The sequence below is a fragment of the Brachyistius frenatus genome, unplaced genomic scaffold (assembly GCF_029030835.1).
Source record: "Brachyistius frenatus isolate BFR_SWC_R1_liver_20210118 unplaced genomic scaffold, ASM2903083v1 Contig_60, whole genome shotgun sequence".
NCBI classification, from domain to species: Eukaryota; Metazoa; Chordata; class Actinopteri; family Embiotocidae; genus Brachyistius; species Brachyistius frenatus.
Window position 1 is genome coordinate 18757 of NW_027210659.1, and position 144179 is coordinate 162935.

Sequence of the window (144179 nt, forward strand, 5' to 3'; positions counted from 1 at the left end):
ATTAGTTTCATGGCACAAATGGAAGTAAAACTTTTCAGGAGTTGAACCTTAAACTCTTTAGGAGTTAACTCGACTCCCATGAAGAGTAAATTGTACTTTAACCTTGAGTTGTTTGAGTATGAACTCTTTCACAGTGTTAACAGTCAATATATATAAATGTGTATTGTTTGACATTCATGTTGTTCAAATTTCATCACACTGTAAAGGTTTTAGGTAAGACCTTACTACAAAGTAACATATTCATCTTACGTTCCTACCTTGTACACTGTACACTTTGAATGATAGCCCCGTTTTATTTATCATTATGTCTTCATTGAAATATTAATAAACAGCACGTTTTAACAAAACTAACTTTAATTTCTGCCCATCACTTGGGTTTAATTTGGTTGCTTTATTCTTAAAAGTTATGAAGAAATAACTAAGGAATGTGGGAAATAGTAATACAGCAACAAAGCTGCGCAGTAAACACCGGGAGTCGTGTTGAATGATACTCCTCAACACTCAGCGAATGAACCCCAGGATATTACCCCACCAGAGATTAACACTGAACACAAGCTGGAGTCTAACTTAGAAAATAAACTCCCAAAATCAAACTCTTTGTTTAACTGCAGGATATTTCATTCCAGAAATTTGCTGTGTACGAAGCCTCTCCCCTCACAGCTTTGATCTCCTGATTTCAAAACACATTATGTCGGAATTGATGTTTGTATTTTCCTGTGGGAAAATCATAATGTTGTCAGACTCTGACCTCAGTCAGGAATTACCCAGAGCCTCGATCCTCAGGGGAGAAGGCCTTTTCACAGAGGCCAACGATGCCAAATTTGGACCGGGACCAAGGGGAGATGGAGGGGGAGTGAGCTCAAGGTTAGAAGTCGGTAAGATTCTGTGTATTTAGCTGGGAACAGTTCTGCTTGGTTCTCTTCCACCCACACTGTGATTTCGAACATGATAGCTGACAAATGTGACGTCTGTTTGCATGAAAGCAAAACTCACTGTTGGATATTCTTCCACTTAGTTTGGGAGAGCGAGAGAGAGCCAGCGGCAGCAGAAGCTGTCAAACCGAGCAGCACCCTTGATCACATGTGCCCACATGGGGATACATGTGGGGAAACTCATGTCATTTTTCAGTTAGGAATTGGTTGGCTGACTTCCTGTATCCATTCAAACTAAATGCCCTGGTTTCAAAGGAAAAGCCCTCCACCTTTGTGATACACATTTTAGCCATATAGCAGGCTTGGATTTTGTCTCGCTTACTCGTCAAACGTGCAGTCTTGAACCCATCCTTCACTCACTGAAGTTACACCATGTGAGGCCATTCATCAGACTCCACATGGTTCTCTCTGGAGACACTAAAGGCTTTGTACTAATTTTTCACATGTGCAGGAGTATTCTCCAAGACGTAGACGTTGATGTATAAAATCGGTCACACTGATTTATAGCCAGTATCAAACTACATTGAGGCTTATTCCATGTAAGGCAGCAAGTAAAAATTGTTTTAATCATTAATTAATCTGCACTGATTGGCTAATCATGGCTAAATACGAAATATGATCATTTTTGATTCAAGTTGATCACAGACACTTGAAAAAGCAAATTTTTGCTTAAAAATGACATAAAGGAGATCTATTATGCATATTGCAGTTTTTTTTTTTTAATTATACAAACCAAACGTAACCTTGACGCAGCTCAAGTCAACTCCAGAGGACTCACTTGTGTAAAACAATGCGGCGGGAGACACTGAAGTTGTTTCGTCATCAGGAACTCACTTTCCACGTCTGAAAGGTGACTGAGTTGATTCCCTTTCTGGGAAGGGACTTTCTGAAGGATATTACATTACTGAACAATTTACAGTGAGCAAAAGGAATCCATACACTGACAAAGACCCACAGTACTGAAACCCAGTCTTAAAAGTACAGGGAATTTAAAACTGTTAATTGTGACTAAAGGACATTTATTTGTGTTGGTTGTCTTGCCATAATGTGATGGCAATTACTCTTGTTATATGTTACCATCTTCATGTTCTGGTCCAGACTGGTTCTAGACCCAGATTAAGTATTATGATAAAGATATATTTAAGATCTGTAATAAATACATATTTGGTTCTAACATAACCCTTCATAGCTATTTGGCTTCCATACTTGTTTGTATGTGTCCACTTTTAAAAGAAGGCCAGTTTGATTCCTTGTCCCAGCATGGTATCTAAACCGCAGCTGCTTCCTGGATGCTGTTCACTACACAGATGAAATGCTGAGGTCAAATTACTGTGTATTCCTGTGTATAGAAACATACTGCCTGTAACACACTGGCTAATAAAGAATGATTGTTCTTCAGACTTCTAACATCAATAGAGCTGAACGTTTAGCTTTCATGACCTGATTCCACCCAGAGCTATTTCTAAATGGAGCATTTTAACATATGTAACCCCTGAAACTAATGTCATTAGGTAGTGATGTTCCACATTGATTTAAAAGTAATGCTCAGTTATTGCTGAAGCTAAAATGGGCTGTTTCGTCACAGTGGTGAAAACAGACCTAAATAAGGAATTCAGACAAAGAACAGCTCTCTAAATCACACAAGGAGACAGTCTCTAGTCTATTTAGTGTTGACAGAAGGTGACACGTATTACAGGACAAACATGACCATAGCGCTGACTTTAGTATTCACTGGTGTATTGTTTCTCGAAATTTAGTAAAACTCGGCCACGTGTCACTTTTTACAGATGAATTTAAAATCCTAAAAGTAACAGTGTTTTTTGTCTTCATGCATTTACGGCTGTAATTGAGAGTAGATTTGTCTCTTAAGCAGCATGAAAATTGGGACGGGCATGTTTACCACAGTGCTGCCTCACCTCTCCTTTTAACAACACTATGCAAACGTAGACTGAAACATGTCTGGCAACTGAGGAGACCAGTTGCTGGAGTTTTGAAAGTGAAATGTTGTCCCAATCTTGCCTGATATTGGATTTCAGCTGCTCAACAGTTCAGGGTCTTCTTTGTCTTATTTTTTGTTTCATGATCCACCAAAAATGCTCGATGAGTGACAGGTCTGGACTGCAGGCAGGCCAGTTTAGCACCCACACTCGTCTACTATGGAGCCACACTGTTGTAACACAGAATGCGGTTAAACATGTTTCTTTTGTGAATAAGCAACCTCCTTCCTTGAAAAAGACGAAAAGACGGCCCTATTTACATTCCTGGCAGCGGAGCGAAGATCTAGGGGCAGTGGTATTTTCGTGTTACGCCAAGGCGAACCCAACTGCACTCAGATGGGTGGAACGGCACAGCAGGGGGTCATTGAAGATGCCCCGGTGCTATTTTGTTGTCCATTTTGAGGTGAGTTTGCATCGGTGCCTTCAAAATCTATCTTCAAAGGACCGAAATCCCACAGAGCGGTTTGGTGTGTGTTCTTTGTATTCGATTCAATTTACATGAATAATTAAAACACTTTTTTTTTTTAATGCAACATTCTGATTCAGTTAATTCTATTAAAAGTTGACTTTTGTATATTGAATTGGATGGGAATTGGGCCTTTGGCGCACGTCATTATGCAGCAGCCAATCTCAGCCATAAAATATTAAAAGGCACTCCAGTTAATTACAAATGAATTGCAATTGTAATTGCATGATGGGGTAACAATTTAAAAGCCTTTCCATCTACATGTACTTTTCTCGCCAGCCTGCAAGACCACAGAGTGACACGGCATCGTTTACACAAGTCAGCTCGTAACACACAACCTCAGGTTGGTGTTAAAACGCACGAGTTCATTTGGAACAAGGAAGACAATTATAGAACAACTTACCACTGCCGACAATACTGTGATTCAACAATAGCTGTGTTTAAGAAAACTGTTCGTTGGGTTACATAACACCAAATATTGACATTTTTAACTTCAAACCCTCTTAAAGAAATGTGCACCGTGCACAGCGCTGCACCTTACATTTGAAATAATATTTACATTTAATTAACCATTCCAAAAGTTCTTTTTTATTACCCCCAAAATAAACTATTATTCCATTATAAAATAGATCCATATTTAAATCCACCTTTAATCATCCTGAATAGTCTTTTGCATCCTTTAACCTTTTAAAAACACACCTATTTTTTAGGCCTCTGCTCGAAAATTGCATACCCATAATAAAAAGAGTATATCTCTGCAACCACAATAAAAAATTATAAAAATATATATATATATATTTTTAATAATAAAGAGATGTGTAAATATCAGTATATGTGTCCATATTTGAATAATAGTTTTGCCAAGTCCTGGCCTCCAACTGGGGGCCTCTCGGGCTTAAAGGGTTAAAGTCCAGACAAACGGAAATCTCCAAAGACAGCCGTTGGGAGTTTTAAGTGTGCATAATTGACTTCTGCTGACTCCACAACATGGTCCCAACACCGGATTTAAATATATATTGGATGAGTGTTCTTTGTTCAGTTTGACATGTATTTAATGACAAAATTTGGCGTGTTTAAGATGCATGTTTTTGTCTTAAATTATTGAACCTCTTCCTGCTGCGGTTCTCATAATATCAGGGGAAGAGTTATTTATACGAGGGTGGATCAGTAAGTGAAATAACATTTTTACACTATTTGCCCATGCAGTCGTTTACATAGTGATGAACCCCTCCCCATTTCCTCTGCTGAGAAACTCTGCCTCTCTGGGTGCCCTTTTTTAAACTCAATCATGTTATTGATCTGTTGATAATTAACCTAATTGGTTGTGAATGTGTTTCTTGCAGAGGTTAACCCTCAGAGCCCGATGGAGGAAAATCCACTCCTTGTTCTCGGTTAAATTGCGCAGCAAGTATTTATCACAGAGCGATGCAGCTCATATCCTATAAAAACTGCACGACTCGAGCTTTCCAACATTGCCAGTACCTCATCTGTGTGACAAAGCGTTGCAGAGAAAATCGACTTTGAAGTTCCATCGTCGCTACACTCTACGTGTAGCTCTGTGTCCATCTCCACCAGCTACTCTTGTTAATAATTCTCAAAAGTTTATATATATGTATATTTATAATAAAATAAAATGCTAACAAGCAAACTTATGCCAAGCAGGAATAATATTTACCATAATAACATCGATTCTTGTAGCATACACAATTAGTAGATATGCTAGCAACATTATTCAAATGATCAAGTTGTTCCATATTTTCAGAAGTGGAACTTTCTTAAAATTGAGATTTCTTTGTATATTTGTAGGTTTAGTTTTTCAAATTGATTTCATGTACCAAATGTCTGCTCCTTATGAAGCTGGCACAATGTACTGCACATCAGTACCTCGTGTGTAGACAATAATATACACCTGCTGTTTTAACAACAACAATAGGAAGGACAATAGAAGTGATGGAAGTCGTGATTGTGTCGTCAATACAGTGATTAAACTGAAATGTTTACTTTGAAAATGTCTAAGTGGCATAACTTCCAGGTCACAATCTATGAATATATTATATTTGACAAATGAACAATCTTCAGACCTTACTGATATTACCATGTCAAAAAAAATTGACATTTATTAAACCAGAAATGTTTCCTGATATGTAAATCTCTTTTTTACAACTCAAATTATATCGAAAGTATGTTTCACAAACCCAAGAACGAAAAACGAAAACTGGGCAAATGGAGGAAAATCAAACAATACATAAAAAAGACGGGAAAAACACATTCAGCCAAAAATATTCACGGCTTTAAAAGCAAACAATAATTATTTTTATTCTCATATTCAGTGTATGAAAAGTAAATAAAGAAGGGCAAAGGTCTTTCCCATGACCTTTCCTTCCTCTGTTTCATCTATCCTAAGTTTTGTTCAACCCCCCCCCCCACACACACACACACACAAACACACACACACAAACACACACATACACACACACACACAAACACACATACACACACACACACACACACACACACACACACACACACACACACACACACACACACACACACACACACACACACACACACACACACACACACACACACACACACACACACACACACACACACACACACACACACACACACACACACACACATACACACACACACATACACACACACACACACACACACACACACACACACACACACACACACACACACACACACACACACACACACACACACACACACACACACACACACACACACACACACACACACACACACACACCCTGCTCCCGAAGGGCAGCAGCAGAGTGGAGTTCAATCCATTATTCAGAGAGGTTTCTCTGCTGCACACCAACAGCACATCAACAATCAATCATTAAAAAAACAGCAGGAGCATAATCTATGGACCACCGTGACGAATATGCAGTTGGTGAGTGTGTGTACTTTTATTAACGACGTTGCGGGGACAAATATCAGTTCAGTCACATCGTGGGGACGCCAGGACAAGCTGTGGCCACACAGGGAGTTTTAATCAGGACCCATTTCCAATCCGGCCCGACACACTTCCACTCTGATGAAGTGTTGCGAGGTGTGGGGGTCACACTTGGGCTGTGAAGGGTCTTGGAGGGGGAGGGTATAAATTGACGGGAGTTCTGTGGGACGCCTTTCTCAAACGGAAACAGCAAATTCTGTCACCAAATCTATTTCAGAAAAATACTGTAATTAAACATTTGTAGCAAACTCATTTACATTCATGGCGTGAAGTTGTGTGGAAAAATTAACAACTTGATAAATAAAAATAATTTCATTTTTTGTGGAAAATGTTTATGCCGTTGTTAATCTGTTCAGATCTTTTTTTCCACACGTTCCCAAAATTGTATAACACGTGAGATCAAGTCAAACAATAAACTCTTTCAAAAATTGCTGTGTAATTTGCAGAAATTAGAACAAAATTGCAATTTGAGGAAAACAATTGCGATGTGATAATGATCAATGCTGTAAATCACAGAAATATTTTACTTATAATGTTTTCTAATTTATTATTTTAACTTAGGGATCCATGGGACTCAAAGTTATAAAAATCCTCCTGAAAGTGACGTAGCGTTACAGAACAGACAGTCTGTGACTCTAATTTAGAATACAAAGGCTTCATCTGCTGTCAAAATAAGAGCTTCAAATGCTTTAAAATCATATTAATTCAACACTGACTGTATGCACAAAACCAAAGTGCAGTCTCTTACAGCTGGAAGTGTGTAAATCGAGGCGCTTGGGCTGAGGTCTGTAACCAAGCGCCTCGCTCCTGTCGTGCCGATAATGACGTTAAAGCACATCCTCTCATCTAATATTGCTTAATTGAAATCTACCTGTAAATCTGCCCTCTCCATTGAATACGACGTGGCTAGAATACGTCCCATGTATTATCTCGGCATGCTTTGAAACCATTGCAACAACCCTGAATAAGAGGTCAATGATAAGAGTCTTCTGTTAATGTTGAGTTTTTTTAATGTTGGATATTGGTTCATCCTTTAGAACGACTACGAAAGCAGTAGTTCATTCACTTCAGACGATGTCTGCATGACTGGTATTCAGCCTTCAAATACATTACAAATACAGTACATACAACTCAAGGATGCAGCAGCTGGGTCCTAAATCAGGGGCTGTATCCTCTCACGGATGCAGCACTGGAAGTTGGGTCCGGATCAACGGATCCTGTTTATTCTCCCTAAATGACACCGTCCACGTTTACCGAGTGAGAAACAAATGTTTTTTTGCTTCTTAGTAACTTGCGAAGTTACCTGTTATTTACAGAGAAATTGCCTTGAATCACTCCGGTCCAGTATTTACATTATACTGCAGTTGCAGGTTCATTTTTTTTTTTTTTTACACTGTATCAGTACAGAAATAAAGACTGAATAGTTTCCTTCCGGCTCTGACTTCTTTTTCTTAAATAGTGTGTCTGAAATACAAATGACAAATTTTTCTGTACCAGGAACATGTCTGTTCTCTTTTTGTCTTTTTTGCTATTTACCTTTGAATAATCAGAAGTAAAGTGGAGCAGAAGTCTGCCGTGTATGAGTTCCATCGTGTTTTCCAACTGTACATGGAACCAAACAGCAAAAGCTGCTTATGAAGTTGCATCAATATTTCAGGCTGAAGCTTTCTTGCTGGGGCGGAAACAGGCTTCAGTTCTGGGTCAAATAGTGCAAAAAATATCTTTAATGTGGTGAATATTGTCTCTACACACACTTTACTTCAGCTGTGACACCTTGTGACTGCATTTATGTATTCATTGTGGTATACTGACCCGAGCCTCACCCCAAAAAAACGTGCTTTAAAGGCACACGCTTTTTCTTAGTTTGCATTTCTCCATCACCAAACAAAACCTAATAGTCAGCTGTGCCTCATGTCAACCATTTCAGTCATATTAGCCTGACTCCAGATGCCCACATCTGCTGCTTGGTTTGACCAAAGTGACAATCAGTCTGATCAGCAGGTTGCAAAAGTATGTTCTTATTGGAAAAGCATGCTCCAAAATAAAGAAAGAGTGCCTGTTCCCAGACTAAAACTGTTAAATTAGTTTGTATTAGATTTGATAGATTAGTGTTTAAAGCTATAAAGAAAAGAAAATTAAATCATGAAACCCTTCAAAAGACAGCTCTGAAATGAAGAAATACAGCAACAAATTGCAGGAAAACACAACGTTTTCTACTTGAAGATCTAAAACAACCCTCAAGTGCTGGACAGGAGACTTTAACTCAGTACAGTACAACACCTTCTTTATGAGAAGGATGAATTGTGCTGCAAGTTAAACAAGCTGTGTTAGGGTTTGTTTTTTAAGGTGTAATAATATTTCGTTCATTTCTAACTATCAGTTAGTCCTAAAACGAGCTCTAAAATAGCACACAGACACAAAGTGCACCAGCTGGTTGAACCGATGCAAAGCGTGGCGCACACGCTCAGCTCCGTCTGCGGCGGTGATCAATCTCTGTTCTCAGGGAAGCATTTCCACGACCTCTGCAGCAACCAGTGAGGGTCATCTGTTGAGGAAAGGGTTCCCCTGTGCTCACTGCGCCGAAGACTAAAACAGCCCATGTTTTGTGTGACTTTCGAATCACATGGAAGAAGGATGGAGTCTTCAAGTCTGAATAAAAGAGTCAACAAAGTTCAGCTGGAACTTTAGTGCCGAGAACAAATGAGGGATAGCTTTTCCCTCATTTCATGCTATAGTGCCTCCAGCTGCAATGTATTGCATTTAGGGGAATTTTTTTACACAATAATGCACTCCAGGATGCCACAAAGCATGAAATCAATGTTACGTAACTCAAAGTTCCTGCGTTAGCACACTAGCCGGGGGCCTAAAATAAAACAACTGAAATGATTTGGCTAAAAACGGATCAGGAAAATAAACCTGCAGATGCAGATTGAATCAGAAGCTACAAAAATACCGTTGTGGTACCGGAGGGTGTTTAAAAACAGCGATTCCTTCACAATCATTTGATTCAAAACTGAGTGCCTTAAGTTATGTACATACTATAAGGATATTTTCCTTATACTTTGATATTTTCATTTTTGTTTTTTTTACTGACTTATGACCTTTTTCTAATCTAGTTGATTGATTTTTGATTATTCAGAAGTGAATGGAGAGGATTCTCTGTCGGGTTGATTTTGGGCTCCGGCTTGAATGATGAGCCTCCGGCTGCCTTGGCACAATCCGGCCCAGTGTTGAGGAGAGAGACAGCGGCTCTGTTATCGCTCCGTCTCATGATCTGCAGGTGCAGCAGCGAAAACTAGAATTACTCTGCAGCTCTGATGCTGATCTTTGCCCTCACATGCGTCTTCGATTTGATCGTTCATGTCTCGAGTTTCAGCTGTCAATCCTTATTTATTTTCATAATGATTTATCTGCCCAAACACTTAAAGGATGTGAATGTCTACGTCAGAAAATCATGGAAAATGACCATCACAAGTCCACAGAGCCCAATGTGATGTGTCCACATTAGATGTCTCTCTGAAGAAACACTAAAAACCAAAAGACGTTTTACAGCACAGAGCAGGAGAAGTGGGCCGTTTGCAGACTTTGAACACCAAAAAGTTGCATGAAGTCCCTTTTTTGTCTCTTTCAGTTAAATAATCGTTACAATGTTTGATTGACTTGTGCTTGACACATGAGTCCTCATGTCAGTTTGCTGGTATTGCTTTGACTGAGTCAGTTTGATGTTTTCCATCATCCTCACTCACTCCTTCAAAATGATTATGCAGCAGCATGCGTTCACTAGCCTGATGTAACCCGGCGTGAATATCAATCACGAGTTGAAAAAATAAAGTAATTGTACAACCCACTGAACATCCCACTCGTATACAACTGCACAAGTCTTGAAACCCCCATAACATTTGAAGTGAAAAGAAAAAGGAGGGAGTTTGAAAAGAGTACGCTTTCTTTGAATGCATCTTCTTCTTCCTTTTGTGAGTTGCAACCACCTCTCGGCGGCTCAGCTGATGTGACAAATCCTTCGCTGCAGAGGATTGTGGGTCAGAACAGCCTGCAGACTGCAGAATAAGACTGGATGTAGTAGAACATCCTGGTACTTTTGGTATAGTACATTTAACATACTATGTATTGGGACATACTAAATCTCTTTCTGACATACTAAACAGTGTGGGAGTGTGGATATTTGAAGGATCAGTGAGTAAGCTACAGGGAATCATTTTCAGTCGTTGCATCCTACTGGGTGCAGACCTCGGGTTCATTTTGAAACTATTTCTGCAGCTTTAATCAATAAGTCGAACTGTTAATGCTAACAATATAATCAGAGCAGAAAACTGAAGCTGTGAGTGATAGTTTGTGAGCAGGCTATACATTTACCACTTTCAAAGATTCCCGTGTTTCCCCTCGTGCTGTGAGCAGCATCTGTGATATGTCACATTACATAGACACGCATCAGTGCAAGAAAGTGAGAAGTTAAGCAGCCTGTTCATACAAAATTAGTTTGTCCTTTGGCAGTTTTGGCAAAGAAGGAGAGAAAATATGGAATAAAAGACAATATCTGTGGTTCCTCTTTTATAAATTAAAGAAACAACCTTTATATTATAAATTGGATGATTCATCTGAGACAATCAAGGCCGAGTCATTATCAACATGTGGATCTGTTTAAGGTCACAATTGACATATTTTTACAACCTCATTTCCAAACAGCGATCCAGACCGGAGGATTTTTTTTTTCAGCATTTTGAATAATGATTTTGCTGGTTTCCCTCATTTATCTTCTAAAACACATACAGAACATTTTCATTTTATTAAAACCCAACCATCCATCCAAACGCTGACCTTTCCTCCGAACTGACACATAATATGTTTTAGGCTCTGAGTTCAATTTTTTCTCTGCCACACTTTAATGAATTGTCTACAGCCACTGAGATTACACAAATCTCCTGACGTTTATGTGCCGCCAATTTTGTTAACTGTGTAATTATTGTGGGCAAATAAACCAACAGTGAACAAGGATTAAAGATAAAAAAAATATTTTTTTTTAAAATACCCCAAAAATGATCTTAAATTCTGCTTGTATAGTGTTTTTGTGTTGTTAATTTCTGGTGTTGTTCAGCTGTCTGAGGACGATGATGGCCAATCAGAGGTCGTGGATTCAATAGATTGATGATTCAGTCGTGCTGACACGCCAATGATGTCTTGCACCATATTTAAATTTCCTGTTAAACTCATGATGAAACCTGTTAATCAAGAAACGTCATCAGGAAAACACTGTTCGCTGCTGTTCACCGTCTTTTAATGATTTTGTCTACATTTGATCAAATATCTTCAAGTTCATCGTCACCTGACTTTCTGTAATATAAAGTCGTCTTCTGAAACCATGAGTGCTCTAGCCTTTACCAGGCTGCAGGATTTTAGAGCCTCCCCGTGATGAACATGCTCCCCGTTAAAACACATGGTATTTTTTTTTTTTTAATATTAAATGTGCTGAATTCAGCAGCCTGAAGAGTTCACTGAAAGAAAAACACCGTGTGATAACGGCTGTACAAAGTTTGATATTTGGGAGAGACAATAAGGAGTTCTGTTCACTTTGGAGATAAACGTTGTCAGAGCTGGAGGAGACAAAGCAGCCAGTGTTTCTGCTGCTGCAGCTGATCTCAGATCGGTCAGACTGTCAGGGCTGCGCTGCCATCTGGTGGTTTAAATGAACATCTGCAGAAATGATCAAAAGTTGTTACGTTAACAACATGAAGGTCGATTTTCCTCCGTCTTTTGTTTGTTTTCTGTTTTCTGTTATTTTTCCTTCCCTCTCACCATCTCATGTTTTTCCTTCTTCCTTTCCTACTTTTTTCTTCTGCTTCCTTCCTTTATTTTCTCTTGGTTTCCTTCAAGCCAATCTTTCTGTCTTTTTCTTCCCTTTCTTTCCTACCTCTAGTTTTAACAACCTTCATCTTCCTCAGCTGTTCTCTCTCCATTTTGCAACTCCTTTTGTTCCTTTCTTTCACTCTCACATTTCTTCCTGTTGCTTTATTTGACTTCCTTCTTACTTTCATCATTTCTTCCTTTTTTATTTTGCTTTCTACAATATTCTTCAAATCTTCCATCATTTTCTGTGGAATTGCCTTCCTCCCGTTACTATTTATGCACATGTTTCTTCCCCTTTCTTCATCCTGTCTGTGATCCTTGCTTCCTTTGTATTTTTTCCTGTTTTCCTCTTTCCTTCATCCTCTATGTTACTGTTATTTTTCTTTTCTTTTTTTGCCTTCATTTCTCCCTCAGTCCCTTCCATCCTCTTTGTTTTCTTTCATTTCTTTATGTCCTTGTATTTGTTCATCGCAACTCGTTTTTTTCCATCTCTGCTTTCCTTCATTTTCTTTCATTTCTTCCTTTACTGCCTCGAGTCCTTCATTCACCTCTCTGCTTCTCTTTTCTTTCTACTGCTGTCATTTGCATCCCTTTTTCTGTTTGTTCCTTATTTTAATAAACTCATTTTGTCCTAAATTTATTCAACTCAGCCTTCGACAGTTTGACATTTCTGTTAAATTTTACGAGAGTACAGAGGAAGACGAGAGACGTGGAAAAACAAGTAGACTTTGACACAACTAGAGAAAGTAGAGGGTCAAGTGGTGAAGCAGGACAGGAAATGAAATAGCTCAGTAAACAATACAATGTTCCAGACCTGTAAAATGAAAAAGATCAGTTGATAGCAGAGAGGGGAAAAAAAGCAACGAAAAAAGTAGGGAAGAGCCCTTTACCACCCTGACAGGGAAGTGATAAATCAAGCACACCTGCAAGCAGAAGGAGGGGCAATCAGACACAGGAAGCATGGAGGACAGCTGAGGAGGAGTGAGAGTGACTGAAAGAGGAGCTATTCAAAAGAATGATTCCGTTTCTGGAGTTAGTTGCTCTACAAAAGAACGTTTTAGATATTTTGTTCAAATAAAAGATCACTGGATTATCCCAGAACCGGCTGGACTGCTTTGACCTTTTTGGAGACCAAAGCCTGGTCGAGCAGAGTGGATCCCTGCAGCAGGTGGAGCAGAGTGGATCCCTGGAGCAGGTGGAGCAGAGTGGATCCCTGCAGCGGGTGGAGCAGGTGGATCCCTGCAGCAGGTGGAGCAGAGTGGTTCCCTGGAGCAGGTGGAATAGAGTGGATCCCTGGAGCAGGTGGAGCTGAGTGGATCCCTGCAGCAGGTGGAGCAGAGTGGATCCCTGGAGCAGGTGGAATAGAGTGGATCCCTGGAGCAGGTGGAGCTGAGTGGATCCCTGCAGCGGGTGGAGCAGGTGGATCCCTGGAGCAGATGGAGCAGAGTGGATCCCTGGAGCAGGTGGAATAGAGTGGATCCCTGGAGCGGGTGGAGCAGAGTGGATCCCTGCAGCAGATGGAGCAGAGTGGATCCCTGCAGCAGGTGGAATAGAGTGGATCCCTGCAGCAGGTGGAGCAGGTGGATCCCTGCAGCAGGTGGAGCAAGTGAAAATTGTTCAACTCCCTCTTGGACCTGTCAAATCTCCTTTAAAGAAACTCTCCAGGCTTCTCCCTGTCCTTCCTCACCTTACCTCTTCGTCTTTAACCCTCATCTTCCTGCACATTAGAACCTTGGGTTTGTTATTTATTTAGGAATCATGAACTCTTAATTTGATGACTGTTTTGCTTAAATTTAACAAATCTGTAATGATGAAAATGAAAATGATGGTTTGTGTTATGTTTACTTTCAGCCTTTTGTAGTGAGGTTATAAAGCTATCTCCCCAACGGATTTATTCACTACTATAACATCATGACCTATATAGTTGAGATATTCATAAGCCTTGCAGAAAAACGTTCAGGAATCATCCTCGCCTCAGAATAAAGTCAACCAGCAGAGGAGGCTGCGGTCACATTCAAACTTCTCTGAGTACAACACACAAACATTTACATTTTGAAATCTTTGTGTGTGATGATTTTTTAAAAGCTCAGATTTTGTTTTAACTCTGATCAACTATTGTAAAAAAATAATAGTTTACACGTATTGCACAGAATTGGGCTTTTTGATGTTCACCACATTGAAAGAATATCAATATCTGTTGTATTGCACTTTAACCCCGGTGTTGTCCTCGGGTCAAAATGACCCGCATCTGTGTTCAACCAAGTTCTATTTTATTTCTATATTTTCATATTTTTTTTGGGATCATTGGTGACAAGGATGCTTTGAGAGTTTCTTTAAACCAAAAAAATCCCCAAAAATATAAAAATATAGAAATAAAATAGAACTTGGTTGAACACAGCTGCGGGTCATTTTGACCCGAGGACAACACCAGGGTTAAGGTTCTTCCACGTTGGTTTCAATTTCCAGCTGTGACTTGGTTGGTGTTGTGATTATGAATATGTTGATGTCAGCACAGCTCTGGACTGTTGGTCACTTCAGTCACATCACACATAACTGCAGTGTTATTCAAATACAACAACAATGGAAAGAGATGAACGCGTGCACACTTACTCCAAAGCCACAATTCAACCTTTTAAAACAAAGATACAGGTTTTCGATCCAACTTAAATCTTTGTAAGGTTTTTTTTTTTCTTTTTTTCAACAAAGATCCATATTGTGCTTTTGGAGGAAGTATCATGACATTACTCTCTTTACCTGATTTGTTTTTCTAGTTTGTTCAGAGCCTTTTTTGTTTGGTCGATGTCACTTTTTGAAGGTTTCCAGTAACTTCACACTTAAAAATAACCAGCAGATCCTCTAATAAAACATTATTTTCCTGATAATTATCAATGTTTTTATCAAGCGGTGGTGATATGAGTAACGTGAGAAAACCAAAAAAAGGTGACATTTAAGCTAAACAAACTGCCTGCTAGGAGAAATTAAAGTATATTTAGACCCAAATTAACACTTAAGTCAAAAACCAACAAGTGAAAACATAAATACAGTTTTACGTTAAATCTCTGCTGGCAATAAAAACAAAAACTGGATGATAAGTGGTTTTGATTCAGTAGAAAATGTAAATGTGTTAAGTCTGTTTTGAGTCTTCTCCATATGTCGCGTAGCACTGAGGTGGTATGCTGGAGACCAAACAAGCTTCCTGCAGTTACAGGCAGCCTTCCTCCACATTTTCTTCTCCCTGAGTGCCAGAGCATCTCAAATAAACAGCTAGTTTAAATGTCTTGTTCTGTGCTTGTGTTTGATTCTCGCAGTGTGTAATCGCACATTTCTGTCACTGTGTTTATTTGCTCAGATGTAATAAGCTCTGCAGCGGCGGAGCGTGACTGGAGGAACACTCGCCCCGATGAAGAGGTTAGGAACAACACACATTTCTAACACTTCTTTTATGCCTCCTCGTTTCACATTACACTTTTTTTAATTTTTTTTTATTTCCGTATGTTGCATGACTGACAAAGGGAAAAAAAAAAGCAGTTTGATTTCACACAGTAAAGACAATAAAAACAGCATAATCATTGATTAAAACAAATTTCAGTGACATCAAGTCAAAATTCATGAGCATGCAAAAGCAAGCTTTGAAAAAGAATGAAGAATGAAACTACCAGAGGAGTTTTGTCTTTAGATTTGAGGACGTAGTGGAGCTTCTTCTGCTCAAAGTCTTCACACTCACTTTCTCTCAGTAACTTTAGAGATTTTAACCTGCAGTCAACAAGGAGAGTTAATGATTCAACGTATTGTCCATAAACTTCAGGATTACTTAGTCATTAAAAAGAAGATTTTGGAGAGGTGTGTCCCTGTCTGTATTTGATTGACAGCAGCAGATATGTAAATACTATTTAAGATGGATTTTAGTCAAATATGTCGGAGCTTTCAGATACATAATGGTAATTGAAATTTGGGTGTGGACTTTAAAACTGTATGTTGGAAACATGACATGAGACAATGACATGGTCTTTTTTTACTGGTTATATTAGGATCAAAGGACAGTGCTGCTTCATCATGGAATTCATTCCCATTTGGTTATTTTTATGTAGACACAATTTCTCCATCAAATTACAAAGACATTTCTCATCATGAAATAAAATAACATTGACAGTGGTGGAGCGACACTGTATAATGAATGCCTCTAATCTATTTAGGCTAATTTTATTTTGTTTTGCACTGTTGAACTTCCATACCATCAGAGGCCATGACTGTATTTATAATTTAAGACTCCAGGGAGGTCATCCTTAATATTATTCTCATGTCCAAAAGACAAATCTAGAAACGGAAATTAAAACACAAAAAGCTCACTGCGCCTTGGTCTAAACCAACATTATTATCATTTTTCACCATTATAATTTGTGTTCCTGGCTAATCCTCTGCACAAGTGACATTTACTTTTTGTCTTCTGAGACATTCATTAACACTTAGACAGTCAGGATATTAAGGATTAAAACATCCACAGCGGCATTCACAATGTCAAAGCTAAGGGTCATCTACAGTGCAGCTGCAGTGTCGACGGCTTTTATGTCCCTTAATCAGATTAAGTTTTCATTCCTGCCGTTTATTTCTGGTTTGAAGTTTCCTGAGTTAAATATTGCTTTCGACACTTGTGCTTTCCAGTGACCAAAAACATCTTAACAGCTCAGTTATTAATCTATTGTCACTTCATAAAAATCATCATAGCTTTAAATCCAATGGTACAAAAAAAATGTTGTTTTAAGTACGAGTAAATTACATTTCTATTGTTTTTCTTTAGCAATTTAGAATAATTTTCAAAATTTTTCTTGGAGTTCTTGTTTCCAAACAAGTTAATTTTGAGTAAATCTTCTTTCAGATGTCTTTTAACATTCAGCTCGTCTGCATGAGCATCCGTTGGCTCCCGTGTTTCCATGTGGAGGGTTTTCTTTCTCCAGTCGTGTTGAAACAGGTTACTGAGGTTTTAAAATGAATAAAATAAACAACTGGAGCAGTTTGCCATTATAACCAAGTTAAAATTACTACGAAACTAGCATTTAGCTCACATTAGTAGTACCCGTACTTTAAGTGCAAAGTACCATGGGAGCTGTAGTTCTTCAGGGTTAACAAAATAATGTGAAAGCGAACGACCAACAGTTAATCTTTGACATCAGATTGAAGTTGTTCCTCTTTTTTTGTTGTCTAACATGTAAAAAAAAAAAAAAGTATTTAATGTTCACATCAGCAATGCAGCAAATGTCTGGGCTCAGTTTTATGGATTCAAACACCAAAGGCTGGATGTAAATGTAAATAATAAGTCAAATTGGCCAACGGAGATTTTTTTTCTTTAAAGTGATTAAATATATTTACCGAATTACCCCAAAAGACATTCCTTGTAACCTTTGGCCAGTTTCTTAACTGACTTTCTACAGTATTTACGATGTCGCACTGTTTACATAAACACAGATATATATAACATTATTACAATATAGAGTCACATATATCATGATAAAAGCTTTTCCCCCAATATACTCGTGAACTGTATCTTCCAGGAACATCTACAGCCATCGATACACTGCAGGCTGCTGCAACTTGATTTATTTGAATAACTTTAGAGGGAAATGAAAACGTTTGGAGGAAAATGGATAATGTGTAGTTAAAACATTCTTCTGTGTACATCTTGCTTCTCCAGATCGGGAACCACTGAGTTCAAATAAAACAGCAGAGATTAGAAACATGAAGTCAATTTTCCCCTTTTAAAATGCTTTTTTGTAAAATTCTGGTATTTATCTTTAGGTTGTAAAATGACTACTTAATATACTAAATGCAGTCAGGTAATGTTTAATTTGGGATTATATACCATCAACATACCAATACAGTGTTATAGACAATCTGTAAAATGCAATAATAACTCTTAATATTTATAGATCTCATATTTGAGAGTGCTTTAAATACAAACTTACTTCAGTCAATACTGTATTTACATTCAAAGATGTATTATAAATATGTTTCTTTACTTGTTGCTGGGTTTTACATATTCAAATCTATTAACATGTTTATATATATTCAAAACACACACATTCATATATATATATACAGATAGTAAATGTTATATTTACAAACAGTATGTCACATTGTTGTGGATGTGAATTCGGAGCGCGGCGGCGTCCCCGAAGGCAGGAGGAGTATTGCTTTGTGTTCTCGATGTTTTCTGAGCGAGCTCGGTGAAACAGAGTCTCGCCCGCTGGCTCTCCGTCACTAAAACCACACCTGGACTTGGCAGAGTGTTGCCTGAGGTGTGGTCTTCTTCCATATTGCTTTCGATATTGCTGCTGTGTCCGGCGTAGAAGGAGAACCCCACGGAGAGCCGGGCCGCGGTAATTGAGCGGCACTGACAGTTTAATATGGGCGGGGGATTAAATGAGGCGTCAGGTCCTTTTGATGAGTCGGCTCTCGGTACATCGGCGGGGTCAGAAAAGATCCTGAGGGCCCAGGTGGATGATTATAGGAGTGGCGAGGGTCTGCGGCTGGTAATAGGCACTGTCGATGTACAGGCTGCCTGCAGACAGAAGACATGAGCAACCGGCGTTAACGGGAGCAGAAATAATCATTACAGAGCTAATAGAGGGCCTCCATTCTCTTCACCTTGATGACTATAACATGAATGTGTGCGGGAAGTGTTTCACATCCTTCTTCCATGTGACCACTGAGAATCAGTCCGAACCAAAAGCTGCCATTTTGAAGTCAATGATTATTAATTTCTATATTGAAATTGTGATTTTAACCTAAAAATGAGCTGCATGAGGTTTTGAACTGTCAGTCGCTGATATAGTGTGAACTGTACTGTAGAAAAAAGTGAATTCACATCTTGGTAGTTGATGAGTTGACAGGTGGAGGACACTGTTGTCAAAGTCTCCTGTTGAACACCCACATTTGATCATTTACCCCGTTACTTGTTTTGTCTCTGAACTTCCTGTTGCCATTATACCGCCTCTAGTTATTATACATATAGTCCTGATTGTGATGGGATCAAACGGCCTGATATATTTTGTCAAAGCGGGGAACACATGCAGCCCACACACTACATGACCTAACACACCTACATGCACCACAGATGAAAAATAAACTTCCAGCTGAGGCTAAATTTGGCATTAATTAGCTTAAAGTACAATGTTTCTGTGATAAGAAGTAAGTTTGGCACAAAAAAATTAACAATTTTTTGTTCTGACATATCTTGAAACTAACAAAATAATCTGTGATTGTTCATTCCATATTTGACACAAATCAGACCTTGATTTGTATTTTTTTATTCAAAAGAATATTTTTAATTATGAAACAGTGCAAACAAATAACTTCTGTAGTTCTCACTGAGACTTCTGTAGTTCTGTGTGACTTCTGTAGTTCTCAGTGTGACTTCTGTAGTTCTCAGAGAGACTTCTGTAGTTCTCAGTGAGACTTCTGTAGTTCTCAGTGAGACTTCTGTAGTTCTCAGAGAGACTTCTGTAGTTCTCAGTGTGACTTCTGTAGTTCTCACTGAGACTTCTGTAGTTCTCACTGAGACTTCTGTAGTTCTCAGAGAGACTTCTGTAGTTCTCACTGAGACTTCTGTAGTTCTCAGTGTGACTTCTGTAGTTCTCAGAGAGACTTCTGTAGTTCTCAGTGTGACTTCTGTAGTTCTCACTGAGACTTCTGTAGTTCTCACTGAGACTTCTGTAGTTCTCAGTGTGACTTCTGTAGTTCTCACTGAGACTTCTGTAGTTCTCACTGAGACTTCTGTAGTTCTCACTGAGACTTCTGTAGTTCTCAGTGTGACTTCTGTAGTTCTCAGAGAGACTTCTGTAGTTCTCAGTGTGACTTCTGTAGTTCTCAGTGTGACTTCTGTAGTTCTCAGTGTGACTTCTGTAGTTCTCAGTGAGACTTCTGTAGTTCTCAGTGTGACTTCTGTAGTTCTCAGTGTGACTTCTGTAGTTCTCAGTGAGACTTCTGTAGTTCTCAGTGTGACTTCTGTAGTTCTCAGTGAGACTTATGTAGTTCTCAGTGAGACTTCTGTAGTTCTCAGTGAGACTTCTGTAGTTCTCAGAGAGACTTCTGTAGTTCTCAGAGACTTCTGTAGTTCTCAGTGAGACTTCTGTAGTTCTCAGTGTGACTTCTGTAGTTCTCAGAGAGACTTCTGTAGTTCTCAGAGACTTCTGTAGTTCTCAGTGAGACTTCTGTAGTTCTCAGAGACTTCTGTAGTTCTCAGTGAGACTTCTGTAGTTCTCAGTGAGACTTCTGTAGTTCTCAGACTTCTGTAGTTCTCACTGAGACTTCCTGTCAGCAGGTAGTTTGGTTCACTCTTTCAAATCAAACTGCTGCAGCTGTCTAATGTTTGAAGGCTGCCTTCTCCAGACTTTCAGCTCTTTCCACAGATGTTGGATAGGTTTCAGACCAGGACTCATAAAAAGCCACTTAAAATAATTCAATATTTAGTTCTGTAACATTCTTGCTGATTTGATCTGTTTTGGCTCATTATCCTGTTTGTGAACATGAACTGCGATAGTCTGAACTTTCTGACTACACGTTTTAAATATTGCAGTAAAGCTATTCCTTTAAACATGACATTACAGTCTATGCACATTGCAACCACCGATCTTAAAGAATCCTTTTTCCAATCCGAGTTTTCATGAAGGCAGGTTTGCTGAAGGGTCAGTGATACTGGTTGAGAACGGGTCTGTTCACGTTGCACTCAAAGAAGAAGAACACGGGGAAACGTTTTGCTCCAAAATTCAGTGATATTCTTGAGATTTCATTGAAACCTGCAGATTTAAGGAACTCTGTCAGATGAAGCAAAGCAGCTCTAAAACAGATCCGACCTTCAGCATGTTTCACAGCAGTTGTGCTGTTCTTTCCTTGAAAACCTTTTTGTCTGTGAACAAAGAGATACTCCATCCAAAGGAATTTCTCTGTAAAGCATCGGGGAATGTCTTATGCATTTAAGAAAATTCAGGTCTGTCTTTTAAAGGTTTTCTTCTAACGGTGGAGTCCTTCCCGGTCTTCTTCCACTGTTGTTCAAACGGTGACGTGTGTGCGATCAGACACTGATGTACTTTGAACCGAGGGATGGAGGTTTCCGTTGACTCTCTCTCGAAGCGATACGAGCTGGACTCTAAAGTCGACCAGAGGTCGGATGTCCTCTTGTGGCTGCGTGCACTCAGTTTGACTGAAGTTCCACGGACCTTAAACTTCTGTATATGCAACTCTTGTCACAGGAACATGAAACTGCTTGGAGACGGACTTATAGCCTTAATCTTTAACACGGCTGTCTATATTCTCTCTGATCTCTATGCTGTCTCCGGTCGTTGGTCGGCATGGTGCACATGATGATAGCAAACAGCAGAATGACCACTCTTCTCCATTTTGATTGATTAAATAATTGATCACAAGATTAAAGACACACGTGATACTTATTAAAGAAAACAGTTAGTTTGAAATAAAACTATAATCCATTTATCTATAATCTTTTCTAGGGGTGAATAACATGCAGGTGCACATGCGACCATTACATTTTTTTAATGAGCTGTTAAGGATTCCAACAAATTTTTACATCCGGTCAATTTTCAAAACGCTTCCCTTCTGAAACGTGTTGGAGAGGACGGGATAACCAATGCACAAACACGACGTTATAACCTGTGCCACGCAGCGGTAATAGTCCACGAGGTCACGTGGGAACCCAGGCTGAACAACTCAAGGCCTCTCTCACATCGGCTTATGTTAATGCTGATCAGTCCCCATCAGGAGAACACTGTACAACGATGCTGTGCGTGGCAGGGTTACAAGCTGAAAAACACCGCTCTCCAAAAAAATAAATCATTGTAGCTCGTCTGCAGTTACGTCTACGTACTAAAAGCAAAGATTGACACACTACTGGTAATGGAGCATTTTCTTCAATAAATATATGACCAAGTATAATTATTTGTTGTATTTCATTTGCTTAATTGGGTTCACTTTATCTACTTTTAACTTGTGTCAAATTCTGATGATGTTTTATTTCATATTAAAGCGTAAATATAGAAAATTCCAAAATACTCAACATGTGGAGGAATCCAAAGGTGGACAGATGCACAAACCAAGCCTTTTATTTTGAGTTTGAAATACCTTATAGTCCCTCATTGTGAAGGAGAGTTGTGTTGTGAAGAACCTTATATAATTAATTTTGGTCCCTTTAAATAAATAATTTGCTTGAAATCCTTAAAATGGACAACAGACATTTGAAAAATATCAAACAAAGATAATAAGTCCTCATCCTTGAAGACACCACTGGGTCATTAGCTTGGTTAAAGAGCCCAAGGAAGACATCACTACCTTGAGAAAAGAAACAACAGATTTTTTTAGACCTACAAATATAAAGCTATTTTGTGCCAACAATGCATTGGGCTAACATGTTTATTCAGACCTGTCTAAATATAAGTGCTCAGATAAAACGTGTAATGCAGCAGTTCTTCCTTTGAAAGGTTCTCAGTGGACACGAGGTGGAAAAAGGGAGTTTTTCTTTTTTGCATTTCTGACACCCAAAAAAATTTAAATACGTGAAAGTGGGTAAAATCTGAAGTGTACATCAATGCACACGGTGAAGACAGTTCATTTAAGTTGTCCTGCAAACAACATTTTTAGAACAGCATACCAGCCAGGGAGAGTAATCAGGGTGAGTAAAGGCATTGTTTTGATCGAGACTTTTAGCATGCAACAAAAAAATCAGGATCGCTTGCACTAAAATCATTACGAACCACAAGTTACTCAACTGTTGACAAAAAATATTTATTTATTTAAAAAGAATATTAACTTCAAACAGGTCAAAATAAAAAGTCTCTCTGAAATGAAAGGATTTGAACTCAAAATGGCTCATTTACTCCACAAAAGCTGTAAACTCGGACATTCAGTGTCCAAACAAAAGGAAAAGGTTTCTCAGTGCAACCGATTAATGTAAACCTGTTTTTGTTCTCTCAACAGAAACCTAAAACATTAGAAAACAGACACAAATCAAAATACCAAACAAAGTTCACATCCATGAGTGACTGTTAAAGGAATAATCGACCCTTTTAACAAAGAAGCTCTGAGCAGTTACAGATTTCATATTCGGTTTCTTTAGTTCCTTACAGTTGATCTCTATTAATAGAGTGCAGTGGAGATTTGTAGACAGGACATGTGTTTTAGTAAACTGTATTTTTGTATTTACCTTTGATTGGTATTGGTTGTATATGTTGGATATTGAGGTAGTCCCCATACAGAGGATATTTAGTTCCCGACAGAAGATTGTATATTTAGCTGGTGGTCTATGGTTTGGGGTGTTCTTTGGTTCCTTGCGGTGATTTTTCAGTTTGCTACTATTTCATATATTCAGTAGCTTTGTGTATGGTTTGGAAGTTATTTAGTCCCTCAAAGTTTTTAATGGTTTATATATTGTAGTTCCCTATTTTCCTCCATTGTATATGGAGTTGTTGGTTTATAGTAGGTGTTTTCTGTTTGGTTCAAAACTGTAGATGTTTAGAAGTTATTGGTGGATAGTATGTTCTTACGTTCCCTTCAAAGGATGTGTATATTTTATTTAGTTCCCTAGTTTCTGCATTGTATATTTATTAGTCTGTTTCCTAACTCATTATGGTGTACATCAATAAAGATCAAAAACATGGTTGGGGTTAGGAAAAAAAAACTCAACAAAAACACGATCACCTCCTGGATTCAAGCATCATTCAAAATTCAAAATTGTCCTTTGTCGCCTCTGCTGTGGGACCTCGGTCACATGATCCGCACCACATTACATTTACGTGCGTGCAAGTTTCACATTTTCAAAACGTGTAACTGTCACGCCAGGTCAAGTGTGGCTATTTCACATTTTGTTGTCGTGAATCGGCATGTCGATTTCACGCTTTTCCGTGATACTGCGTTGTGTCTATATAAGAGATGTTTTTTGTGTTATTCTCAACTGTGGCTTCATCTACGCTGAATATTTAGTTGATGACTATCGGGGATCAAAAACACACGAGGAAAATAAATAAAAACCCTGTGTAGGGACACAACAGGGAGTGTTTCTTTCATACTTAGGATGAGGATGGTTCTTTAGTCTGCCTTATTGGCTTCCTTTTCCTTCAGTGTTGGTTTTTCATGGTGGACATTTAGTTCAGGGAACCTAACATGTTGGCAACTAAAAAAACCCGCCACAATTAGAGAACTGTTACTTCATTTCTTAACTATAGTTATTTTTTTAGTTGTATTACCGAGGACATTTAGTGGTTGGTGTACTTTAGTGGCTGTTTTTTGCTCCTTAGGGTGACTGTATTTCTACTCTATTTTTGGGTCCATTCAATGACTGTATAGCGCTCTGCTTACTAATATTTACCAGATACATTTTTCACACACTGCAGCTCACTACATGCTGAATTCAGTTCTTTACAGCGTAATGCTCTGATAATCAAAAAGCCTCTTTGTCAACTCAAACTGTGCTCACACAGATAATAACAACATGGCTGCAGAGCTGTCTCACGGCCAAATGAGTCTAACAGATGGAAACATGCTGTGGAACAACAGTACTGCCTGATTTGATGCTTAAAAGTAACTGGACTGCAGTGTTCTGTTGTGAATACACAGCCAAAGTATGGATATTCCTTTAACAGGTGGTTTCCTGTGAGGTGGGTGGGGGAGAGTCCTAATAGGGGTAGAGGTGGGTGATGGGGTATGCTGTGGGGACTCTGATGACTGGGACAACTACTGAGGGCATTCTGGAGGGAAAACCTGAAGAAGAGCGAAGAAAAAGAAACTCAAATGTTGAGACGTGGTGATGGACTAATTTAAATGACTGGATTATGGATCAGTTAGAGAAACTTACTGTAAGCAGGAAGGGCACCTGCAGGGCTGTAACCATAAGGAGCACCAAAACCTGTGAAGGAAAACAAAGTGGAATTACTGTATTACACATATCTGCATCATCCACAGCCTAATTGCCCTCAGCGGAGAAAAGGCTCCCGTTTACAGCTGTAATTATTAATCAATGGAGAAAACTATTGATAGTTGATTAATCATTAGTGTAATAATTAATCATCTAAAGATTTTCTGCCTCTAGCTTCTCAATGCAAGTTTTTCTTTGTTTTCTACTCAGCTGCCATTTCATTATGTAAACCGAGGTACAACTAGTGAAATGTAGTCCAACGGTCCTGTGAGTTTTTTTCCAACTGTATTTTGTCCACTAATTCAGCTAAAGCACCTCACAGTGGTATTGTTAAAAAAACAAAAACAAAACTAGAATTACCAACTTCTATGCCTAATCACTAACCACTCACATCGCAGTGTACGTGCATGTTGGTGCCAAATTTGTAGAGCTTTCCTCACGACATTCCTGAGATATTGCGTTCATAGTGGGAAGTACACGTGAACTCATAGTGACCTTGACCTTTGACCACCAAAATCGTATCAGTTTATCGTTGATACCAAGCGAATGTTTTTGCCAAGTTTAAAGAAATTCCCTCAAAGCGTTCTTGATATATATTGTGTTCACGTGACAGATGGAAAAAAGGGGACATAAGGTCACGGTGACCTTGAACTTTGACCTTTGACCACCAAACTCGAATCAGTTCATCCTTGGGGCCGAGTGAACTATTGTGACACATTTGAGGAAATTCCATCCTGGCGTTCCTGAGATATCACGCGCACGTGACTGTGTAGAATTGAGGCCACACTGACCTCGACCTTTGACCTTTGCCCCCCAAAATGTAATCGGTTCATCCTTGGTATCTGGTGAATGTTTTAGCCAAGCTTGAAGTAATTCCCTCGAGGCATTCTTGAGATATCGCGTTCATAAGAACAACCGAGAAACAGAAATCCTCCAATTCAAACAAAACTAGTCAATATCCCAAAATGTGCTAATTTTCAATTCCAACCTGATGCACTTTCCTGGAGCCCTTTTGATTATTTGTCATTATTATTTGCTTATGAATCACATAAAAGTCCGACCATCCGTATCAAAGTCGTACCTTCCTGTTGTGAGACTGCCGCCGCTGTGTCAGAAGCGTTGATGGGATCTGTCATGTGACTCACCTGGCGGGATGTATCCGTGTGTGGGAGGGGTGCTGATGTAGGGAGCTCTGGGAATTATGGGGAGCCGTGGAGGTCTGGCAGCGAGAGCCGGGAGGGTCAACATGGAGGTCACAGGTCGCTTCGGCTGCACACACACACACACACACACACACACACACACACACACACACACACACACACACACACACACACACACACACACACACACACACACACACACACACACACACACACACACACACACACACACACACACACACACACACACACACACACACACACACACACACACACACACACACACACACACACACACACACACACACACACACACACACACACACACACACACACACACACACACACACACACACACACACACACACAGACCACATCAGCGCTGGACATGATGTTTCATTTAAGGTGACAACAGGAGCACTTTCGTCAGGTTTGTCTCGTATTTATGAAACTGCTAAAAGAGAAATGATGGATTTAAGATTTAAGTGTTAAACTCCCTTTCAGGTGCAGATGTCTCTATGTTGGTTAAAAATAGATCCTACATGTTTAATTTCTCAACAAAAAAATGCATTTTGTCTGTGTTGCAGCCAATTTCCTGTTATTTCCTTCATATATATGTTTTTCATTTCCTGTTAATTATTCTCGGTTATTCACACAAATTAAATGTTTAAAAAAAAAAAAAAAAAAAGATAACCAGATTGGAGATGTTCTTACAGAATAACAGCACTGAATAAACATTTGGCCGTGAATAGGAGGACGACTCTGAGAGAAGACAGCCGTTGACTCACCGGCGGGTTGGGACGCTTCTTCTTGATGTTGGTGGACTTGCAGCCGGAGAACAGGCTGTTCAGGGCGGCGAGCGCGGCGCTGGCTTTGGCTACTTTCTTATTGGGACCTGTTCCCCGAAACACCTGCTTGTCCACCTCCACCTGTCCCAGCACACAGAGATAAGACAGGATAGGACAGATAGTACCCTTGTTAGGTACTAAAGGGGATGTAGATTACATTTCTCATTTCATAGTCATAAATTCTTATAGTGACTACACATTGGAGGGCGCTAGAGGCTTCTGGGACGTCCAGAGGGGATCTGACTTAAGAAAAAAAGGGCAAAAAATTCAGACATATTTTCTTTTTGTGGGACGTTGTGCAGATGGACACAAAGTCTTGGTCCATATGATGATCGATTACTTGAGTAAATCCTGTATTAGATAAGAAATACTCAACTTGTTACGCCAACAGTTTTTCTTGTTTTTTTGATTTTTCAGAGTTTTCCCAGAGACAGAAACATTCTGCGTTCGTCTCATGTGAAGGTGGAAGAGCTGTTAATGACTCGAGGTCGTATGATTGTAGTTAACTGGTGACTGACAACCGACACCACGTCCATTCAGTTTGGCCTTTCTCATGATGTGACAACGTTCACGTTGGTTTGATTTCCAGACTTGTCTTTAAGCTCCATGTTGGAGATGTTTGAGCTTTCAGGAAAGCTGTTTCTCAGTTGTCGTGAAGTCGATACGAACAGAAATGACAAGTCAGAAACTGCCGATTAAAGCAACGACGTGCACATGACATGAGACATTTTAAATATGCTCCATGTGCACTTGTAGAAGCAGCCAATCAAAACTTTATTTACATCTGTAGCTCTAGTTTTTTTAATATTTTTTTATTTATTCTAACCCAGGGGTGTCAAACTCATTTTAGTTAAGGGGCCACATACTGCCCACTTTGATCTCAAGTGGGCCAGACCAGTAAAATCACAGCATAATAACGCATACATAACGACAATATTTCTCTCTGTTTAAATCATTGGTGAAGGTTTTTGGATGATAAACCCTATTTTAAGGTCTTTCTACAATAAACTAGAAACATAAAGACCAAAACCTCAGACATCAGCCCACTGTTTATCTGCCTGGGCTCTCCTCTGCAGATTCCCTCGCTTTGTGACGCGTTTGACGTCAAACGCGTCACAAAGCGAGCAGCGAGCGCTTCTTCCTCCGGAGCAGACGTCGCATTTACGCTGTTTTTGAAGCAATTACTGGATCGATTAAAAAAAAAAAATAACAAAACGTTTGTACTCACAAACCTCCATATTCTCATAGAAATGCAATTTATGTCTTTCTGTAATTTTCACACTTCGCAAAGTCATCCGGCGGGCCGAGCTGGACCCCCTGGCGGGCCGGATCCGGCCTGCGGGCCGTATGTTTGACACCCCTGTTCTAACACATAAACAGCTCTTCTGTTTGGTTTAAACAGACCTTTGTGTGCCGACTAATTTCTTTTCTGGGGAACGTGTTGCCACATGTTTAACATTAAGATTATTCAGAGAAGTAAACCTTCATGTGACCTTCGTTTTATGCAAAAATTACTTGAAAGCACGAACAAGCACGTCAACGGTTGGCAATTCAGTCTGCATCGGCCAACACCAGAGAAACACACTCTGCAGGGCACTGATCTTAATTTATTTTGGCAGTTGTGATTTAAAAACAAAAACAGTAGATTATTTATTTAATAGTTGAAGTTCCAATCTTGCCGATCTGGCAGCACCTGTGATCAGGACGCACAAACTGCTGCTGTGTTTTGGGACTTCACTTCCCAGAGACGCCAGCTCATTACAAATCTGACCACTGAGTGACGGACAAAAACAACAACAAAAAACTGCTAAATCAGCACCGAGTGAACTCGTTTAGTGATATCGATCTGACAGACATTCAGTTAAATACAAATCTTTAACATTATTGTTTTAAGCTGTAAACCTGTAATTAAAGTGTTAACCACGTGTAAAGAAAGCAAAATGAATATCCATCCATGTTGTTGTTCCTGCTCATTACACAAAGCAACAACGGCCGTGCACCAGTTGAGGTGTGATGTCATCGTTTTCCCAACGAGTTTGTACGGAGAGGACAATGTTTGTTTTACAAATTATTTGTATTACGTGGCCAGAATCTCTTTAAACAGAGCAGAAAATGATTTACTGCAGTGATTCGCACGGATTTCACAAAGTGAAATTGGTTTCATTTTTGGCTCTTTGCTGGCATTTGAAGATGTTTTGATATGCAGGAAGCACCGAGTTGCTGAACATCAAACACATCCCCCCCACCCCCCTCATCAATTGCTAATAAGACCCTCTGAAAGGAAGACAGGAAATCTATGCTACAGAGGAGTGTGTGTGTGTGTGTGTGTGTGTGTGTGTGTGTGTGTGTGTGTGTGTGTGTGTGTGTGTGTGTGTGTGTGTGTGTGTGTGTTCGTACCTCTATGATAAAGCGTTTGTCGTAGCTGCTGCCGCTCTCTGATATCAGCTCGTATTTGAGGCCGCGGCGTTTCTCGTTCAGCTCCATCACCGGGTTTTTACCCCCCGCTGTCAGGATCGGACCTGGAGCTCTGGACTGTAGACGGGCAGAGAGAGCGGAGATACATTCACTTTATTCTACAACCCCGTTTTCACAAGTTGGGACGCTGTGGAACATGTAAATATAAACAGAATGCAATGATTTACAATGGTTTGCTTTGCATGGCAGAGTTTTAACATCATTTGTGGACGCAGCGATGAACTGTGTTCACAGACGATGGTTTTCACAAGTGTTCCTGAGCCCATGCAGTGATTTCCACTCCAGAATAGTGTGTTTTTAATGCAGTGCTGCCTGAGGGCCCGAAGATCACCACCATCCAATATTGGTTTCCAGCCTTGTCCCTTGTGTTCAGAGATTTCTCCAGATTCTCTGAATCTTTTCATGATATTATGAACCGTAGACGATGAAATCTACTAATTCTTTGTAGTTTTACGTTGAGGAACATTATTCTTAGATTGTTGAACTATTTTCTCACACAGTCTTTCACAGAGTGGTGAACCTCTCCCCATCTTCACTGCCGAGAGACTCTGCTTCTCTGAAATAATCTTTTTATACCCAATCATGTTACTGACCTGTTGCCATGGTAACCTAATTAGTTGTGAGATTTGTATCTTCACACAATTTTTCCAGTCTTTTGTTGCAACTTTTTTGAGACGTTTTGCTGCCACCAAATTCAAAATAAGCATATATTTTTCATAAAACAATAGAATTTCTCCATTTTAACATCTGATATGTTCTCTTTGTTCTATTTTTAATTAAATATAGTTTTATGTGATTTACAAATCATCACATTCTGTTGTTATTTACATTTTACACAGTGTCCCAGAGTGCTCGCTTTTCCTAAAAGTAAAACAAGATTTCCTAAATCTAGATGTATCAGCTTATGAATTATATTATATTACAGCCGAATATCATAAATAAAATTACTAATTAAAAGGGAAAGAAATGGAAGGGAAAGCGACAGACGATGGATTTCTCAGACAAGTCTGACAAACAACACAAACTGTTTTGAATTATTTGTTTTTTTGAATTAATATCATAGATGTGTAAAGTCGTATTGTGATCCGTCTCAGGTTAGTGACACTGATATTTCACAAAAAGCCACTGTCTGTCTGTGCATTAGTTTTGTGTGTGTGTGTGTGTGTGTGTGTGTGTGTGTGTGTGTGTGTGTGTGTGTGTGTGTGTGTGTGTGTGTGTGTGTGTGTGTGTGTGTGTGTGTGTGTGTGTGTTCCCACCTCCTGCGTGTCTGTGGAGGAGGTGATGGAGGCGGAGCTGGAGCTGGTGGACATTCTGTCGTTTTTGCCTTCGCCATCTGACCTCTCGTCGGCGCTCAGGGAGTCCACGTCTCCGTCGCCGCCGAGCACGTAACCCAGAGCCTGCAGCGCCTGAGGACGGGAAAAACAAAACACAAGATTTCAGCACCTTTCAATGATCTTTGAGACAGAACAGCTTCTTCTGCATTCTGTCGAACAATCATCTAATTGTAAAAGTAAGAAGTAAAACTCTCTCTAACGTGCTAACGGTCCCTGAATGCACCGACACAGAAATGAATCACGCTTTCAAATCCATCATCTCTGACTGAGCTGTCCTTGAGGTGCTGCTGCAGTGAACAACAACAACAACAACAACAACAGCATGAAAACTGGCTGTACTGGAAGTGTGAACGTGTAACTGAATGAATAAATGTGCGTGAAAAAGAAAAAGTGTGAGCAGTTGAAATGAGCAAGTTCAGTAAAAGCTTGGAAACAAAAAGAGCATCCTGTATTCACTCATCCGGTGAAACAAGTTCAGTTGTTTCTTTGTTGGAGTTAAAGTACACGATCACTGACAAACTACAAAGTTTCACAAAGATGAACAGTTTGGAGTCATGCCAGCAGCCACGAGGCTAACTGCCTTAATAAGCTCCTAATAAGCTCTTTACCATGTTGACCATGAGTGTTTCTCACAGGTTTTCCACAAAATACATGAGGACGATGACATCGGCATGTTTTTTTTTTTTAATGTACTGAACAAATACAATATTTGACCTGAATGATAATGCTGGATGAAAAGTTAAAGAATAATTCTGTTTATTTTGTATTTAATTTATTTATAAAATACATGTTACTACATGTCAAGTACCATATTTATTTATGTGTCTGTGTACGCCTGCGTGGGTGAGTGGCTGTTAATCAATTTGTACTAAAACGTTTCCTCTCACTGAAGATGGAAAATAACAAGTATCTAACTCTGGTACAAAGCCTGTCTTTTCTTTGTGAGATGAATGTATTTTCTTAGATTGGTCTTCATTACAAATAAACCCAATAAACAAAACATTAAACTCTGTCAGCACCTTCAGGGCTACTTGAAGCTTGGCGGTCCTCTTGGAGTTTCCGGTGGCCTGGTAGGTCGTTCCCTGGATCTCCACGGACATGGTGAAGACTGGAGCGTGCACCGGTCCGGACTGGGACAGGAGGCGGTACTGAAGGCCCGGGTGAATCTGGTTCAGACGCATCAGAGCGTTCATGGGGTGGTTTGGATCCGTCATCCTCCAGTCCAGAACTGCAGGAGTGGAGATGCACATGTTAGACGGAGTGTACATCCCCGTGATTGGAAAAACCGTCCGGGCCCGTTCAAGCCTGTGGCGGCCAATCAGAGTCTGCTATATGAAGTGTTTTTCAAATGATATCATAATTTTCAAGATCATGACCAAATAAATGCATCATGATTCACTGAAGTACACATGGGGAAGATGGATGCACTGTATCAAAATGAATGTCCGGTAAAGAAACATGTGAGGCTGCGGACGTTTTGTACTTTTGTAGAAGCCGCAATACTCTTGGATTAAAACCGCAACTGGGATATGTTTTTATAGTTTGCTAGTGATTTAAGATTTAGTGCCATGAAAAGTATCAAGACAGACGAATGGAGCAACTTCGATGTAGATATACTGACGAGGCTGCTCTTCAGTGGACCGCCCATTAAAACCACTCAGTCTCACTTTTTTCTTCCTTTTTAAACAAACTAATCCTTGGCCACACACCCGTCTGAGTGACGCATGAGACCCCCATACTCATTAACATCTTATCATACATTTAAAAAGTGTAGTTTTCAGTTTTTGGCTGCTGGACCAGTGAAAATATACAAGCAGCCAGAAAAACTGAAACCATTGTTGCAACATCAATCAAACTTTTAGATGTACTTTGCATTACAGATGTGTATACATCCCAATAAACACAACCATGAGTTGATTTATATCATATACACAAACAGGTCAATAGAAAATGCTGATTAATTAAACGTTAAGTCACAAATTACACAGTTTTGCATTTGAATCACTTGTTACAGTTACTGAAGCTACAGTAACTCTGGTAAGGCTCAATAGCTGCTGTGAAAATGATGTCTTCCTTGAAATACAACCCTTAAACAAGTGTGTTTCTTCTTAAGAGACACAAGAAAAAAAAACACTATGAAGACAAATATCTTCCACAGCGACTATAAAACTGACTGAACAATGACACTAGTGACGACTGGTATGTTGTATTTGTAGTTACGGGCTACAACATGTGAGACCTCTGGTTTGGTCCTTTAAATGATGCTATTTGATGCAGAACACAGCTCCCTGCTGAACTCTTGTACACAGTCCAGGTTGATATAAGAGTAATGAGTACGATGGAGAGCTCACATCTCTCACCATGCCAGGAGCAGGAAGTGTCACCAGCAGTGGCTGAGCTGGCTGCTTGTTAACAGCCCATTGATGGGATTGCGGTGACACTGGCCGCGGTGTTACACCGATGACACTTCACACCTACATACTGACGAGAGATGAAGAGCGCTCTCTCTTCCTCCCCAGAGTCCCCAGCAGTAATATCTCACAGATGAATGGGAAATGAAACCTGACACCTGGTCACATCTATTCTAAAAGTCAATTATTTTACTTTCTTCAACCTGTAAATAAACAAGATATAAAAACTGGGGAACTGAATTTGAATGAAATCTGAGAATCATGAAAAGAATTAACCTTTAATATTACCGTCCAGTACGGAGAAACATGACTTCATAAGCCTGACAGAGTGCATTTTAGCTCTCAGACATGCTTTTGCTGAGCGGAGTTTCAGCAATGCTTATTGATAGGCCAGTGTTTCTTTGGGTACTTTTCCAACAAGGGACGTGTGACGCACTCATCTGAGGCCATTTTGGTATCATTTTGAGGTGAAATTGCACTTGCAGGTCTGAGTACAGCTCAGCCGGTGGAGGGCTAATTTTGTCACGTCAGGGGACGAAGCGCTCATGAACAGACGGATCCAAAATCCCACAGGCGGGTCTGGCGGATGTTCAACATCTTTTATCCCACTTACATAAATAATTATAGCAAAATGTTTGGAATGCAACTTTCTGATTCAGTTAATCATATAAAAATGAAGATGACTCTTGTCTGTTGAATTGTTGAATCAGGCAGTTGGCGCCAAGCATCAACCAGCAGTGATGTCATCAACCAGCAGTGATGTCATCAACCAGCAGTGATGTCATCGTTGGTTTGTGAACGTTATGAATCCTCCAGTTCAGATTCTGTCCGTCACCATTTTTGTTAGTTCGGAGCGGTTTGGAGCAGGAAGTGACCATATTTGGACGAGCTGGGGGAGGAGCCAGCTGACTGATCTGATTGGAAACCTGACAATACTACATCCCGCCCACCGATAGCTGTAACCTGACTGCACCACAGGCCTGTCAATCAAACAGACACGCCCCCAAAAACAGGTCTTCTTGAATCTTCTTTTCTAATGAATGAGGGATTATTTTCAGATGGACCTCCAGAAAACTAAGAAGAAGGAGTGACTTTAGCTAACAACACCGAGATAACTGATGGACACATTTTATTCACTTTGGATTTGATGAGAGAAGTTGAATGGGAGTCTATGGAGCCGGAGGCTTTTTGGAGCCGACCTCTAGTGGCACTCGCTGGTATTGCAGCTGAAGACACTCGGAACCATGATGCAGCTACGAACACTTTTACTTACACTCGGCGGTTGGCACGCTTCATGAAGCAACAGCCAATCTCTGCCATAAAATATAAAAGGAATTCAGGTGAACTACAAATGAATTGCAAGGAAATTACACATAAAGGGGTAAAATGGTAAATGGTCTGTACTTGTATAGTTTTATCACCTTTCGGTCTCAAAGTGCTTTAACATGGTTTTCCCATTCACACACTAATGAGACAGATCACCATGCAGGGTGCTGTCATCAGGAGAACATTCACACAGCGATGGTACACCATCGAGAGCAACTCAGGGTTCAGTGTCTTGCTCAAGGACACTCAGGCATGTGGACAGGAGGAGCTGGGGATCGAACCACCAACCTTCTGATTAGTGTTCAACCCTCTCTACCGTCTGAGCTACAGCCTCCCTAAGAAAACATGGTGCCATTTACACACAAAAGAAAGTAAAAGTCAAATACGCACAGCCACAGTCTCATTCCTCAACATCGTTCCAGCACCTGATTTCACTGTATTAGATGAAAAAATAAATAAAGCTATGAGTTCAATGAAGCACATTTCCAATGCATAACGTTCAATACTAGTGGGAAGAGCTACTCTGTTACAGACAGAAAAGCATGGGGTGATTTTGAGAAGGGTCTGCGCCCTCTGGCTCTAAACTGGATTCAGGTTCTGGTGGCTCGAACGTGTACGGCAACACTAAATCCAACAAACATGCTCGATGGAGCAGCCATGCTTCAGGTCATGGCGTTTGAGCCGAGAGGATGCACTTGATCTTTTTAATACTTTACAAGCACTTTAAGAGTTATATCTCCGTTACACCTTTGAGCCTGAAGAGGGAACTTCATTATTCCATCAGATTCTGCAGTCAGACACAAGGAAATGGATGTAAGCCGAACTACTGTCCAGCATGAGGATGCCATCCCTGCATCAATTGAGTGCATTAATCCACTAATAACAACAGGTGGAAGGGTTGGTGGATCAGGTGAGGATCTGTAGAAGAAGTGAAATTCAGGGGCAAAGCGAATAAAAACTAAAAATTTTATTTTTCCAATCCAAACTAGGAAGCAAAGCCAAGGTGTGTTAAATACAGAGAAAAACCTGCAAATAAAACTTGGAAGCCAACCAGACATTTGGAAACACTTCCCTGTGAGTTGGCAATAACTGATTGGATCTCTTTCAAAGGAAGGAGCAGGAGATTAAGTCATTGTTTGAGGTTCTTTGTGGAAATCTGACATCAGATGACAAAGCTCGGCTGCAATACGGGTTCTTGCTGTGCGGCCACGGAAAAACACCTCAGAGCAAAGTCATCGACAAGAAATAAGTGGAGAAATGAAAATCCATCCTCCTGAGTAACAATAGTGTTTCTTGAAGAATTAACGATATCTTTGTTGGAAACATAATTTTAGGAGGATTTATCAGGAGGTTTGACAATTCCAATTAGAACAGCAGGTGCACATTGTTTTTGTCTATGGAACGAGTGCGTGGTTACAAAGTGGACCGGGGAGATTGAAAAGACATAATGACAGAAACAGCAGAGATGTGAAAAGAGTGAAGGAGGCAGCTGGCAAGGACATTGTAAAAAAAAAAACAACTCCCAATCTTGACTATCTCTGAAAGAAGTAATCTGTGTCCTCAAGTGTTCTGAACTTTATCAAAGGCAGCTCTCTCAACAATACGCTTTTCTGATAAGCTGTGTGAGTTCCTCCCAGTGTTTGTGATTTGAGAAATTAAATTCCTGCTTTCCTCCTCAGGAAAGAAGTCCCCCTTAGTTGATTTGTTGACAGGCGACTGGCTTCCCGCATTGTTGTGTTGTGCACATGTTTTTTCATCTTTCAACCAGCTGAGTTTAAACTTCCAACGACAGCACTACAATGTTTTGTGAAATTGGGAGCACAATTCTCGCTTTCCAAAAGTCCCTGAAACTTTCACCTTGCAGGACTCAGACATCCAAACACAACTCACTGCATGTTTCCTACTGATGACACAAAACACCTGACTGGACTCATTCAGACAGACCGCATTGCACTCATTAATAACTTTGATTCCTATTTTCCTATATGACATTTTGAGAAATTTGAACTCCCAGAGTCGCTGCTGGCGGAAGGACTAATTCCTGCTGAAGAAGCAGAGCAGCGATCACACGAATGCACGACATTATCTTCATTCTGAAGGATCGTCTCGTCTACATATCCTGTCCTAATTTAGGCAAACATGTTGCTTTCATAACCACATATAACTGTGGAGTGGAATATTCTGTTCTCACAGAAATGAGGACATAAACACACAGAAATAGTCTGAAGTGGACCCAATCTGCACATTGCGCTGGAATACGATGTTAAAAAGCAAGAAGGCCCATCGATCATTCACAACATATGTGAACCATTCTGCATTTAAATTAAATGAAGGGTTTCTTTCTAATTTTACAAAAAGATAATGATACTTTTTTTTTTTTTTTTTTTTTACAAAACCGGAAGAAGAGTAATTTATATCATGTCATTTTAAATGCAGAAATTATAAAACCTTAATGAGCTATTGATCATGCTGAGGTACAGTAATGATTACAATAATTTTTGCATATGGCCGCCGACAGATTTGAGCTTTTGTGAAAAAGGTGTCACCGGGAGAATACTTGATGCCTGTAAAGTGTGGAGCAGCTCGGCCCCTGTGTGCGAAGACTGAAGACTGTAGGTTCACTATGAATATGGATGCAGACGCTGTGAAAGATGAATGTGAAGGGGATGATGGACAGGTGCTGGGAGGAGGAGAGGGGGAGGGGGAGGGTGTTTTAATCTGTGTGTGTCTGTGTGCACACAACTCAACATTTCTGTGCGCACGCTCGTACGCTAACACACGTGTGTGTGGTGGGAGGCGATGAGATAATTGCATGGCAGCAGTCTGCAGGTTTAATCCCTCTCTATGGTATCTCTGCCCCCCGTCACCCCCTTTGAACTGGAAGCAGAGGAGAGTTGCCGGGGAGGATTGTCCCAGTGAGGGCTGATTTAATTACTGTGACACCGACGGGCAAGACCAAGGAAAGGAAGTGGGGGAGGAGGTCAGGGGGGAGTTAAGAGGTCGAAGGCCGCAGACATCCTTAGGAGGACGGTTTGGTTCAGGGCTGCAGCTCATGATTATTTTCACTGTCAATTAATCTGCGAATTATTTTCTCAATTCATTTATATGTATATATATATATATATATATAGAATGCAGTTATATATCACTGATAACAAGCTGGATGGTCCCTCTCTTCTTCAGCCTGGAGAACGCAGCGTCCATTATTTTCCAAAAATAATTTAATATTTGGCTTTATCAGACCTCAGGACAGTTTTCCACTTCGCCTCAGTCCATCTTCAATGATCTCGGGTCCAGAGATCATTGAAGTGTTTCTGGATCATGTTTCTATCTGGTTTCTTCTTTGGAGAGTTTTAACCTGCATTTGTGGACACAGCTATGAACTGTGTTCACAGACGATGGTTTTCACAAGTGTTCCTGAGCCCATGCAGTGATTTCCACAACAGAATTGTGGCTGTTTTATTTGCGGTGCCTCCAAAAGGCCCAAAGATCACAGTCATCCAATATTGGTTTCAGTCTTTCCCCAGTCTTTCCCCAAATTCTCTGTAATTTAACATTGAGGGACACGATGACATTAAGAACATATAAGACTCTGGATTTATATCTCACTGACATTAACACACAGGCCTTGTCTAACCTGAACACAGGGCTGACTGATTGTTGATAAACTCGGTGTCTTTCAGCTCTTACCAGCTTCCTTTTCCCACATTTGCTTGCAGCTCTGTGAAGATCTGATAATTTCACACAATTTTCTGCTTCAGGGATACATCTCACCTAAAAGTCACTAGCATAACAATTTCAACTCTTTATTTGATCTCTTTCATGAAACTGGGTGATGTGACTGATGCCTCTCAGAGAGACGGTGATGGGTTGATTCAGTGCACTGAACTGGATTCCTAATCTGATCCTGTGAAGATATCAGCCGTGACTGCTGAATTTCACACATTGGCCTGCGATGACTCGCACTCAGGCGGGGTCAGGTTATTTTCCCTCGTTTGATACAGACATTCAAGTGAAAACAGTCATCTTTTTAACGTGACAGGCACTTATGATCCCTTCAGACCTGATCTCTAAGGAAAGATCAGCCTCACTGCTCACTTCTTCTTTCAGCTCCACTGACTTACTTTTCCACCTTTTAGACAAAACCTGTCAGGAAGCACTTTGTTCCCAGTCACCTGAAGTTAACACGCGTCCTGCACGCACACACAGCGGACAACAGTCTTTTGTCTCGACGATATCCACTCATGGGCGTTAAGTAACTGAGGATTCTCATGGGAAGGCCGCCTCCACGTCATGTGGTGGGTTTGAACAATACAGGTTTCTGAGGGCTGAAATAAATAAATAGATAAATAAATATATTTTGCTTAAATTGACCATTTTCCATTATAGTAAATTCAGCTTTAACATTATAATCTTAAAGGGACACGAGCAGGACCCACAGACATCGTTCACACTGACATAAACACTGCATATAAACTCCACTTCTTATTTGTTGAGTTGCTACAACAAAACATCATTCAGCAACACGGTGATCGGCATTCAAATACGTACAAGTGTACCTTTGTGGAAGCTTATTTTTTTAGTGTCAATGCAGTAATTCTACTATTAATCTAGAACAGGTGAAAAATATTTGCCGCCTGAATAACTTTGCTGTAAACTCCTGTAAACTACCAGAGCATCATACGCTTTTATTATGTAGATACATAAAAGCTCTGTTTGTATGCAGGAAATTAGTAAGTTAACTGTACAGAGAAATTTCAATCCATAAACATAATTTTGAACATGTATTGAATTTTGGGACAGAAATATACAAATAAATAGTGTAAAATAAAGGTGTAACAATGAATTTGATGTTTTGAAATTGTATATGCTGTTCTCTACTTCTGAAGGACACTGTGTATAGTATCTATCTTTTATAAATCCTTCATCTGTTCAGCCCTCCATCAGAAGGTAGAAAGTTGCTCCTCTGACCCAAATCAGCTGTTTCTAAAAGGGATCGGACCTGGCAGAAAGCTCCTGTGGTTCTGGGGACGGTTTAATACACCAAAAAGACAAAGCAGAGACTAAACTCAACCAAAAAAGCCGTAGTGGTCATAAATAAATCTGAACCAGTTGTCCTGCACCACTTCACTTCTACTGTAACGCTTCCCGTGTTTCAGAGGGGGGAGGAGGAGGAGGAAGCAAGAGAATCGATGTTCAAAGTCACCTTTCATCCTTTTGATGAAGTCTCTGTCATCTGACCCGACGTCCTCCCGAAGCCTCTTGCTGCCTGCGGAGCGGAAACAAAGCAGATCATCACTTAACCCGACACACATCCAACGCAGACACAACTTATCCAAAGTTATTATTAATACAGCCAGTAGGGCATCACCTTCAGGAGATTTTAATTAACAATTTATTGTCATAAAAAAAATACTGATTAACAATTTAATCTGTTCATGTTATACCACATTTATGTTGGTGTTTGCAGCTCAATCCATGATATTAATGTCAATAGATACTATTGCTTGAGCATTGGAAGTTCTGCATCTCGAGATAAACAGTTGGTGGCGCTAATAGATCAGACCGGCATGTCGTCATCCAGGGCAGGCTCTCGTGACCACGCCCCTTTCTGGGGGAAAACAGACCCGTGCTGACAGCAGCGGAGGATCGCAGGAAGTTGAGACTTTTCTCCAAACTTGTGCTTTAAACTAAATACTTTTTGCTTTGCTGAAGAGTTGCACCAACAATGATGAACTCTTAGCTTTGATTTTTTTTCCCCCCCGTCGAGTCCTAAAAAAGATCCTGATAGAAGGACTTTATGGCACCACTCTACACAAGGGAATCCATCGTGTGCTGCTGTGGGTTTTAATGGAGCTCAGCCAGTTGTCGGAGCACGTTTGCTCACCTGGAGAAGGTGAAGTCGATGTCCGCGTTGGACACCTCTGGACACTGAGTGGGGTTAAACATTAGCCTGATGCTAGCCAGGAGACTGAAAGGACGTAACTAAGGAGGGATCAAATTTAACTTGTTTATCTATCCAGCTGGCAGAGTGGACATATATTTACTTGACATGGTGTTTTGGGGTCATTTAAAAAGTGATTTAACTCTGGTGGTTTTCTAATAATTTGGTTTTGTTCTGCTCTTTTACATTAAACTCTACGGAGGGTCACTTGTTTTCCCCCAAAAGGGGGCGGGGACGTGCTGGAAGACAAAGTTCCTGGATGTCTGATCTATTGTGCATTTTTGTAACATTAAACCGTAGCAGAAGAAGAAAGTTTGAACAACGAGATGATGTCATTAAAAGAGCGCCAGTCTAACCTGAAGATACGGAAAACCATGTGGAAATGATGGAAATATCTGTTAGTTTCATCCAGCTGCTTTTATACAGATGTATTTAACCCTCCTGTTGTCCTCGGGTCAAAATGACCCGCAGCTGTGTTCAACCAAGTTCTATTTTATTTCTATATTTTTTTTTTTTTTTTGGGATCATTGGTGATCATTCTTTAAAGAAACCCTCACAGCCTCCTTGTCACCAATGATCCCAAAAAATATGAAAATAATATAGGGTCATTTTGACCCGAGGACAACGGGAGAGTTAAATGATTCTAACAATTATGCAAAATGATTATCGTTAGCTCACATAATCACGATCAGGCAATTATGTATTTGTGACACGCCTAATATTCTAGATTGTATCTAAACAGAGGAGTTTACAAAGGACTCTGCAGGGAGGCATAAAGCAGAATGTAGTGGGGAAGATAAAAATAGTGAATAAAATAAAGATGCACATGGATGCAGACAAATGAAAACAGAAATGATTCACACACCCGGAGAAACCCAGAACACTAACACACCTTCTAGCAGCCGTGGTGAGGGCTTGCTGGCGGGCAGAGGATCCATATTCAACACCTTGTAAAGCTGTCCAAAGGCTAGGAGGCGTAACGCATGCTGAAACACACACACATACACACACAGCAGACAGAATAAGGGCACATCACTGTAGTGGTAAAGCAACAGACCCCCCCTCAGCCCCTCCCACACACACACAAACAAACCTGCCCTCACAGGAGAGCAGAGAAACAGGCAGCAACGCTACCATCGATCAATAGCCTTTAATTATCGAGGAAACTCGAAGCATTTGTGTAGACCAACTGAGGAACTTCATGCAGGCGGAGCCATAAACACTCTGGGGGCTTGACGGAGGAGGTGGAAAAGAAAGAAATATATTCCCAGACTTTCAGTTCAGTCCAGAGAGAAAAACGAGGACAGACAGAGAGAGAGAGAGAGAGAGAGAGAGAGAGAGAGAGAGAGAGAGAGAGAGAGAGAGAGAGAGAGAGAGAGTCGCAGGAAAAAGATGAATCTGAAGTTGTCTTCATATTTCTCAGTGCTGAGCCCACATTTCTGGCCCGGGGGGCAGACTTTGTTGTTTTTTATGTGCTGCGCGGTGGCAGTGTCAACACGAGCAGCAGCCGTGGTAGTAATAGTAGCAGTGCTGGTGTGGGTGGAAACGGGGAGGAGTGTTCCCACGCTTATTAGATGGCTAATTAGGCTCGTCAGGCCTCCAACGCACTGAGGGGCTGCTTATCCGAGGTCAGAGTCCGGCCTTTTTGCGGACACTCAGCTATTTATAGTGCTGACGTGAGCTCGGGGGCTTCGCCGGGACGGCCGAGGACTCGCTCCAAATAGCCCTCCTTCAATCAGCGTAGTAGGAGGAAGAGCGCTACCAGTCCGGTTGACTGGAAGAAATGCTGACTTTGGAAATACACCCCAGCGGGATGTTTCAAGGTCTTTGGAGATGCACGGCTGAGGCTCAGTTTCTGTTTCTCAGCCTGGCTAATGATTACGCTCAGTTAGGTAGAGGAGACAGGAAGCAGGAAGGGAAGTTTTATGATGCTCTGAGGAGTTACTGAAAAGATAATGTTCATAATGAAGCAGGTTTTAGATGTAAGAAGTCTGAAATCAGAGCATGTCTGTGCTTTTGCAGCATTATTCACCATCGGGGAGGAAGGAGCTTCTATTTGAGTTTGGACTGTAATGATATATGAAAATACTCCAAACAATCCAGACTTAACTTTAAATTTCAAACAACAATTCTATTAATGATTTTGTACACAAAATATTTCTGTTTTTGATGATATTTAAGGTGAGCATTCATTTTAACTTCAGCACCTTTGGGAGCAGTTAAAAGCAGAGCAGCTGCTCAGCGGCGAGACATGGACTGTTTCTGGAAGCTTTTGATGGAGCCAACGGGATAATGTGGATGGGAAATGCTTCTGTCTTCCTTAACAACTTCCATAAAAGTGCCTTTGAGCTCGACAGTAATGTGATTTTTATCATTATATGATTAGGACACTCACTAACACGCCTCTGATTAAATGATTTTTTTTTTGTTTAGGTTGTGTCTGGAGTTCAACTGACAGCATTCACACCAGAAGAAATGAACCAAACTAATCAGGCAAATAAAAAAACGTTAATTCCTTCAGTTTGCTGTTTACTGAGACTTCTGAGGTTTTTCTTGCTGAAGAGATAATTAGATTTAACTGAGGGATATTTTACACTCGACTTTAAAGCGGACCAACCACACAAAAACTCTCCAGTGCTTTAGTATTCTTTGATCAAATAGTTGTTGATTGAAATCAAAGTTCTGCTACTTTTCCTATTTTATTCATGTATAAATGTTCATCTTTAGTTCACATTTTAGAAGTTTGGGTTGTTTGAACGAAAAAAAGAAATGAGTGAATTTTAGTTGCAGGTTGCAGAACAGCTGCAAATCGTACTATTAGATAGTATGTAATGTATAGATGGATATATATGCATGTATAGAAAAACAAGTATACACATCAGCAGTCCAAGCAGGAGCTCGTCTGATTTATTTGTATTTGTGGCCTCAGAGTTTGCCGTTTTCTTAATGCAAAGGTTTCCAACCCCAAATTCACAGTTTGAGTTTTTAGAGCTTTCTGTCTTCCTCTCTTCTGACATCTTTGTTGCCACAACTGATTTTTCAATTTGTTTATTTTTAATCAGCCTTTTAAATTTGAATTATGCATCAGTTACTAAAGTGTTTTACCCATGAGAGTTTCCGTCGACCTTTTTTTTTTTTTGCATTTAAATACACAAATTGTCGAAACTTCCTTCGTTACAGCGACAGCACAGTTTGAACAGACTGATTCCGGGTTCAGAAAAGACATAATGACATGATCAATGTGTCAGATTAGTCAACTAATTATAACTTGCTATCTTTCACATCCTGCGTGACGCCATCGGGAGGGAGGTGCTGGCGATGTCAGTCCGATAACCTGTGAATCACTTTATTTATGTGTGCAGAAGTTTCCCGATCTGATCTGACCACATGACACGTATGATTGCGCATATGTGAAACATGTACGTTGCTCACGGGAACGTGTGGTTTTAGAACATTTTCATGGTGTAAAGTTTTCACATGGGCTCGAGCGATGTGAAAACCTTTTCACATATTTTCCCCATGTTACCATACGTTATAAAACATGCGATAAACACGTGTAATGCATGTGATCTTGTGTCAAAAACATGGTAAACTCGTGTTTTTTTTCTGCGAGGGGCTTTGGCTCTGTGGTGGATGTTGTCACACGGTGAGACGGACAGTCAAACTAATTTTAGGTGCTATTCTTCTGCAGCATCGGGCTCCTGGTGGCTGAACTCCGGCCTTAAGACGCATCGTCGGTCTGTCGGGCAGCAGGTCACTACTCTGACAGTCAGTCAATACTGTACAATGTACAGCTGAGATGAGTAGCTGATAAACTACAATTTGAGCACTTATTAATCTATTTTAATTGAAAATGCCAAAACAAATCTGATTCCAGCTTCCTAAACAGCTTCGTGAAAGCATTAAAGTAAAATGAACCTTTTTAGGTTGTGGAGTGACGGTCAAACAACATGAGACATCCAAAGACACCTCATTGGGCTCCTGGACATTGTGATGGGACTTTTTCACAATTTTAAAGCCCAAAGGATTTAATACAAATTTAAATAACACTGCGGGTGTAAATGGCCGAATGATTCAGACTTAACATTTTAGTTTAAAAACCTCATTACTGAGTGGAATCAAACTGTGCCGGCGGCAGAGAGGGCTGATGGGTAAAAGGAGCTGCAGTGTGGCGTGGACAGACCTGCGCGCTGTGTGTGATGGCGTCGGCCTGCTGGGCGCTGAGCTCGGACAGCACGTCCGTGGGTTCCCTCTCGCAGGGGTCGTGAACTCCTGGACCTCCTGAAAATAAAAACCAGGACGGGGTTTCCACGCCGGGGTCAGATTCACACAGAAAACAGAATCAAACACTCTGAACACGTTTTTTATTTCACCTGACAGGAAAACACGCACAAAAATGATTCACTGCCTGCAGAAAGGTGCTTTACTCGTACAACCAAACCTCCCTTTCCTTATTCTGATTGCAGCATTAACTCATCAATGATTCAGGGGATTCAGGGAGCTGAAGGAAATCCTGATCCAAATTTTAAACATCCAATCACATCATCACCGGGACCAACTCGCTGCTCTGTGCTATCAAACAAGGAGCTGGAGGTTTCCCAGATCAGGGATTAGTGCAGAGAGAGAGAGCAGTGGGGAGAAAATAAATCTGAATCTCATTGGATCTGTGTGTTTACTTTTCATAAGGACAAATAAAATCTCTGAGGAGGAATTTTTACGTGATGAAAAATTATTTGAATTGAATGAAAGACGGTTGAATTAAAGCAACATTAATGATGCTGTGAACTGACTGGGACTCTCTGAAGGGAGGATTAAAGAACACCAGTTTGTGTTTAGAGGTTACAGCCGAACACAACTGTTATCCAAAAAGAAGTGCATTAAAGATTTTTCTAAATGCTTCTCCTGAGAATAAAAAGCTGTTTCGGTTTATTTCTGTGAGACTTACTGTCCTTGTTTTATAACCCTCGGCTGATTTCTTTCTTTTTTTTTAACATTACAGAATGCTTTTTGTTTGTTATCAGAGTACATAAGAGTGAAAGTGCAACAGGGAGCAGATTTTACCCTCCAGTGACAGACATATTTTTCTAAACAGTTAGAGCTTCGGTATTGCTCGACTCAAAGATTGCTGTGATGAGGAAGTTAAGAGCATTTCCTGCAGTTCTAATCTGTGTACTTTGAATAAAATGTTCAAACACTGCTCCGTCTTTTGATCTGTCCAACTCAATGTTCGGCAAAAGGTTTGTAGTCACTGTAATCGGTGTCTGGGAGTAACTAGTTACATGTGAAATTACCAAATAAAGCTAAATTGCAATCACTTAAAGAGAAAAAAACCAACAGCTTTTAAAATGTATTTCAAAATTTAGTGGTAGAAAGCTCATTTGTAAAACAGAATATTAATTCTGTTGCTTTGCATCTCTTTGCTGTGCAGGAATTCCTTCTGTGTACGTCTAGACAGGCTTAATTTATTTGGCAGTATGCACTCAAGTATTGAACCCTGTTTCTGATTGGTTCTCCTCCTTGAATTTACACCTCTTCTCGTCTGCCAATCATATCAGTGTGGATTGCTTGCTACACCAAGGTTATTGGTCATGTCGTTGAATAAGACCAAGATGTATTTAAAGAGAGTCATTAAGGAACCAGTGGCAAAAGACAAAAAACCCAGACTTCTATCATCACTCAGGATGGAGGCTGACCTGAATGTAGACTTGGTTTGAGTTTATTGGAACATTTCAGTTGTGATTTAAAACCCTGTTTCCAAAAAAGTTGGGACGCTCGGTAAAATGTGCAAAAAAACCTTGCAAAGAATAAACCAGATCTAAACATGATCCAGAGATGATGACGCCTTTTTCTGGGCCTGGAAAACTGTCCTGTGGTCCGACACATCAAAATGTGAGATTATTTTCGGAAATCATGGACGCCGTGTTCTCCAGGCTGAAGAGGAGAGGGACCATGCAGCTTGTTATCAGTGCACATTTTAAAATCTGTGATGGTAAAAGGGTGCATTAATGAACACGACATGAGTGGCTTGTACATCTGGGAAGGAAACATTAATGCTGAACGATATATTCAGGTTTTGGAGCAACATATGCTGCCGTCCAGACAACGTCTTATTCAGGGAAGGCCTTGTTTATTTCAGCAAAATGATGCCAAACCACATTCTGCACGTATTCCAACAGCACATCTCTCTAGTAGAAGAGTCTAAAGAGTGCTAAACTGGCTTCCTGCAGTCCAGACCTGCCTCCAAATGAAAACATTTGGAGCATCATGAAATAAATACGACAAAAGAAACTCCAAACTTTTAAGCAGCTGAAATCCGATATCAGGCAAGACAACATTTCACTTTCAAAACTCCAGCAACTGGTCTCCTCAGTTCCCAAACATTTACAGAGTGTTGTTAAAAGAAGAAGTGATGTAAACACAGTGGTAAACATGCCCCCATCACAACCTTTTGGAAATGTGTTGCTACCAACAAACTACTGCAACTCATCCGGCGGACCATTCAGGTGCCATTTTAAGAATGATGCACTGGTCAATCAGTCACTTAATCCCAAACACTGAGTAATCATTCTAACTACAATGGTCAAATTACGAGCCTACATTCCCACTCATTCTGACTTCAGTAATACATTTCCTCTCTTTTTAAACAGAACATTCTTCTTCAAGTGTCCTTCCTGTTTTTAATTTCAGTGCCAAACGGTGTAATTTCATTTTGCTGCTCTCTCAGCACAGTCCGATTACTGGAATCATTCACTTTGATCAAACCACTGACGGCTCACATATTAATTTCTGGAAATATAAATTTCATCATAAACAGGATTAAAACTGTTTAAGGTATCAAACGGAGGGCAGACCGTATGCTGCATACATGAGAACTTTGCTCTTGTGCTGCTATAACAGGAACTAAAACTGGGAGTAGAAACTGCCTTATTTCCAGATGACTCAATGTCCTGCTGCCATAACAACATTATTTTATTTTACCTGAAATCCTCACGAACCCTTTTTGCAGAGAATATTGTACAATAGATCACTTCCACTAGCAGTTAAATGCACCAATATAAGCATTTGTGAGTCAAAATGAAAACCAAACTCGACTGGATTCAGATTCTATCCATGAAAATCGAAGACAAAGAGTCGGTCTGGTTTTAAAAGGTCTGGATGGCTTGGAGCAGAAACCACTGATAAAAAAAAAAAAAGAGATGCCAGTCATCATTAATCTCTCCAATACATTGTTTTTTGACGATGCTGAGTGATTTCCAACAGAGAGCTCGGCTCTTCTGCTGTCCTCAGTTTAGAGTTTATCTTCCCTGCAAACAATGACCTGAGCCCATGATTGGGGGATTACCTCTTCATCTGAAAGATTCTGATTGTTGGATTGGTTTTTTTCCAGCCTTCATCCTTCATCCCACAGCTGGTAAACATGCAGCAGTTCACCTCTGTTCACATCTCTCTATAAATTCTGTATTTTGGCACTCATCAGATGTTATATGTGCAGCAGAGAGCAAGAAATGCAAAGGCGAAATCAAACAACAAATGGAGCTTGGAGGACTAATCCCTGACCTGGCAGGAGGATCCCTGAGGCGATGCACTCCATGACGCGGCGCAGCGCCTCGCCCGGTCCCAGCGGCCGGTTACAGGTGGCGATGGCCTTTTCACAGATCAGCTCCAGAGGCTGCACAGAGCGGACGGAGAGAGGACGCTCAGCAGAAACTCAATCCATTACGGTCACAGTTCTGTTCCTGGGTCACAGTTCACCACACATCCAACACGGAAACCCTTTGTAAAGCTTCAAGTTTCCCAATTCCATCTTATGATTGTGAGGCCGTCACCTACCCATCCTTTGAGCGGCTGCCACACAGCCAGTCGGTTGCAAACGTCTCTGAGGATCCTCAGAACGAAGACGCAGGCCTTGAGGTCTGTCACTCGAGCCTGAGGGGACAAACGCACAAAACTCACCGACAGCAGGAGGAGAATCTCAAGCAGACAGAAGTCTGGAAAAGTGTCTGTGACATGTCCTGACCTCAAAGACGTGAAACCAGCAGCACTACAAGAGGAGTTTTCAGGACCCCTGATTATACTGCCGATACAATTGTTAGAGAATGAACTTGAGATTTATCTTAATGATGTTCATATCGAAGATCTATATTCTATTCAGGGCAGTACAGCTGTGGTAGAAAATACCATCCTATTCCATTTGTGTCGCGCCCCATTATAACTGTTCTCAGTTTGTCTTATTGCATGAGGCTTTTTTGGTTTACTTTTGTTTGTGCTTTATCTTAATCAATTAATAAACTTCAGTCTAAGATATTATTGACTTAATTTTATTATGAGCCCTTTTAGGTACTCTGATTTCAGCATCACACTCACATCCCTCTTTTGTATGTTTTTTTCTATATTCTGTTTGCCTCTTTGTTATTACTTGCAAATCAAAATAAAGTTCAATTCTGTGACAAAAAACGTATCTCTTGGCTTAAATTCTTCTACTGAGGCCCATAAATATTAGCCTGGTGTCATCAGAACCAGTTCCACTGTGTGAATATGAGTCTGTTCATCCTCCATAGAGAATCGTTTGCAGTCGTTCCATCCTACTTGTCGTAGACCTCAGGTTCATTTTAACCAACCAGCAAGCACCGAAACCGGCCGACACTCTGCCACCGCTGCTACCCCCTACCGTGTCCACCAAAGTGTTTTTTTCCCCGAGAACAGCAGATTTTGAAAATTGTTTCAATGAACAGCAGCAGCTTGATGAGGTGCTGCGTGTTTATTCTGCGCTGAACGCTTAACGTGCTGCAATTCTTTTTCCTGGTCAATGAGAGTTGAAAAATATTAGCACTGCGCTCGTCATTGTCACCAGCAGTCCAATCACAGTGAAGGAGGGGCGGGACAAACGCAGCTCCCTGAATGGTCCGGCCTTCAGCAGGCTGTGCAAATGCTAATATGAGCCGAGTTACTCAGAGAAGAAAACTGAAGCTGCGACAGCCAGACCACATAAATATCCCATCTCTCAACTTTATTTACTCTTCACACACAACAGACGAGCGCACGGCTTCACAGAACACACAGAGGAGAGCAGAACAAAAGAAAAGAGAAAACAACAACTGAAGAAAAAGAAGCTAAAGAACTTCATCTAAAATGTATCTTTTGAGAATAAAATTCTGACCAGAATATGAAATATTTCAGCAAAAACAGATGAACAGCCAAGATTCAAAGTCCTGTTTAAAATCAGTTTTCAGATGGTTTCATTTTAACATCAGTTACATTTTTTCATTTCTTTGCTGTTTGGATTTTGAGGAGTTAAATACAGCAGATAATTGCAGACAATGCTGGTGCAAGTTGATGTGCTTGGCATATCTACTGGCAGATAACCACAGTTATTATTATTTTATGTACAACACTGGCTATAGATTTGGGAAGATTTTTTATTTTTAAAATCTCTCACTTCAGTAGGAAATGATGTTTTCTGTCTTTCTTGCTTTTTATCTCTTTGTTGTCTTCTTTTAGGAAAAAGGGAGGCCGTCATGGCCTGATATAAAATGACTCTTCTTTCACTACAGTATCTTATTAAGTTTATTTTTCTCCTCCTGCTCATTCTTACATTTGGTAACAGATTGAAAACCACTTTGACAAATTGCGATCCAGATGAAAGAATAAAACGTGGCGCACTGACTTTGATTTTAGGCTTATTGTGTTTTTATCTTTGCTGTGAAGAGTTTTACAGATTTTTCAAGAAACTTTATTTTATCGTTTTTTTCCAGTCAGTCTCAGTAAATGAAGAGAGAAGGTACGAGAGGTCCTCTAAAGTCTCTTTCATCAGGCTCATACAGTCCATTCTGTGTTTGAACAAGGACTCCGGTGTTATTCGCAGGCTTGTGTATCGAGAAAAATGACATTCGCGATGTACACAGTGTGATGCATATATAAATGTGGCTCTTCATTCCGTTCTCTTCTTGCACTCTTACTGTGAAACTCTGAGTAGATTTCTGTGTTTATGCCTGACTAAACATGTATTGTACTTTTATTATTTCTTCATGTATCGCTTCCAAAGGCAGAAAATAGTCCTTTCTAGATCCAGGACATTCGCATTTTATAGTTGATGACAGATGATTCACTGCAAAACTCTGCATGAAATAATAAAACCTGTTTAAATCTCTGGTAATCAAGAAGCAATTACCTTAAAAATACATACAATTTAAAAAAAACAACCTTTCTGAAGGTTCTGCCAAACTTGAAAGACACTGCTTCAGAAAATAGGAAAAATAATGACTGCACAACCCAAAGAAGGTGGTGCATGAGGTTATAAATACAAAACAAATTATGCTAGAGATTACACACATCGTAGTTTGCAGGGGGTGCCTGTTCCTACAAATTAAAGTTTGTTATTTTATTCACGTGTTTTAACTGAAACTGTACAGATGTGGTACATAAGGTCTCTAATTGTATTTTATCACAAATCAGTGCAGGTCTTCAGGTCATATTAGTCCAGTCTGAATATGAAGAAACAGAATCCTGCTTTCCCTCCAGGCCACAGCGCAGCCACTTGGCATTTAGCTCTCCTTCCCTGAGGGAAGCTGCTCGCTGCTTCAGCTGACCTTGACTCTCATCTGCCTCCTGCCTGTTGAGCAGTAGATTAAGTCTCGGCAAAGTCAGGACCAAGTTGTAGCTCATCTGAGACCTGATGTGATGAAGAATCTCATCCCACTGTCACGCTCCTCCTCTACTTGCACTGAAAAATACCTCTTTTACTATTCACATGACGTTTCCTTAATACTTTGATAGTTCTCTACAATTCAAGGTCATTCTGGAAACCTTCACTTTCCACTTTTAGTTGACAGTCATTTTGCTCCATTGTCAGACTTATTAGTCAAGTTTCCATTCAATTGCAGAGCAAATTATTATCAAATTTCCAGAAAATCTGCAAAAGACAATGCAAACGAACGTGCACCTCCATGTACGTGATATCAGGCTTTAACCCGCAACTCCTGGAGATCTCTTGCACTTGAACAAGCGCACCTTTAAAATACATGTTAATTTATTTTATATTTGAACTGTATTTGTATTTCATTTTATCTGGTCGTATGCATTTCATTTTTATTCTATATTTTTAAATGTTTCTTTATATGGGAAGAACTGAATGTAATTTGTTTTGCTGTAAAGCACTATGAGCTGCATTTCTCATCTAAAAGGTGAAACACAAATCAAGTTAATTGTAATTATTATTATTATATGTTTGCTTAATGTATTAATTTGGAGGAAGTTCTAATCTCATTTTTGATTTTCTTTCTGATCAGTGGAGGCTTCTGTTGAAGAGATTCAGGAAAACTTGCACAAAACAGCATATATTGGAGCAAACAGTGAAAACTCCCTGCAGCTCTCCAAAAAAATTGGATTTTTACATCAATGTCTAAAACTTTGACGAAGTGAACACAGAAACGAGCCGCCTCCAACAGCCTTTGTGTGAACTGCATTAAAGATCTGCTATCGAGGATTCATCCACGCAGGCCGGTCACATGCTTCAGTTTACATTCGACTTTTCCATTTACTTCTATTGATACACCAACTTCTGCACCTTCGCCAAATGTAAACACTTTTTTTAGCGCCATTTTTCGTATTGCAGATTACAATCTGAACACAGGCGTATGGAAACACACTTAATGTATTTTTAGAATTATTCAAAAATAAACTACTGTAATGTGTCCTGCTTCATACCAGGGTGGAGCTGCAGCAGTGTTGGTGAGATGCTGTGAACTCAGCGTATGCTTCATTAAAATCTTCATTGTGCCGATCAGAACCGAACCGAAGGCCCATCGCGTCTCCTTTAAAACCTGCGTTTGTTGTTTCTTATTATATCGTACAAATACCTGGTTTAAATATTCAGGGTATAAAACGGATTCTCACCTGGAACCATTTGGCGCGTCGGAGTGAAGCCAGCGCTGCCTGGCACTTCTGCTTCTCCAGGACATCCTCCTCCTCTTCCTCCTCTTCCTCCTCTTCCTTATCATCCTTCTCCTTCTTCTTCACCTCCTCCTGCTGCTCCTCCTCCTCCTGCTGCGCCTCCTTGTCACCGCCCTGATCGCCCTCCTCTGGAGAGATGGACAGGATGAAGACGGGACAGGCTCATCACGCTGACCTCCCCCCCCCCCCCCCCCCCCCACACACACACACACAGGCAGACAGCTTGACAGCTAGTTATTAGGCAAATCCACTGATCTGACCCAATCAATGAGCTGGGAGGGGGGGGGTTGAGAGATTGTATGATTTTTTTTTTTTTTTCTGGGAGAAGGAGGGATTCTCATGCACAAGGCAGCATCTTTCATCACACTGACAGGAGGAACCGGAGAAGACGTGAGCGCATGCGTCTCGCTGCTCAGCTGGAGTCTCACTCTAGATGCAGATCAGTGGCTGGAGGCGACGGCACACGTTGGATTAGTTTGTTATCAATTACGACGCAGGACGAAAACGAGAGCATGGCGACGACTCAGGACCAGAAGCCAGATTAAAGATGAAAATATCACTTTGAAACAGGGGCGTCTTCTTGGATTGAGAAAGAGACGCGTCGGCCAAACTCCTCCTGCTGCAGTTTTCTGAGGCGCCATGCTCGTATTTTCAGTCTTGCGTTTGGGAGGTTGGGGGGGGTCAGATGTTTATGTTTGACCGAAACGGTCTCTCCACACCGGCTTCCTGTGGGGGAGGGGGGGCACTCCTGCCATGACTGGAGGTCAAGCCATGGGAGAACGACGGCAGAAGAAGAAGAAGAGTGACGGGCAGATGACGAGGACAACATAAACATCTGAGAGCGAGAACGTTCGCCCTGGAAAGAAAGTGAAGGCCGTTTGTTCTCGGGAGCAGCTGAAGGAAGCCCACTGAGGGACGGTCAGGCAGACGGACAGAGGACGGGAACAGACTGCAGAACCACGCGGTGACGGCTCACAGCCGCTCCATGATGTCATCGGGGAAATCGAGGACAGAGAGTTTTAGATCTCGGTGTCCCCTCACACTGGAATCAGTGTCACGAGGGTGCAAACATCTCTTCTCTTTATTTGGGGCCATTTTTCAACGTCACTGACAGTAATGCTGACACAGCATTAAAAAAAAAAAAAAGAACTCCTGCTCATCGGGAGGAGGTACCGGTGTTGTCTCTAATTTCAGATTTTGTCCAGATGACAGCTCAGCAGTAACGTGGTTCCGCGGTCTGTCGCCGTGGAGACTGACGTGAAAGCTGAACAGGATGGAAGAGGTGGAAGACACATGAAGGAGCTGACGAGAGACACAGGTTTTATGTCCCCATGTCACTCCTCCTCCAGGACCAGGGACTGAGGACCTTCATCTTCTGCCCCTGGGACTTCTGGGTAATGCAGTACTCTAAACTACTCTGACAGGACGTCTGTGACTAATACATGATGTGTTTTAAACCTACACTTTAAGGTTTTCCTCTGTAAGAGTTTCCTTGTTTTTTTGCAGCTGAAACAAATGGAAATGTTAACTGAGGTGAAACTTCACAGAAATCCATTAACAGGCAAACTAAACACACGTTAGAAAGTATACAAGAAGTCCTGGAGATCACATGTGGTCCAGTGACACTAGCGCTGCTGTGAGGATGCACTCATGAAGCCAGAGAGCACGACGAACACAAACACCGCCAGTATATCTCAATAAATATGTCACTCGAAGAGGAATACAGTTTATGGTGTGACGAATAAATAACTTATTTTGGTTTTTAATCATAATCATAATAATTTGGACAAAAACACAAAACATTATGAATTTTTCAATTAAAAGCAGCATTCAATTATTTTGACTTTAAATACAAAATTTTATTTTGAAATGTATTTACATTTTAATATTTTATATATGTTTTATAAATATTATTTACATCACATTTACCAAAATCCATTATGGTTTCTTTGCATTTTTTACTCCAACATAGATTTTAAAAATGAGATGGAGTTGGTGGATTTATTTACTATAAAAAATAAAAACAGATTATAAAGCCTATTCAATTTAAAACTGCAATCAGTTAATTGACTCTAATGCAAATTATGATTATATTTTAAAATGAAATTACAAATTTGATGTCAAAACAAATTTCAAATTTTCCTTTTATAATTTGTATTTTATTTTGTAAAATACATTTCTTGCAACAGATTCGTATCAGTCGTTCCTTTCTGCCACTAGTGAGGTGCAGGTTGATGTCATTAACTATTTAACAGTGATATGTCATATTTTAGGGCTGCAGACAATGATTGTTTCCATTATTGATTATTTAGTCTTTCAATATATAAATTAATACGTTTAGACTGTGAATAATCAGAATGTTCAGATTAAAATGATGGTGAAATGATTATTACTGTACAATTAACCTGAAACTTGAGGTAAATTACAGTTTTCAATTAATTAATGAATTAATCAAACCTTGGTTTGACATTTAATTAAAATGAGCGTTCATTCAGAGATGATTCTCTGTCATCTGAACACGTACCCAGAGCCATCAAATGAGATTCGGTCGCGCTGCCAGCAGCAACAGGACGCCGGCTGATCAGCCGCTCAGTCGTTCAACATTCAATTACTGCGGCCGCTGCACTGATTCTCCACAGAGTAACTGTCTGTAACAGATGTTCATGTGGATATTTAACGTATGCATTCCTTCTACAGACTTGGACCCACGCTGATTTTTAATTGTTTCTCCTGGTTTCAGGCGAGTTGTGGATTTCCACAGAGGCAGAGCATGAAGGACGCGTCACTCTCCGGTCAACACCACATACAGACACGGACAACCCCAACGAAACTCTCCTCGACACCGTCAGCTTCGAGGAGTTCGATTAGTAACCGGGACATCAGATGAATTCAATTAACACAGTTTTCTTCCAACATGAAATTATGGGATGTCCGAGCCAATAAACTTGATCGACAGATGTTTTCAGCCCCGGAGATCAGAGCGCAGATGTGGACGCGGGCTGCTGGGTGGTTGTCACGTTGTCCTTTTTAGAAGACATGGACCAGAATTTCATGGTGACCCAGAGAGAGAGGGAGGTGAGGTGGGGTGGGGTGGAGGGGTGGGGTGGGGTGGGGGTGTAGAGGAGCATGTCTGAGGCAGAGAGTGGGTGGGTGGGTTTGATTTGGTTGTCGGGGAAGCCCCTTGTACCCGGGGTCTCCTGCTGCCGGGTGGGGGGGGCAGCTCGTCGGCAGCGGGGCCGCAGAGAAGTTTCAATCCACGCAGCGCGCCGACCTGTGGAGCTACGGCAACAAAACCATACAGTCAGTGAGCAGAGGCCAGCGACAGGAGCTACAGGCTACCACCAGGGGGCAGCGCAGAGGTCAGGGGTCACTGACCAGAACCATACGCCTCAACGGACTCAGTTCAGAGCTTTCAGGAAGGAGCACTGGGTTTTAATAGCATTTTATTAAATGTGGATGCAGCATTGTTATTATTGTTTTATTTACTTTTTGTTTTTAATGTTGTCTTTTGTTTATGTTGGTGTATTGTTGGTAAATTAGTCAATTCACATAGTTATGTAAATTGAAAAGTAATAATAATTTTTTTTTTAAAAAGAAGGTTTAATTGTAAAAACTCTAAATGGGGTGTTTCTTCAAGGAGCTACCCGTGTGGATTATTTTCTTTTCTTAAGTGGATGAAACATCTTGTTGAGTGAGTTTAAAAGAGACAGTCTTGTTCGTGGGATTTCAAACTGTGCAACAAACCCAAATAAGACAAAACAACCAACATCTTCCTTGTTTGTGCTGAAGAGACGTTGAAGCTGAAGGAAAAACGCTTCTCTCCTCGTGACTCTGACCTCAACAGCTGCTCGTGCAGGTGAATCCATTTTTCTACTTTTGTGAGGGCTCGACTCGAGCTGTCCCGCTGGGAATGGGAACGGGAACCACAACGGGACACGACTTCGCCTATCACTCATTTTTGATTTGACTTCCTATATGTGGAAGAAAACACCACAAAAGAAGCACCTGACCATCACTTTCTGGTCACCTCAAGATGGATTACTTCACTCAAACGACCACAAGTCTTTAGAATAAATCTGCCTCTGGCCCAAAATGATGGATTTGTGTTCCTGCTCTGATTCAGGACTGTCGTATCCTTTCGTATCGGAGCTGCAGGACGATACAAGAGGACACCCCAGACAGACGGCTCCTTTTTCGTCCGTCCCGACCCCGTCCCCCTGCGGAAATCATCCGTCCACGGCCATCTGCCGTTTCCACTAACACGCGACCCAGATCCGTATCATCCCTTCTCTCTTCCTCCCCGTTCGCCGCTCGGCTTTCAGCCCTTCTCCGTGTATCATCATCCCCAATCTGACACAGACTGTCTTCCATTGTCGGCTCAGGTTTCACAGAAGTTTTAGACCTTTATATTGCTGTATGCCCCCCCCCTCCCCTAATCCCCCTCCTTCCTCACTGTCAGCCCTCTGTTGTCAAATAAAGGTCAAATAAAGGAGGCAGGAAGCCGGAGGGGTTCTGGGAGTGAGTGGAGGAGGAGTTCATACCTGCTGTGGTGCTGAGCTCCTCCCTCATGGCCAAGGAGGAGAGGGTGATCTTCAGGGTGAGCTGGGGGTCTTTGGTGCTGCAGACCTGGATGGCCGCCTCGGGCACACACGACCGCACCTCGTACACGTCCTCCGTCATCGTCTGCAAGGCATTAATCAAAAATCACGTACGACAGTCGTCCAACAACGAGCCGCTGGTCCACGTCGTTGGAGGACGTGTTTAGCACACGCTAACAGAACACGTCTGTTGTGATGTCTCTGGCCTACTAATCAAATTGTATAATTGCAAGATATGTACATAGAGTATAATTTGAAATATTGCAGTTTCTCAAAAATGTCAATGTAATTTGTGGAGTTTTAAGTGAGTTTTTTTGTGTAAAGTTGCGGGAATTCAAAAAAATTGCAAGTTGAGAAAGAAAAATTCTATATTTTGTTTTAGCACTGCCTGATAAAGGAATAAATATGTATTAATTTCCTCTGATAATAATTATGATGCACATCACAGAAATGTGTTATTTATGACCTTTTTTCAAATGTATTGATTGAACTTAGAGAACCGTGGAGATCAAAGCTCCTAAAAGTTCCTAAAAGGTCCTAAAAGGTCCTAAAAGCTGCGTATGTCTCCAGAACAGAGCGTCTGTGACTGGAATATAGAAACAAGGACTACATCAGCCTTTCAAAATAAGAGCTTTAGATGCTGTTTAATTCATGTTCATTCAACACATAGACCTGCTGGATGAAACCAACAAAGAGACGTCTCTGACAACTGGACGTGTGGACAAAACTCATTTAACATCCAGTAATATGGAATCACTTCCTTTGATCACAAACATTTAATCACATCGTTTTAATGTGAAGAACACATTTCCCACAAACCCCGTCACTTCCTGTTTCTCCTCTTGTTCCTGTTCCTCCGGTGAACAGAGTTTTATTTGGAGATGAAAACAGCAGTAGAGACTTTCTGGTTGGAAAAGAGGATTTATTTTTCTCACTAAAGTTTTTTTGAAAAGATTTACTTTATGCTGTTGATATTTTCAGCACAGATGTGGATGACGAAATTCTTAGCAGAAAAATTGCGTGAATTAAAATGTAAGCTCTCGCGGATATTGCAGTTTGCTTGAATTTGTGTCCCAAGATCAGATTTCCTTGAGGGACTGATTTATGCTGTTTGAGTTTGTCAACATACTCAGACAGACAGACAGACAGACAGACAGACAGATTTGACTTCTTTGACTGCTTCAACAGGAATTATTTTGGCTGCACTATAAACAGATATCATCGGCACGACTTCGTCCTTTGTTGTAATTCTTGACAAATTCAATCACCTGCACTTACCACCAATAATCACCAAATCAACCATTTACATCTGGCTCCACTCAATATTCAGGATATTACAGTACCTGAGCAGTAATTAATAAAAACGATATGAATTAGGAACCGACCGGTGAATGCAAAACTGAATTGGTGTTAAAGAGGAGCAGAGAATGTAGGATTGGTGGTATGACATCGTGCTGTGGACACTGACATGAGTTATTATATTACAGGTAATTAAACCTATCGATCAGGTCTTATTATTGACTGTTTTTTTGTTTTTTTTGGTGCTGCCATTAATAAAACTGTCATTATCTGAACAGTGACTTTATTTTGATAATTTGTGGATATGCATACGAAATAATGACATTTAGGTGCCAAGAGAAATAAAAGCTAATATCCAACATGTTGTTGTTTACATGCACCTTCATCTGGCGTTTACACCTCTGTTGTTGTTGCAAGCAAATTCCCAGCATGCCAAACTCTCCTGTTTTTCTGGGTTCCCGTTACTCTCAGCGCCGTGTTTTCATCCTCTCCAGAGAAGTGACCCCATCCATCAGCCCTCTGCCCGTCAATCTCTCCCAGCTTGGCCCAGGAAATGAGAGCTTCAAATGGTTTTCCTCCTCCGATGATGAAGCACGCGTGGCAGCGATGGCAGGTAATTAACGGAGACGGTGGCAGAAGAAGCACATTCAGGCTCCGTGAGCGGCAGCGCTGCCGTGTTAGCGAGCATCTTCTGGGGGCGGGAGGAGGGAGGAACATCGAGGAGGAGATCTTCTGAGGAAAGTATTTTCGAGTTGGGAATTTCAGAGCTGGGATGTTAAAACTCACCAAACTCAGAGTTGTTGGGTTTGTTCAATAGAAATAAACAAAGAAAGAAGGTGGTCAGAAATGTAAATGTTCGATTATTCTGCAGTTTGGGCTTCATACATCTCAAAGAAACAGGCTGGTGGAGATATATGGGGGAAGGACTGAGCAGCAGCAGCAGACACTTCCTGTTCATATCAGACCTACTTCAATCATCTTCTCCTGACTACAGATATTCCTTTCATCTGGTTTAAGAATTAAAATAAAAAATGTCTGCAATATTCTGGGGACAGAATAATGGTTTTCTGTATTCAGACTTCAAGCTCTTCTCTCCTGGTTTTCGCTGTTAATGATTTTGAAATGTTCTGCAGGAATAATTAGGATGTTAGAAATATCAATCAGTAACTCCAGGAAATCACAATGTTCCATCGCAATAATTAACGCAATTTCAAGCTTAACATTCTTTCAATTCCTACAATTTTTCCTGTAAAAAATGTCATCATCAGAATCTGTGCTGAAGATATTAACGACATAAAGTAAGTCTGAACAAACATAACTCACTTTACTAAGAAAAATTAATTTCCAACCAGAAAGTCTCTGCTGCTGTTTTCATCTCCAAATAAAACTCTGTTCACCGGAGGAACAGGAACAAGAGGAGAAACAGGAAGTGACGGGGTTTGTGGGAAATGTGTTCTTCACATTAAAATGATGTGATTAAATGTTTGTGATCAAAGGAAGTGATTCCATATTACTGGATGTTAAATGAGTTTTCTCCACACGTCCAGTTGTCAGAGACGTCTCTTTGTTGGTTTCATCCAGCAGGTCTATGTGTTGAATGAACATGAATTAAACAGCATCTAAAGCTCTTATTTTGAAAGGCTGATGTCGTCCTTGTTTCTATATTCCAGTCACAGACGCTCTGTTCTGGAAACATACGCAGCTGTTAGGACCTTTTAGGACCTTTTTGGAGCTTTTATCTCCATGGTTCTCTAAGAATAAAAAATATTAGAACTAAAATATTTCTATAATGTGCAGCTTGATTATTATCAAAGGAAGTGATTTATATATTATTGTTTATCAGGTAGTGATTAAAAAAAAACATCTTTCTCCATTTGCAATTTTTTCCAATTCCCGCAATTTTACTGCAAAAAATGATAATACTAATGTTGAGTGTCATTCAGTGTTTATCTGCCAGCGCTTGTATTCAGGAGGAACGGCAGCGGCTCAATATTTCAAATCAACCTGGTTGAGGGAATAATTCTGGGACTGTTTTCCACGTCGTTCTGTTTCACTCGTATTCAGCTGATTTGTTTTAGTCCAGAAATGATTTCTGTGGCCGTATCTTTTCATGTCCTTCTGCCTCCTGCAAACAGAGAAATATTCTAAAAATATTCTGAGTGTTGAGTTTGTTTAACTGCAGTCAATGTATTTTTAAATGTTTTTGCCGAGCCTTCAACGCAACATCCCTGCTGTCCGTGTGATATTAACTTGGCAGTTTACCATCCAGTTTTAAACAGAACTGTTTCATCATCAAGTTTTCAATGTGTCTAATCTTCGCATGTTAAGACATTTTTTGTTTATCCTTTTTGGTGGGAGATTATAATAATTAAAATAATTATTGTCTTGTATATATTTGTTCAAATTTACTGAAGGCTGTTGTTACGTTGTTTGTTTCAAAATATGTAAATCTGATTCCACCGAGAATGAAAAAGTGTAGCGACACATCATAAATCACTAACTGTGTAAAAAAAATGGATTTAAGTAACGAAATCCTTTTTCTTTTCTTTTTTTTTTTTTTTTATCTCACAACCACGTCTCAAGATCAGTTCCTACTGTGAAAATGAAAATAAACATTGTGTGTGAATACTTGACACCGTACACTGAGCAGCACAAGACAAAGTGCATTTTTGCATTTTAAAAGCTGTTAAAACTTTGATGTATTTTACAAACTATACACTGTTTGTACGTAAATGAAGTACTGTATTCAATCTACTGTCCTTCACATGTCCTCTTGCACTATACGAGAGCTCCCATACTAGCTATATTATTATTATTATTACTATTATTATGATCTCCTCCAACGTCACCAGAAGAACTCCTGGACTCTGATCACACATGAACAACCTGCGCTTGTTCTCGGTGGACGAGCGTTTTTTCCTCTGAACCTCAGATCATAGAAGTGCCTCTTTCTTATTTTAAAGCCTCCCCAGCCTGCGGTCGGCCCTTCGGCCCTTCGGCTCTGCTTTCGTGGCTCATTTTGGATGCGGAGTGCTGGAGGTGTGGCTGTACCTGGATCTGCTGGGGGAGGTTGGCACTAATGGTGTACAGCAGGAGTTTGGTGGGTTTCTCTTTGCACATCAGCACCAGCTCCAGGTCCATGTCCCCTTTGATCAGCAGGCCTTTGGCGAGCAGGCCGACGCGCGTCACCCCGCACAGCACAGATGTAGCGTCGGGCCTGAGGGCACATGGAGGACGGCCAGTGTCAGATTATCCCACAGCCGAGCGGAGCGGAGCGTTGACAGGTTTACAGGTGACAACACACACGCTGCGGCCAAAGAACAAGTCAGCGAGCGGCTGAATGTATTTCTGAATGTTCAGCTACGGATCATCATCATTTAACACTGTGGAACCTGAATCTGCACATAGATCATGTCTGCTGTCAGCAATGATAACGATCCTGTTGTTTCAAACTCGTCTCAGCTGACTCTGCATGCATTTTTACCCAAATAACAAAACATTTTTTTTTTTTTTTACAGTTCATACTTTCTCATAAATGTTCCTCTCCTACCTGTACTGGTCTTTAGTCAAATTCGACCAGTAATGGATTTTTAAGGGCGAATATTCTTATTAAAATGTTGAAAAAAAAAATGTAACATCGACATTTGACAGCCATCGCATGGTCATGGTGGTGATCCTTTAAATACAAAATTAAGACCAAGGCATGTAGTGAGGGACATTTTGCAGCTCAAAAAATAAACTTGTCTCTGGTGGACAAACTTGTAATGGAGAGACTTTCCGAGTCAAACATTTCTGTCTTTCTATCATTACTTAGTGGAAGAAGAAGAAGATGCTGCAGCATCGAGTCATATAGTTTTGGCTTTGTTTCTCTCGGTCCTGTGCTACAGGATCTCTACATCCGATCTGCATAGCTGCGGAGCAAAAGGCATCAATACACTGTGAGATGAACACATGCAGACTGTGAACACATTATGTTTATAATACATGGTGTGCTGATGTGAGTGTGTTCAGGCTGCACGCCGACGGCCTGCAGCCCCTCCATGAAATGCGGAGGACAAATGACAAAATGTACATCACTGGAGTCCTTTAAGACACGTGAACCTAAAAAAAAAATCAGCGTTTAAACCCGACAAAATAGACTTTTATGTAATCTAAAATGAACAACGTTCAGGATTATGTGATTGGATCAAAGAGCATGCAGACTGGTTTGTTTGTTCAGATTTTTAGCGAAAGATATTTTAAACAAGAAATAATTCCACCAGTGTAATTACATTACTGACTTGACCTCATTCAATACATGTTCTTCTATTGTGCTGTTTGTGTTTTATTTGCACAAAACCAGCTCCATGCGATCATTTCTGAGATGCTCTGCTCATGCAGAACCTCCGCGACGCTGTTCATTCTTTACGAGGTAAATGCTGAGAATGTTCTGACTGACTTCATCTTACAATCATCATGTGTAACAACAGCCTGCTGAGTCATCAGCTGCAGGAACAAAATAAACTGAAACAAACATGAAGTTCATTTCATCTTCCTCTCTGAAAACATGTCCACTAATATTCCACTCTAACAGGGGGACATACTTTGTCTCAGGAGCGTCCTCCTCCACCGTGTTGTCCCCGGCCTCGTTATCGGTGCAGGTCTTCCCTGAGGGTTTGTTGAGGCCATCCATCCAATCAGAGACCTTCTTGAGGGCGCCCTCCACAGTGGACACCAGCGCCTGGACGGCCTCCAGCTCCTCTGAGGCCGGGTAGATGCTGGCGTGCTTGGCCATGACATGGCGGTCGTCGTTCGCAAATGATCGGAACGACCTCTGGAAACGAGGACAAAGAGAAAGGTGTATTTTTCTCTCACTTTTCAATCCAATCCAATAAAGCATGAATCACACAGGAGGAGGGTCAGAGGGAAGCTCAGGGACACGCAGACAGGAAACACGTCTGCTGATGGACCGAAACACACTCAAAGCTGTGACCTTTGAGATTTATCATTAATCAGCATTATGGTCATGTTGTTTTTTTGTTACAGCTGTCCGTGAGCACACGAGCCAAATGGGTTTTTGTATATTAAACTGTCCCTCCAGAGTTTTTCTGGTGATTGTTGCGATCCAAATTGTTTGATTTTGTGGCGGATCTTCTCAAAAATTTGCGAAGTAATTTGTGAGATGCGGGAATTTGAAAAAAATTGCAAGTGGAGAAAAAAAAAAAAAAAAAAAAAAAAAATCCCTGGCCTTTTTTATGCACTAAAACAATGATATGTAATCAGTTCCTGTGATAATAATCCTGCTGCACATCAAAAAAATATTTTAGTTTTAACATTAAATTCCATTTTTGTATTGAACTTTGGGACGAGTGAAACAGAACGACGTGGAAAACAGTCCCAGAATTATTCCCTCAACCAGGTTGATTTGAAATATTGAGCCGCTGCCGTTCCTCCTGAACACAAGCGCTGGCAGATAAACACTGAATGACACTCAACATTATCGCGAGCAGTCGGTCTTCTGTGAGGTCAACATCAAACTAAATATTAGCCCTATTAATTACATTGCAAAAATACAAGTAATGACTGATAGTGTATATCCAACAGAACTATTGCAAATAGATTGTTTTATTGATTATTCCCTCCAGGAGTTTTATTGTGATTGTTAAGATAAAAAATGTTTGATTTTCATCAGATTTTCTCAAAACTTGAAGTAATTTGTGGATTTTTAAGTGAGTTTTTTTGCAGTAAAATTGCGAGAATTTGAAAAAATTGCAGATGGAGAAAAAAAAGTTGTTTTTTTAAGCACTACCTGATAAAACAATATGTAGTCAATTCATGTGAAAATAATCATGCTGCACATTACTGAAATATTTTAGTTTTTGTTATGTATTTATTGAACTTGGAGAACTATGAGGATCAAAGCTCCTAAAAGGTCCTAAAAGTTCCTAAAAGCTTCTAAAAGGTCCTAAAAGCTGCGTATGTCTCCAGAACAGAGCGTCTGTGACTGGAATATAGAAACAAGGACTACATCAGCCTTTCAAAATAAGAGCTTTAGATGCTGTTTAATTCATGTTCATTCAACACATAGACCTGCTGGATGAAACCAACAAAGAGACGTCTCTGACAACTGGACGTGTGGAGAAAACTCATTTAACATCCAGTAATATGGAATCACTTCCTTTGATCACAAACATTTAATCATTTTAATGTGAAGAACACATTTCCCACAAACCCCGTCACTTCCTGTTTCTCCTCTTGTTCCCTCCGGTGAACAGAGTTTTATTTGAGGAAAACAGGAACCGGTTGGAAATGAGGAGTTATTTTTGTCAAGACTTACTTTATGTCATTAATACTTTCAGCACATGTTCAGCTGACAACTTTTTTTGCAGAACAATTGCGGGACTTTAAAAAAAATTGCAAGCGCTCTCGTGGAGCAATTTTCAAGAGGGACTGATTAAAAAAACCTGAAAACATAGTTTCAAATCAGAAATAACTTTACAATATTAAATTTTTTTGGACTAAAACATTCATAGAGTTATAAATTTATAATATAATCCGACAGACTATTGAAAGCTGTGAATAAAACAGACTTCATGAATGTCAACAAATCACCTGATGTGGTTTATACAGTCGGTAAGATGCCTGTCCGTATACTTTAACGTACGCGCCTACAATCCAACATCAACTCATTGCAGGTTGTTCTGGGCGAAATGTGTTAAACGTCATGAAATATGAAATACGTGTTTTTCGTTTGACTGTGACTGACTGAACGACGGCCTCCATTTTACCCCGTTTCGCTTGGCTGATAATTACTGAAAACATGAATCGATCATTTCCTTCATTAAAATCAGCTCCTCAAGCAACTCGTCCAGCAGGAAGTAGTTAGTGGATAATACAGAATTACTGTACGGCCTTTGCTAGGTAATATTTCACCTCTCGTTCTGTAAAAGTTCAAATATGTCAAATATTTAGGTCCCGTCCTGTAACACTACTTTGTACCTTACATGACATCCAGTCGGTCCTCAGCGCCTCACACAGTTTTGGCAATTTGTTTAAATTTTGCGGGTTTTTTGCCCCGATGTTGTGTTTTTTTCAACTGATGATTGTAAAGTTAAAATTGTAAGGACCCAGCAGCAGATCGATTGAAATGAAATGCCAATCGGATAAGCCTTTAGTTTAACTACAACCTTTTTTATGAAGGTATTTCAAGTTCCAAACGTTTCTCGGGGATCCAAATCCGGCAAAGTACGAGTGGCGAGGAGCTCCGATTGTGTTGTTGTGGGCGAGATGCTATAGATGCTGCTGAGTCGTCATGTTGATGAACAAAAGTCCTCAGCAGAACATCACTTCTCTGCTGTTGGACCGCTATTCGCCTCTTCAAATACCAATACCACCAAAAACATCTCGTCCTGCTCGTTGCTTTATTGCCGTGAAGTTTCTGAAGCATTTCAAGGGTTTCTGCTGATGACTTCTCAAGTTTGACGTACCTTCAGTAGTAGTTGCTACGTTGCCAACGTTACCACTAACAGCTGTTTATGCATCAGAAACAATGCAAAGTTACACAACACCGCCTCCTGAGGTGGACACGGGAATTACAAGCTAAGGCTAGCTGGTTAGCAAGCTAACTTTAACAACTGCAACACGCACAATAAATGTCAAAGCTGGTATTTGTTCTCTTCTGTTTTGAAAGCAGCTCCTCCAGGTGAGCCAGCAGCAAGGTTATGTGTGCTGCGCAGTACAGAGCTGAAAATGCAATTATGTTAATGCTGTGATATATTTTTGCATTATACATGAGATTTATGATGGTATTATCTTGAAGGATAAGATGGGTTCACACCCTTCCTAGAAGAAGGCTCCACCGGAGGCTGAAAAAGCAGCAGTTTGAGAAAAAAAGAAGAGACGTTTCATCCACATGCTTTTGGTCATGTAGCAGAAGGGCCCATTTTCTCCACATCCCTCATTTTGAAAAAAAAAAATGTCACATTTATATTCAGCTTCTTTTTATTAACTCGGGTGCCGTGTTTTAAAGGTCACAATGGAAATCTGTTTTTCTGGTTCGAAAAAGGAGCATCATCATCATCATCATCAAACACCACCATCAATCTGTTATTACAGAGAAAACCAGTCTGAAATTGTTGACAGTTAACTAGCTGGAGGAAAATCCAAAGCCGAACAGACACGGTGTTTTGAATCCGCCGGCTGGTGTTGTTTTCCTCGACTTCCCCGTCAGACGAGCTGCTGCGAACGCCAGTTTTCTGGTGTCAGATCCGCTCGTCTCAGCCTGCGCGGTGACAGCAACACCTAAAGCAACCTGTGCACGCTGCCAATCTGCGACTGGCCTACATACCGCCGTCGTTACTTAACATGAACATTTATGACATGTGACTAAGGGGACGGAGCCCGAGTTTCTGATGGGGGAGAGAGAGAGAAAAAAAAATAAAAAAATAAATAAATAAAAGGTGCGATGTGCAACATTAGCTCGGCGCTGGCTTTCGCAGGTCTGAGTGCGTCCGTCCGCCGGCCTGTGATCGCAGCGGGCTGTCAGTCCGAGGTCAAAGTGCTGGACCCTCTCAATCATCCGCTCCTCTTCAACCCCGATCCTCCCCCCACCCCCCCTCCTCCCCGCCTGCAGCGTGTAAGCTCCCCTCATTACGGTGAGTTATTTATGATGGTGCTTAATAATTCATGGCCACGAATCTCGGGGGCTCGTGCCGGAGTTGCGAGGGTCATTCATCAGGACCGGGCTAATCTCTCGCTGAACTGCCGGGGGCGTTCGAGGCCGGTGTAGTGGCAAGCAATCGACAGGCGCGACACGCAAACGCACACGCAAACATTAACGAGGTCTAAATGAAAGATTAAGACCTTCACAGCATCAGCGCTGATTCTGGATCCCAGCCCGGCCGCGGGTCAGACGCGCTTTCTAGTATTCGTTATACCGACAAGACAGTTGGGAGTTCAGCCTCGCTCCGCAATTACAACATATTCACATTCACTGCTTTCATTAGTTGCATCGCAGGGTTTTTGTCAGTGGATGCCATTTGCTTAAAACACATTAGAAATACACGCGTGGACAAAATTGTTGGTGCCCTTCCACTAAAGAAAGAAAAACCCACAATGGTCACTGAAATAACTTAACAAAAGTAATAATAAATACAAATTGACTGAAAATTAACTAATGAAAATCAGACATTGCTTTTGAATTGTTGTTCAACAGAATCATTTTAAAAAACAAACTAATGAAAATGGCCTGGACAAAAATGATGATACCCTTAACTTAATATTTTGTTGCACAACCTTTTGAGGCGATCACTGCAATCAAGCCATTTCTGTAACTCTCAATGAGACTTCCTCACCTGTCAGCAGGTATTTTGGCCCCCTCCTCGGGAGCAAACTGCTCCAGCTGTCTCAGGTTTGAAGGGTGCCTTCTCCAGACTACATGTTTCAGCTCCTTCCACAGATGTTCAATAGGATTTAGATCAGGGCTCATAGAAGGCCACTTCAGAATAGTCCAACGTTTTGCTCTTAGCCATTCTTGGCTGTTTTTAGCTGTGTGTTTTGGGTCATTACCCTGCTGGAGGACCGATGACCTGCGACTGAGACCAAGCTTTCTGACACTGGGCAGCACATTTCGCTCCAGAATGCCTTGATAGTCTTGAGATTTCATTGTACGCTGCACAGATTCAAGACTCCCTGTGCCAGATGCAGCAAAGCAGCCCCAGAACATAACCGAGCCTCCTCCATGTTTCACAGTAGGAACAGTGTTCTTTTCTTTGTATGCTTCATTTTTGCGTCTGTGAACTTAGAGCTGATGTGACTTGCCAAAAAGCTCCAGTTTTGTCTCATCTGTCCAAAAGACATTCTCCCAGAAGCTTTGTGGCTTGTCAATATGCATTTTGGCAAATTCCAGTCTCGCTTTTTTATTAATTTGCTTTCAACAGTGGTGTCCTCCTCGGTCGTCTTCCGTGAAGTCCACTTTGGCTCAAACAGCGACAGATGGTGCGATCTGACACTGACGTACCTTGACCTTGGAGTTCAGCTCTAATCTCTTTGGAAGTTGTTCTGGGCTCTTTGGTTACCATTCGTATTAGCCGTCTCTTCAATTTGTCGTAACTTTTCGTCGTGCGGCCGCGTCCGGGGAGGTTGGCTACAGTCTTGTGGACCTTAAACTTCTGAATAATATGTGCAGCTGTAGTCACAGGAACATCAAGCTGCTTGGAGATGGTCTTATAGCCTTTACCTTTAACATGCTTGTCTATAATTTTCTTTCTAATCTCCTGAGACAACTCTCTCCTTAGCTTTCTGTGGTCCATGTTCAGTGTGCTACCAAACAGCACAGTGACTACTTTTCACCCTTTAAATATACAGACTGACTGATTATAAGTTTGAAGACACCTGTGATACTAATTAGAGGACGCACCTTAGTTTATCATGTTCCTATGGTCAAATTATTTGCAATCTTTTCTAGGGGTATCATCATTTTTGTCTAGGCCATTTTCACTAGTTTGTTTTTTAAAATGATTCTGTTGAACCACAATTCAAAAGCAATGTCTGATTTTCATTCGTTAATTTTCAGTAAATTTGTATTTATTATTATTTTTGTCAGTTTCAAGTTATTTCAGTGACCATTGTGGGTTTTTCTTTCTTTAACAATTTAGTCCACGTGTGTAATTCCTTGAACATTTTGTTTTCTCTGGAGAATCACTCAGAGAAGATGACATCTGATTGAAACCAGCCTGGTTCACCTCTAGATGAAGGCACCAGACCGCGTGCTTAGATCAATCAAAGTTACCCCATTTCTTTACCAGAGCAACGTGGTTCCAGTTTCGGTGTTGACGGAAGAGATGGGCCAATTAGTACTTCTTTGTCAAACACAAGGTTTACAAAAAAAATCTCCCACAGCCTCCATTTTAACACCGACAACATCCAACCGAGCTGACGTACCTTCGTGAAAACTTGTAGGAGAAAGAAGAGCATGACCAGGACACCACTGCGTATCACGACTTCGACGAAGGCCATGAGTGACCTTGACGGGGTGTTTGATTGGATTTTGTCCCACTTCAGAGTTTTCCCGTTCTAATGGTGAAGTTATTTGAAGTATAACTCTCTGCAGTGAGCTGGGGATCTCCGGGCAGCTCCAAATGGATGGAAGCTCTTCCCAGGATGGTCGTTGTGGTTACAGTGAAATGGAGGTTGTGGAAACTTTAGCATCGGTCATGTGACACGTTTTAAACTATGTCAACGTTACTGAGGAAGATTTGTATGAAGGTATTTTTGTGTCTTTATTATCCAAGAAAAAAAACAGTTTTGAAAATGAAATGTTCTCGCACTGCGATGAAGTAAAAATGTATAAACTGAGAATTAAATTATTTGAGTTGCAAACAAATTTGCTGTCAGTTTTGTTAGTTTTGGTCACAGAATTAAGATTTTTGCTTATTAAACTTGATTTTTTTTTTTTTGGGCTGCAAATTGAAAAATTTTGGTCACAACTGCAGCTGTTAGCTCCCACACAGAGGAGGGTTAAAAAGATCAATCAGACTTCAACCACATCAAACACTTAATTCTACGTTTACGAGTTACAAGCACCTCCTACCATGAAACCACTCTGCTTAGCTCTTATTGGCTCGCAGTCAAGTGGTTTCACATGATGGATGTGATGGTCTGAATCCTAGTTGATTAGATGTGTAACTGCTCCTTAGTGCAGGATAAGTATCAACTGTTGCAGGAAGAGAAATGAAAGAGAGATTTTAATGTAGAAATACATTTTGAAACATCCTCATTTAAATGATACACACCCAATCTGCTCGACTCAGTCATTTCTCCATACAAAGCCCGCCCCATTTTGCCCGAGCAGAAGCCCCGCCCACTTGTAGCTGGCTCTGAGAGATACCCCTCTCATTAATAAACCAAATCCTTTCTCAGTTACTGTTTTTGTGTTTGCAATCACCACACCTGAAAATACATGCTAAAAAAAAACGTGTCGAACCAGAAGTTTTTGTGAACCGACTGATGTTAAAGGGGCTTCAACAGAAACTCAGATATTACACCATCTGGGGAAACTTTTCCACAATAACTAAGAAAAAACAACAACAACAAAAATCACATCTTTAGATATTCATGATTCTGATATGACTACAGTGCAGCGGGATTTTATCAAAAAGCATTCATTATTCAAGTTAATTTGTTTTGTTTAGCTTCCTGAGATACGACTTTTTTAAGACTGCGTAGGAAGTCAAGTATTAAAAAAAAAAAAAAATCCCGCTGCCTGAACAGTGCACTTACAATTAATGAACGAACCGTTATCCTGTTATCACAATCCAAACATATTTACATTTAGACGGGTACACAAACAACGATGAAGGTTTTGGGAACCAAAAGACAAACGAATACGACACTTTGTTTAGCCTGATTAGACAAAAATAAAACGTTGTAACTGCCAGAAATACAGAAAATGATCCATTCCAGTATTGGCCAAGTTTTGGTTTAGGAGTCTCCCAGCCCAAAGTCTTCAATAATCAATAATCAGGGCTGTCTGATGTCTGGGATAATAAAGTATTTTATGTCACTCATCTACAAAAAAAGAAATACATTTACTTCCAGATGTATTTCTGCCTCTTCACACTAATGATCCGTGATGCTGTGAACGATCAGGGGATGTTGGTATTAAACCGCTGGATGGGAAGTCACCAAATACCACATGAGTAAACAGTAGACATGCACGGGAGGCTCACCATGTCCAGACAGCAGTGTGATGGTGGTGGGGGGGGGGAGTTCTAGGTGAGGACCAGAGTCCCGTCACTTGGCCTCTTCATGCAGTCAAACGTCTCCCGGCTGTCGTCCTCTCGGTCAGTCTCACCGCAAGAAAAAACAGACAACATTTCAACGTCAAAAACAGGATCTGAACCTGGAAAACCTGATGTTGTGCAGAAACACTGAGAAGACACAAGTTCACGCAAGTACATTTGTTGCCTGCTGATATAGCTTTAATCTTTGTATTTGTACAATTCGTTGCTTATAATGGTGATCCAGGATTTAAGGCTTATTCTAAGCTCTTCTGAATAAACATCAGCTAGACGCTTAAAATGCGGAGCCCTGAATTATCAAGTCTAAAATGATAATCCCAAAGGTCACATTTCCAGCCATTGTGCTTCATATTTCACAATGATTAATCGCAAACGTTTTTAATTTTTCTTCTTACAAATGCAAAAAAAAACTACAGTAGACCAGAAATGAAAAACTGAGAAAGCTCTCGGAAACAGAACATTTTGGGTCAGACAAGCTTCATCAGAGTGAAGCTACCGAAGCATGTAGATGTTCCTTTTTTCATAAAAAGTAGGACCATATGGCCGTATGGAGAAACATATGACGATACGATATGACATGTCAAACAATGACAATCCCATTGGATTTGAAATTTGACCATGAAATTCCAGCATTAACATCTTCTAACCTGCAGTGATTTGCTTTGAACACCAAACAGAGACAACTATCTACAGTATTTATGGAGTTGCTTTGTGCACGAGGTCATATTGAAACAGACAAACCCAAACTGACACAAACACTAAAATATACATTCTTTTTCCTCCAGTATGAAGATTAGTTTGTGCTGAAATTAAGGAGCCTGGAGCTAATGTCAATATTACCTCTGAATATTTGAGCTTCTGACAGAAGGCTGTTTTACAATTTCATCTGCAGAAAGCTTCCCAGAGTTCACCTTGAAATCCGACTTATTTCTAACCAGGAGGTTGAACTGCTTTTAATGGGAAAAATCAGGTCAGACAGAAATCATTGTTCAAAGTAGAGTATTTTTCATTCATCTCTGAACATGCCTGGAGGGGATCTTTTAGTTATTTATTAAGCAGAAAATATAAATAATCCTGGTTTCTCAGATATGAGGATTTGCTGTTTTCAATCTATGTAATTTCAGGATCTTTGGATTCTCCACTGTAATTCTGACGAATCAGTTCTGAAACAAACTTCATCTGTTGGCATTTTTGTTAACTAATTTATTCTTTTTTTTGGACATTTTGTAGGCTAAGTAATCAAATTATAAAAAGGAATCTGAAAATGAATTAAAACGGTGTACTGTTGCAACTCACAATGAACGGTGTAAAAAGGGAACAGAACTGATGCAGCAGAACCTGATATTTCATCCAATACATTATTCTCCCCTTTCTAACTTGGCTCCTGCAGCACCAACAGACCAACGTGACCGCTGACAGCTTGGTCTGGGATCGGGATGTATTATGTTGTAGTCCAAAGCCCTGGCAGAACTGTTGACGGTGGAACCGTTACAGCACACCGGCATCCAGGAATCGCCAGGAGCCCAGATACACACTTCAAGGTGAGCCGTCTCGAGTCCGGACTTTAAAGTAACCAATTAACCACATCTCTCGAATTTTCACCGATTTTTAATTCAATTCAACTTTATTTATATAGCACCAAATAACAACACAGGTTATTTCATGTCACTTAACACATTAACGTCCTCACAGCAGAACTTTACATTATACAGACAAACCCAACAATTCAACAATTCACACATAAGTTAGGAAGGAAAAACTCCCTCTGAACAGGAAGAAGCCTCCGACAGAACCAGGCTCAAGGGTGGGCGGAGCATCTGCCTCGACCAATTGGAGGTGAGGGGAGAGCAGAGAGAGAAAAGGACAGCATAGAGATCCAAAACATGAACTGTTGGTGAGGCCGACAATCACAGAGCAGAGACGTGCAGCTCCATGCATGCAGCTTGTATAGTCTTATATGTCACTTTCCTGCCTCGTGTAGAACTAAATGAGCCATTTTCAACGCACACTTTTATTTATTTTTTACACACCATTGTGATTCTGACGCTGCTAGTTTTAATGTTATTAATTACTCAGAATATACCGTAATCTCAACACGAAATGCATCAGATGAAGCTGCCCACACGGTCAAATGCTAATGAGCTGTGAGCCTGAGCCCGTGATGGAACCATGTGGTGGATGTGGTGGAGGAGGTGCTGCTGTAAAACAGCCGGGCGGTTCGAGCCGAGCATCAATTAGATTCTCCGTCACCTTGACCTCGTTTTTTCAATGACGGAACAGCCGGAAGGCGTTCGCCGCGACAGCTCTGCCTTCACTCCCACTAAAGCCTCGTTGTGGTGGCGACGCGATCGTTTTAACATCCGGTGAAATAAACGCAGTGCAACTGTGTGAAGAGGAATATCAGATAATAGGATGCCGATCAATACAACACAATAACTAGATGAGATCGGTGCCTTTCAGGGCCTCGTGCATCCACTCCTACTCTGTTTTGGAACAAAAACTCCCCAAATGGCGGAACTTCAAAGCATTTACGACTGCTCAATAATGGACGACGTTGCTACGTGTGAGAGACCAGGAACGCAACACATGCATGCTAACAAGCCTTCTTCTCATGCTAAGAGAGAAAAAAACAGAGCCGTGGTTCTGCCAGAGCATTCAGGCTGATGATATATCACCTCTTCACTCCAAATTTGATCTGCTTCTCCGCTCTAATCTGGTTCACATGTCTCTGATAGGAAAATGGGACTTGATTGACCGTCAATGAGCGATTACTGAGGGGGAAGAGGAAGAAGGACAGAGGAAGAGGATGGAAGACAGAGGAAGATGATGGAAGAACAACTACTCCTGGCCGAAAATGGATTACTTCAAACTTATTTCAGTAATAAAATTGAAAACAAATTTGTAAACCTGTGCCATATCACTGCTGTATGAAATGTGTCGCGGACATCCCGATTCACATGTAACAAGTTAAAAATATAGTGAATTTGAAATATAGTGAAAATGAAGGTTAGATTATGAAAAGAAAAACAACAAACTTGGGAGAAAAAGAAACCCACAAGCTTCGGCTCCATAAAATCTTTTTAATCCATTAAGTCTTCCACCAACTGGAGATGGACCGGCCAGTCCTACACATCTCTAAATGCAAGAAACTCTTTCTTGCCAAAATTCTAATCTTATGTCCAATTTGATTTACCTTTGTTTGCCTCCAACGGACAGAACCTCAGCCACAGTCAGCTCATAAAACCGATTATTTTTAAGATTTGTAATGGATTTGAAAGGCACTGACAGATGATCCTGTTCCACTGAAAGGGTCGACCGATCAACAAACTCTTCATTAGTCATTAGAGCACACGGACGAAGGGCTTGTTTTTTTTAACCCGACAAACCCGATAGGCGATTTTCAGGGTGATTTCACTACCTTCACTTTTAAGATCATATCTTGGTCATTATAGAGGCTAACCATTTATGCTATGTATTGTTTTATTCAGGACAGTCTAGGCTATCCAAATCTTTCATCATTTGATTTCATAATAATTTGAGAATTTTTATATTTGCTTTTTTTTTTTAATCGAGGAAAGAAAAAGATTTTGAAATGTTATGATTTTACATGTATCTCACCATAAAATATTGTCAGTAGATACATTTTTCTAATAATTGTGTTGAGGTGGGTTTTTTTTAGAATTTGTCCATATCTGAACCATGTTTGTGGGACATTATATGACTCAGCAATTTCCCCAAAAATATGTGCTTAATGCCTGACAGAAAATAAATGTCATGAATGACTCCGGGTGTCCAGAGGCCCAAACGGGGACTCACACTCAGGACATCAGCTGTAGTGCAGATCCACAAATGATTATGTTTTCATACCAAGTGGGATGTCATGTCAGCCCTATGTTGCAGATAACTCAGAAGTAGGCTGTGATTTCCAAGCTGGACGAGTTAAAAGGCTTTGTGGCAGCAGAGAAACGACGCGCATCATCAGATTCGACAGGCTTGGACGAGCAGGGTGACGTGAGGCGTGTTCAGTTGGTTGCCACCGAATCCTACACACTGCTCCTTTAAAAGGGCTTTTTTTTTTTTTCCTTCCAATAATTGGGTGTTTAAATGTGTTGCACAATAGCGACACACACACTTCAGCTCTCTCTTTCTCTCTCATTGCTTTTGTCTGTCAATTTTTCGTTTTTTAATGAAACATGCAAGTGATCGAACTTTCCCAGGAACACAGTCCAGAAACTCAGCAGCATTTGCAAACAAACAAGATGTGACAGGGGGAGCAGATGCACGTTATACAGACAGGCTGATATAATAACAACCAAAAGAGATGTTCAAATGGAGATTGTCATTTTAGCCAAAATGCTAAAAAAAAAAAAAATTAAAAAGTGAATACAGAGATACATGACACAAGGACACCAGGAGCTCCAGTGTCATCCATGGCTGTACACGGGCATACGGTAGTCTGCTGCAGTTTTAATGAATTCCCCATGCATGTTCATTTTCTAATAACCTTTCATCTCCCTGAAGAGGGGAAGTGATTAAACCAGGATAATTAAGGCTACAGCAATGACTTTATAAGGACGTTGACGGTGCTGCAGTAGTGGCAGATGGTGAGCTCAGCGTGTGACTAAAAAGACAAAGCTGAATTAAAAAAATAAATAAAAACAGGCCTGAGAGTGAGAGAACATAAGCAAAGAATTTATTCTCTCTCTACCTAAAAATAGACTCTCATGGTCGTTCTGACATGCTTTACTCTGATAAAAGTCAACACGATGAAGGATGTATCGCTCGGTGCTTTAAGAGCATGGACTCCCGGTGAGTCGGGTTTATTTGCATAGCCCTTAATCACAGCTACAGTCTCATAGGGCTTCACGACGCCCACGTTATGGGACAATAAATTAAAACCACACTCTTCAAGCTCACATTTGAGAACAAAAACCCTGCGAGAGTTTTTTGTTTCATTTCACCAATTAACATCATTAAACTCCAGTCAACGTTTAATCAATGAAAGGAGATCAGGTTCTCCGCAGCTCTTATAGATGTACGTGCTCGCTGCGCGTGGAGCGCAAATAACCTCGGTTGTTTATGCAGACTGGTTATTTATAACGGAAGAAGGGCCAAGCCGGCCAACAACTCACCACAAATAAAGGTTGGCTTCCCCGTGAGGACACGGATCAGCTCCAGGAAAGGCTCTCAAATGGCCGTAATTAGATAATGAGTACGACAAAGATACAATCCCAACTTGAGTCTTTTAATATTGACTGTCTGCCAACACATGTGACATGACATCATTTACCAGCACCAAGGAGGTGAGATTTATTTGTCAGCAGGACTACTGACCCTTTACATTTTGGGTTGGATCCATAAATTATTTGTTACTTATATTAACGATGTTAGAGAGGACATCTGGCCTTAAAACCCAGTAGATGGAAGTCGTGACAAAACAGGCCAAGAAATACAACGTCTCCATATTACAATCCACATTCAGTTGTATTCTGGGATACAAATGTACTTGCTCAAACTTAATACAGAAAGCAGTCAGTGTGGAGCTGTCAGGACCGGTTTCACAGGGGAGAACCAGTACAACTGTAAATATGTAATATGATCGGGGCCAAGTAAATTGAAAGCAGAGAAGACACATGATGGGAAACCACCTGCACACACCGCAACACTGTTGACCAGTTGTACTTGTCCACCTGTGAATTTGAACCACGGATCTTCAGGTCTCCAGAGAAGGTGACTTCCACACTGAAACATGCAATTCCACAACCATCTAGTAACTTTAGGGGAAATACATTACATGTGCAAAAACAAAAGAATAGTTGTGTCTGTTTACACTTAAAATGCATCAAAATTTCAAAAGTTTTAATGTAGCCCAAGCTGTTTGAGATAATCGCAAAAATGCAAAGTTGATTGTTAAAGCGCCACCTTCAGTTCAATGTGTGTCATTTTTTTGTGCTTGAGCAGTGGTGAGTGTGTGTGTGTAACCTAGCTGGTGATTTTGGTAAAGTTTGGACTTACAGTTTTTGCCACCTGATCACTTTTAGCAGAGAAAATATAATACTATAGAAGAAGGTTCTGTGCAGCGAGGCTGTTTGGACCCCTAAATATGTCCCGACATGTGCTGTAGTCGTTGTGGTTGCATAGACGAGGGGATTGTTGGCCTCGGCAGAAGTCTGGTTTCTCCTGGGTCGAGTTTTTGTTGATTTATCTCAATATAAATGTGGTTAGATTAAGTTACATTGAAAGTAATAAAGCAAATTGTGTTTATTTAGCAAGCTTAACCTGTAATATACTTTTCTACTGACTGCACTTTTGTATCATATCTGAGGAAAAGGAATTCTGTTTTGATTTCTGGAACATCTTAAATCTCCATTTAGACAGTGATAGTGGAGAGAATAGGTGCAATAGAGCAAGGAAAGATGAAGTTCAGTTCAATTACATCTGAATATACAATCAAATTGATAAATAATTAAACTGAACTGAGTAAGTGAGATGATATGCACAGATAAAGCAGGCAGCGTTTTCAATATTGGAGTTCTTAAAATACCTTTGTGAAAGGAACCAAATACCTGCAGGAGAGAGGAGAGGCAGTAAACCTGCTGTCAGTCAGAGGACTAAAGGCTGCGAGCACAACTGGCAGGCGAGAAGATATTGTAAGAGATTGCCGGTATTGCGAGAGCAGCAGAGAGTCGACTAAGAACGACACTCTGAGGCAAACAAACACTTCACAGCTCCAGATATTTTTGGAAATCTGAGTGAAATCCAAACGTAAGCCCTCCCCGGAGCAGCCTTTGTGATGGTGGTGTACAGGAAAGCACCGGTGATATTGGTTCCATTCCCGGTGGGACGGTAACACGACCGCAGTCACAGGTCAGACTGCCGCCCTGCTAAAAATGCAACCACTCAGGCTGCTGTAATGCACTCAGGACAATAACGTCCACCTAATGGCTGAGCTCTGCCACGACGAAAACCATCCATCCTCAGGTATTCTCTCTCCCTAATGCCTCCTCCAGCCTCTCCAGCTCCCCATCCTCCATTTTGAAGAAAGGTTAGATGAACCCGGGGAGGGTATTATTTCAGGGCTGTCTTTATTTAGGTCGTTTTCACTACGGGGAACTTTTATGAGCAGGCTTTTATGTTCACACATGTTTTCATATAATGGCCTGTGCAATCCTGTGAGCCTGAAACCAGGGATGGGAAGCAAAAAAAAAAGCCTTGTTCTCTCATACAAAGCTTTCGTGACTACCTTTTGATCTGACAACAAAAGGCAGCGCAGACGCTCGCATAATAATCCAAGTGCTGCGGATGATACGCTTTCCAAAACTTGGGAGTTTTTGCTCTGAAATGATACGTGGAAACTAAAGTAACAACACAGCTCAAAACTTCTCACTAATAAAAAACAAAATCATAACATCGATTGGATTATATAGAATCTAAACTTGTAACACTGTATTTAAGTGGAGATCCGCTCTGTTGGACAGATAACGCAGAGTGACCTTCAGGTCAGGAGGTCTTTCCCTCAGATGGACGCTGCCTTGCCCGAAGCAATATTCCACCAGAGGGCGATGCTTTAACGTCATTATTGGCACCACGGTGATGCTTACCGACCGCATCGCTGTCTGCCAATTATGACGTTAAAGCATCACCTTCTGGTGGAATATTGTGATTAAACAATAAGTTAACAACTAAATATAATATGTAATTAAAATGTTTTCATATTCTGGAGCAATTCACTCTCAAAATACAAAACTTTTTGTTGGTGTGATCTCTGTTTCCATGGCAACACATGGGGTATGCCTAAGAATTGGAAAACAATCCGTCCCGTCAGTAGACTCTTATGTAATGTATGTAATGTTACTAATCCGGGAAGTAGTCCGACCCTTAGCAACCACCGAGCAACAGAGAGGATTTCTAGTCTCCAACTGAATAAATACAGAAAAATAGAAACACTAAACTGATCAGCTAACTCAGTCTGGTTGGAACAAAGATATCTGATGAACAAAGATATCTGATGAACAAAGATATCTGATGAACAAAGATATCTGATGAACAAAGATATCTGATGAACAAAGATATCTGATGAACAAAGATATCTGATGAACAAAGATATCTGATGAACAAAGATATCTGATGAACAAAGATATCTGATGAACAAAGATATCTGATGAACAAAGATATCTGATGAACAAAGACATCTGATGAACAAAGATATCTGATGAACAAAGATATCTGATGAACAAAGATATCTGATGAACAAAGATATCTGATGAACAAAGATATCCATGTTCTCATGTGTTTTTAACATTTTAGCTCCGTGTCATGTGTTCAAACCAAACCGGTCCAGCTAGCCTCCTCTAGGACTGTAAGTGCGTGACTATCCGTGGTGTTACGGTACGGGTGCTCGGAGCGACCAAAAAGGACCAAAAGAGACCCGACTTCACCAAATGGGTCATTTAATAGAACTAGAACAAGTAGAAACTACATTATATTACATGTTATATAATATTCTATTCTAATTCTATTTTCCCATTGAGGAGGTGGAGGGATATTTCTAGTGATGAGCAGGATGTGATGTCATGAGGATTTGTTTCAAATGTTCAGTTGACCAATCAGATCTCTGGGGCGGAGCTACTTGTTGTATAATATAAACATTACAGCACTACACAATGATGTGAACAATCTATGTGAACAGCAGAGAATATATCTAATTGTGTGTGCTGCACTTCTGCTCTGCATCGAGAGGTGAGAGTGATTTTTGTTCAGTTTGATCAATACATTGAAGGTTTTCTGTGCTATACATCTGCCATCCATTCATTTAGGTTAACACAACCCGAAGACCAGAGTGGTTAAAACAGATTTACTGCTTTTCACCCTGCATATTCTCAGCCCGGTGTGATCCCGGGTTAAGAACAGCCCTGGGCCAACATAACCCGTTCTCACACACGCCATGTTAACCCGGGGTTAACCTAAGATCAGGGCTTTACGATTCACACGCCACCTCTACTCACCTTAGGTTAAATGTCACGCATTCTCGAGGGATGCATCAGGCTGCTCGTTAACAGGAAGCAGCAACGGTGAAATGGCAGATGGGGACGGCAAGTCCAAAAACATACGAAATATTTCTTGTACACTTGATTGTAAGAACATGGGACCTTATTTACCGATAAATTTGTTCTTAAGAAAGGTCCAAAGAAAAGTCTACGTCAGATTCACGATGCGTCCTCAAACCACAGATCTGTTGTCTTCTTATAGTGATTAATCCCATTTAACTCAATCCTAATTAGCATAAGGAAACGCCCCATAAAAGGGCATGAGACTGCAGTTAGTTGTGAAATGGAGGTGGTGCTACAGGAGTGAGCAGAAACAGAGCTGCTTTATTTGGTAACGTAAATCATGGATGTAAAATAAAAAAAGATGCATGGGATGCAATTAGTTGCTCGGTGAACAGTGTATCAGGAGATGTGAACACAACTGATGAAATCTGAGGCCAAAAAAAGCCGCCTGTCCATATACAGAAGACGGATGCAGTAGGCTATAATGGTTTGATTTTCATCATTTAATTAAAGACGGGAGGCAACAGAAGCTGGAGCCCCTCGCAGCCTCCGCCTTCCTGCAGCAGCACCTCCATCCAGGCACCCAGATCACATTCAACTGCCCCGAGTCCCGGACAACCACGAGCCCAAACGCCGACACAGACGACCTCCACACCGGCCACAATCTCACAACCACTAAAGGATATGAATACCAATTTAAAATAAAGAAATAAAATGACACTGAAAGCTGTTTGTATTTTTAGTTACATGTTCCCTTCTTGGGAGTAATCGTAAACCACAAATAATGACACTAAAAGTCTAATTAATTCCAAAGTCTTTTGTTTGAAACAAGCATTAATTTGATGTCAAACTTGGACAGCAATTTTATTGTCCGGTGTGCTTATTTAAAGCCGATTAATAGAAATAAGTATTAAGAGATATTATAATATTATAAATTATAAAAAAAATGTCATAGTAGTTTAACTCCGTAATATTATACAAGTGAAAACATAATAACTATTTGTTTTGCACAAACAAGTCAGCACTCAAATGTGCATAAGTGTGCTATTGAATTCATGTAGATTCTGTTCTTGAACACAGAATTAGTCCCAAATAAGAAAACACAGCTGAATGCCAGAATCTTTGTGTGTAAAAGTGCCAAAGTGAGTTTTTAAGAAGAAGAACGTTTGGTGAATGAATGTCGGTGAGTCTGGACCCGGCAGCCTCACCGACAGGTTCATTCTCTGCAGCTTTCTCCAAACACAGCCAATCTGGGTGGGTGCTTCACACCGTTCACCACAGCGAGCAGCTCGTAATGTCTTTCAGAGCAGGACCTGTAACCCTGGACATCAGGACTCCTCACAACGCGGCGGAGAACGTACTTCAGCGGCTGCACAGAGTCTCTGTGATCTCCTTGCAGAGCCGGAGATGACCGACTCCGCTGCAGCGCCAATAAAACCGACTACAAACGTTATATAAGTGAGTCACAGCTGGCGGGGTGAAACAACACACGGCAACATGAGCACACAGATGTACACACCTCCAGCAGGCGGGCCGGTGCTTATAGAGACCAGGTTGTGTTTACCCTTGAAATACCATAGTAATCTTCCAGCATGCTCTTTTACAGCCCGATGCTAACGGGACTAGAAGAGAGGAGGAGAAATCTGAGCCAGGCGTAAAGTTCCCTCTCCGAGACGACAATGAAAAAAGGGAATTGAATAATGAATAAAATGTGATATATTTAAGTGAACTAACTGAAACTGATGACAAAAGACAAAATCCTTACATCATGAAGACGTGAAGCGGCGTTTGTTGAGTGGTCAACCAAATAACCAAAAGAGAAGAAGTGTGATAGGAAGACATGGTTTAGTCCATGAAGTCCAGGTAAGTGAAAATAATGTGTAAAATATCACCAGCATATACTTGGATGTAGGAGCAGGAGCACTGGGGAGTGACGAGTGTGTTGTTGCAGGCAAGAAATTTGCGGTTTTCGACGCACCGTGACGTGGGGAGGGCGGGGAGGGGGGGGGGGGGGGCAGCGGAACCCCCTTAAATGTCAATGAAATCCCACCTGATCGTACTTTCACCTGTGAACACCTTTCTTGGCCTCGGACAGTGACGTTCCACTCTTTGGAAATGCAAATGTCACTCAAAACGCCTCGCAGGCTCATTGCTTCACTGTGATTTTCTTACGGCCTTTCAAGGGTCTCTGTTGCCGATTTCCCAAGTTTGACACAAAGTTTGACTCTTTGCTCATGTCCACAGAGACACGACTTCTCATCACCACGATCGTTGCTCCCCACCACCGTTACTCCCGTGCAACTTCCAACTCGCCTGCTTGAGTTTTAAGTCCACGGTGAAATTTCAAATACGCACAATCCAGTGCTTACGAAAAGTGAGTGTAGCGTTAGTTCTGTCGGGCCTCGAAGTCGAGCTCGGCTCTCTTGACAGCTCAACAGCTGATCTCCAGGTAATCCCACATCAGCTGGATTCTTAACTCCTCCCTTAAAGCTGTGTTTGATTTAATCAATGTCGTTTCTGCTGTCATTGATGGCTGCTCTGTTCTGCTGGTTCCTGCTGCTGCTCTCCCTCGTCCTTCCGTCCAGGCACATGGGCACTGCAGACTTTCTACACGTGTTTTACAGAGCTGATTGGAGACCGACAGCTACAAACATCAGGTGCTCTCAGGGTTGAAGCAGACAAGCCGTGGCAGCTCGGGTAACAGTCCTAAAACCTGCTTTCCACGTTTAAAACAATGTTTTAACCGTTTACACCAAAGGCACAATTTTCTCCTGTGATTATGCTGAAGATGTCTCTCAAATGTCCTAATTTGTCCTCCACAACAGCAGGTGGCGCTGTAAATAACTTCAAAAACTCTCATATAGCTTCAAAAATCTGCTACTACTTTGATACTGTAAAAATGATAGAACTATAAGGCAATATGCGGATTGATGGACGGTAATGTGGCTCAGTGAAGAGTGAGTCGCCTTATGTGCATAAATGACTAATAATTGGAACCTTTGCAGTGTTAAAGTATAACATCGCTACGTCTCTGGAGGAAGGCGGTGGGGAGGTGAAGTTTATAAAGCCCAGCTGGGTGACACCCACACCGACGGCTCAGGAACACAGCTGCTTTGTTATGAAACAGCAGCTTCAGTTTTAATTTTTTTTGCAGTTGAGGATTAAAGCTTTCATTAATGCATTAATGGATCAGCGCTGCACGGAGGGCCTGAAAACATCCAAGCAAGCACAACACGCATCCCTCTGATACCAAAAGCAGCAGCAGTGTGTGTGTGTGTGTGTGTGTGTGTGTGTGTGTGTGTGTGTGTGTGTGTGTGTGTGTGTGTGTGTGTGTGTGTGTGTGTGTGTGTGTGTGTGTGTGTGTGTGTGTGTGTGTGTGAAGCTGGGCACTGACATTGTGTGTTTTAGTCAGTTCTTATTGTTGTGCATTAAAACATGGGGCTTGGGGGGATGGAGGGGGGGGGAGGGGTTTCTAAAGCCAAACAGTTTCCCTGCGAGGTCCCAAATGAGAGCAGCAATTTGAAAATAAAAAAGCCTCCTGGTGGCCGAGGGCTCAGACGCAGGTCTAAGTTCTGTGTGCTTTGTAGGTGTGGCCAACGTTTCTGGTAATGTGGTGAAGCAGGTGGAATCCATCATTTAGCAGGAACAAACTTTACGCAGGAGAGGTTCAGGCTTCAGCCACCAAATTCATGGCACTACGAGACATCATATCAAATTGGCTTGAGAAAAGCTAACTACTATTATAAATTCTCCTTCCCCTGGTACTGAGAACCAGTGTAGGAAGCGGTTCAACGATACAAGATGAAGGGTCACAACAAAAAAACCTGTGCTGATAAACGTAAAGTAAATTACGCTTAAAGCTCCGGATGCAACTCCTTCATTAACAACAATGATGAAGAGCAATGTGCTAGAAACCAACTGATGTTGGGGGAATGTCAATAGTAGTCAGATAGTCATAGTTTACTTTCCAATTATTAATTAAATGGCTGTCGTGCAGAAATGTTAGTGTCACCCTCTGTGGCCTCATGCTGCTGGCAGGGTTAGGGTTACGGTTACTGAACCAGATCAGTAAATAAAAAGGCTTTTGAATTGTTTCCCCTTTATGTGTAATTCAACTGCAACAATTTCATTTTTAGTTAACCGGAGTTGTCTGCTGTATTATAAGGCTGAGATTGGCTACTGCATCACGCTCCCCAACCGCCTGATTCACATCCAATTCAATAGACAAGAGACATCTTAATATTTGTTATGATAAACTGAATCGGAAGATTGCATTCAAAACATCTTGTTCTAATGGTTTATCTAAGTTGGATGACAGCCAGCCACCAAACCTGTCCTGGGACTTCAGATTGGTCTCTTCATGTGCGCTCTGCCCACTGATGGGGGACAGATTTCAGTGAAACACCGCCTCCGATAGTTTCTGCAGTTTGGTAGAATTCCCACACCCTTGCCCTGCTGTGAGTTTTGTTTTTCTATAAATGAAGATTGTAAAGTTAGATTGTACGGACCCGGTCGAGAACAGACAAAAACCTGATGACGAGTTAAGGCTGTAGTTACGTTACATTGTGCTTAGCTCCCTTTTTAGGAAGACCGGAGTAACAACAAACAGCCAAAGCAAGATTATATTTGGACTATTTTTAGACTGGTTTAGAGTACGACTTTTAGCTGCACTAAAGATATGTTTTGAACTGTCCAAACAAGGTCACCTGGTTTGTTTGCAACAAAATTTGGTAGACAGCTAGATGACGAGCTAACTGAGCAGCGTGGGAGAAACTGTAATGGATCTTTTGGCATCTACCAGCCAATAGATGCGGCAGTAGCCCCGATGTGTTATTCAGGGTGACCCACTTGTTTGTGGCCTTGCTCATGAGATGTAAGCTAGTGGAAACATCTTAAAGGATTGCTTGGTTATGTCATGTTTTCTGGCAGCTGGCGGTTTTGTTCCGTTTGGGTTTTATCTGGTTATCTTTTGGCATGCATTTCAAACATACTGTACATTTCTGAAAAATTCAAAGGAGAAGATATGGATACGTGTTACTTATCAGTTTTGTATTTGGTCCAATTTTAGACCTCAATCAGTCGCTCCCAGAGAATTTCAGAATGGAGTGAATTTCTGCCTCTGTTGTTATTTGATGTGCAGTTTGACGGATCGACCTGGCAGGTCACAAGTTCTGGTTTAATAAGTTGAAGTAGCAGCAGTTCCTTGGCACCATTTCGCCTAATAATGTAGAGTTGTAACCATCGGTCGAGATAAAACCGCCTCGGTATCCACGACGACTCAAAGGAGAGTTTCTGCCTGGAAATGATGAGCGAACAGAAAGCGCAGTGAGCAGCTGCATTCTTCAGACCTGCTTTATTATTCTCGTCCACAGAAGGAGGCTTGCGTTGCATTTTTATTGCTCGCCATACTGTCTTCTTTATTGTTCTAATACGGTTTGAAAAGCACTTCCCCGGGAAGTTTTATATACAGCAGATTAAGTTTACATCTGGTGTGGGACTGTTCCTGTTGGTGTGAGTTGCAGGAAAATGAACAGGTCGGGTAAATTTCCACTGTGGATGTTTGCCGACAACACGACAGCATCTATCCATCAACTGAAACATCTTCCCTGTCGTAAAGGAGCAGTACACTCAACTGCAAATTGAAGCTTTTTTTATTTTATTTTTTTAAACATCTGTAGGTTTTCTCCTCATTTCTGTGTTGTATGACACACAGTTAGTGTTAGACTCTTGAAACTGTATCATAATGATCTTTAAGTCTGCATTCATGTCTTTCATTTTAAGTTTCGAGAGTTTCCTAAAATAATTCTTATTGCATGGAAATGAATGTAAACTAGTAGCTTCCTGGAACAGATTCTAGCAAAATGTTTAGTTTTGATGTGCAGTCTATTCAATCTGTAGAAGAACCACATCTGGTCTGTTTAAGTCCAAGTAAGATGTGCTGAAACAAGAGCTACTGCAACTGCAAAACACCAAGAGAAGAGAACACGGTATGATTTGTGCTTTTGAAAAGGCTGAAGAAAAGACTGCAGGATGCTTTTTTATTTCGATCCAAAAATTTAGTTTGTTGTAGAGCTCAAATAATTAGCTTTTAAATTGGTTATTCAATAGGGGAAAAACTTCACTGGCAACTAGCTCAATAATTCATAATTTTTTATTTTTCTTAAAAAACACCAAATAATCGGAGAATTTGCTACTTCACTATAAAAATAAATTGACAGAAGTCCGATTGATTCCCTTTTCAAATTCTTATTTTTGAAAGCACTACGTGGTCTTGTATATCACACATGCTGACGGAGTGTGAACCAGTACGACCGCTCTTTAGTCGTTCCTCCATGAAGGACTAAAACTTTTGGCGAGTCAGCTTTTAGCTGCTTTGCTGCTGGAACAGACTGTGTTGAACTTTTTAAATGTAAATTGAAAACCCTCCTCTTCAGCCTCGCTTTTGCACGTATCTTAATTTGAATATACTTATCTTTAAACGTTTCGTTTTATCTATTTGCTTCTCTTTATTTATTTCCTCCACACTTTCATACCTGCATGCATCTGTTTACTTTGACATACTTTTAATTCCTCTTACCTGTCCTATCTCATTTTTATCCTACCTTCAGATTAAGTCACTTTTAATCTTTTCGATGCGTTGTGCTCATCTTCTCAATTAAATTTTAGTTTTTAGTTCTTATCTCACTCTATTTTACCACTCTTATTGTCATTTTAGCTTTTAATCTATCTCCTATATTTCTTTTAGCTCTATAATCCTGTGTGCATTTGGTCTCAAAGTGGTTTTTAAATAGTCTTATTTTCCTGTTAATTTGTTTTTAAGTCATGTTTTTAATTCGTACTCAAATTTATTTTACTTTTCTGAGATACAATTGTCTGCCTTATTATATGGATACGTGTTACTTATCAGTTTTGTATTTGGTCCAATTTTAGACCTCAATCAGTCGCCCCCAGAGAATTTCAGAATATAAAGAACTTTGAACTGCACCAAAATGTTTGATTGATGTTAGTTTGATTGATTGATAAACTGAATGTGTTTTTTTTTAACGGTTTGTTTAACGATGCAACATATTTGAAGGCACCACCTTTTATTCTGGGATCTATTTCATATGGGCTAAAAGTTTAAGTGAGAAAATAATCATCAAATGAATCGCAAACAAAATAACGGTGATATGAAGCTCTAGTGAGGTGGTAAAGAAAATGAAGTGATAAGAGAGCAGCTTTGAGCCTTCACAGTGAAAACACCAAAGATTGACATCAACACGTACAAGTTGTTTTCTTCATGAAAGTCCGTATGAATTACCAACATGTCATTAACCGTCAGCTGTTTGCAACAGCAACTGGCAACAATATAAAGATTCAAGCTGATCTGACTGTCAATGTTGGTGTTAAATTCTAATAACAGTCAGGACACCTCGACTGTCGACTCATTTAACAACAACAAATAAGGTGGAAAGTGGAAAATATGTTGAGCTGCACATCTGCTCCTGGATGCAATTTCAACTCCTCGCGCTGCCCACAACCAATCTGAGCAGATACGTGAAGCGAGTCACCTGCGGTGTGCACACGCAGCAGGTGGTACACGTGTGTGTGTGTGTGTGTGTGTGTGTGTGTGTGTGTGTGTGTGTGTGTGTGTGTGTGTGTGTGTGTGTGTGTGTGTGTGTGTGTGTGTGTGTGTGTGTGTGTGTGTGTGTGCAGAGAGGGAGGCGGTGTGTGTACCTCCGAGCCAGGTAATGGAGACATCATGTGGCCGTGCACGGCTGACTGCTCAGCGTTCAGCACTCCGAGCAGAGTAAACCTGTACAGGGATTTACGGCATGTTTCCATTTCAAACCGCACGGCTCCCTCCCAGAACGCCTCGACATCTCTATGTTCCTGGAAAATGTTATATTTGGGAAAAATTGCTGCCTTTATTTCTCACAGAGAAATGCTGAAACGCTCTTGTTCAAGGCTAAATTAGAAATGACAAGAGACCGAAACTGTTTGTTTTTTTAAGTTCAGCGAATCATTAAAACAGAGTTCTCTTCCTGCTGATGTATGAGTATCATGACAGGTATCATACCGGTATCATGACAGGTATCATACCGGTATCATGACAGGTATCATACCGGTATCATGACAGGTATCATACCGGTATCATGACAGGTATCATATAGGTATCATACAGGTATCATACCGGTATCATGAAGGTATCATACCGGTATCATGACAGGTATCATACAGGTATCATGACAGGTATCATACAGGTATCATATAGGTATCATACAGGTATCATGACAGGTATCATACCGGTATCAGTATAAGGAGGCTGCAGCTCAGTTGGTAGAGAGGGTTGAACACTAATCAGAAGGTTGGTGGTTCGCTCCTCCTGTCCACATGCCTAAGTGTCCTTGAGCAAGACACTGAACCCTAAAATTGCTCCCGATGCTGTACCATCGGTGTGTTGTAAGTCGCTTTAGATAAAAGTGTCAGCCAAATGTAAATGTATCATACAGGTATGATGACAAGTATCATACCGGTATCATTACAGTTCTGCCTGCTGATAAATACATTCACCTGCTCATTAAATACGATGTCATCTTCTCTGTTAAAAATCTTCTGAAGTCTGTAGTTTTAAAACATTTAGTAGCATTTCATTGAAACTATTGATTTGAAATTCACAAGGTTTCCTTGATTCATCTCAATATTTATATTACTATTCATATTTTTACAAGAATATCCTTAATCCTATATCAGGCAATCTTAATTCTAAGCAAAAACATCAAGAATCTCATCAGCATTCAGAACCATGCAGTCGTAGTCGCTGTTCGCATCCGACGTGCCAAAAATACAACATTTATCAAAAGTATCGTAATCAATAAAGGCGGCAGAGGAAAAAATAAGAATCTGACAAACTGAGTCGAAAGAGAGAAGGAGAAGCAGAGAGAGAGATGAGAAAGGGCAAGAAATGAGCAAAAAGTTATGCGACTAGTGCGTCAACAAAGTAAGCATGTTTTCAAATTTAAAATTTGTTGCTTTACAGAAAGATTCAGTGTTGGTGAGCAAAGATGTATAACGTTTCTAGCAACATCAGATCAGACGAACAGGTCAATTATTTAATTGCTATTAACTGAAGACTTTTTCTTGGTGTCTTGGACAGATATGATTTTAATGTATTTTTGTTTTAACGTAATATCTGAAGAAGATTTTACAGTTTCTGTTTGTGCGTCGCACTTTGTACTTAACACGATGAAGGAAAGATGAAAACTTAATGCATACTGGAAAATATTTACGAGAGTAAATATAGCTACTGTGCATTGATTCAAAGCAACAGATCCAAACAACAGCTGTCAGAAGCCAGTTTGAGTATGAAGCTCGTCTGTCACATCCATTTCACATAAATACAAGTTTGACAAATAAGACTGATTAACTGAGACACACAATGTCTAAACCAGGACAAACATCATTCATGCCGTTGGCGAAATACTGCTGATGTGTCAGCACAGATAACTTATTAAATAAAGAGAGAAAAAAACATGATATCAAACTACTGTAAATCAAAACTAATAGAAGTTATAAACAAATGAAATGCAAACTCTTGTTTTTCTCTTGCTGAATCTTGTTATTTTTGCCATTACGATCTTTTTCATGAGCTTTTTTTGTATGGATGCGGACAGAATGAAATTCCTTTTCCTGCGAGCCCCGTTTGAACTCTAGAGGCTCATTATGCAGCAGCGTAGTAGTGGGCACCAGTCCAAGGCAGCCTTCACGGACCGAACCCAATTTCACAACATCCTTTCACCTCAACGCCGTCCACATCCTGTCTCCCTGCCAGACGTTTCACCTCGCGGCTCTACAACACCTCAGACATCAAAGCTGTGAACTGCACTTTCAAATCCACTTTTAAAGTTCAGGGAAAGTCAACGTCACACGGGCACGTGGATGAACCGAGAGACAATGCTGTGGTGTTTACTCCCTGCTTCTCCAGTCTTCACTCCATTTCCACCACAGGTAAACATCACATTACAACACCTTGTTTAATTTTATTCAAATAAACTCATTCTTGGCTACACTCCTGTTTCAAGGCGAATCCCCACACCAGGCGTCATCACTGTGGGACTTTAATTAACAGGTAGAAGACTTCTATATCGACCAACGGCTCCGTGACATGTTAAGTGGTCTTCTTAATGACCGATTTCTCGTTAGCATTTAAGACTTTAAGACAGAGCCGAGGGGTTAATAGCACTAATGCAGCTGAAATTATAGTCAGACTGGCCGACGTGATGTACACTTTTTTTCTGGAAATATGACTCATAACATACATGGTCCTTTTTTTCCATGATCTATTGTCAACAAGCTCAACAAAAATCCCAATAAATCATCAAATTGAATCACAATTCTTGCAGAATCGCAAAATTTTTAATTAGCAACACATTGATCTGGTTCTTAAGTACCACGACAGCATCGAATCTCCCAGCGATAATTTTGATGAGGTAACTCAACGAGGCTGAACAACAGAAGGCAGAGACATCTTCTGTGCCGCAGCATGTGATGTGAAACACACCTCGGAGTAACTGAAGACCTGGAATCAGATCCATGAACGTCCGACAGTAGAGGTCGTGAGAGTGAGTAGCGTTGGGGAATGTGACGTATACAGCGCGAGAGGATTCTTCACATCACAGACGTTTCGTACCAACGTATCCATCCCTGTTATATCTCTGGTTTTGTTAGATCATCAGCTTTGTTGTATAATAGGTTTTAAATCACTGGATCCAATTAAAATAGGTATTCCTATATGGTTATTTTATTTAGAACATTTACAGAAATTAATTCCCAAAGAATTTACTACATCTGCAAATCTAATTCTATACCTTTTGATTGTACTCCAACAAACATTCAGATTCAGGGGCCGGTCCTAATGTTAACATTTGAGTCTTGATTGATTACATCAAGACAGCAGTGATTTTTTTTTTTTTTATGTTCCTTTAATTTGGTTATTCAAGACTCTTTTGCATGTGAATGGTGTGCAGCAACGGGACGTTCATAGAGCACAGAGAAGCTACAACCTTCGTGAGTACTCCAAGTTTGGTCGTATTGAATTAGACTCTGTATCCAATATTATCTATTTAATATTAAAGATCTTGGTTCGGAGGGCATTAATTACATCTACTGTTCAGCTACAACATGAGGGCCAACTTCAAGTTTTCCATGTGGCAAAAACACCCACACTTTGATTGTCTCGTGAGAGTGGAAAACCCTCTGAAACATATTTAGACTCTGATGAGAATCTAAAACTCTACTGAAATCACACTCGTGACATTTTCTTTTGGCTTGCAGCTCTTTAAAGGAGTGAAGCTCAACAACATCGTCCACCGTGGTGAAACTACTATCTACCTAAATCAATAGATAATTGACAATGCATACAGATGAGGACTGAAATGTGTATGATCAAATTCATAGCAGGTCTTCACGCTGTGTCCGGGGAGTATCGACAGCAGACGTCATGATACTGAATTAAATGGCAGCTTCAGCTCAATATAGCCGTGTAACGCTGAAATCCGTTCTTTATGCTTCCCCAGTGTACGAGCTCCGTCCTTCATCCTGGGGAGCTGTCTGAATGGGGACGCACAGAAGAGGATGTGAGGACTGTCCTTTCATGCTGCCGGAGCAGAAATGCCTGAGTGAATATTTCAGTCCCAGTGAAACTGCTGGCAAAGCGCTCTTTACTGGGAGCCTCAAACGAGCGGCGCTCGTCCTCCACGAGCCGAGCGGCACTTGAAGATACGCGGAGGAGATGTTACAGGAAAGGATGCCGCCTGGTGTGTGGATTCATTTCTGGGCTGACAACAATCAGGTGGGTCTGCTCGTCCTGCATACCGCGTGGACGACGGAGACGGAGCGAGGACCCGCAGGACAAACGCGTCCGTCTCCGACTGAAGCTCACAGATTCAACGTGAGACTAAAAGTAAAATCTCGAAGTCAAAATCCAAATAAGGTACATTAGTTGAAATATAAACCCATTTCAAGCAAAGTGTAAAATGGAAACAAAACAAAAAAACTGATTGGGATGATTTGCAAATCACGTAAATCGATATGAACTGAAAAACAGACCAAGGTAACATATAAAACCATGAAACTAAGATATATCATTGTTTTTGGATTCAAAATGAGCATATATATGCGTGTATATATATACACATATACACACACACACACACACACACACACACACGATTTCTCAGTTTCAACATGTTATCTTTGGTCTATTTTCAATTAACTATGGGTTTACATGATTTCCAAATCATTGCATTCTGATTTTATTTCCATTTAATCATCTGTGGTTTTAAAAACCTAAAGTATAGACAGGCTCGACTTCTGTGTTATGTTCCAAGTAAAAGGTATAACAAATAGTTGATACACATCTTTAACTGTTATATGTGCTTTTTTTTTGTTTTGTTTTTTGAAGCGTGTATCTAGTCATTTTAATAACCAGGCTCACGTGTACATTTTCCACCAAAACAAGTTTCCCTCCGACACCGTTTTGCTTGAAACAGATGATTGTGACTGGTTGTGTGTCCGGAGTGTGTCCGGATCGTTCTCCAGCGCTGCGAGCAGCGTGAAGAGACGACTGGCTGTGAGACTGGTTTTCCACTCAGGGCTCATGGACGTGCATCCTCTGCATTGAGAATATAAAACAGTCATAACAGTCGCTCGGGCTGGTTTACTTTGCTTCATGCGGCATTCGCTGAACTTCTGACTACATTTTTTGGTGGCATATGTTAATAATGCGAAACGTTAATGCTTCCCGAACTAAAGTATTGGAAATAAATCCTTCAGTGCTTCAAACCAGGTATGTGAGTAATGATATCAAGTTGATTCAGTGCCTGCAGTGACATTATTTTTCTGAAAATTGTATTTGGTTTAAACGCTTTTTATTCTGCAGCCTGTAAACACAAGAACACTGAACTAAATCCTGAATCACTAAACTGATCGGGAAAGTAGCAAAGTCGGCACATCGGGAGTTAAAAGTAAATAACGAGCTCCGAGTTTGTGAACGAACGCATCTTCAGTGCATCAAACTCCTGACTGGTTCAATCTTTTTTTTTTTAATCGATCCACTTTGATATTCTATCAACGTTTTTAGACTAGACATATAAGAATGATGAGTGCACGATGTGAAAGGAAGAAAGTGAATCCATTTCTCAGCATCTTAGCATCTTTCAGGTCATTGTTTTGGTTCCGTTGAATGTACATTTACTGTTTTTACTTCATCATCACAAACCTGGAGCTGTAACAAGCTGCTGTACGCCACAGCGATGTACATTCATCAGACTCAACTCCACGAATGATGATGACCTGCTGGTTGTAACAAAATAAAAAAGTTACTTTTTGTAAACATGTCGACCATATCAACCAAATAAGACTGTCAGCATCATATAGCAACGTGGCTAAAAATAAACTTCAAACCAACATCAGCATGATGGGAATAGACACAGTTTACTCCATTTTTTCCCCAAAGGAAGCCGCTGCAAAGACCTCCGACAACACTTTAACCATCCTCAAACCTTTGTCACATTTCATTACAACATCAGGATAAAATGAGAGTGGATGTGACAACTTTCTGGAATCAAAGACTCCTTCCTAGTTTCATCATCTATATTACTGTGCAGAGGTTTCTTAACGCCATTATTTTTGGTCTAATTGCCTAAAACGTCTAAATGGCACATCTGAAACACTACAGAGCAACAGGGATGCACCGAGTCTCACCCAGTGGATCAGGAATAGACCGTTAAAAATCTATTCATCAGCGTCTGTCGAAAACTCTGTTCATCTCAATAACAGTCCGCTGCTGACGCAGAAACACAGAGTCACATTTCACCCAACATACAAACGCATGGTCCACCAGAACATACATTCAGTGACAAACAGAAAGCACTGGTATCGGGTCAGCATTCACTTGCACATTTGAAACAACCACCGGAAACGCCTAGAATTCTTTCTTTCTCAAATCTTTTTATTGATTTTGCAAATACTTTAGACCGAAAAGGAGAACAGGACTACCTCCAGGAAGTTGGGACACAGAAAACATTACATTCAGCTGTGTGTCACCTGGAGGTAGTGTAACTGACAAACTGCCACTGAATACAGAAATTTGAAATAAAACAAACAAACAAGTCGCTCTGAAGAGATGTGGTGTAAAAGTTGGTTCAAACAAAGACAAAAACCCCCAAAAAACGCCAGGAAACAAAACATGTTTTCTTCTGTTTTTAGTACATTTCAATTGAAAAACACCAAAAGGTCTTGCTTTCATTTCATAGAGCTCATTAAGAAATGAAGTACAAATGTAAGCTGATGGCCCGATGACAGGCGTCTGTGTGCTGGCGAATGAAAGTGATTGGCAGCTGCCTCAGCTCAGACCTCCAGGCTGCTGCAGTGTTTCTAGTAAAGCACTGCGTCCAAGATGATGACATATTTATTTTAGCCAAGCCAAAGTCAGAGAGATGTCCAAGTTGATATCAGATTCCTTCTGTCCTATCATCGTAAGGGCTCTGAAGCGAGGCTACTTCAGGTTTATAGAGCAGGATGAGCTCAGCTCTCAGGGCTCTCTGGGTTAGTGAAATAAGAGGGAAGGAGGAGCTGGAATAAGAGAAGATGCAGCTGACGGCAGCAGGAAACTCTGCTCGGGTTTCAGTTTCACCTCCAGAAGGAAAGCAGCTCCTGCAGCCGGCCGACACGCAACACTGAGCCGGAGTTTAAGGTTTAGTCCTGGCAGCAGGTTGGGTAAACAATATGCTGATGTAGTTATCACTAAATATTAATGTCGATCCATAAATAACGTGGTTACACCGTTATCAGGATTCGATGTCGAGTAGTTAGGAGGTCGTTTTATGATCACAACAGACCCGTAGAAAAATTCTTTGCAAGTGAAAATGTGTGCAGAGTTTTATTTTCTTTGCATGTTTTATTAATTTATTTTGTTTGCTCTTTTTTTTTCTGCCAAAAGACATAAAGATAGTAAAGGCTAGAAGTCAGAATCATGTGGATAGACTGTCGTCTAAATCCTGTTTCAAAAGAATTCATTCATTAAAAGTTTGAGAAAAACCAGAATCTCAATTTCTATTCCAGAAGTTATCGTACACACATACTCAGTTATTCGTCTGAAAAACTGACCCATCACCTCAACTGTGATCTAGTTTGCACACAAACTAAAATCTCCCAAAATACCTTATTTACAATGATATAAATGCAGAAATAAATCTGCAAATAACCACATTTGAGAAGCTGAGCTCACGTATATTTGACATATTAATTGTCACATCCATTCATGTGGTACAGTGACAATAAAATTCCTCCGTGACCACAGACTTCAAAAGTACAGGACTCTAAAACTGATATTGATGATAATTTGTTTTATTTGATTAATTCTTGAGTCACCACAATGAATAATATGTAAAGTATATAGTTACGAAATAAGTGTAGTCGGCCTGTCAGAGCCTCTGATATCAGATTTCCCTCAGTATGGAGTAACATGACCTTCAGAGAAGATAGCTGCCAATGATCTCCGCTCACGCTCACTTCCTGCTATTTTTATTCCATTACTATTCACTTTTGAACATTTTATGCACTTTCTTAATGGCACAAATTACTTTGTTGCACAGGAAATGGCTGATGGTCCAAAAAGACGCCCCAGAATCCTTCTAAAGATGGAAGATCTACGGCACACTTCAACCACAATGTGCTTTTATAGAGGAGCAGTTCTCCCAGTTCAGAAAAACACTTGGACGAGATTCACAACGACAATTTGATTAAACTGCAGCTGAAGCTCAGGAAACAAACCAGGAAAAGGAAAAATTGCAGGTACAGCACATAATTCCATCGATTCCTGTAAATCTGGCATTTACAATGAGGGAAGTTGCCGCACACATCTGCAGCGATGTCACATCAGGTTCAGCTCAGTTCAGCTGATTAAAAGTGCAGAACGAGGCGCGACCACCAGGAGCGCCGTTTCATACGGACCGACCTCTGACCTGAACTTGGCCTATACCCACATACACAAGATTCAGTTATGGAACCTGGAAAACATGCCAACATGGACCGCCAGATAAAACACATGTTACTGATCTGCCTCGCAACAGTAAAAAAACTAAAAATGCTGTCATTGTGCTGGAGTACTTTATATACTCTCATAAAACCTCAGTTATTACGTGTTGATATTAAATGTCGACTTGCCAGGATGCATGTTGCTGTTGAGAACTCATGTTTTGGGAACCAAGAAATACCTGTAGCAGAGGTGCTAATAATGATTTTTTTCATTAAAGATTAATTTGTTGAATCTTTCTTAAAGATCTAGTTGCCTCTCAATAGTGTTTGAAATTAACACTTGAAATGTTTGTTCAAAAATAGTCATGCAATAAAAAGTACAAACAAATGTGTTGATGTAATTTCTGGGAACTATGAATGCACCATAATAGTGTCATTGTCCATGTTATCAGCTGATAAAAGGAAATATTCATTCCAGCTATTGTGTCCAGGTTGAAAGAAGCGCAATAAGGTGTCTGCAGGTTTTCAAGTGTTGCAAACAGATAGCCCAGTTGCTAGTTGCAAAGACAACATTGGTCATACGAGCAGGAGCCCCTTTTTATGCCCAGCTGATGAACCGTCATCCCAGTTATAATGACAAGACCAAAAAGAAGAAAACAACAAAAGATCTTCTCCTGATTTCTGGACTACATTGAACCAAACGACATGATGCCCAGTCAGAGGTTAGACGTGGCCTTCTCCTACCACAGCTTTCATCTCCAGCAAAATCCCAAAGCTCAACACTGATGCCAGTTTGATTAGTTTTACCAAACACATTTGGAGACCAAAGGTCAGCCCATTAAGCATGCCGAGCCTCACGAACAGATAGTCGAAGGCTTTGTAAGGTCGTCCTTCATTCACCAGTCCCGTCGGTCTCATACAGCAGCTGCAATCGCTTCCGCTTCTGATGGCATGTTTGGGAACTGGAAGATCCCGAAGGAGGCGGCACATAGTGGCGGTGAAAGACCAAGCACACAACATGTGGACGGCAGCGACGGAGTTCGGTGTCCCAAGTTTGCCGTTCATGGCTCACAGCTTGAGGTGGACGAAGGTGGTCTGTCTCAGCTGAGTGTCGCAGATGTTCGACCACGGGGGAAGACGCTCGTCCAATATTCTCAGCATACGCAGCTCGATGGAGTCGACTTCAACACGTACAGAAAGAACTGGGGATGGCCATCGAATGGCCACAAACACGCGTCTCAACCAGGTGAAATTCAACCTTTTATATAACGTAGAGCCTGGCGCAGCAGAAGAGGATTTCTATCTGACAGCGACAGCAAGTCAGGAGGGAATTGTTGAAAATATAATCAGTCTGTCGGACATGTCGTCCCGCTGTGGCGGCAGGGACACGGATGATTCCCAGACGGCAGCGTGCAAACTGGCAAAAGTTCCCCATCGGAAGCTGGCGGCGACCTCTAATGGTGCAAACCAAAGACCTCGCTCAGCTGCACGGTTGCAATGGAATTAAATATAACCATTAATATTTCAACCCGAGGTGGAACAGGGCTGCACAGGTGTGAAGAAATGACGGAGGAGAATTTCATCTCTGAAGAAGAATCCACAAGCAAGGCAGTATCAAAGATTAATATTAATAATGAAAATAATAAACTATATTTGTGTCGAACCTTTCATGCAAGATATGTCGACTTTTCAAGACATATAATTTTTTCCCCTCGGAGATATAAAAAGAGACGAATTCTATCAAAATAAACAGGAGGACTCCCTCTTTCTAATGTCTGTTGATCTGAGACAGCAAATGTCTGCATAGTCCTGAGCATAAAACTGACATGACATTCCACCTATCCATAAGAAGTAAACAAGGGAAATAAATATGTTTGTCTGGTGACGTGCTAGTCGAGCAGTTAGCACGTATACCACACGGGAACATGTGACCCGAGCAGAGTCCCCCGGCAGTATTCACCAAATCATCATGGTTTGGATATTTCTTCATTATTAAACAATATATCCTACAAAGCTATGAAAATATAAATCTACCGGCAGCATTTAATGGTGAGATACATGTAAAAATATAACAGACTTGGCATTTTTTCTTTCTTGTATATAAACACTGACATAAAAGAATCTGCAATTATTATCATATCAAATAATGAATGATCTTGTTGAGGCTGAAAAAAACAAGCCAGATACAGAATGTGTGGCTGAGAGCTTCACAGTACCGGAGTGAAACCATGCTGGACCCGGTCCAGGGTTTATGGGGTTGAACGAGGATGAAATGAATCTGGGGACGGTTGCAGCGACGGAGCCTCTCCTGCTCAACTTTTATAGCTGGACGAGCAACAGATGAAGACGATTCTGGAGCTTCTCCTCCGAGCCCGAGGAACGGAAATGGAAACGGTAACCGGAGCCTCGCGTCGGGAGCTCGGTCGCCTCGGGACGGGCGGCGGCTAAAAGTGTTGACGAGGTCGGAGCGCCGCTCTTGTAAACGAGGATTAAACGTGACGTGACATTTTGATTTCAGTTCTAGTTGTCTTGCGCCGCGTGTACACACGAACACGGCTCCGCGGAACGTTTCGTTCCCCGCCGGCCCACTAGGGGGCAGGATTCACTGGCCTGGAAGCTAAACAACGAAAACAACACTTTGGCCATCATTTTGTTGAATTATTATGCACAATGAATACAAAAGTGAAGTTCTTATTGAATTGGATTGTTTAGAAGAACAGAATTTATGATCAAACTCGTGAGCATGAACTCAACAATAAACTTTTTTGTCAAGAACTGAGACGATGCTTTGAGGTCTGGGCTGTCTTGTGGCGGTCGGCGGAGCAGCACATGGCTGGTGTTCACGCAGAGACTCGGGTACTTTAGAGGGGGAGAGGGTAAACCAGGGGATTTTCTGTTGCTACAATTTACAGATGTCCCCTAAACGCCTCCCGTTCAGACAGTCGGTAGACGCGACAGTTTTCCGAAGGATCCTCGGTTCCTCGGTTCCTCGGGAGCTCGACAGCGAAGCATCTCGTCAGCGTGTGCAGCTAAAAACAGCTTTTTAAATGTTGTTGCTCCTTCAGTCAGTCTTGATATGTTTCCAGGAGTTTGTCTTTACGAGCCATTGCCGTCAAATATTTTTTTTAAAAACCAGATTTGAGGTTTTCCACCAAGGAGTGTTGTTGCTTCCACCGAACTAGAAAGACCATCTTTCTTTCTGCAGCTTCTCACTTTTCTTAAGCGGATATGTTTTGCCTCTGAGAGCCTGTCTCATAGAGCACTCATCCTCCCCACATACGTTTCAATGAATGATGTTACACCTTTTATACGCATAAAGCGATTGTCACTGTAAAGTATAAAAACCTCAGGAAGAGTAGCGGCTGCTGAGCAAGCATAAAGAACTTTACCACAGTCACACTTCAGTCATCACCAAACATCTGCTACGACCCCAGTCCATCATTTAATCACTTCAGGGCTTCTATTATCCTCTTTTTCAGTTTTTATATGATGGGACTCCACCAGAGTACTTTTTCAATGATTCACAGTTCAATAAAATCCTAATTGATCTTCTACCGGCCCTTTCTGAGCCCCTCGGTTCACCCTCCGCCTCCCTGAAAACTCACTTTCAACCGACGTGCAACGTCACATAAATGTTACATGATTCTAAATCGTATCACTGCTCAATATTCAAATAGACAAGTCAAGCATTTCCTCCCATGAACCATCAAAAACAAATACTGTAAAAGGACTACGGTGAAAATACAGGCCTCAAAGTAGAGACTCAACAAAGGTGAACACGGCGTTAGCCACCGACACACGAAGTAGAAATGATCCAAAGTGAGTAAACAACGGTTATAAAATGACCTGTGAACAACAGAACTTTCTCAATTTCGGAGATGGGTTTGAATTTTTTCCATCATGGCTGCACATGTGAAGGAAATCCAGAGGAATTGAGAGTCTGATTGGTGAGACTTCACAAAGATGCAGGAAAAATAAGCAACTTACGCCGGATACCAGACTTTATTTTACGGCACAGACCGAGTTGCTTCGTTACAATCAACTATCGGAAAAAGCCTCCGTACCAAATTTCTATTTGCAGGCTACATCCACACAGATACGTTTTCATTTTTAATACCAGTAACTTTTGCTACGTTGCATCATAAACAGAAGTTCTGCTGAAGGTATTACAGGGCAAGGTGAGCCTTTCAAACCACCTTTAGGAGCCAAATATCTCCTCATTTACAGTCAGCGAGGCTCTTCAACCTCTCCTCATCATCAAAACAAACCCAGCTTCTCCAACAGGACCTCCTGCTTCCATCTATCAAACCGGGGCCACTTCACTACAAATTCACAGACTGGTTGTTGTTGCTTGTCCTGATTTAATCTATCTGATGTTTTTTTGTTTTTGTTTATCATCAATTAAAAAAAAAAAAAAAAAAAAAAAAACCTTACAAATGTGTAATGTTAAAAAAAAAAAGACGATCTGTTAAAATCATAATCTGTAGAGTAACTTGTAGCTAAAACTGTTAAATAAATAGTGGAAAAGAAAAAAAGTTGCCCTTGAAAGTGTTAATTAGACTGAAGAATAGCGGACTAAATGTTTGATGGACGGTGTGACTCTACACCTGCGACCCAAACCAGGCGGTGAGAGGGCGATTATGTAGAGATGTAACCTGATAAATCATTCATGCTGCAGGTCCAGAGGTGGCGTGGACCGACCCGTGGACCGGACCGTGGACCGGACCGACCCGTGGACTGACCCGTGGACCGGACCGTGGACCGACCCGTGGACCGGACCGTGGACCGGACCGACCCGTGGACTGACCCGTGGACCGGACCGTGGACCGACCCGTCCTCCTCACTGACTACTGAACATCTGCTGGCTTTTCGGGCAGCAGCAACACGATGGAGGCTTGATTCATACGCAGGTAAACAACAACCCCACCTGGACTACCTGGAACACGGGAAACCATTGGTTGTCATTCTCAGCGGGACAAACATAGTGAAAGCCCCGGTGAGGACGCGGTGCGGCCGGTTACCGGGCGGGAGGAGGAGGTCTGTCAGCCCGCAGACGCACCTCACAGGTTCACCTCAAATTTCACCTCACGCTCAGCTGCAGGGAAGAAGAAGAATTTTTGGAAAAGAATACGCCTCCTGTATCAAAACGATGTAATCTCCTTTGCCGGCTTCATCCGTGATGATTAACGATCTGAAGTCTGTATTTTTTGAACATTTAGACTCACAGCATTTCCATTGATCTGAAAGTTTCCTTGATTATTCTCTACGTATTGACAGGCCAGCCTCATTAACATTCATATTTCACAACAACATCTGACAACGTGTTTTTCAGCATAGATTTCAAGGAGTCACAGGCTACTGAAATAAGCTTTTTAAATGCGGACGAAGGAACGTCAGGATGTCACATTTAAAAGTTGATCAAATAGATAATGTGCTGATGAAACGATCATTAATGACGATTGTTGCTGCAGAGAAATGCGTCCCGTTGGATTTCAGGTTACTCAAAATGTACGAAATTAATCTCCGTGTACGTGTCGATGAAAAAGCATTTGATTCGTGGATGTCCAGAAATAAAGTTGCAGCGTGGATGCATCGTGTCTCTCGCGAGCTGCTCCGATTCTCGGCGGGCAGCAGAAAGCCAAACACCGGCCGGAGGGAAACTTGGTCCGCACCATTCATCTCCTCTGACAAAGCGACGGTTTCAATTGATTCCCACATGAAACACAGGACACACCGCTGAAGCTGAAGCTGAGCTCCACACGGGCTGAAGTTAAACACCGCGGTGCGGGACAGCGGCACCGCGGTGCGGGACAGCGGCACCGCAGCAGCCGCCTGTTCATTCCGAAAACTGTCACAAAAAGCGGACACTTACCTCCACCGGCTGTCCGCTGTCCACCGGGAGGAGAAGAACAAGCTCAGCGCGTCCGAAAGCCTCCGAGGACACTTTGTCGCTGGTGTTTTTTGTTTCCGGTTGTAGAAAATTAAAGTCCCGCTCCGGTGTCAGTTTGTATCCGGACAACCAGCTCACAACGTGGAGTGGAAGCGGCTGAAGCAGCGACGGTCCCCGGCCAGCCTGCTGTCGACGCTCCGCACGGGATGAGCGCTTTGCGGCCGCGCATGCGCACGATGACTGTTGCTGCAAGAAAAAAAAAGATCGTGTAATTTGTAGATGGTTCACTGTACGGCAAAATCGAGTGCAGCTTCACGTCTGGAAAGTTGTGCTTGTCCCCCGTGTTTTTTAAATCAACTCATGAGTTCACCAACTGGACAAACTAAGTTTCCAAAAGTTGCATGTTCACTCACGTTGCATGTCATTTCTGTCCGCCGTGACTGGAGGCATCATGGTTCCAGGATGTTTTAACACCGTGAGGGACTTTTCTTTTGCATTATAATCACTTTGCCCAAAGGATGAACTGATTAGCTTTTGATGGTCAAAGGTCAAGGTTTCTGTGACCTCACTACATTTGCGATCATAACTCAAGAATTACTAATTCTAATAAAATTTCACAAAAATGCCTTACGGGGAAAACAAAACAAAAAAATGAAATGTTGACATTTTATATCCAAAAAGTCAAAAAGTATAAAAGGTCAATTTCACTGTGACTCCATCATGTTCTGTCTGATGTTTGTGAAGCACAAAAAATAGACTTCAAAATTACAACTTTGATGTGACTTTCTCAGGAATGTTATGGAAACTGGGCTCAAGATTAATGGATGATCACCCACAATGTATTCTACTGTGTATACAAGCCATCCCATGCTGCCATTTAAATAGACATGCATGTCTTGATCTGCAGCCTCTAATTTAACTTGACGCTACACTTCATTCCCTTACAACACTGTTTGCTCTTAAACCGTGTCCAGGCTGCTGTAAAGTCACCCTTCAAACCTCTGCTGGCCGCGTGCACCTCGTTCTGGTTGGAACGTGATACTCTGAAGGTTTCAGAGAATCTCACGTCTAATTTAACTGCAGCCCACAACAAAGTCAGTCACTACCCTTGACAATCCTTGAGTTATCCACAGAGAACGTGACGGGAATGGATAATTATCATCTCCTCAAACTGTATAGCAACTTCAAAAGCTACATCGGCTGCATCTGGAAAAAAAAAATTGTCTCAATGCTGGTACGTGACTGACATGGAAATGTTATTTTCTTGTTTTGTGAAGCAATTTTTTAAAATGTCCGACTTTAATTGCCAAAGCTGATTAAAGACTGAGATCTGTCTGTTTTGACATATTTTCAGGATATGATTCGGTTAGATCATGCTTCAGTTGCTACAATTGAATATGCTGTTTGGGAAAAATTCACTCAAAAGTTCAGTATGAAAGTAGGTTTACTCGTTATGTTTGTGATCAAATAATGTGTGCAGCATATTTAAGGTGCAGTGTGGTGTTGCAGATTGCAACCACGAAGACCTCCCTCACCTCATCCTCCGCTTCAAAGTGTGTTAGAAGTGTTGAAGTAATGAAAACACAAACATTCTTAGTTTCAGGAGACTATACATTAATGTAAACATAACTATGAATATTTTGTTCCAACGCTGCCAATAGATCCACTTAAAGCCTTCACGATGAAGTTGTTTTCAAAATGTAGGTGCTGTTGCAAATTAGTAGCATCATTTCCATTTTACCTACATTGGGACAGTCTCACGTTTGTGCCTAAAACTATGTTTATATGAACAATTGCATATATTGTTTATGTTTTATGTCTCTATCCTGTCGCGGATTAACTCTTCTTTTCTCTTGCTGCATTCGATTCTGTGAAGCTCATTTAAATACAAGAACGGGACAGTGGGATTTGCATGAAGATTCACAGCCGAGGTGTGAAGATTGTTAATGTGTCATTTTCACAGCAATGCAAACATGACACCCTGGGAATTAGATACTGCTCAACAAAAAAAACATGTGTTTTGTGTACAAGTTGACATGAAAGCACCTGTTTCAACTGCCATCAGACGATTAAATGTCCGTTATCAGCTGTCATCGGGACCACAGATATGGTTAGTAGGGCCCTCCGCCACCTCCTAGCTGTCATATGGGCTGCTATCAGTGATATACAGTATCATTTACAGTTGTAGTAGAACTTTGTCATCATGGTAACCATGACCCCATGGTTAATGTTGGTAGATGGCCGTAGTGGCTGTGAGATCATGGTTTTGGTTAAAATAAGTACGTTAATTATGTTCAGTAAAAATAAGTAACGTAACCGACTTGTTTTGGAGCAATTATTTACATAGAAGAATCAATTTATTAGTTATTCTGGAGCTTTCAATCATATCACACCATAATCCTCAACATGAGAGGTTGCCCAATTGTTCCTGAGCTCTTTAAGGACCTCCCATCCATGTCAACCAATCAGCAACCAACAATTACGTCACCCGTTGGTTTGTGAACGTTATGAATCCTCCAGTTCAGAGTCTGTCCGTCACCATCTTTGCTAGTTCGGAGCGGTTTGGAGGAGGAAGTGACCATATTTGGACGAGCTGGGGGAGGAGCCAGCGGTGGATCTGACCGATCTGATCGGAAACCTGACGATACTACGCCCCGCCCACCGATAGCTGTAACCTGACTGCACCACAGGCCTGTCAATCAAACAGACACGCCCCCAAAAACAGGTCTTCTTGAATCTTCTTTTCTAATGAATGAGGGATTATTTTCAGATGGACCTCCAGAAAACTAAGAAGAAGGAGTGACTTTAGCTAACAACACCGAGAGAACTGATGGACACATTTTATTCACTTTGGATTTGATGAGAGAAGTTGAATGGGAGTCTATGGAGCCGGAGGCTTTTTGGAGCCGACCTCTAGTGGCACTCGCTGGTATTGCAGCTGAAGACACTTCAGCATTGGCCTCATTTTTCAGGGCCAGAAGCTACGAACACTTTTATATACAGTCTTTGATGTCAACATGATCTCACCACAACATTATTCGTTCTGCGTTTCGCTGTCCATTGCTCTCACTGTAGGCCTCTCGAGAGACGGGGTGTCTTCACCCCCGCCTGCATTCATTAACCTCTGGTGGCTGCAACCAGCAGTTTCCCATGTGAGAGTCGTCTGATACTTGGAACCTTAACATCGGTGTGGTGCAATTACTGATGCTATTAAACAGTAAACAGACAGGATAGTTTTCAAGACACACATGCATTCACACAAAGACAGAGTTGGACGGACAGCACAGGAGAGCGCACCGGAAACACACTGCCCTTCACTGCCATGTTAAATTATTGACATATTTTAATTAGAGCCTATACCGCTATGATTGTATAGTACACGTGATCACAGACCTTTTCACTGCATAATGTGCATCTCTAACTTCTCCAACCTGTTAACATGGGAACTAACATGAAAATCAAGACATTCAGCGAGCGCAACACAGTGCAGGCAGTGTGACCCGGGACCAGTTGTTGGTATTTCTACTTTAAACTATGAAACTGACCTCTTTGGATTTACCTGCTGTCAAATTAAAGTGGTTCCATCAGAGCATGACGTGAGGGAAAAAGTACCCAGATGTGCTGATCTCTTCCATGTGTAGCTGAAAGCATTTTTGGTTCCCAGAATAAGCAGCAAAGTGGCGCCTCGTAGATTTTATTTTCACTCCTGTCAGGTGCAAAAAGCACAAAAGCTTTCCCAAAGCAGAATGCAAGGCAATTCAGGTAACACTAAATAATCCTGCCGGTGAGTCACCACCACGGCGCAGATTAATGCACGAGGAAGTGCACCACATTCAACGTCTCATTAGCCAAATGAGCAGAACGGCACTTTATTCAGATTAGTTCACGCCAAGTCATGTCAACAATTACAGTAATTGCAGCAATCTCCATGCTTAGTTGGCTTTTCTTGTTAATTAAACACCCTGGTGAATAACCACACAGAGTTTTAGCTGGAAGTTGGGCCGGGGGCTGATGAAGATATGACATGTGACAGCTGATCATTAAGGCTCCAGTGGTGTTCGAGCTCGAGTGTGTACACCCCTATTACTGTTTCCTGCTCCTCTTCTCCTTACTGCCTTTCCTTTTCTCCCACATTCTCCCACCCGATCTCACTCTCTCTCTCTCTCACACACACACACACACACACACACACACACACACACACACACACACACACACACACACACACACACACACACACACACACACACACACACTCAAAGCTGCGCCCTCCATCTGGCATGTGCTTAACGCCACAGACGTCAGGTCCCCCACGTCTATCTATAACACCGTGCATCACCAGCCATCTCAGCCCTTCAACTGGAGAGGACGATCTGTCATGTTGCACTACTCTGTAGCTCTGCATGCTCAAGTAACCCTGTTTAGATGGAGAGACACACTGGCTGTTGTACTGCTGCATCAGCAAAGTGCTGGGTTACAGGGGTGAGGCTGTGTACGTGTGTGTGTGTGTGTGTGTGTGTGTGTGTGTGTGTGTGTGTGTGTGTGTGTGTGTGTGTGTGTGTGTGTGTGTGTGTGTGTGTGCGCGTGCGCGCGTCAGAGCTATGTCTGCGTCACTTAGCAGCAGGTGGACTGTGGAGTGAGAAAGCCTCCCTCTCTGCAGAAGCCTTCCAGCCTGTTTTCATACACACACGTTTTGATGGTTTTCACACTTGGTATCTGGTCTGGTTTCATCCTTCTTACAGTCCTGTGGATTTATGGAAGTTTAATAACGAGCAAACTGTTTTGCAGCTAACCTGATATGTACAAACCTGTTTCCACAAAAGTTGATAGGCTGTGTAAAATGTAAATCATGTATTCAATAATTATTGAAAATAGAATAAAGATTTTTGTTTTTTAAATGTTTATCAGAGACATTTTCATAAACATATGCTCATTTTGAATTTGATGACAGGTTTCAAAAAAGTTGGGAGAGGAGCAACAACAGACGGGAAAAGTTGTGTAATGCTAAAAAAAAAACACCTGGTTGAACACTTCAAAACTAATTAGTTTAATAGACAACAGGTCAGTGAGGTACACGGCCGAATACCAGTATAGATCTTCAGGCCTTCAGGCAGCTCTGCACGATAAATAGCCATAAGGAGAAATCACTGCATGGGCTCAGGAACACTTGTGAAAACCATCGTCTGTGAACACAGTTCATCGCTGCGTCCACAAATGATGTTAAAACTCTCCAAAGAAGAAACCAGATAGAAACATGATCCAGAAACACCGCCGCCTTCTCTGGACCGAGATCATTGAAGATGGACTGAGGTGAAGTGGACAACTGTCCTGAGGTCTGATGGATCACAATCTGAGATTCTTTTTGGAAATAGCGGACACCACTTCCAGAGGAGAGGGATCATACAGCTGGTTATAGTGCTAAAGCCAGCATCTGTGATGGTACAGGGATGCATTAGTGCACATGGAATGATTAGCGTGCACATCTGGGAAGGAACCATTAATGCCGAATGATATATTCAGGTTTTGGAGTCCAGACCTGTCACCCATTGAAAACATTTAATGCATCATGAAATGAAAAATACGACAAAAGAGGCCACGCACTGTTGTGCAGATAAAATCCTATATCAGACAAGAATGGGACAAAGTTTCACTTTTAAAACTCCAGCCAATGGCCTCCTCAGTACCCAGATGTTTACAGAGTGTTGTTAAAAGAAGAGGTGATGCAACACGGTGGTAACACGGTGACCCTGTCCCTACTTTTTTGAGATGTGTTGCTGCCATCAAATTCAAAATGAGCATATATTTTTTTATAAAACAATACAAATTTCTAATTTTTAACATTTGACGCTTTGTCTTTGATCTGTTTTCAATTAAAAATGTGTTTACATGATTTGTAAATCAATGCATTTTGTTTTTCTTTACATTTGACACCGTTCCAACTTGTTAGGAAATGGACTTGTAAAAGGATTGTTTTCAACATTTTGCAATGAAATGAATTAAAGTTGTTTGAGAGCAAAAACAGAGTATTAGTCTGGTGTTCCTAATAAAGTGGTTGGTGCGGCTATGCTCACAGCACTAGTAGCTTACCATTAGGAATGATGACAGAAGTTTGTAAAAAAAAAAAAAATCAATTTGATCTTATTATGCAACTTTAGTCAGTAAAGCTCAGCAAAATTTAGATGAAAAGTCAGGTAATTATTAATCACCCTTTTGGAACAATCAGTGTCTCAACAAAATGGTGTGCCAATAAATCCAGTAGATGTTAAGATAGGCTGTGTCAGTATGATGATTCTTGTCACCACAAATAGTTGGATAAGATTTCATGGTAAACTATTCAGCAGATGCTGATACATCGTATTTCAGTGTGGTCCAAAGCAGCGGACCAACAGACTGACATTTCCATCATAAGAGCCAAATAGTAATTTGATGACACAGTATGGCTGGTGCAGCAGGTATAAAGTTGGTAAACCATAGAGACAGTTAGCTCATCATAAAAAGATTAAATTAAGCGTTTTAGTTTGAGGATGAAATTAGGACACCCCCCCCCCCCTAATTCTGTTCTGTGTAATTCTGTGAATGTGACATTTGCATGGAGAAGCTCACTTAGAAAATGAGTGAAATCCCATCATGAAGAACAAAGAAGAGAAAATGTATAAAACATTTATTCAATGTAAATGTGTTACTATTTAATTTTACTGCTTCATTGGAAAAAGTGAGTTTTTGGGTGTAATGACATCAATTAAAACTAACTGGAGGGAGAAGTTAGCAGCCGGAGTCAAATCAATGAAACGGGATTATAAATGTTGGTTCGGGCTCCTGATGTCGTGATTAACTGTTGAGAGTTTATTTATCTTTATATTAACAAACTGTCTATAAATGGAGATGATTTGCTTCTCTCCCTGGTTGAGGACACAAAGCTTTGATGACTTCAAATGTAAAACTGCAGAATTGTGAAAAAGGAATCATCGGAGCTGGTCAGCATTTCTGTCCATTAGTTCACTATAACCAGGTCTGATGTCCAATGGCAGGACGCCATGGTGAACAAGAGACTTCCTGGTGGGAATATGTTTTATACACGTCTGTTCCCCGAAACTTTTAACTGGAGTTTGTTCTGGCCAGTTGTTAAATCCAAGGGGTCAATTTGTTTTTCTTGTTTTGACTGGTATGTTTGTAGATTCTATACATTCATACTATTCGTACTAATTTGCCCATTTTATTGAATTGAACATGACTTGAGACTTCATATTATATGTTGCATTTACCATATATGACTCATCTGAAAACATGTTTCATGCCATAAAACAAATTAATGCAGAATCTAAAGATATTTGTATGAATTATTAGAAATTGTCAGAGATATTCACGACAACTTCTGTTCACATTCTGAATCCATTAAATTCAGGCAATCTGATAAAGATAAAAGAATTCAGTCAGTTTTAGACATTATCTGGTTATTCCACCAGAAAGTTGTCCATCTGTATAATTCATTTAAGTGGATTAGTGGCATGACAACTGATTTTTGAACTCTGCTGTAGCTTTTTCTGCTCACACAAACACACCCACAACACATGATGTTAAACAGCAGCAAGCATCTCATCCACAAATCACCTCCCTCCCCTGCTTTTCTCTTTCACACTTTCACTTCCACTGACGCACAAATGCTTACACTCCCTGAGTTCCATTTTTTTGTGTGCGAGTCACCTTCACCCTCGCTGTTAATCATCTCTTCCTCTGTTTGTCCTCACTGCAGATCTGTCCATCGCCTCCGTCTGCCCTCCAATGGCGAATTACATTCAAAGGAGTAGGACAGAAAAAGAAGAGAAAAAAAAAAGAGCTGAGTACAGCAGTGAAATAAATCAACAAAGTAGTGTTCGCTGTGTGTATTTAACAGCTAAAGGGATGTGGAGCAGTGATACCGCAGGTCTAAGTGCTGCGTGCTGGAAGCACACGTAGGTGTGGCAAACTTTTTAGTTAATGTTGTGAACACAAATGCAGGCGCATGAAGTGGTAAAGTAGGAGGACCAGATAATTAAAAGGTGTGTCACAGCCAAATTCAATCACGGCCAATCAAATCAGCTCTTGTCTGTCCCTTTAAAAACAGCGCGCATTGTCAGAAGTAAATTATTCACATTTAAAGCCCCCGATGCGATTCATTTATCAACCACACTGATAAACAGCAACGTTCTGCTGATGTCGTGTTAATAAATGAATCGCACTGGGAGCTTCAAGTGTGTCATTTACTTTCTCATCATTAATTAAATGGCCTAAAGCTGCCCGGTCTAAATTGTCCGAACCTTTTGTAAGTAAGGGATGCAGCGTCACGCTCCGAGGCCTGCAATGAAACGGTGAAAAGGCTTGCAATGAATTTGTTGTTAAACCAAGTGCTTTTTATCTTTTATGGCAGACTATAAAAATGTCCCATTTTAAGTTGAATTATGGAAATGAACAAAACTTTAATACGTACATCTCTTCCACTCTGTTTCTGGACCAGATCTATTCACTGAAAAGGCTGCCTGACACTAAAATGATTAAAATGAATGCATTATTGTTGTGCTTCATTGTTGTTGTTCAAAATTCTCCAATGTCTATATTATCCTTGGAGCCCAAGGTTGTTCAGTTTGGACGTAAAGTTTTGTAAATGTTACTGACTGGATTTGAGGATTCTTTTTACGTTTACGGGCGGCACGGTGGTGCAGTGGTTAGCACTGTCGCCTCACAGCAAAAAGGTTCCGTGTTCAAATCTGGTCCTGGGCCTTTCTGTGCGGAGTTTGCATGTTCTCCCTGTGCTTGCGTGGGTTCTCTCCGGGTTCTCCGGCTTCCTCCCATCATCCAAAAACACGGTTACCTGGTGCCGCTCTAATGGCAGCCTGTTGCAGCAGCTCCCCCCTGAGAGCCTCCCTGCTGTAGCGAAGACATTTCCCCTCGGGGATTAATAGAGTGAAATAAAAAAAAATTCCTAAATTTGCCTGGGGCTGAAGGGGTTAAACAAACTGCAAACAACGAGATGATTCAGTAAAGTTTTCGTCTCACAGCACACAAACTCCAGTCTTCTGCATTATGACTGGAATGTGCGACATGCCTGTCCACCACCTCAATCACCACACCCTCATTTTTCACCGCGCTACATAAAGGACATTGTACTTCTTAAATCGGCAACTAATGTTGGAGTTGAATAATACAATAAATTATTGTAAATAAATTACTGCAACAGGCTGTTTGATGATCAAGTGTTGATTCAAGAGGTCTTCGTCAAAGGGGTGAAAAGCCACCTTTCACAGAAGGAAACATGGTGACATAACATTTAAATGTTGGGATAATGGCACACACTATCAGAGTCTCTCACTCCTGTACACATTAGGTTAGGTTAGGTTAGGTTAGGTTAGGTTAGGTTAGGTTAGGTTAGGTTAGGTAGTTACTTTATTAATCCCCGAGGGGAAATTTTTTCGCTACAGCAGCATACAGAAGCAATAAGATAATAATAGAATAATAGAAAAGCAATAAAATAGCAGTAAAAAATATAAAATATAAAATGCACAGTATATACAGTACAGTATATATCTATATATATTATACAAACCAAGAAACACAGACAACAGTGTTATTGTTGTGTGATGGATTTTGCCAGAGGTGAGTTATTGTACAGTCTTATTGCAGTGGGCAGGAATGATCTCCTGTATCTGTCCTTGTGACAGCAGAGCTGGATGAGTCTATTGGAGAGCGTGCTCCTCTGTCCCTGCAGCAGGTGGTTGAGAGGGTGGACAGGATTATCCAATATGGATAATAGTTTGTTCAGCGTCCTCCTCTCCACCACCTTTTCCAGGCTGTCCAGTTTGCAGCCAATGATGGAGCCGGCCTTCTTAACCAGTTTGTTAAGTCTGTTGGTGTCACCGGCTCCAATGCTGCTCCCCCAGCAGACCCCAGTGAAGTACAGTTCACTGGCCACAACAGATGGTAGAACATCTCCAACATCTTGCTGCACACATTGAAGGATCGAAGTTTCCTCAAGAAAAAGAGTCGACTCATCCCCTTCTTGTAGACAGCGTTGATGAAACGAACCACAGATGGTTGCTATAATTAAGAAAAAGAGAGCTAAAGAGAGAAATCAAATCTTGGCTCCCTTCTCATGTCTTCACAGCTGACCAATCAGAGTGCAGAGTTACAGACACACAGACGATCTAAAGCTGTGGGTGTCATCAGTTAGGGTTCAGAATAAAGCCAGTCAAGCCTTCTATTGTTAAAATACTCACATACTGTGAATTAGTGTGTTTCGTGAACAAATATTGGACGTTTTAAATGTAAAAAAAAAAAGGCTAGAGACAAATGAAATACGACCTGTTTTGTTATCCAATAAGAGAAATCGAGGCTCACTAGGGATTCGTCATTTCCTCTTTCATCCCCTCTCTTACTTTTGGTATAAAACAGCTCAAACTGATGTCACCTTGCAGTATTTCTGTTAGCAGTTAGAGCTGCCAACCTGTGAAGCGGTTTTCACCTTCATCTCACCGTCGCCCAAACTCAGGATGACGCTGCAACGTACCAAAGCAAGAGCCGATGATCACACCTTTAAATCTGGATGGAAGCACTGTCAGAACCCATTTACAGCCGTGACATGGGGCAGTGTGTGTGCGTGAGATTGTGTGAGTGTGAGAGTTTGAGTGTGCCTGTTGAATTCAGGCTGCTGCATTTTGTTTTTCCACTTTAATGAAACCAAAGAAGCTGGAACACAAACTCACCACGTTAAAGCAGCCTGCTGCTTCCACACACTGTACGCCGTCCGGTGTAACCACAGTCCTCAGTGTTAGTGTAGCAGTGAGACCTTAGCCACTCTTTTTCGAGATTAAAAGGCCAATTCCCTCGCGCTAAAATGTTTTTCCAAAGTATACATCTGAAAATGCCAGCTAGGGAAAAGAGCTTTTTTTTTTTTTTTTTTTTTTTCAATTTGATACGTCAAACCTAAAGATAAATTTGTGACAACAGCAGATCCTTTTTCTTTTGGCAGCATCCACTTCACAAATTGACTAATTCGTTTTATGGTGGTTTTGTGTTAGCAACATGTTGCTAGCAACATTACTGTACTTGTACAAGTTATTTAGCCCTTTTTTCATCCGCAGTGCAACTTGCGGCAAAATTGCAAATTGGTGCAAGCGTGGAAAAAACACCTTGTGCTGCACCAAACCACCAAGGTCCATGTTGTACCAGGAATGAAAGTAGAGCCCAGTGTCTCAGATACGTTTGCCAAGTGCCTGTCACCTATGTTGACAGGTTTTTTTTTTTTGGCTTAATTTAGCTTTTTAATGTGACCAAGTGATAATGCACAGGATCCAGAATGAACTGGAACTTGCATCTTTGGCGATATGACAGTTTTATTACTGTATAAAATATAAAACTCATCCCTCATCCAACTAAATTACAAAAGAGGCCTTAACACAGGAGATGATGACGGGTTGAAATAAACTATGTTTAATACAAAAATCAAATCAACCATAACTTAACAACCAGAGAATGTAACCGTCAGGGAGGCTGGCGGGGAGGAATGTGTACAACAACAACAAAAAGGGAACATTAGACAACTGCAACGTAGGCAAGCAAAAATTAAACACCACTGCAAACAAACTATTTAGAACTAAAACAAACCATTTTACAGCACTACAATATGCTGCAGCTAAAGAAACTCAAACAAAACATGCGTAAAGACTGCCACCATTAGTTCACCCCGGCAGCCCGACTACAGACACACTGGTAGGAAGTGAAACAGAAAAACAGCCCAAACAATTTTGTATTAAGACAAACTAAAACCTAACAAATGGTGGAAAAAGAACAGTGGCAAGCTTCTCTTAGAAGTATCTGGTAAAAGAACTAAAGGAAAGAAAAGACATTAATATACAAAAGAAACTTTACACCAGCATCGTACAAGCTATATGCAGAGTGGAGACAAAAATAAATACCTTCCAGGCCTGAAACAAAGCCTTTCCCCTCAGTTGGAAACATGCAGGTGTCTGGAGACTATTTAAAAAAAAAAAAAAAAAAAAGGCAAAGTAAATATATTAAAATGCATCTTTTATTTTATCTTAAAAGCTAAAAGACACAGTTCATATTTATATTTGTTCACTACGAAAACCATTTTTTTCAGCAAATCTTTTAAAACAAAGGGGAACCTACCAAAATCACCACCAAACGAAGGCGGGCCTCAGCTCCAGCTCAGGTTTACAGAAAAGAGACCAGGTGAGCTTCCTGCCTCCCTTTATAGCCTCTCTCCTCCCTTCCTGCCTGGGTCATAGTGCTAGACATCTACATACCCCTCCACATTAAATAGGAGTGTTATTGCCATTATGTTAAGAATTTTGAAACTAATATTTGACAATAATATTCAATATTGATTGTAAGACTTTTCATCAAAGTAGTATTCCGTGAGATAGATGGTGAAAAACTGTTTCCTCTACATGTGTGCATCTTAAAATGGAAACCACATTAATGGTCCAAGGAGATTCTACCCTCATTCATTCTCTTCAACTCATTTTACTCGCTGCCACTTCGTCAGCCAACACACAACATGCCATCAATACTCAAGTATTGTGAGAGTGAGACGATACTTCACCCTCTCTCCAGAACACGAGGACATCATTGTCTTACAGAGGACAAAAATGTACTGAACAGAAATCCTACTTTTGTTTGGTAAAGCTCTTCCCGGTTGGTGGAAGGAGTGAACATTACAAGTGTGAATACATATTTCCGAGACATATTCCAGTCTGGACTAAAGCGGTGGACTGACCGACATTGTCACCCTTAGAGCCTTGGGGCTAGCGTGGCCAAACGGAAATGGAAAAAGGTTAAATAAATAAAACTACCAAAATAATCTTTGTTATCGTAATAACAATCAGCATTTTCACGTCAAGAACATATCAGTTTTCAGACTTTAGTTCAAGAACACAGACTGAACCACAGTTTAAAGCATTAACCATCAAAAGCTGCTGTAACAGCTCCGAAAGGGATGAAGCGTGAACGCTGCTTTTTATGTGTTCGTAGTGACTCTGGACGTGAGAGCCTTTGTGTTTCCTGTCTTCTTTGGCTGCCTGCGGCCAACAGCCCGAGGCCGGAGGAAGACGGACCACATGAAGCCCTGAATCACATGGAGCCGTAAATATTTGATGAGCTGCTGTATGTTTTCCGCAGTTTCATGGGCATCCAAGGTCAGAAGACTGCAGTCTCTCACACACACACACACACACACACACACACACACACACACACACACACACACACACACACACACACACACACACACACACACACACACACACACACACACGGGGACAAACATGTAGACAAGCAGATAAATATACTTACAGTACAAAGCACACAGAGGAATATGGACTCAAACAAACAAACAGTCACACATGGGCATATGTAAACAGATGTAAACAGATGGGCGGGGCTATTGAGGGTTTGGGGAAGATTAGCTTCCACAAAATTATCACTGAAATATTTTAGAAATATTTTTTTTTTTAAATCATGATTGTTTGTTTGTTTTTTTGTGCACAGTACTACTAGGAAACATCAAAACCTAATCACGCCCCTCAGCCAGAGTTACTACGTTGTCAGGTTGTCCGTCTGTCTGTCCCATTCTTGCTAAATGTGATATCTCAGGAAGGCCCGGAAGGAATTTCTTCAAACTTGGTACGAACATCATTTTGTCCAAAAAGATAAACTGATTGGATTTTGGTGATCGAGGCTCAAAGGTCGACGTCACCGTGACCTCACCTCCGTCCCATCTGTCCATCCAGCCTGGACCAATCAGGTCACGCTCGAGTTCAAGTGAACGTTTGTTTGAAGAAGTTACGTCAAGGTGTCCCTCAGCAATAGCGTTCATGAGACAGATGGGACGGTGAACCTTGACCTCTGACCTGACATTGCCAAAATCTAGTTACCTCATCCTTTGAGCCAAATTCGAAGAAATTGTCTGAATGAGTTCCCGAGATAACACGTTTACAAGAGTCAGGCAGACAGATGGCCCATTTAAAACAATTTATTTAAAAAAAAAGATGTCCTATTCTCCAACATTTTCCTAAAGTTCATTTGAATAGGCACAACTGCTAAAAATACAAAAACATCAACGACAAAACACAAACTCAACAATATACTGTGTATAAATATGAAAGTATGAAACACAGAACTCAACAAGGAGCACCGCAAGCACAAAACACGCCGACCATTTACTCATTTTAATGCGTATCGAACCTAAGAAAAGGCTGAGATATTTTACTTTTGAAACTTTCTCAATAAATTTCCTATTAATGTTTACATCAAACTTATTAGTGTGTATTGATAATGGAGCCCTGGAAGGAAAGCCAACCAACATTTTTCCTCAAATGTTGAGTGAAAGAAATGCCACTATGGACTTTTAAATGATGTGACGGCTGAGTGGAAACTGATAAAGTCGTGCTGCTGGATTCGTATATCAATGTATTGTCTGCTCCTAGATATAACTCTGGTAAATCATTTGTATTCAAACTGAAAAGAAGTGGACCAAGAGTGCTCATTAATGCAGAACCGTATCATAATGTGAAGTTAAAACACAAAAAACACAAACATCTGCTCCTTGATGCGTCAACTGTTCGAAAAATGCTTGATCAATTCATCAATGCAGTTTGTCCTCTCATCCATCATTAAAGTGTCGTCGATACTGAACTCATTCACATTTAAAAAGCTTCGAGCGATCAGAGAAAACAGCAACAAAAGAAAAGTCCTCGCCTCCGTCTCTTCGCTGCTGCTGGCGCCGGTCCATCTGGGCTGACATACATATCACTGCCACTCATCCATCTGCTGTGAAACGGAGGCTGAGCCTTCGTGTCTGCAGAGGTGCTGGCTCGCTCATGGATGGAGAAGAGGACGCAACACTGTTTGGTTGGAGGTATTAAGAGCAGCGAGATGAACCTTTCTCTGGTCGTGGTAACCAAACTTTTACCATTTGGCCACTAACGCACCACGATCAGAGACAGACAGTTATACACTGGAAGGTTGCCTGAATTTCATAGTACAAAATGATGTGTAATACTGACATCAATCTCTTGTGATGTGAAAAGGTGTTAATTATGATTGCAGCAGAATCTTCATCTTTGGACCTTGTCTCATAAAAATGACGTTCCTGTACAGCATTTCAAACTGCAGCCTGCGGGCTGGAAGCGTCACACTTAAAATGTTGTGATGCCTGCAAGGCAATGCCTGTCTGGATACCGACTCACTGTTTTCACCTTTAACAAATATGGATATGAACTATAAGCACCATGTCTCAACTCAGTATCACGGCAAAGTGTGAAATAGACACATCGGTCCACTGCAGCAAAGTGTGAAATAGCCACGCTTTGGCCTGTCCAGGCGTGAAAGTTACATGTTACTCGCGTGAAACGTTCATGTCATGTGACGCGCGATCACGTGAGCAAGGTTTCGCAATAGAGGCAACAAAGGAAATTGTTTGGCAGTATTAGGAGGCAGGAGGGGTGTCTTGGTGGTATTATTCACAGACTGCCATGTGAGATGATGAGGTTTGAATCCAGGAGGTGACAACATTTGAGTTAATTGAGTTATTTTTTGTTTCCTATCCCCAACCATGTTCTTATTTAGCAACCCCAACCACGTGTTTTAGCTATAAGTTTCATTGTCCTGTAAATCACATCTGCGCATGCAGTAGATTTCCTTTTCGTCCACTATAGGAAAATGTGTAACTGTCACGCCTAGACAGGCCAAAGCGTGGCTATTTCCCTTTTTGCTGTGCATGTCTGCTTGGAATTGTTTTGATTGCATCATTAGAAAGTTAAGTGTCCTTCCAGTGAAGATTCAGAGACTTTTAACGGAATTGATCTGTGAGCTTTTTGGACGAGCCTGACCTTAATTTTCTCTGTCCTCTTTACATTCAACACAAGTTAAAAGTGACGACAACGTTATGGTGACGGTGGAAGTCAACATTATAATTTGTATACTTTACAGAAGGGTTTCCATACAAATTTAGAGCACATTGTGAAATGACAAATTATTGCCTCTTTTCATCCACTATCTCTGCGCGAGCACTCTCGGTTGGTTTTGTCGAAACAGCTGGTGGCACTAATTTTCCAGTCGGGTGTGATTAAACCATTGCAGTAGAAGAGGGCGCAAACAGATGACATAATTGTTCGAGCTCCAGTCGAACTTTTAAAAAAGAGAGATTGTAGGTATGACAGTTTGTTTCATGTTTCTTCTTAGATCTCCACAAACCTCATTTTCTGTTTCTGTAGTAGATCTGTAGCTTCAGTTAAAGGCACATGCTTCATTGTTTACAGTATTTGTCTGTTTCCGTTGCAATTTGATCGTTTTTTCAAATTTTTCACCTCCAGTTCAGCGTAAAAACCTCGTGGGAATTTTCAGCAACATTTAGGGATTTTATTCTTTTGGAAATACAGATAAAAAGAGGTGGATGGGGATTCACCTTGTGGAAAGACAGTCATCATGTCCCTGTAGAGGAAAGACCTTTTCTTAAATCAAGATCAAGGATGGTGTGTGCACTCCTCCATGAATGACTGATGAGTTGTTAACAGTATTTGGTCTTTAATATCACACCGAACGAGATCATGTCCCTACGAAAAAGGTTTTTAATCAAGCACTTACCCATAAGCCCTCATTTGTCTTAACATAGGTAGAGAAGTCGTTCAGGAGTGTGTGCATCAGCTCAGAAAGGTTTCTAAGGACTGCATTAAAGTGCCGACGTATATATAGTCTCAGGGAACGGGGGGGGGGGGGATTTCACATATCCTCCGCAGCCTACTTCTGGGTGATAAGTCTTCTATTTTGGGCGGTCGTTAAGACAGGTAGCATCACCTGGGAATTACCAGAGAGCCACAGAGTGGTGATAAATCACAGCCGTAGAGATGTGCTCAGCAAACGAAGCACAGAGGGAGAGGAGGCTGAAATTAGCAGCACGACGTGTTTCTTTCAGCCTCCGGAAGGTAAAAAAAAAAAAACTAAGACGGCATATAAAGGCAGCTCTCGAGGAAAAGCGGCGGACTGGGCACAGGCTGCAGCGAGATGAAAATAGTGACAAACTGCTCACATCACAGGACGGCTACCCATCCTCTCCCCCCGGGGTTCTTAAAAACATGGCCTGCACTGCGGTTTTCGCTAACAGTAAACAGTCCTGGTTGGCTGGCAGGAAAAAAACACCCCAGTGCTCATGAGTCAGAGTCAAATATCTTAGACAGCATCAGCGAAAAGGGAGCCTCATCAATATTTCAGTGCGTGCGATAACAAAAAGGAGGCCATTGGCTTTATGCTGACATTTCTGTGTCATTGTTCACAATGAGATCTGTGCTGTTCATTAATGCTTCGGGGGATATATATGCAACAAGGCAGAGAGGCAGGAGACAAATCCACGAGGAAGGGTTTGGATTGAAGTCGGGTTATATGTTATGCCAATCTCCTGACACAGAAATAAATATACAGGTGAAAGTACTTTTAAATGCACTGAAAGTGCTAAAAATGGACATAAGCAATACAGAAAGAGTATTAAGTATTAATCCACCACTGAAAATAGTCCTCAGCAAATGCACCATTTGCTCTTGTTTGAGTCACATCTCATAAAAACGACAATGACCAGCTGTTATTATATGATATTCCTGGGCCATAAAAAATACCACAGTATGGTGTAAACATTTTTGGTACTCCTGAGAAGTGCTTTCAAATACTGATGCCATGAATAGTATATAGCAGTTACCATCATAATGAATATGTGCCTTTAAAACAGCTCCAATTCTCCTCTGTACACTCACACAGTTAAAAGAAATGGCAGTTGTGGAGAAATTTGTCAGTCCTCGTGGATTCAGGGTGTTTCAGTGTCTTCTCTCTCTGTTCCTGTGATTTCAGATTGACTCCATAATGTTGACATCAGGGCTCCATGGGGACCGTCCCATCTGTTGCTTTTTCTGTTATTGAATTTAGGTAGAGTAAAATGTCTCCCTGATGAAACTGCTCGAAGGACCAACTGTCTCAGGTTATTTGGATGTCTGTAAATCTTAAAGTAGCATGATGACGCATTTAAATGTGATGTGGCAAAATGAACCAACCATTAACTGTTAAACTGGGTCAGTGGTCCTCTATCCAGCTCAGGGTTAGATTTGTCTTGATCTTCTCATCTAGCACTCTGTAAAAATATGAAGTTTATTTTGGTCTGTGTAGCGTATGCCACCATGGTAAATATTCTAGCTTCAGTTTGAAGCACAGAAAGTTGAGTGTGACAGCAACTCACATTATTGGACACATTATGGACTTTATGATCCAAAGTTACCATTTGATGGTCAAATGACTAAAGTTGTGCTTTGTCCATCTGATCCATTTACCAAGATCATATTCAGATGAAGAAAGAAGATCTCTCATCTCGTCCAGAATTGACTTATGCACTGCTCTTTATTCTGGTATCAGCAGGTGAAAATCATTTTTTTTAAAAAGGCGGCTGCCAGGGTTTAAGCACACTGTAGGACAACCGACCAGGTCACACCAAAGTTTGCAACCTTTGTTTGGTTACATGTGAATTTTAGAGCAGATTTGATATATACTTACTACATACTTAGTGGTACCTTGTATAAGAGTTCTGGGTCCACTCAGCAGCTTTTACTAGTCTCAGGTGTCTGTAGAGGGTGTGATCTGTCCCGGATAGTCACATGATCTGTGAATGTTGACGTGGTACGTCTATTTATAGAACGACTGGCTGGGTTTCCACGTCGGAAACAATAACTAAAGCCTATAGTGCAAGTTGGGTTATCTGAGCTTTGTGCACACATTTCAAATTAAAAGCCTTCTGGTGTTTCACACATAGTCCAGCCATGTACTCAATTTTGAGATTGCCTTGAATCCTCAAGAGAAAATCTGTCTCAGGAAACGTGTTTGATAGATTACTACTCATTCCATCAGTTTTATTCTTTGTTTTAACGTGTAGGTGTTATATACATGAACTTATTATTAACCCTCTGGAGTTAATGTTCTTTTTTTAGCACAGCATGGGCTACTTGAATATATCACAAAATATTATGAGATGGTAAAAGACCAATAATCAGAAGACAAATCAAATGGATACAATAAAGTAAATCTGTAATCCCCAAACTTCAATTTTGTTTCTACGACTATGTCCTAAAGGTACGCAGTTTATACAAAAATATTTAAGTGAAATTTTCATCTAAAATACCCAGATGTTACTCTTTCTTCCACTGAGGCTACAGTTAAGTAGCTGTAATGAGCTGTAGGCTGTCATTTCTTTGTTACCTGATTATACAAACAAATTACACTATAAATCACTATCACCGGCTGTCACCATCAGTTCTGCCAAAAAAAAAAATGCATCATGTTTATAATTTGACTCGTTGGTCTTTTGTTTTTTGCTCCGTCCTAAATGAAAAAGGAAATGTAACAAGAATCATGTAGTGTGAAAGTTTCAGCCTGGTGTTGTTGAGCTATTTTTCTAAAAGAAGTAGAATAATTTGGCCTCTCTTCCTGCTCTGGGTAAACATTCTTGCAGTCCTGTTTAATGCAGTGTTCCTGTAGAAAAATGTTGTGCTTCTGAAGGCTTGTGTGTGTGTGTGTGTGTGTGTGTGTGTGTGTGTGTGTGTGTGTGTGTGTGTGTGTGTGTGTGTGTGTGTGTGTGTGTGTGTGTGTGTGTGTGTGTGTGTGTGTGTGTGTGTGTGTGTGTGTGTGTGTGTTTGACATCCTATAATGAAAGCGCGCGGATCAGGATATAATCAGTTCATGAATAATGCTCTTTTCGCTCCATAATCATCCGTGATTGATTAGGATCTGATCCTATATTTTATTCAGAATGACTTTAGCCAACTGCCACAGGAAAATGGCAACATGTGTCTAATTAATATGCATTGATTTAGCATTTATTCATTTGAAATGAAAAAAAAAAGAGAAACATCATAAATTAGCGAGAATACAGCTCAGTGGGCCAGATGGTGTCATTAGTTGAGGGACACATTTTAATTTGATCAACCAGATGTCCTCATATTCTTCCCGTTTATTTGTGGTAAAGAGACCTTGACGACATCATGTCAGACGTCATGTTTCTTTACTGGCAGATGGCACAAGCAGGAAAGTCCTCCAGCAGTCACCGAATTCTTTCAGGGACGTTTCCAAGTTTTAAGGAGATTACTGTGGCTACACTTCCTCATCCGAGGACAGATTTCAGACCTTGAACAGAGCTGTGATGTATTTTCAAATATATTTTACTCTCAGGCACAAAAAACTAACTTCATTGGCAAGTCCAGCAAGGATTGAGTTTCAGCCCTTATAAATTGTAACTATAATTCTTTTCATATTACTGAGGTAAATAGCAATGAAATATAAAACAGTAAAAATAGTAATCGTAATTATAATAAAGTCACACCTCAAAATAATAGTAATGTTGCTCTGTGTCTGCTGGATGTGTATAGAGCCTCCTGTTTCAACTTGTTCTCCGTTTTGTCAAAGCTTGCTGGCGATTCGCACGACATACCTTCGTTGGTGTCTCTGAGATACACACATGGTGCCTTAAAGCTATTGACACTGTGAAACTGAAATGAAATAATTATGAGGTTGCATGTTTTTTCAACAACTAAAACACTGTATGCTGCAGCACAAAAGTTAATGAAACAAAAAGCAGAAAATGGACCAAGAAAATTAAACCATCTAACATTGCAGTCTATGTACCCGCGCTAGCGGCACAAAAATCAAAACCAGAACACACCTAAATCAGGAACATTGAACCAATCACTTCAGAAACACTCCTGGAGGGTATAAAGCCGTGTAGAGGATATTGGACAGGCGACGTGACCACTGACTCTATATAAAAGTGGATGTAGCTTTCAGCTTTGAAAAATGGTTCCGATCCAGAAGTGTCTTCAGCTGCAGTACCACCGAGTGCCACTAGAGGTCGGCTCCAAAACGCCTCCGGCTCCATAGACTCCCATTCAACTTCTCTCATCAAATCCAAAGTGAATAAAATGTGTCCATCAGTTATCTCGGTGTTGTTAGCTAAAGTCACTCCTTCTTCTTAGTTTTCTGGAGGTCCATCTGAAAATAATCCCTCATTCATTAGAAAAGAAGATTCAAGAAGACCTGTTTTTGGGGGCGTGTCTGTTTGATTGACAGGCCTGTGGTGCGGTCACGTTGCAGCTATCGGTGGGCGGGACGTAGTATTGTCAGGTTTCCGATCAGATCGGTCAGATCCACCTCTGGCTCCTCCCCCAGCTCGTCCAAATATGGTCACTTCCTCCTCCAAACCGCTCCGAACTAGCAAAATGGTGACGGACAGAATCTGAACTGGAGGATTCATAACGTTCACGAACCAACGATGACATCACTGATGGTTGCTGCTTAGATGTGACAGACTTGTGTCCTGTTAAGTTTAGAAACCAAAACTACTGGGTTATGTTTAGTAAAGGATCAAGATATGATTTAAAACAAGTTTATTACGTAAGTAACATTATGCACTTTGCATAAATTACTTAACGTTCAGGACATAAGTTATGAAAACATAGGCTAACCCCAAACCTCCTTCCTACGTGGACTTTCTCACTCGTTCTACTCCGTCACCTGACTACCGCCTTTGAATTGGGGGGGTCATGGCACCAACGTCAAAGGGCTACCTCATGCATATTTCTGAGACACCAGTGGGCTTTGTCTAAACAACAGGAGGCCTCTTTGTCACACTGGAGTTTAGATTGGGCGGGCTGTTTGCGTACACCATAACATTTCACAGCGATATTAAATCAATGTTGATTTATTATTGCCCTCAAGAAGCCAAATTAAATTGAATTAAGCCTAAATGTGTCACAGTCCGTCTTTGTAAGTTACTTTTCTGTTATTTTCTGTTTTCATGTTTCCTGTTTTATTTTGAAACTCACCTTGTGTCCCATGTCTGATTACACAATGAGTTATTTTACGGTTGATGTCCTTTTACAACATACTAACTTTGAAGGCTACACAATTACAAACACTGTAAAAGTGGCCATTCTGCCAAGGCAGTACTTCTTTTGGTAAACTTTGTCATACCCCATTGTGCTGGTGATATTAAAGCAGAATTTTGAATGCAGTATTTCTGCATTGTGGTATTGCCACTGTTTATGTAAAGGATCTACTTCTTCTGCCACTGGCAGTAAGTACCAACAGAAATGAGTGTCATACTGCAGTACTGTACTTTAGTAAAGTTCAGAGGTTTTCAAATTCATTAAGAAAACTACTGTTGACCCAGCTCGACATAAAAAAGACACTGAAACATTGTTTTTCACAATAAGAGATCTTGTTTTAATAACTTATCACATTGTGTTGCTTGATACTTAAATACAAGATGTATAGTCACTTTTACCACTGACCTCTCTCTCTCACTCATTGTTGCATGAGGACTTCTGCTGCCACCTGGTGGCTAAAACCAGAGACTCAGTCAGGACACAGGCACTCATCCAATCTCACATCCAATTCTCTCTTCTGAGGGGTCAAACTCAACAACAACAAAACATTCTGTTTCCTGTGAACTTACTGATTTAAAGTTGTTTTGTTCTGTGTCTTGGCAAATGAGCAACTTTACAAATTATGTTCTTCAAAATGGAAAAGAATGATTTGCTGACTTATCCAAACAAAAAGGAGCACTGACCGCTCTGTATGCAAGATATGCAAACACCTCATTCCTCATGTTGGCATAACTGTTATGACACCAGATTGTTTGCATATTTGAGGAACCAGTTTTTGGACTTCACAGCAGGTTTCTGGATAAAACTTCACCAACATTTGAATGATCCAATTAAAATTGTTTTATGAATAAAGGTGGAAGTAACAACACTGTGTACACAATGTTACATCCTCCAGATACATGTTTTGGGATGTGACCAAAATACAGAGTTCAGCACAAATGGAGGCTTTTTTTGTTGTTGCAACTTTGCACAAACCAGCGATGGACTGAACAGAAAGTCATGATAGAGACACAGTGAGGACATCATGCTGCTGCAGGCTTACACAGATGTTGTATTGGAAGAGCTTTGACCACCACAATCAACACATTTCTTTTAACCCACTACAGGTGAGACTTACACCAAGCTGCTGTCTCATGTTCAAGTGCATCTATTTTATATTAGATTACTTTGAAATAATTTTGTACATGCAGCGTCACGACCTTTATTTTGGTGCTTTTCAGTTAATACATCTCCTGTGAGTTGTTCGGTTACTCAGATTTTATTCGTGAATACAGTAACATGACTTTCTTGGTACAGCGTTCCTTCGTCTGCGTTCACTCGTTGTCCTGACGACATCACAGCTGTTATATGCTGCAGACAGTAAGTCAGTCACAACCGCCAGCTGGGACCAAACACAGCTCAGCACCATTAACAGGCCAGATAGTGTGAAAGTTATAAAACAACTCTGAAGGGAGCGTGATGAAGAGTTTTTATTAATCCAAGACATGTCTGTGTTTCTCTCAACACGACCAAGTCAACACCATAATAAAACACAAACAAACTCCAGTTTCAATTGTAGTAGGACTTCAGTAGAGAAATGTAACAGAGTCATTTTACTCAGGTATTGAAGCAGTGTACACATTTGAGGCGTTTGTACTTTACAAATGCCTCAAATTATTGTTTAAATGCTATTTCATATTTCCCCTTCTCCTGTTTGTTAAATCGGTTATTAGCTACAGATGCCCTAAGTTGACTCGGCACCACTCAAATTATTATGGTACCAACATCAGCCATAATTGAAGTATCAGTTTCAGATTTATTTTTTTTAAATGTCTTTCTCTCCTTGTTTGGGCTCTCATGAAAACCAGATGGCGATTTGTGCGGATAATTTGTAACTGTCAATTAAAAGAGTCCAATAGGTTTTAAGAGAGCAGTTTTGTTGTTGTTGTTGTTGTTGTTGTTGTTGTTGTCTGTCATGGAACATATGGAGGAAGTAACAGTTAAAAACAGGATTTTCTTTAATGACGTCTGGAATAGGACAAACAGATCCAAAATATGTTGTTGTTCATAAGTCCCTGGTGACTAAAATAACAAGTGTATATTTTGCTCTGTACTTCGGAAAAGTGGCATCATTTACACAAATAGGCAAATTTGATGTTAAACTATTCCAAATATAAAATGATGACTTGACAAAATGTAATTTAAGTTAGCGATGATAGAATGTTGCCAGCACGAATACGCAGTATTCAAATTCTTAATTGGTAATCTATAATTTATATAGTTTGCTCTGAAGCCATGAAAATGGCCCAAGGTGGCACCAGAACTGCCCAGCATGGGCTCATCCTTAACCACACACCAAAATGACTCCGTGCCTGGAACGAAACCCTTTAATTCTTCTTCTCATTGTGTTTATGTGTTGAGCTTGAATTCGGCCCTCCTTCCTTCTGTGGCGACGGCGCAACGGAGAGTTGGACTGACAACACCACCCGGGGATTTGCACCCCAGGAAATACTGCTTCCACAAATCTCGAGTATGGTATTGGTGAGTTACTTGTTAGGCACACAGGCTCGTTACTGAGAGAAGACACGTGTTCCAAATTAGCCCAAAATATTTTATTGAAGTGACAAAATGATAAAGTGGCAGGGACTGCAGCTGCTGGGGAGGGAACAATGTTAACAAAGGGGGGAGGGGGAGTCATATAACAATAAGGGAATTAAATTATTAAATGTTAATCTAAAAATAAGACCTTGACACAAAACTAAAATCTAAAGGAAAGTCTAAAATTCCTAAAACTACAGTCCAAAATAAGGAAAACTAAAGAAAGAAAATGAAAGGAACTGAGGCCACTATGTTGAGCAGTGCCCAGGAGTGCTACCAAAAATTCACCTTCTGGTGCAACACAGCCAACCTCACAGCAGACAAGGGTGCAACTTACAATATGGTGTCCCAGAAGAGTGGCATAAAAATATTCTGTGATTTGGTAACACCATTCCACCCTTACTTTTAGACCGCTGAAGTGTCGTAATTCTGTCGTAATGTGTTATTCTTATTCAATCTAGAAATCATCTTATCCCAGGCTGTGAGTTTATTTTGTGGAACATTAATTAGGAGACTTTGGAATAAATATAATAGCTAGGTGTGATATTAATTTTTACTGTTTGTATTCTGGTACTGGAATCTTTTAAAAGCAGAACGTGAATCTGTACCCAACATGCACCCCTGCTGACACATTTTTGCCGTGCAGCCAGTGTGAATGCATTACTCATCACCTGATTGCATCAACTGCTATGAAATTTACCCCCAATGCTTCCGCTGCGTTCAAAAGACAGGAAGCAGATTCGCCCTGTTGAGTAAAGAGCATGCGGCTCATTATTGCACTGCAGGAACAAGTGGAAGACTGTTTTTAAGACCGTTTTAAATGTACCATATCAGGAAACAGCAACATATTTCCCTCTGTCAACCATGAACAAACGGAAACTGAGTAAGTTGTGTTTCACTTTTTGATGTTGTCGTGCAGTATTTGGGACATTTGGAAGGTTTATTTCCAGAAAAATAAAATCAGAAGAGAAGTTGACAGCCTTGTAAAAAAAACTGATGGTAAATGAAGTCCTTATATGACAGTCCAAAGATCGTGGACTTCTTTACTTCAAAAACACTGTGAATGAGTTTCGTCTGTTTGTAGGCCGATCTAGAAAATAAAAGTAAAGACCAAAAAAACTAGTTTTGGCTGGTTAAAACATTTCAGGTGTCTCTGAGTTCCTGTCCGTTCCACCAAAGAGAGATTTACACATTTAAACTCATAATTCATGTTTTAGGTCCAAAGAGGTTCAACTCTCAAATATTACACAAAAAAAGAACATCGTTTTTTTCTTTTTACTCACCTAATAATAATCTCATAACCAAGAAGTGAAAATAAAAGTAAATAAAAGTGGAAGTAAAGTGCAAGTCAAAACTGTACTTACATTTACTTTTGAGCACCGTTTTGTGTAACGATGTTTTTGAATGAGTGTTTTTTGTTGGGAATCTGTAAATATATAATCATGCTATGCTGGAGAGCTGGGTGTTGTCAAGCTTTCTCTATTGCGATTAATGACCACACTATCTAGCTGTTACACTGTGGTCCCTCCACTTGTACTTCCTTAACTGCAGCTGTTCACTAACAGATATAAAGAGTTGGAAACCACTGGTTTAATCTTTTTTTTTTTTTTTTTTAAAGCAGTTTTTTTTTGTTAAATACAATTTCAATCTTCAAAGTAACTGTAGCTGTCAGACAAATTTAGATTTGTATAAGGTACAATATTTCCTTCTGAAATTTTGAGTGAAAGAACAGTAGAGCAGCAGAAGATATGGTACCTCCAAACTGTACTTGAGTACAGTATTTGAGTACGTAATTAAGTTCCCCTCCTGATAAATGAATTCTAATAGAAACGGAGATTATGGTATATGATGAGTCGGGGCCAAAAAAAGATAATGCAAGTTAAAATGTGTAATCCCATAAAAGAATGTAATCTCTTGACACTTTGTCTCATTGTGTCCACTGTCTCTTTGTCCACTGTTCCACGTACAACCAGCTTTTTGGTCCATTGTAAACGAAGCATAGAAAACTCTTTGTGTGGTTTGAAGGGACGTCGGCCCAGCTGAGTGCAAAATTTAACACAGTTGAGCTAAGAAAAGACAGTGGATGTCTGCTGAAGGGACAACGGCTCACTGTGCGTCTCTTCTTTTGCTGTTTGACTTGGGAGCTGTTCACTATTTAAAGCTGAATTTGACCCATCATGCAACTGAAGGCCATTTACCAAGTCTGGTGAGATCTGGAAACAAATCAATGGACCGTTGTTTTTAAAATTGGCTACAAGTCAGCTTGTTTCTGTGACTTTTTAATAGAAACTCGAGGTAAAGTTATTCAACGCTGATGCTTTTACTTTTGCTTTCCTTAAAAAAATCCCATGTGCTGATGTGAATTTCTGGGTGGAGGTTGGTCATACAAACTGAAATAAGATGCATTCTTGGTACTTTGTGGTATTATTTTCTGAATATTAACTGAAGAAGTTAATTATTTGTCGAATCATCTCGTTAACTTTACCAGACGTGATGATGGAGATCTGCTTTGTCTCTGTCCTGGTACCTGTTTGTCAAATGTGGCTTGACTAAAACAGGCCTACATGTACGATATGAAGCTAAAATCCTCTGGTTAACTCTAATTTGGCTCTTTGAAAACACTTGAATGATTGATTTGAGGAAGTTTGATGAGGAAGATGGAAGCAAAATGAGTAGAGAGTTAAAAACACAATCAGCATTCATTAGATGGCAGTGAAGGTTGATTGCACTCCGGTCATTACGGTTATTTCAGATGGTGGTCAGACCCTCAAGCACAATGCAATTTAAGGACGGCCAGAAAGTTTTAATTATATAGTGCCAAATCACAACACAGGTTATTTCAAGACACATTAAAGTCCTTACAACAGAACTTTACAACATTATACAGAGAAACCAAACCATTCAACAATTCCCACATAAGCTAGGAGGGAAAAACTCCTCTTTAAGGGAGAAAAACCTCCAACAGAGGGAAGAAAAACTCCCTTTAACAGGAAGAAACCTCCGACAGAACCAGGATCAGAGGTGGAGAACATCTGTTAACAGAACCAGACTCAGAGGTGGGCGGAGCCTCTGTTAACAGAACCAGGCTTAGAGGTGGGCGGAGCATCTGTTAACAGAACCAGACTCAGAGGTGGGCGGAGCATCTGTTAACAGAACCAGGCTCAGAGGTGGAGAACATCTGCCTCCACCGGTTGGAGGTGAGAGGAGAGCAGAGAGAGAAAAGGACAGCATAGAGATCCAAGACATGAACTGTTGGTGAGGCCGATAACCACAGAGCAGAGACATGCAGCTCCATGACGGGACATCTGGAAAAGAAAGAACAGAAACTACACGAGTGAGAGAACTGAATGGGGAGACACAATTAAGTCCAGTCACAATATTGCTACACCTATTTTAGTCATACTTGTACTAGGCAGCCTCTTCATTGTGCCAAGTATGGCAGCCTTTGAGAATTGGCATCGCACTTTGTTTTGAATAAGTAATAACGTCTGTTCCCAGTGCAGAGACCTGCAGGGTGGACAGGACGTAAGAGTTGTTGCTCTGCTGCTTCAGATGAGTTTTAAACCAGCTTAAATTTTTTTTTTTTTTTTTTTTTTTTTAAATTCAGCATCAAATCAAATCGTCAACATTTTAATTTAGAGAACTCAGTTTGTATCATGTATGTTGGATATCTGCTGGCTTCATTGTGAAAATACAAAGATGCAGCCTCTTTGCATCTTCCTCTCCACCATATCCATATCTGTCTCCTTCTCAGAATCATCGGTCCATATTTAGCTGAAGAAAGAAATACCAGTCAGTGTTTTCAGAGCCTAAAAAGTCCCCCGGGGGCAGAAACATCATCAAATGCTGCTGAGAGCTCGAGGGGCTTCAGAAGAGAAAGGAGGGCACGACCTTCCTGGGATGACTCAAAGAAAACATTTGTGTATTTTCACAAGCTGAAGTGAAAATGACATGTTTGCAGATGCTGATCCAACTGGAGACTCAAATATCCCACATTATTCTTTATCTTTAAAACACACGGCGACATGTTGTAGAGGCACTGATTTGTAATGTGAAGAAACCGTGACCGTGCTGGAATGCCGGGCCAGAGGAGATCTATAAGGCAGATATAATAGTGGATGTTTAATCATTGAAAATGATGAACACATTTTTGATTATTAAGATGCTGTATACACGCTGCCCATGTTTTTACTGGAATACAAAAGACAGCTAAACACTGAAGGTCAGAAGAGTTTGAGAAATACCATCTGATGTATTCAGTAAGAAACAGACCTGAAGTGTACAGTCACACCAAATAAATATAACAAATATATCAGAAAAAGCTTTTGTGTTTTGTTGCTGCGCTTGTGTTGTCGAACTGATGATATTTTATTCATTTGCTGGCATTTTGTCTCTTCTGCATCATGTATTTCTTTAGATGAAATGTGTTGAGCTGTTTGACCAACATATTCGAACCCCAAACACAGACAAACTGCAGGTCTGGAGAAAAGTCAATGAAGCTCCAGAAGTCCAAAACAGGAAGAGCTCGGCAGACGGGATCAGGAGAGGGGAGGAAAGCTGGGGACATAAGCCTTACTTTATTCATCTATGTATCTAATATTTATCCAATCCTATTAATAAAGTAATAAAAAAGGATTTTCTTTAAAAAGGCAGTCAGTTGGTGGGAGTGAGGGATTTTTTTTTTTGCATGTAGCCACCATTGAGGATTTTACACTTGAAGGAGTTTCAACACTTGTTTCAGCCTCCAAATTTAATCTGGGGTAGTTTCTGTGTGGTTAGCAGCACGCTAAACAAATATAAGTGAACGCCAGAGAGCAGCCCGCTCGTTAGTTTGTGAACCGTTTGGAAGCCTGCAGGATGACATTTCGTCCATCTTTCGACCATCTCCGTTTTTTTTGGAGCCAGAAGTGACGAGCTGGGGAGGAGAAACCTGACTGCACCTCAGGAGTGTCAATCAAAACTGGCACGCCCCCAAACATACCAGTTTTTGAGGTCTAATTTCAAATAATTATTGAATTGTTTTTCAGAAGGACCAGTGAATGACACCCCTTTTTTTTTTTTTTTTAGCCTGAACAGCTTTCATTGGAACTTTAAGGCATCTCAACATTGACATCACCTTTTAGCCCCAGAGACCACATCAACATTTATATACAGTCTATGGTGCAGATCGGAGGCTGACAGGAATTGTACTAGTTTTAGATTTAGCTGACCTGTCAGAGGCCCGAGATGAAATGCTAGAAGTTCTAAAAACAAAGTTAGTATGGTGTGCTCAGGGTGAATGAAAGCAAATCTGACCAGTTTTTGAGCAGTTCATGTTCTTTCTCCAAGACACATCTGCGCCTGCAGGAAGCTGTGTTATGCTGCCTCTTGTACACTTTACGGTTTTCATGTCTCTTAATGTGAATGGACTTTCAACTCCCACTGCTGCATCTTCACCTCATTTTGATACATCTTAGGCAAATTTGTGTCTGCTTACACCTCTGCATGGACAATATACAGAACTGTGCTCATTTCAAATTCAAGGCAATTTATTCCACCGCTGACTCAGCGACCAGCTAAAATAAATGCCTATAAAAAGCAAAATAATGTTTTCATAATATTTTGCATTTGTGTAAAAGTAAATCTGTTTCCCCCTCGTCTTTTAAATTAAGTCATTATGTTTTCACCTACACATTGAAATGCAAATGGTTTTTTTAACAATGAAATCCAGATGTTTCAGACAAACCTAATTAACCACCTCCTCCTCTGCAGGTTTCAAATGGTTCGGGAGCCTCACCAACCTCTCCACCCGCCGCTCATCAGAGAAGGCCAACATCAAAGCAGCACCAGAGCATGATGGGAGCCCCTGCGGCGCCAAGTCAGCAGTAGTGGGGGACCAGTCGGCGGACGACATGGAGCCCTGCCTCCGCAGGCCCGGCTACGCCCGCTCCAGTGACATGTACACACATGTGGGCACCGTGCCCCGCAGCGAGGGGCCGAAGAAGAGCTTCAGGGGGCAGAGCAAAAAGAGGAAGAAGAAGAAGGAGGAGGAGGAGGAGGAGGAAGGGATGAGTAGGGGGCAGAGCAAGTGGAAGCTGGGGGAACATGTCCAAGACTCCCCGCTGCTCGTCGCCCTGTCCAGCCTCAGTCTGAGCAGTATGGAGCGGCTTCAGCCGGTTTCATCCCGGCCGCTGCCCGCCACGCCAACGCCCAGCCGAGCTTCACCTTTGACCTCTGCACCTGAAAGCCACTTCAATGATCCTTCGGAAGTTACAGACCGCGAGGCTGAAAGGAGCAGACGTGATTTAAGAGCTGCTAGCGAGACTTCAGTCACGGCAACTCATGAACCTAAAGCCGGTTCCACCCAGGATGTTTATGTGCCGATGGACCCGATAGTTGAAACAGCTCGCAACCACGTGGACCCCCAAACAGAGAGGCAGCGACAGGAAGCCGCGACCGTAAACAGATCACAGGAAGTAAAGAAAGCGAACAAGTGAGAGAGAACATGTTTTTATTACCTTTTCAGAAGATGTCTGCAAATAGTCCAATGTTTGATTTCTCTGCCTGTCGTTGAGATTTCCTGAGGTTTTAAATATGTGTGTGCACTCACATATCCGGTACAAATCAACCTGTTTGAAGAATCTTCTACACTTAAACCCATTTATTGTTCCTCTGTCTTTAGTCAGCTTAGTCATGAACTAACTTTGTGTTAGAAAAGACTTTCAGTCAGACGAAATAGACAAAAATGATTTACTAGGAGGAGGATATATATGTAGTGAGTGGAAATGAAAAAGCTTCAGTTACTGAAGAGACCCAAATCAAAAAGAAAAAGATGGAATTATAACTCATGTCAGCGTGACAAGAAGGATAAACTGAATTTTGGATTGCATCAACACACTCAGCTGATTTTTGGTTAAATGAATTTCATCTTGACCTTATTTGAAATAAATGTATAAATAATAAAATGACAATCTGATTTAAAACATCACTGAATGCAGTCTTGGGGAGAGAAGAATATGATAGTATTTTAAAATGAGTGATATCTCTACATGCTGAGATTTGTCTTAATTTCAAGTAATATCTAATTCGACACAAAAAGTTGTAATATGGTAAAGTTATTTTAAAAGCTGTAATTTTCACAAGTGCCCTAAAGGTCATGACACAAGAAAAATCACAATTCTATTTGAAAAAAAAGAAAAGGTCATAATATACTATATTTTTAGAAGGGTGTCTTAATTTTAGGAAAAAGTACTTTTATCATAACATAAAGTAAAGTAATAAAGTCATATTATGACCATTATAAGCACAATCCAATTCATCATAACAGTAACTTTATATTGGTTTAAAATAAGAATATTTACCGACATATACTAAATTTATCATGTTCATAGGAGTCAAATATTCTAAGTTAACTTCACACATGTAAGTACATGTGTGAAGCCCTGTTGCTTGGTTTTTGTATTTTCCTTTGTTAGATCATGAAAGAATAACCCTAACCCTAAACCAGGTGCTGACTTTTATCAGGTGACGAAGTTTAGGCTAATTCCTCCTGCAGGTGAGACCTTCTCTATGCTCCGTGCACGTCACGGGGCTGTGCACTGTTCACGCGCAGTCTCTAATTTGTTTGATCCACCCTCCTATGCTGCTCAGGTGCACCTATGAATGGTGATATTTTCCCATTGAACTTTTGCTCCATCGATTTAAAGTCAGAGAGACCAAGGAAACTACACAGAGTGGAAGGATTTTTATATTTTTTTTAATCCTAAAAAAGCTTTTAAGAGAACACTCAGAGCTTGATACCAAAATTCAAAAGACGAAGCCTCCACAGGTCAGGGCTGTTTTGATGGCACGAGGAGGTCCTACACAACATTAGGCAGGTGGTTTTAATGGTGGTGGCTGGGTGTGTAACGCAATAATAATAAATACAAAAATAATATATATATATATATATAGGCCGTTAAAACGTCGTTATTGTAGCGGACATGCGCAGTGGCCGCCCGCCTGGCGTTCAGGCAGTCGGCCGGGTTCAGGCAGCAGCAGTGCGTGTGTCGGACTGCGGGAGAAGATGTTGGAGGTTGGAGACTTAAACTGTCGGTCAGTCCGCTGTGAGGAAGGAGAAACGGGCAAAAGGTGAGAAAACAGCCCTCTGTGGTCACCTCTTAATATAAAGTCCGATTGTTTTATCACAGCCAGAGGAAACATGCATGTCAGGGTCATCTGTCATCTGGTAAACTGCTCCACACGATCATTGTCAGCTTTGAAGCATACATTTAAATGAACTTGGATCGGTTTTTGCTGCTTCTGTTTGATGCGTTTAAAGCGGACATGAAGCTGAAATGTGAGTTTGTTAACAACATTCACAACAACTTTGCAGTCACTGGGTCCTCGGGCTGCTGTGTGTGTTACTGTGGACCGGGCTGCGTGTTACGTAAGAGGAGGAATTTGATCGTGCTCTGGCTTCAGTCAGAAGAGTGATAAGGCTTTAAGGTGTTTTGAAGTCAGTCTCAACTACTTTAGTGTTTGACTTTGACAATACACAGACTGTCAGACTGTTAAAGCTAACGCATGAGTAAGTAATGTAAAGTAAATTTGTGGGTGGCAAGAAAGTTTGACTGTTTACCTTCAGTCCTCAGATCCCATCCCAGAATACAAAACGAGGGACAGCCGTATGCCATGAAAAGATGCTTCCCAACTGTGACCTTCAATTTCTGTTTTGTATTTTGTGTAATTTTGTTCTGATTAAACCAGTGCAACACGACTGAAACACAACAACCACATAAAAACGAGATGTGTAGTTCCCTCATCCTGTTCGGGAACCCAGAACCCAGAGGACGGCACGGTGACGTGGTGCTGCAGTGGGTGTGTGATACTGTGCTACTGTAATTGCAATGGGTGTGATGGTCTTACAATTGAGCTCTGAAAAGTTGGGTGTGAGGAGACAACAGGTGGAGCAGTGTTGAGGTGTTAGTTCAGATTCATAATAATGTGATAAAACATGGTGCGAGAACAACGACATTATAGTTTGGCGAAGAAAAACCTCCAGCTGAAAACAGAAACGTTGGCATTGCAACACTTGTATTAGAAAAAGTTGTAGTGGCAGTGATATGTGAATTATGTACGCTGTAAGTCACTCGCCCCTTGACCCTCCAACTCCCTCTCCATACGGCAAAACGGTGACAGAAAGTTCAAACTGAAAAACTACTGACATTGAAAAACCCTTGAGAGCGAACTCCTAAAAAGACAGACATGAAGAGTAAATTTGAAAATCGATTCAAAAGCAGATCATAATGCAAAAAAATATCAAAATATAATAAGATTGTAAGCCTATTATGTAATGTCTGTGTTTTATTTTTCAGTGAAAGTGAATATAAGTGTTTCAGTGCTGACGTTTCCTGTTTCAGTTTCAGTTTTGGTTTCAACTTTAATGCCACTGTTGTAGCCTCATTAAAACCCCACAAAAGTCACACAATAACAACAAGCGACTGATGGAGGCGGTGCTACATCAGCAAGTCCCGTGTTGTGCGACTAAAAATGGCCGCTTTTGCCATTGGAGTATTGTGGCTTTTAAGAGAGCTTCGATGGCTATAAATGAGAGGCTTCAGCCTGTTGGGAAGGGCTGCTGCTCGACAGGCAAGGAAATCAGCAAAAATATCTGAAACCTGAGCCCATTCACAACAATACATTGGTTAACTTCTGTGTAATGTGTTTCTCATTACGTCAAGGTGCACACATGCTGACCTCTGTCTGCTGCGACACTTCAAACCATCCAAACTATCCCTTTAATACATCTATTCTCTGTTTGGGTTGCATTATTGCATCTCTCTCTGTAATACATAATATAAAAACTCTCACATTAAACTGAAAATATGTACATTATGTGCAGCAATGTTTGACATTATCCGAGAAATAATATTATGTTGAACCCTTCTTTACATGTATTGACGTATTATAACTTGTTTTCTGTTGATCATGAAGTTATTTCAAAAACTAAATCAGATTTATTTTCCTTAAATGTCTCATTACGTCAATGTGCTTTTTCTTTTGCTGAAGAAACTTTATATTTCACAATCATTGGAAAACAAAGCTTGTAATGAGAAAACCAAGACGTCAGCAAGCATTTCCTCTCCAACTTTACAGAAAGGAATTCAGGGCCTATCGTGAAACAATTTAAGATAACCGTTTGTGATCAGTAACAACACAAGCAGCTAATCAGAGTAAAAGATAAACTTCATGAGGTTTGTGAACGTAGCTTTTGAATGCCAGGGACTTTCTCAGGCTGTATGTTTTACTTACTCACATCTGTGTGTGTGTGTGTGTGTGTGTGTGTGTGTGTGTGTGTGTGTGTGTGTGTGTGTGTGTGTGTGTGTGTGCGTGCGTGCGTGCGTGCGTGCGTGCGTGCGTGCGTGTGTGTGTGTGTGTGTGTGCGTGTGTGTGTGCTGCTGTTCTCAGAGTTTGTGTTTGGGAACAAAAGGTCACCTCCCTTGACTCATGGAAATATGCAGCAAGTTAAAGGAAGAGTTGGGTGACTGAAACGAAAAGGTTTTAAAGTGCCATCGTGCCAACTTTCAGCGATACAACACAACGCTGCCGTCAGAACGAAACCACGCAACGCTGCAGTTTTGGGTGTTTTCCTAATTTTTCGAACAACAGTTGAAGAGTCTCAGTTTGTCGTCTCGGCGCTGAGCTGAGTTTTGTGACTCCCGGAGCTGTCGGACTGGATGAGGAGCCAGCTGCTGTGTGGATGGACAACAGGGAGGAAGAATGTTTCCTCTGCTTCAGTCCTGAAAAAAAACACAGTTATCGGTTGTGAGGTTTCACACAGCAGCAGAAATATTTCCCATCCTCCCCGGGGGAAGTTTGTTGTGTTGCAAGTTGTTGCTGGGTGGTGTCAAGCGAATTGCTGCTGCTGTCAGAGGGTTGTGCAAGAAGACAGATGGCATCGAATGTCTTGTGAGGCCCAATAACAAAAATATGGGAAGCAGTGCTGCAGCAGTTAATTCTGTTTGAACGCGGAGATGTTGGATATTTCCAGACGCCAACCAGAACTCAGCAATCAAAGAAAAATCGGTATCTCAGGTTTCAGATGGAACATTGTTTCTGATTTTCTTTACAACAGTGACCTCTGTGGTCACAAGTAGTAATTACAGGACTCCGATTAAATTGTGTTGGGCTCGAGTAGGTCAGGGTGCGTAACACGCAGTCTTAAAGGGCCAAAGCAGCAGAGTCTCTGGTTTGTTTCATGACCTTTGCTACATGTTGGTCTCCTACTCTTTTTTCCCCCTCTTTTCCCTTCGCTAATGCACTTTTGAAATAAAATAAAATAAAAAATACCAAATGAAACGGAATTGTTTTTGAATTAGTAGGCCGGCCGCACCGACCGTCGCTCACAGCTTCAGTTTTCTTCTCTGTGAACACAGTCTGGGAACCCGGCTGGTATCACCGTTTGCAGCCACTCTGAAGGGCGGACCAATCAGCAACCAGTGTCGGCCGTTAACTGCGTTTGTCCCGCCCCTCCATCGCTGTGATTGGTGACAGTGACGAGTGCATTGTTATCATTTTTCTACATTTGTCTGAATAGCACCTCGTCAAGCTGCTGACATTCATGAAAACAATAAAAAATATATGCTGTACACCAAAAAAAACCTTTGGTGGACCTTTGGCAGGTAGTTGTAAAGTGTTGGACGGTTTCGGCGCAAGCTGATTGGTTGAAATTAACCTGAGGTCTACACCAAGTAGGATGGAACGACTGCAAACGAATCTCTATGGAGGGAGGACAGACCCACATTCACACAGTGAAACTGGGTCTGAGAACATCAGAAATTATTAGGCTGTCAGTATTTCTAATATTCAAACATGTTTCCTTTACTTTTCAGCCATCAGGATGGGAAAGACAGCAGCGAAGAATATGTCAAAGTAAGCTTCTTATTTTACATGATTTAAAAGTGTATTTTTGTCGTGTTGCTGCTTTTGTCCCTTCCTCTTGTATAACTAGATCTTTTTTTTTTGTTCCCAACTGTGGAACCTTTTTTTTTAGTTTCGACGAAAACCGAAACACATTTCTGTCTGCTGCTGTGACACACGGCACTCTGGCTCTAATTCAATCAGGACGTTGACAGAAAAGACTTTGCGTCCCTTTGCAGCGACATGCTTTGAAGCTGCCTCGGTTCCCCTTAGCAACCAAGTGGCTTCAGTTCACCGAGGCTCCGACGGGAAAAGATGGAAGGAAACGCAAGAGAGCGAGAGAGTTTCCAGTTCATTGACTCGTAATTGGATATTTGACAAATACATTTGTCTGAATGGGACACGCTGGAAATTAACAATAATGCTAATGAAATGAAAGCTATTCATTGGAGTCCTCGGGGTCACACACACACACACACACACACACACACACACACACACACACACACACACACACACACACACACACACACACACACACACACACACACACTCCTCTTTGATTTTGAAGTGGTCCTGGCCCAGTGCCCGGCCCTTGATTCACAGTTCAGTGGGACAAAGCAGGAGGGGTGGGAAGTGTCAGGGAGAAGAAAACATGTCACCTATAAAGCATTAACTGTAAATAAGAGGTGTGTGTGTGTGTGTGTGTGTGTGTGTGTGTGTGTGTGTGTGTGTGTGTGTGTGTGTGTGTGTGTGTGTGTGTGTGTGTGTGTGTGTGTGTGTGTGTGTCCCAAAAAATTCCCAGCATTCCCATCCTCGTCGTAAACTCTTGACATACAGTAGCTTCTTGTCTTTTTTTTGCTTTTTTTTGCTTTGTTTGTATAAAGCCACGACAGACAAAGCGCACTGATTGATGACCCCCATCCAACAGTGGTGTTGCCAGGGCGACGAGGCCAAGGCTCCAGCATGAGTGTGGGTTTTTGGGCCCCTGGTGCCGTCAGTGTGGATGCCAGTGGGGGGGTGCCAGAGCTGTCCTATGTCTTCTGTTAACACACACTCACATGAAAACAGAGCTGAGGAGCCGACAGTTCGACTCAATTTACCCATGATGCTTATTTTTTGGTGATTTCGACCATTTTTTTTTTTTAAGAAAAGAGGCGAGTCTGAGCTCGATGTTTGTGGAGACAGAAGCAGCAGAAAGGCAACAGTTGGGCAACTCTACGGGGATATGACCCAAAGTCTAAACTCGTTGTTATTGTTCTGTGTTTGTACGTCGGGGTTGTGTTTGATCGTGCTCCCGTGATGCCCTTTAAGTTCTCCAAGGAGAAGTTCTGGTTGGAGCCGCCGTCGGAGAAACTGAGGAAGCAGCTGGAGGAGGAACTGAAGCTGAGCAGCACAAATCTGAAGAGCCATGCCTGGTACCACGGATGCATCCCCTGGGAGGTCTGGCACACACACACACACACACACACACACACACACACACACACACACACACACACACACACACACACACACACACACACACACACACACACACACACACACACACACACACACACACACACTCAGAGCTTAATTTAAACACTAGTTTTAGGTGAAAATGCTGGGAGGGGATTTGTGTTCAGGCTCCTGTTCTCTACTTGAAACACACCTCCGGTCTTTACCAGATGTGGATGAACGTCTGTTGAGGAGAGGATCATTTCCTCTTAATTACAAGCCATTCACAGATTCGAGATCAAATTTACACATGAGCTCGGTAACCCTCAGAACCCAATGGACGCAAATTGCATCCAAATTCAGTTCTCTTCTTCTCGGTTGAATAGCGCAGCGACTATTCATCACACACATTACAGAGATGTAAGGCATATCTTATGAAACTACACAACTTCAGTTTTCCTAAAATGTTGGTGCCTCGTCCGTGTGATGAAGCGTTGCAGAGATAATCGCAGTTGTAAGTGCATCGTTGTTACACTCTCCAAGCTTAAAAGTGAAGGTAGTGAAATCCCCCTGAAAACAGCCTCTAGGGTTCGAAGAGTTAAGAAATGGATGAACCTTTGTCACATGATTTGTCAGCATCCAGCAGGTTTTCTACATCATCTGTTTTTTCAAGTTTTTAAAACCGGCAACTTCACTATGACGCAAATTTGACAAGAGATTTATGAACCTGAGTTTGCTGAAACCACCTGTTTTGTCACCTTGGGACTGGATCCATTGCTCAAACAATAAACTCATGAGCCCGAATCTTGTTCAGTGAATCTTTGAGGTGTTCGAAAAGAAAAAACCTCATCATCTGTTATTTTATTTAGACCGCATTGTCCAAAATCTAATTTCATCTCAAAAAGTTTTACAGTTTGTTCCTCTTTCCTTCGACCTAAAGTTGGAAACAGACAAACTGAAAAGATGAAGTGTGATATTTCTCTGGGTGTCTCTGGATGAAAAAAGGCTCGTAACAAAAACAAAAAATCGCTCGTTTGTTTACCTGCCAACAATTTCTGGGTTGTTCGCAGAGTCCACGCGGAGATTTGAAACTTTCTTTGCTCTGAAATGTTGAAGTGTTTAGACCAGCACATATAAAACCTTCCTGAATTTTGTCAGTAGAAACAGCTGAATTCAGATTTGTGTGACTAATGTTTTTGGGTAGATTGTAAGGACATACAAAGTAAAGCCATCGCGTAAAGCACTATGAGTTTTCTGTGATATTATGCAAAACAGTCACGAAATAACTGACTTTTTTAAAAAAAACTGAAATGTGTCCTCAGGAGTCGGAGAGCCTGGTGGTGAACCACGGCGGCTTCCTCATCAGGGACTCTCAATCCAGTCCGGGGGACTTCGTCCTGACGAGTCACTGGGAGCAGAAAACGCTTCATTTCCTCATCAGGACGATGACGGTTCAGTCCAGCGAGACACACCCCCGGGTCCAGTACAGCCTAGAGGGGGAGGTCTTTGACTCCTTACCGGCCCTGGTTCACTTCTACGTGGGCTGCCAGGCGCCTCTGACGCCGTGGAGCGCCGCTCAGATTCACCGGCCGGTCAAACGGACGCTGCCGCTCAGCTACCTGAATACGGCCTTCTGCACCGCCGTCAGTGCACCGGCCTGCCACCAGGGGCTGACAAACAGCGGCCTGGGAGGAGAGGAGAGCGGCGGTCTGAGAAGGTGAGGTCACCACAACGTGGGGAATTTTTTTTAAATACATTTTTCTTTTGGATTGTCCGTTTTTGTGAAAAGCTGCAGGGACTTTTACCCACTGTTGTGACATAAAGACTGCTCTTACCATCAAGCGTTATTTATCCTAGACCACCAGACCAACTGGTTTTATTGAAGAAAATTAATATTTCTAAGGATGGTATTCATCATTATTTTCATTATCGATTCAGCTCTCCAATATTTTCTGATTTGGCATCTTCAAACTGCCTTTTTTGTTCAATACCCGAGAGTCCAAAACCCTGTCATTTAATTAATTAATCAACGACCAAAATTCTTTACTCTCTTAGAAAACTGAGTGCAAAATAAAAGCCGTGATCAAAATAACATGACAGCTTAAAATTGGGTCGGACATGGTTTAGGTTGTAACCGGGTTGCTATTCATTTTGGTCACATCACATAAAAGCAAATTTAACACCCCATCCGGAAGCCAAATACAACTAAACTACTTTCAATAGTTCAGTATTACAGGTAAATTAAACTGTCGGCAAAAAGGCCAACAGGTTTATCGTGTGGCTCCAATTGACAATAAAACCTAAAATCCTAGAAATAACAGTTATGTTTCCATTGTTGCATTCAATCCCTCATAGTCCGACAATGATGATGGCCGTTCTCCTCAGAGGATCGTTTACAGTTGTTGCCTTCTTATGGGCGTCGAGCTCGAGTTAATGGGGGGGGGGGGGGGGGGGGGGGGGGGGGGGGGGGGGGGGGGGGGGGGGGGGGGGGGGGGGGGGGGGGGGGGGGGGGGGGGGGGGGGGGGGGGGGGGGGGGGGGGGGGGGGGGGGGGGGGGGGGGGGGGGGGGGGGGGGGAAACCATATGTGCCAAAATTCTACCGCAACTACATTTAGAAATAAATATTTGACTTGAGTGTTATCACAATGCACTGGTTGCTGATTGGTCCACCCTCCATAGTGGCTGTGCAAACATAAACGGGAAGAGGAAACCTAGAATCAAGCTGACAACACTGACGTTACTTATACCCTGACGCATCGTTTTTTTTCCTAATTAAGGACACGATGGCTTTTTTTTTTCTTACTGTAGAAAGGAAGCAGATACAAATACCCAGAATTTTCACTTACATATTTTTAAGTGAAAATAAGCATGAAAACAGGTTGATGGAAATCTCTAATATAACTACAAACAAGCATCCTGCATTCATCTAAACAAACTCACCCGTGATAGAGTTGTGTTGTGGATAGACTAGACTGAAAATCAAAAAGAAAATTAAAATGCACAATAAAGTGATACCTGAAGATTGCAATGTTGAATTTGAAAATTGTAACTCTTCTTTGCTTCTCTGTTGTGGCCATTTTTTTTAAAACATTTTTTTTTTTTGTCTAAAAGGTTTTATTTCTTTCAAGCATAACTTTTCTGTGAGAACAGTGCATTTTGCAAGCAATGATACACAAAGTAAACTTCCTCTTAAAGTCTTATTCTGAGAAAGAAAACAAATTCAAAAACATGCACTGTTTCCTGTCGTCTGTAAATCTGCCATGTGTTACATGTCTCCATGCAGTCCTTCCTCTCTCCACCACAAGGGGGCATATGTTCACAGGGAGCAGGATGGACAGATGCTGCTGACTGCCGGAGAATCCGCTCTCTGTGTGCCGCTCAGCAACAGTGAGTTAAACACAAAACTACACTTCTTTTCCTCTTGGGTCTGCACTTGAAGATACTCCTTTTGATAATACAAAAAAATACGTATCAAGAAGTGCTTTTAAAAAACAAGTCAAAGAAAGAACAGATACAACTGGAACTGAAATATTAAATTAGGTTAAAAGTAATGTAGTAACTAAAGAGAGTCAAGAGAACACAGCTCTGTGTATTTTAAGAGAGACTTATATGAGAAACAAAAATGGCCTGCAGGTTGTTTCAGACTCGAGGGGCCCCACAGGTCTGGTCTTCCCTGGTCTTGGACAGGAAGTACCGACAGACCCAGAGGATCTCAGGCTGCTCTCAGGCCTCCAGGTGCTCAGCAGGACAGTTTTTTATAGCCAGCAGCCAAACTCAAGTGCAAATGTACAATCTTAAAAAATATTCTAAAAATGGACAAGTTAAAAAATGTCACGAGGGGAAGACTTGGGTTCTCGTAAATCTTTTCTTGCGAAAAGTTTGAAGATTGGACAGGTGGGACTGTAATTTAGCTGGTAGTCAACAAAGCATGAATAACAGTTTCTCAGTATTCCACAGATAAAGTTTGGCAAAAGTTTACTGTGTAAGACAAACCTGAGCTGGTTGTCAAAGCTTTCTACAACAGGGTTAATTGCTTGTTTTAGGTACCAATCCCTGTTTTTAGTTGTTTATTGTTTACTGCTTGC

General features: G+C 41.0%; 2 protein-coding genes and 1 long non-coding RNA gene across 8 annotated transcripts in view; 1 reads left to right on the forward strand and 2 right to left on the reverse strand.

Moving 5' to 3' along the window:
- Positions 1–15521: 15521 nt before the first annotated feature.
- On the reverse strand, positions 15522–102445 carry LOC138625182 (spermatid perinuclear RNA-binding protein-like). 5 transcript variants are annotated; one of them, XM_069705929.1, is made up of 19 exons: positions 102222–102312; positions 101277–101444; positions 71211–71330; positions 63087–63316; positions 61555–61720; positions 57148–57289; positions 52550–52734; positions 48488–48583; positions 48215–48326; positions 44841–44938; positions 41550–41643; positions 39920–39982; positions 31996–32204; positions 30899–31048; positions 29565–29699; positions 27108–27248; positions 26302–26425; positions 25097–25147; positions 15522–18796 (listed from the first exon to the last, which is right to left on the reverse strand). In XM_069705929.1, exons 3-19 carry the CDS (start codon positions 71211–71213, stop codon positions 18708–18710), a joined length of 2088 nt encoding a protein of 695 aa, XP_069562030.1. In that variant the 5' UTR covers positions 71214–71330; positions 101277–101444; positions 102222–102312; the 3' UTR covers positions 15522–18707. The 5 variants fall into 5 exon arrangements, with proteins under 5 accessions (XP_069562030.1, XP_069562029.1, XP_069562033.1 ...); XM_069705928.1 differs by lacking the exon at positions 101277–101444 and having other exon boundaries at positions 102222–102313; XM_069705930.1 differs by lacking the exons at positions 15522–18796; positions 101277–101444 and adding an exon at positions 23018–25002 and having other exon boundaries at positions 102222–102313.
- A 25136-nt stretch (positions 102446–127581) lies between these two features.
- sh2d3cb (SH2 domain containing 3Cb) overlaps positions 127582–144179 on the forward strand; it is a 30469-nt gene continuing 13871 nt past the window's right edge. Inside the window, exons 1-6 of one of the 2 annotated variants that reach the window (XM_069705922.1) lie at positions 127582–127658; positions 132527–133247; positions 138628–138667; positions 139970–140098; positions 141418–141812; positions 143378–143481. In XM_069705922.1, coding sequence (XP_069562023.1) covers positions 127640–127658; positions 132527–133247; positions 138628–138667; positions 139970–140098; positions 141418–141812; positions 143378–143481 — 1408 coding nt within the window. In that variant the 5' untranslated portion in view covers positions 127582–127639. Of the gene's footprint in view, positions 127659–132526; positions 133248–134521; positions 134885–138627; positions 138668–139969; positions 140099–141417; positions 141813–143377; positions 143482–144179 lie in introns of those variants that run through there. The other variant, XM_069705923.1, reaches the window with a different exon arrangement.
- Positions 129273–144179, reverse strand: part of LOC138625196 (uncharacterized) — a 177488-nt gene continuing 162581 nt past the window's right edge. Inside the window, exons 2-3 of the long non-coding RNA XR_011311220.1 lie at positions 129622–129881; positions 129273–129362 (exon numbers count right to left, since the gene is read on the reverse strand). This is a non-coding gene — a long non-coding RNA (uncharacterized lncRNA). The remainder of the gene's footprint in view (positions 129363–129621; positions 129882–144179) is intronic.

Coding starts and splice junctions, on each gene's coding strand:
- LOC138625182 (XM_069705928.1), bottom strand. Junction 25,148..26,301: donor ACACGGATACATCCCGCCAG/GTGAGTCACATG, acceptor TTTCCTTCACAG/GTTTTGGTGCTCCTTATGGT. Junction 18,797..25,096: donor AGGTGCCCTTCCTGCTTACA/GTAAGTTTCTCT, acceptor TTCTGTCTGCAG/GCAGCCTGTACATCGACAGT.